The sequence below is a fragment of the Mus musculus genome, chromosome 16, assembly GCF_000001635.26.
Source record: "Mus musculus strain C57BL/6J chromosome 16, GRCm38.p6 C57BL/6J".
Taxonomy (NCBI): Eukaryota; Metazoa; Chordata; class Mammalia; order Rodentia; family Muridae; genus Mus; species Mus musculus.
Window position 1 is genome coordinate 84759939 of NC_000082.6, and position 144179 is coordinate 84904117.

Here is a 144179-nt window from a genome sequence, read left to right on the forward strand (position 1 = left end):
CGGTGGCCCGTTTTGACCCTTTTCTTCTCAGGGGGAGAGGCCCAATTCAGAGATCAGGACAATAGCGTTGCCTTAATGGCTCCCAACAACCAACAGATTGGGAAAGGATCTTTACCTATCCTAAATCAGATAGGCGACTAATATCCAATATATATAAAGAACTCTAGAAGGTGGACTTCAGAAAATCAAATAACCCCATTAAAAAATGGGGCTCAGAGCTAAACAAAGAATTCTCACCTGAGGAATACAGAATAAATGAGAAGCACCTGAAAACATGTTCAACATCCTTAATCATCAGGGAAATGCAAATCAAAACAACCCTGAGATTCCACCTCATACCAGTCAGAATGGCTAAGATCAAAAATTCAGGTGACAGCAGATGCTGGCGAGGATGTGGAGAAAGAGGAACACTCCTCCATTGTTGGTGGGAGTGCAGGCTTGTACAACCACTCTGGAAATCAGTCTGGCGGTTCCTCAGAAAACTGGACATAGTACTACCGGAGGATCCAGCAATACCTCTCCTGGGCATATATCCAGAAGATGCCCCAACAGGTAAGAAGGACACATGCTCCACTATGTTCATAGCAGCCTTATTTATAATAGCCAGAAGCTGGAAAGAACCTAGATGCCCCTCAACAGAGGAATGGATACAGAAAATGTGGTACATCTACACAATGGAGTACTACTCAGCTATTAAAAAGAATGAATTTATGAAATTCCTAGCCAAATGGATGGACCTGGAGGGCATCATCCTGAGTGAGGTAACACATTCACAAAGAAACTCACACAATATGTATTCACTGATATGTGGATATTAGCCCCAAACCTAGGATACCCAAGATATAAGATATAATTTGCTAAACACATGAAACTCAAGGAGAATGAAGACTGAAGTGTGGACACTATGCCCCTCCTTAGATTTGGGAACAAAACACCCATGGAAGGAGTTACAGAGACGGAGTTTGGAGCTGAGATGAAAGGATGGACCATGTAGAGACTGCCATAGCCAGGGATCCACCCCATAATCAGCATCCAAACGCTGACACCATTGCATACACTAGCAAGATTTTATTGAAAGGACGCAGATGTAGCTGTCTCTTGTGAGACTATGCCGGGGCCCAGCAAACACAAAAGTGGATGCTCACAGTCAGCTAATGGATGGATCATAGGGCTCCCAATGGAGGAGCTAGAGAAAGTAGCCAAGGAGCTAAAGGGATCTGCAACCCTATAGGTGGAACAACATTATGAGCTAACCAGTACCCCGGAGCTCTTGACTCTAGCTGCATATATATCAAAAGATGGCCTAGTTGGCCATCACTGGAAAGAGAGGCCCATTGGACCTGCAAACTTTATATGCCCCAGTACAGGGGAATACCAGGGCCAAAAAGGGGGAGTGGGTGGGCAGGGGAGTGGGGGTGGGTGGATATGGGGGACTTTTGGTATAGCATTGGAAATGTAAATGAGTTAAATACCTAATAAAAAATGGAAAAAAAAAAGAATGAATTTATGAAATTCCTAGGCAAATGGATGGACCTGGAGGGCATCATCCTGAGTGAGGTAACCCAATCACTAAAGAACTCACATGATATGTACTCACTGATAAGTGGATATTAGCCCAGAAACTTAGAATACCCAAGATATAAGATACAATTTATAAAACACATGAAACTCAAGAAGAACGAAGACCAAAGTGTGGACACTTTGCCCCTTCTTAGAATTGGGAACAAAACACCCATGGAAGGTGTTACAGAGACAAAGTTTGGAGCTGAGATGAAAGGATGAACCATCTACAGACTGCCATATCCGGGAATCCATCCTCCAAACGCTGACACCATTGCATACACTAGCAAGATTGTGCTGATTGGACCCAGATATAGCTGTCTCTTGTGAGGCTATGCCGGGACCTAGCAAACACAGAAGTGGATGCTCACAGTCAGCTATTGGATGGAACACAGGGCCCCCAATGGAAGAGCTAGAGGAAGTACCCAAGGAGCTAAAGGGATCTGCAACTCTATAGGTGGAACACCAATAAAAACTAACCAGTACCCCCAGACCTAGTGTCTCTAGCTGCATATGTATCAGAAGATGCCCTAATCCGCCATCAATGGAAAGAGAGGCCCATTGGTCTTGGAAACTTTATATGCCCCAGTACAGGGGAATGCTAGTGCCAAGAAGTGGGAGTGGCAGGGGTGGGGGGAGAGAGTGGGGAGGAGGGCATGGGGGACTTTCGGGATAGCATTGGAAATGTAAATGAAAAAAATACTTAATTTTTTTAAAAAGGGGGAAAAAAAGCTTAGTGGGGATGAGAACGTGGAACTCCATGGTGGGGAGTGGATCTGCTCTGCCTGGACATCATTTAATTAAGAACCTCAGCATTGGGACAGAAGAGATGGTTCTGTGTTTAAGAGCACTGGCTGCTCTTGCCAAGGACCCAGTTCTGTTTCTCAGCATCTACATAACAAGATAGCTCTCAACTTTCTCTGACTCTGTTCCAGGAGATCCAACTCTCTTCTGGCCTCTGTTGGCAAACATACATATATGCAGACATACGTGCAGGCCAAACAAATACCATACACATAAAATAAAATGAAAAGGGGTTTTCTTCAAGAAGGAACTTTAGCACGACATTTCCAGAAGGGCCTCCCCAGTCACTTCCACTGGGTGTTAGAAGCGTCCATGTGATGATGTTTTGCTAACCATATGTTGTTTCTATGTGCTACTTAATGCTTGCTTCTTCTAACTTTTGTTTGCTACATATGCATTCCAGACTAGGAAGTACAGCTATAAATATCATTCCCCATACACAATACCAATCTAGATGAAACTCAGAAATAAAGAGGAAAGCGAATCAAGACTGAGACATTGACCCTTGGTCTATGCATACAGCTGTACACACACACACAAACACAAACACACACAGAGAGAGAGACAGAGACAGAGAGAGACAGAGAGACTGAGACAGAGAGAGAGACTTAGATGTGTGTTAAATTTATCCTTTATTGTAAAGTATTAAGAGGTAGGACCTTTAGGAAGTGATTGGGCCATGGAGGCCCAGAATACAGAAAATCTTCTGGCTTTTGACTTTGTAAGCCTTGTACTGATAAAGCCAGGTGTTGCATTTTGGGAATGTTATTGCTTGCAGACAGGGTACTGTGAGTTTCCAGCACCAGTCTTTAATAAAGTCTCTTCTTCTCTGTCTCCGTCTCCGTCTCCGTCTCCGTCGTCTCCGTCTCCTCCTCTTCCTCCTCCTCCTCCTCCTCCTTCTTGCTCTTCTTCTTGTTCTTCTCCTCTTCGCTAATTTATTTTAGTTATTTACATCCCAAGTGTTGCCCCCTCCCTATCCCCCTTCGAAGAGTTCTTCCACCTTCCCCCCTCTGCTTTATCTCTGAGATGGTGTTCCCCCCACCCCATATCCTCCTATCATGGGTCATCAAGTCACCACAGGATTAGTCGAATCCTCTCCCACTGAAGCCAGACAAGGCCTTGAACCCGCCCATGTATGCTCTTTGGTAAAGCCTCTTATTATTATTAAGTCTTACTTACAGTCATGGTGAATCTCTGAGCTACCCCAGGCCCATAGCACCAACCTCCAGAACCATCACCAAACTTCTTTATAAGTGACCTTGAACAGAGTTATAGCAACAGAAACTGGACTAAGATATGTATGCAGTATCCTGAACAGTTATTAAATCTCACATTTTCTATTGACTTAAAAATGCTATTGTTATGTTGAAAATATTACATTCTCTTTGCATCTATGTATTCGTCCAATAGCCAAATAGTCACTGTATGTTCATTAACTGACAGGCAAGTTATTAGACAAAGAGAACATAAAAGTGGTCCAAAAAATGCACAGACTGCCCTCATGGAACCAGTCTATTAGCCTTTGACAAACTGTGATGAGTTAAAGCATAGCTCTAATGCAAGAGAGACAGAGAAACAAGAACCTTGAATACTGGGGTTTGATCCTATGGGGAGAGAAAGATATCCAATAGGAAAATAGCTATTGAGTAGAGGCAGGAAGATGAGAAAGCACTGATCATATGAAGTGCTGTATGAAGGCTCCCTAGGTGAAAAATCTCATAGAACAACTATGAGCTTTTAAAAGGGTATTCATTAGATTAGCTCACACGATAGGGGCAGAGTAAGCCAAAAATGGCTCTGTATACTGTTGGCATATGTTTAATAACTGCCAGATAATAATAAATTTAAGAGTAAAGAAACAGCTGAAGAGGAGGAACCACATGTGGAACCTGATGAAAATAAAAAAGGGTGGAACACTGCTTGTGATTTCTGCCTTTATTCTAAAAGCCACTGGGATCTTCTGAGGATTTTAAATAGGAATGCTTGGTTCATTTCATCATCCTCTTGACTTACTGCTATAGTATCACTGGAATACTCTCCTTCTGCAGCACAGGCCCCAGGTCTGTGTACATGGCCAGCCTTGCCCATAGATTGTATTTCCACCTATCTTCTCTAAACAGCAATCCCCTGCTTCCTGTTCACTGAGCTAGTCTCACTACATGGCGCAGGCTATCATGGAACTTATGATCCTTCTGCCTCAGTGTTCTGGGATTACAATTACAGATGTGCACATCTATGCCTAGTTCATCTCTCTTACCCTTTACCTTTTTATTTTATTTTTTTTTGTTTGTTTGTTTGTTTTTCCAGACAGGGTCTTTCTGTATAGCCCATGTACTGGCTAGCTTTGTGTCAACTTGACACAGCTGGAGTTATCACAGAGAAAGGAGCTTCAGTTGAGGAAATGCCTCCATGAGATCCAACTGTAAGGCATTTTCTCAATTAGTGATCAAGGGGAAAGGCCCCTTGTGGGTGGTGCCATCTCTGGGCTGGTAGTCTTGGTTCTATAAGAGAGCAGGCTGAGCAAGCCAGGTGAGGCAAGCCAGTAAAGAACATCCCTCCATGGCCTCTGCATCAGCTCTTGCTTCCTGACCTGCTTGAGTTCCAGTCCTGACTTCCTTTGGTGATGAACAGCAGTATGGAAGTGTAAGCCAAATAAACCCTTTCCTCCCCAACTTGCTTCTTGGTCATGATGTTTGTGCAGGAATAGAAACCCTGACTAAGACAGCCCATGTCCTGGAACTCACTCTGTAGACCAGGCTGGCCTCGAAGTCAGAAATCTGCCTGCCTCTGCCTCCCAAGGGCTGGGATTAAAAGCGTACACCACTATTATCCAGCCACCCTTTACATTTGTATCTGTTCATTTTTTGTGGGGAGGGACCTCACTCAAGCCATGGTGTTCATATGGAGGTCAAAGGAACGTTTTTTTTTCAATGTTGCTTCTTTCCTGGCACCTTACTGCTGAAGGCCAGTAAACACCACAGGGTAAACTGAGGAGGCCTGAGTGTGGAGTCAGTGGCTGATCACTCAGCAGACTCTTCTCTGAGGGGGAAAAAAAAAACTTGATTCACTGGGGCTGGTTTTCCCTGTGATGAGCAAGATACGCTCTGAACTCTTTAAACACTTTGGGGGCTAGTGAGAAGGAGAAGAGGAAAGGGGGAGAAGACATATACACATACACACACACACACACACACACACACACACACACACACACATACACACACACACACACCGAGTGGATAAAGCAAGACAATCTCCAGCAACTTCACATACATACACATGTACAGACAGACAGACAGACAGATTGGATGGATGGAGCAAATCTCCAATGAGCTGCTTCCAACTTTCTTTCATACATACACGTACACACACACATTTGGTGGGTGAAGCAAGCTCCAACAAATCATATACAAACATATATACACATTAAATATTTGGTGGATAGAGAAAAGTTCAACAGGTTGACTTGGTTGTTGGAGCCTCTCAGCTTTTTTGTACCACCAAAAGCAGCTCTCTGTGTAAGAAAAAGATTACCTCATAGCCATAAGTTCCATATTCTCTAAAATTAATCACCATAAAACATATTCTTCATAAGCAGATTAAAATCATTACACAAAAGGAACTTACAGCAGGATTATTGATTATGTATTCTTCTTCTGAAACTCCCACCTAACTAAACATTTCCCATCTACTGTTCTCTCTGCAAGCTCATCATAACCCCAAAGTAATAATTCTTTTGTCACAGATTAACAATGTTTAAGCAAGCCAGCCTATAGTAGCAAGTTTTTTTTCCCTATGCTTGGCTGTTGACAATTTGTATTTACCAAGAAATACATAATTATCTATTTTACTTCTTATCTTTGAAGTCTTGTTCAGCTACACTGGTGAATCATCTGTTCTTTGTTCTTATACTCATAATAGAGCTATTTACTCCTTACTCATAACTTTGTCTTTTCATGGTGCTCACTGTGGCCACATCCCTAGATCACAAGATCCAGGAACTCAGGCCCAACCTAGAATGAAATGTTTTCTTTGATCATTAACTTGTCCCAAGCCTATTTTTCTCTTCTAAGAACAACCATGTGTTTGCAAAGCATGAAAGCTTACTGTACGTCCTTTCTAACCTATGCAGACCTCACTATTTTACAAGGCAGGGGACATATTCTGCTCTTGATTCTAATTATTATATATTTCTAGGCAAAACAATGTTAACCTTTCTATCAACTAATCTAACTTCCTAAAACAATTTAAATCGAGCCAGGAAATCAAACCATAAGATCATTAATTCATCTGAACCATATTATTTTATGAACGTTCATCTTGATGTTGATCTACAGGAAAATGGCCCAATAGAGTGACCTATCACCCAGGAAGTAATCACACTAGGCTATAGGCAGTGAGGGTCTTCCCATGCTCACTCACACCTTGCCAGGTATACGAGGACCATAGCAGTGACAAACAGGAGAGGCACAGCAGGTGCAATAAGCAATCCTGTGATGAAGCCTCTAGGGCTGTGCCTATCCAGGTACACTCATTGTGAAACCAGTGGGCCATCTTCCAGAAGCCCACTTGCCCACTGCAGCTCCTCTGTCATGAAGCAGGCTACCTTTTGTTTCCATTACTCCGATGTCTACTTCAGGTTATCTGGCCCGTGCACTTCTGCCTTTGCCTCCACCTCCCAATAGGAGTGTAGAGATAACAAATGCATACCATCACATTTAACACATTTTCACATGTTTCAGGGATTGAGCTCAGGGCTTTGGGATTGCGTAGCTAGCGACCTTCAAACTGAGCCATCTCCCTGGACCCAATATTCTTACTTTGTAGGGAGTGGAGAATCCTGTGTGGCGCCCTGAAAGTATGTGCCTTGTTACTGAAAGTATGTGTCTTGTTAACAAGGGTACGGCCATGTTAAGGACTCTGCACCTTGATCCCACAGTAGTAACAAAGCTCTACCTAGGTGATGTTCAAGAGGGATGGCAACATCTTCCTCAGAAGGTCTGAGTGTGAGTACTTATGAAGGTTTCACAGTGTGTACAAAAACTAGCAAAGGCAACCTTCACCTCTGGGATGTTGACAGCCAGAGACTGCTCACCTCCAGAGATCTCCTACCAAGCAAGACCAGCTAACCCCTTCTGCTGAGATGTGCCTAATAAACACACTAGGGTTCTGGGTTGCAATGGCAGCAGATGCCCACCAGATCCCAACTTAAGATTTTATCTGTCCTTCCACAAGCACAGCCAATCTCTCAACATGCCTAGAGGAAACCATTATCATTATATTTTAGAATGTCCTGTGAGATGGGATCCAAATGGAAGAATGACTGAATATATCCAAAATACATTGAGCATCTCCTTATCTAGGCTATAGCACCTCTGTTCAATACATTGAGTTAAACTGCCTAGTTCCCTGTAACACATGAAGAGTGATACCCTCTGTCACTCCCATCAAGATTGTTTAGTTGACCTAAGCAAGGCATAAGGTGGGTTACACTTACATTTATAAATGTAAGTGTTACAGCTCTGAGCAAAAGCTTTCCCTAATACAAGTGTTGGAACTCTTTAGGCAAAATCCTCAATGTAAAGTGTACAGCTATGAAGGGAAAGGTATACCTGGCAATCGGGAGCAAAGGAATACCACAAAGTCATTGAACAACAAACCCCACACAACAGATTCATTGGGAACGACACAGAAGCAAAAGGGCACTGCATGGGAGGGATGCTTAAATAGGGTTTGGGGTGGGACAGAGTTTTCCAACGTCGTGGTTGGTGAGATTTCAAGTCCTGAGTTCAGGGCAAGGCCAAGGATTGGTGGGATTTTGTGGTCTATATTGGTGAGTTTTGTGTTCAGGGATTGGTAGATTTTGGTCAGCTTTTAAACCTGGAAGTGGATGCGGACCTTTGACCCTACAATAATCAAATTGGCAAATCCCTTCCCAGTCTATACAGGATTTGTGCTGAGAAATTGCTTCGAGGCAGGGCTCTTTCCTGACCTTGTAGGGTCGCAAACAGATAATAAAACCACGGCCAGCCTCGTTTTCCTAACCTATCAAGTGAAGGAGATGAGAATGCTGGTTAGGGCATGGGATTGAAAACCGGTTCTAGCTGGGCGTGGTGGCACACGCCTTTAATCCCAGCACTCGGGAGGCAGAGGCAGGCGGATTTCTGAGTTCGAGGCCAGCCTGGTCTACAAAGTGAGTTCCAGGACAGCCAGGGCTATACATAGAACCCCTGTTTCGAAAACAAACAAACAAAAAAGAAAAGAAAAGGAAAGGAAAGGAAAGGAAAGGAAAGGAAACCATCTCTAGATTTTCAAACTCGTGGTGATTCTGATTCCGTGAACACCCCTGTGTTTGACACTGGTAACTTTTGTTTTGTTTTTTTCCCAAAGAGATTCTATATAAAATATTTTCCTATCACTTAATTCTCCATCATGTTGCTAATAAAGACTCCGGCGACTCAACTGGTAATAAATATGCTTTTTTTTTTTTTTTTGTTTTTTTGAGACAGGGTTTCTCTGTGTAGTCCTGGCTGTCCTGGAACTCACTCTGTAGACCAGGCTGGCCTCGAACTCAGAAATCCGCCTGCCTCTGCCTCCCGAGTGCTGGGATTAAAGGCGTGCGCCACCACGCCCAGCATAAATAAGCTTTTTTTTTTTTTTTTTTTTTTTTTTTTAGATTTGTTTGTTTGTTTGTTTGTTTATTAATTATATGTAAGTACACTGTAGCTGTCTTCAGACGCACCAGAAGAGGGCATCAGATCTCATTACGGGTGGTTGTGAGCCACCATGTGGTTGCTGGGATTTGAACTTCGGACCTTCAGAAGAGCAGTCGGGTGCTCTTACCCACTGAGCCATCTCACCAGCCCATAAATAAGCTTTTTAAGAAAGAAAAAAAACAATACCTTTATTAACCGATTGCTAATGAACTTCCCTTAAATTGGAAGGTCAAAGTTTCTCAGTGTTGTTATCTAATTTAGGAACAAAGAGCACAAAAGAAAGCCAGCCCGATGGGCAGGCATTCAAAAATATGCGCCCATGAGGGCCATTCTTATTCAAACCACCACACATTGTCACTGACTGGAAGACCTTTTACTTGGCCCCAACTCCTAAAAGTCCACAGCCCCTCCCAGGATCACCCCCTCTCTGGACCAAACGTCTTTGTGAGGACTTTTGGGAGGAAGCAAGGTCATCTCATGTACTGGGGGTGGAATGCTGAGCCAAGGGACACTCATGTCTGAGGTCTGAGGAGGTGACATGCCATAGGGAAGCTGGGTAATGAGGGACTTTCAAAGAGACCTTGACTCTTATCCATAGAAGGTTAAGCTTTATCTGTGAGATAGTTGAGAATTCTCGTGGTACTGGAAACAGGAGATTTGTTTTCTGCTCTCTGAAAATTACAGCGTGGGCACACTTCCCAGCACCTTCTCCACACCCATGAGGAAAAATAACCCTTGCAACACAGAGACACCAACTCTGAGACACTGTTGAGAAGTCACTCGGTTTAGACTCAGCCCTTTCCTTCGTCGCTTGTTTTAAGAAATACGCCTCCACACCTCTTCAAGGCTATTTGAATTCAGAATTAGAGTGGGTGGAAGGGAGAGAAATGGTGTTGAGTCCCAAAATACCAAGTCTCCATTTGTGTTTACCTGAAAAATCCTGTTTATAAACTTAAAGCGAAAGTGAGTCTGGGCGTTTTGGGGATGGGAGCAGAGATCAAAGGGGCGGGGCTTCAGTGGGCTACGGGTGTTTATTTCTGTAACTAGTTTCAGTAACACTATACATAATGCTCCCACTTTTTCCTTTCCTTCGGGCCTCTCTCACCCTCACCTACAGCTAATTGGAAGCATAATCTTGCTTATCAGGTTTGTGAAAAAGCAACAGACTTCGCGGTCCATTCCTACTTTCTGTCTGCCGTCCAGTTCCTCGGTTTACACCTTTGTCCTTTTCATGGACGATAACAATGGCTTTAGGCTTGCCTGAGGCACTGTTTCTCTCATCTCCAACCTACCCTGTCTGTGATAACAGAAACATTTTATGCTTGCGTAATTCTAGATCGCACCTCCTTTTCCACCAAAGTGTCTATTGGAAACAACAAGTGTGGCAAGTAGGACCGAAGAATTGAATTTTAAAATTAAATTAAATTCAAACTTACATAGTCATCTGATTCTAGAGCCTACTATACTGGATAACAGAGTTCTAAAATACGGTGCTTATGCTGGTCATTGTAGAGAGGCAGGGGGATTGAAAGTTTGAGGCAGGAGACGGTTCTGGAAGACAAAGGAAGCTGTGAAAGTCAATGAGATCAAACTGTGTGTGTGTGTGTGTGTGTGTGTGTGTGTGTGTGTGTGTGTGTGTGTGTTGGGGGGCACATAAGTAGCTACAGTAAGAAGTGAGATGAGAGCCAGCTTGGTGGTGGCGGGGGGGGGGGGGGGGGGGGGCGCATGTCTTGAATCCCAGCAGTTAGGCTGCAGAGGCAGGCAAATCTCTGAAGCTCTGGGTTCAAAGCCAGCTTGGTCTACAGAGTGAAGTCCAGGACAGCCAGGGCTACAATAGTGATACCTTGTCTGAAAAACAAAATAAGGAAGGGAAGGAGGAGGGAGAGGAGGGTGGATGGAGAGGGGAGAGAGGGAAAGGAAACCCCAGAGAAAGAACACAGGAAAGATAAATCTAAACTGTAAGGAATGAGTTAGGAGCAAACCTGCCGTCCCAGGTGGCCTTGTTAATAGCACCTGAGCTATGTGGTATGACGCTGCTTTAGTTAACCTGTATCTTCTCCTCCCCTGCCACATTGCTTTCAAAGGACTCATTTCCTGCAGCATGACGTCCAGAGTCAGTAGTACCGTGCTGAATAGCATTCTTACGTAACCCAGTCTCTCGCTTTTCCCCTGCTATGTCCTCTGTCCAATTCCGTTTATATTCTAGGGCTGGAGAGTCTTGGTTCTCCTAAGCAAACCCCAGTTTTAGATCTCCCAGCTATCACCACTACTATTTGTCCTACCTGAAATGTCCACCCTTTACTTCTTTCCTTTCCAATAGTCCATATTTGAAGACCTAAGAAATACAGCCCTGACCTCATGCCCATCAGGGAGACCATCCCCTTTTCCTTGACTTTGGGTGAGCCACGGGGCACCTCTCAGCCCAGTTTTCCTCATCTGTAAAGTGGGAATGCTAACATTTCCTCCTTTGGGGAAGATTAAGTATTGCTACTTTTAAACTCTACCATTACGAAAGCATAAAATAAAGCCAGCTGTTGTGGCCCCCATCCCAACAGTTATCATGTGATGTTAGAAATATTTACAAATGGAACTGTCTCACTCCTGGAGACTGTGAGTTTATTAAGAGCAAAGCTTGGTCTTACTCAGTGCTCTCCCTGGAGATACACTGTAGCCATTGGACAGATGCCTTGGCCAGCTTGTTAATGAATGAGTCAATGACTAAATAGAATGTCACAGAATAAGCTCTCTGTCTTTTTTTTTTTCATGATTTTTTTTTTAAGGAAGAGCAAAAAAGACAGAGTTATAGCAAAGATGAGGGAGAAGGACTATAACAACTTCGTCTTGTAAAAATGTATTAAAATTTTGGGTCCGCTGTGGTGGTACAAGGAAACAGAGGGAAGCAGATCTCTATGAGTTCGAGGTCAGCCTGGTCTACAGAGTGAGTTCCAGGACAGCCAGAGCTATATATAGAGAGAGCTTGTCTCAAATAACCAACAGCAACTATGATGGTTGACATTACATTTAAAGTTTATATTTACTATGCTTGAGAGACCAAAAAAAGAAAAAAAATGCCTCTAACATGCAAGGCCTTAGCTTGTACAGGCTCTACCCTACAAGCCCACTTCTCCCAGACATTAAAGATTAATCTTAAAGAGACTGGTCGTATAAAATTTGCTGTTCTAGCAAGTAGTAGGTCAACTTCAATTTCTGCCTTCGTAATCAAACTTGATTACTCTGCTCAAAAAATATGACTAGGACCAATACAAAACATATATGTTAAATTAGACGCTGCCTATAGGTATAATCGTGTGGGGTTTGCCTTTGTATGCCTTAGGCTGCTTTGTCTAGAGGCTGTGTCTTGGGATCACTCTCAGATGCTGTTTTGGCAAACAAATAAACAAAAACAAAAAACACCCTCTTTCTATTAAAATTTATTTATGGTCATGGTGAATCTCTGAGTGACCCCAGACCCATAAAACACCAACAACAAAATGACAGATTAATCTAAGAAAACAGATTAAACAGTCTCTAAAGAGGCACATGCGTCTCTCACTCTCAACATCAGAACCACTGAAGCAAACAATGCCAAGGCAATGGATATTTCCCCAAGGCATCTCATCCGAGAGAAGGGGGAGGCGCCATCTAGAGGGGCCACTCACAATTCCCGTGGTTCTAAGAACCTGTCTTACCACCCTATAGGACGAGACTGAAGACCAGACAATGGCTTAGATGTGGGCTGCATGGATGTGTGGATCCTTGGCTCTGTATTTTATCTCACTTCAGGGCCCCAAAGACAGACTTGGGGTTCACTGGAACTCTACAATGTGGCTATATCGAATCAATCAATCAATCAATCAATATCTCTCCCTTTCTCTTCTCAGTTTTCACGACTAATTTGACTCTTTTAATTGGATTGTCAAGGACAATTGACTTAACCTGTCTCTGAGCACAGGCCTTAAGTCTTTTTTTTTTTTTTTTTTTTTTTTTGCCTTAAGTCTTAAGTTAGATGACACCCTTACTCCCTTACTGTTTGTGAGTTTGGGCTACCAGCTCCATTTTTGCCTTTTTTTTTTTTTTTTTTTTTAACTTTGCTTTTCTTGCCCTCAGGGGTCTTCTGTCCCCTCCCCTTCCCCATGAGGGCCAAAGCTTTCATCACTGTTGCCCAGGCAACAGTGGGGATGCCTCATTCCTCACAGCTCTGCATATCTAAGTATATCTTAAGCCTTTGTCCGCAAGGCTGGCTCAATTCTTTGTAAGTGGTCCACCACTAAATCAGCCATCCTCTACACATAATTATTTATTATTTAGCTTTATTTAAAACGATTTTAAAAAATGTCTTCACCTGACAACGGCCTTTACACAGACGGGTCAATTTTCTTGAATGCCCCAGCCATCAGTTCTGGAGAGGAAATGTGAAAATCGCCTTTGCAAGTGCACGCTTCCGAAGTGCGGGTCAATTTTAAAGCACGCACTGGAGCATTCATAATGGATTTCCCTTTTAAAAGCACATGAGACCAAAAATAAACCTGACAAAAGGGCAGCTGTAGAGTTTTAACATGTGGAAAACTCCACAGGCGGCAGTTACATAACGGGGAAGAAACAAGATAAATATTTCACACCGTTAGATGAACTTCCAGATGACAACTAAGAAGCCAAGAGCCCAGAACACACCTTAACTCTCTAAGGGGTTGGGGGGACGGGGAGGACGGACTTGAAGCCAGAAGAGGCTAAGCCTGATGATAAAATCTGGGACCTGACTTGCAACTTGAGTGATGCCTTTGTCCCCCGCCCCCTCCGCCCCTCCCCACCCCCCCTTTCTAGAGGCAGGGGCTGAGCTCATGCCCCTATACTTTAAGAGCGCTTCGCCAGCGGTTTTGTCCGCTAGATAGAAATTTTCCAAAAAATATCTCCCACGCTAGGCAAAACACTGAAAAGGAAGTTTTTTTGCGCCAAGAGGAGAGACATGGCGAGACAGACCGAGCCACTACCGCTCCCAACACACACACACCCTGCCCATCCCACCCGGCTGCGCTCCTCCTGCCCCCAGCTCCTCGCCCTGGGGACAGCTGGCAGCCTAGCGCGGGACTAGACACAAAGCGGATCAGTCTGGGGGCGGGGGGCCGACCTGCAGGGTTCTCCCTCAAGAGGCTAGTCCTCTGCCGCCACTCGCTTAGGACCCTGCGGACACCGCGTCCCGCGTCCACGCCCTCCCCTCAACCCTCTTCCACCCTTCAAAAGAAGGACTGTCCCAGACACCACGTCCTAGGGCCAGAAGACCTGCCCCCACGACAGTCGCTGGAGACACCCCAGACCGGAGAGACTGACATCGGGACAGGACCCGCCCCTCTGCTTCCACCTCTCAGGGACCTCCTCTGCTCCGCCGCCGGGCGAAGTGCTGGGAGACCCAGCCGCCTGTCGCGCTCCTGCAGGGGGACCCTCAGCTAGGCAGCCAGCTGGCGCCCGCGTAGATGGCGAGGAGCCCCCAAGGCCTCCTGATGCTGCTGCTGCTACACTACTTGATCGTCGCCCTGGACTGTAAGTCTCTGGGGTAACAGTCCTTTCCACCCTCCGGTCTGGCTATACCAGCCTCCGGGACCCTCGCCTGCAGGCATGGCGCTCAGTGCTAGGGGGTCTGTCTCGGGGCGCCAGGCTTTGCAGTCTGGGAGCACGGAGGGTAATCTGGATGAGGGCAGGCTCTGGGCAGGGAGACTGAAGTCCTGTGCGTCTTGTAAATAGTGTTGGATCTGGGCAGTTAAGAATTGAAGAAAACAGACGATCCTCATCTCCTTGCAAAGTCCGAGGAAGTTTTCAAAGACACCGGGACGTGATCAGAATGCAAAACTCTCTAAGTATTCAAGATGCGAAGAGCCCAAGAAAGATGGCATCCGGGGTTGGCGAAGGCCACTCTTAAGTAGCTGCGGCTGAGGGATCAGTGGTTACGGTCCCAGCTGCCCCGGGCAAGGTGCTGGGTAAAGCACTTTAGAGGCGGTAGCGGGGTGAAATTAGCTGAGCCCCAGTAGCTTTTCGCCTTTACGCCTGCAAAACCGGCTTAGAGAAGTCTGTCCGCTCCAGCCAGCTGCCGTGTCCTCAGGGGATGTCCAGCCAGCGGGACTGGCTGTTAGGATTGTTAGAAAGGCGCAGGCGATGAATGAGCGAGCTGGCAGCTGGCATAGCTGCGGAGGCGTCCCAAAGCCAGTTTAGTTTCTCTGGGTACTTTGAAAGAGGATTTGCGCGGGTGCTGGCCTAATGTGATTTGAAATTTGATTTTTGTTTTCTTCGCGTTAACTTTTTAGGAAAAGGTAGGAAATTACTATCTATTTTTAAGTGAGGAAGTCCTTGTTGTTGTTGTTGTTGTTGTTGTTGATGATGATGATAAACACCCTCCCCCTCCCTGTTATCTTTTGTTCTGTTGGTTTCTTCACTAGGGAGGGGTAAATGTGTTATTGTTGAGGTTCAAGTTCTAGTCACAGTACTTAATAGTAGTTCAATTATTCTGCCCGACGAACGTCTTAACACTAACGCTGAGGCTTTTTCTCAGACCAAAGTGATGGGGGCTCACAAAACGATTTGCCGCTCAGAACCCGAACAGGGTGCCTGCTGACTCAGGGGGAGGTATATATCAAGCCAGGAAGTTGACATTCGCAATGAAATCTTTATGCATGCTGAAATATCAGCTGGTATCAAACGGAACACTTAGGGTTTGAGAGGTAATGTACTGAGTATGAAAATCAGCGACGAAGCTGGAATCTGGAGGTAGCGTAACTAAAAAAACAAAAAGTTAAGGTGAAAAGTTCTGTGTTCCTCTGAGCTTTTAAGTCTCACTTTAACAGGAGTCATTTAAAAATAAAATAGTTTTTCTCTGTTATTCCCATTCTGTCATCAAAATAGAAACAATAGATGCCGTTTGTCATTCCAGCGTAGTCAATCCAGAAGCCAGCGAAGGCTAATACTGAATGTGTAGAATGAGTTCTTCCATATCTAGGTTATCGGCAGGCTCCACTAACTCTGATACCTGTAAGGAAGAAGTTGGGAAGCAGCACGGGACCTTTCTCATACTGTTCCCTCAGTGCCAGAAGGTCTGGCATTTCAAGCGTGTTTTCTTCCCTTTTAACACATTTAAAACTTTCAAAAACAATTCAGCTGTAAAGAAAGGGGACATTAGCATAGATAGTTCCCATATACTCTATACCCAGTTACCACCATTACAGTCTTATTATTATATAGTGTCACATGGGATACTCTGCTTAGATCTTCCTCATTCTTATGGAATGTCCTTTTCTGTCCCGGGATACCACATTTGGATTAACGGTCTTCTTCCTTTATGCTCCTCTTGGCTGTGGCAGTATTTCAGACACCCCTTGTTTTTTATGACCTTGACAGGTGCTGGTTAATTACGCTGTTAAATTTCCTTCAACTGGTATATCTCAGATGCTTCATTTGTGGTTAAATGATGTCATAGGGTTTTTGGAGGAAGAAGGAAGAGAAAGGAAAGACATTTTCATCCTCTCCTAATCCAGGGGACATGACCTGTCACTATGCTTTTAACCTTCTTGGCCTGGTGGAGGCAGTGTGTGTCAGCTTGCTGCAAGGGCTCCCTACTGTGCTATCCTCAATTCCACACTATACTGTTTTAAAGAAATGTCGATATTTTCAGCTCACACTAACGGACAGAGGCTGGGTTGGTTGGTGATACATGACTATAATCTCAGCAGGCGGGCAGGAGGCAGACAGACCATTCAAGGCCACAAAGGATTCAAGGACAGCCTGGATTATGGTGAGAATATCTCCAAAAATTATCAAGGAATGAGGGCGACAGTCAGTCTCAGAGGTAGGAAGCAAGGGCTAGAAATGAGGACTTACATGACATAAACACACATGTATAAGCTTGCGCACATACACAGAGCACATATACACACACATAGGAATGTATTTCATTTTCTCCAGGGTCAAATTTCTTCATAGATTATTTCGGGCTTGTATGCACCGGAAATATGTCTTCTCAAACTTACTTACACACTTGTTTTAGGATCTTATTTAATCACTTATTTTAATATCAGCCTGGGCTTATTAATAAATATATAACTAATATGTATTTAGTTGATGATAGACTCGTATTTTTTATTTATTAAAGAACTAGAGCATTCCTTATGCTGAAATTGCATCCTCGTACTTTTAATATTCCTCTCAGATACAGCTACACTGCTGCTTTGTCCCAACCCAACCATGTGTACTTATAATATCTTACTTACCACATTCTTCCTACATCTGCCAGTTTCTAATGTCGCTCACAGAAAGTAGTCTAGGAAATTTTTTGTTATTTTGTGTGTGTGTGTGTGTGTGTGTTTAACATGAGTTATTGAACTATGGGCATCTACTTTTGTATTTAGTTGATGTATTGGTCCCCTATCAGCTACTGTAACAAAGTATCCAGGGTGATCATATTAGAAAGAGCAAAGGTTTGTTTTGCCTCCCACTTCCAGAGATTTCAATCTCTGCCTGGCTTTTGCTTTTGTAGCTATATTGACACAGCACGTAGGGAACATGAGGAAGACAGTTCTGGCCCCAACAAGGGACCCAAAGAGAGGAAGGAATAACATTACCTATTCCCCCCCCCCCCCCAAGAGCACACTGACAATGGTACGTGGTAGAACACCCAGGTAGCTTCACCTCTTAAAGGTGCCACCATTTCCCAATAGCACCACAGGCCTTTAACACATAGGTCTTTGGAGAATACTCATCCAAGCTATAAACAGTTTCCTTCTCCAGTGAGGCAGAACTTTTTTGATCTTTCACTGCCGTTCTTATTCCCCTGTGACTGAACAAAGCACCCAGTCTTTGTTCTAGTAGATGTGAGTGTATATCTAGTGTATATCTAGTAGATGTGAGTGTACATCTAGTGTATAACTAGTGTATATCTAGTAGATGTGAATGTATATCTAGTGTATATCAGATGACTTCTGAGTCCATGCAGCCTGCCATGACAAAATATCATAAACTAGGTAGTTTATTTTTTAAAGATTTTTTTCTTTTACAGTTATAGATGCTGAAAGTTCACAATCAAGACAGAAGCATGTCCAATGTCTGATGAAGGCCCAGTGTCTGGTTCATAGATGAATCCTCATGTCATCCTCATGTGGTAGAAAGGGCAGGGCAGCTCTGACCTATTGTATAAGGGCTCTAATGTCCTTTGCAAGGGCTCCCTTTATGACCCAATCCCTTTCAAACATTCCCATGTCCTAATGCCATCTATCATATTGATCATATTGGTAATCTGGTTTCTACCTATGACTTCAGGAGACGTTAACATTCAGACTATAGAATGGAGTGGGGATGACATTGGATACAGACATGGTGGACAGCATGAAGTGATGAGAAGAATCCTGTAAATCACTAAGCATCAACTTTAGGCTGAGTGGATGGAGCGTCACATTTCTGTAAAGTGATAGGCTGTTATTTAAAAAAAAACATGAGGAATGAGTGTTTGGTACTGAGAATGGGGCTCTCGTGAGTATTTCGATCTCTCAGAGAGCACTTCTGGCCACTTAATAGACCAGTTGCAGCTGGGTTTTCAGATGTGGATTGGATCCCTAGCCAGCTGCTTGGCCTGAGTCTGTAATCTCTCATAAAGTAATCACAGATGTGGTAGGAAAGAAAGGTCTGGGTCCTTCACGGCATCATAGACTCCAGAGGGGACCACTGACTAGAAATGTCTGCCTTCTGTGAATGTTGTCAAGGACGAACATCACAGTCAGTTAGCTGAAGGGAATTATGTGAGTTGGTGCAGTCTCGGTTATCTGAAGAGCATAAAGGTCACAAAGGAGACTTTGTTGGCGGAGCTGACAACTGTTTAAGGACTATGTCAGAGACTGCATCTCAAAACGGCTCAACCAAAAGCTCCGGCCTAAGACAGAAAAGGTGAGCTGTCATTGGCCAAGAACTCGCATTTATCCTTTCACCTGTGCGTGAGGAATGAAGCCTGCCAAGGACCAGCCAGCCTTGGCTTGGAGCAGCATTCTTAGGAAGGGATGTCTGGGAGTGGAGAAACAGATGACTCAAAGTCAAATTGTGGGTTACAAGCTGATGGCCTATGTTCTCCTTGAGACAGCTTTCCAGATAGCTCTCTCTATATTTGGCTTTCTCTGGAGAGCTCCAGACAGCTCTCTGCTCTAAACAACTTTTTTTTTGTAATTCCGAAGTAGCTCATAACTTGCAGACCAAAGCCCAGTCTTTTATTTGCATATCAATTCAGTCATTACCCCAGGTTCCCTTTTGATTAGCTCATGAATCAGCACACCCTGACCCCAGCCCCTTGATTCTAATAAAGAGACAGCAAGCCCAAGCACAGACAATAATATAGCTGGGTGGGACCCTGTACCCCCAAATTACCATTCCTACCATGCCTGGGCCTGGACCTAAACTCCCTCCATCCCAGGATGACCTTGAACTCAGTAATCTGTTTGCCTTTGTAAGCATAAACAAAAACACTAAGCAGGGTGGGATCTTGCCCTGTAATCGCCACTCCCTAAATCTCTTTATCTCCTCTTTTCTGACAAGCTGGCTCACAGTGCAGCTGCCCCTATGCCTTTAGGTCTGTGAAACTCCTTGTACAGTTCATATTGCATCCTTATATTTTGCAAAGTTGAGGAATTATATATTTTTGAGCTCATGTTTTCAGAGTCCTTTCCCACAGCCCTAAGGGCTGTCCTGAAGGTCACAGCCTTCTACCATTTGGCTGAGACATTAGACACAACCTCACCTCCCAGACCCATGCTGTCTCTGATTGTCACAGAGACATTAACCTTGGCTGAGAGGAGGGGACATTCCTCAATGGAGGAGCATGAAAATATGTACGTTATTATACAGACAAGCCTTAACCACACAGCAGCCATCAACACTTGTGGAGGCCCACGCCCTGCTGGCTCTGTTCCAGGGGCAGGAACCACGTCATTCTGTCCCTTATAAGGTCAAGCAGGACTCCACTGGAGCCCATGGAGAAGGTGGATGTTGGCCAACCACACCTTCCTTTGTGATGGAGTGTTCGCAAGGGGCTTGTCAGCGGAGGAATAGGCAAAACTGCTGTCCTTTTTGTTTGTTTGTCTGGCTGCCTGACTGTTTGTCTCATTGATGGTAGATAGCTAAGTCCATTCTACAGGATTGCTAGAGGAAGGCGAAGGTGAATTTAGAGAAGAGGAATTCAGACTGGCTCAGGGTTTCCTTTGACAAGGCTAGTAAAGGAAGTCTTAAAACTGAGTACTGCTTTCTTGGAAGGCCTTAGTGTGCTCAAGTGCAGGATTCAGAAAACTTATCCAAATGATAAGTTGTTCCTTGCTGTGAAGATAAAGGCCACGACAATACAACACTAATTCGCCATGTTAACATTCTGGAAGTCTGAAATAGACCTCACTGGGAAAAAAAATCAATGTATCAATAAGCATTAATCCTTCTGGGAGTCACAGTGGAGAACTTGTTTCTCAGCCTTGTCCAGCTTTTAGAAGCCACCACAGGGCCCACCCATCTATTTTCAAAGCCAGCACTAATGCCAAGCAGATGCCTCTGTGGGTCCTATCCTTTTGTCTGTTTCACCTGAGTAATTCAGGCTTCTGTAGTCATTTCAAAGTCAACTAATTAGCAACTTCATTTCCATCATACCCTTAATTCCTCCTTCCAGTGTAAAGTAACATTTATAGGTTGGGGTAGTAGAATATGGGCATATATGTACTGCCGAGGTGTGGTCAGTGTCATGGTCAAGAACATCTTCTAGGGGGAAGCATGACTTTCAGCTGTAGACTGTCATTCACAGTAACTTAAAGCTATATTCTTGCTTTGCATTTGACTGTGTGGTACAGTGGTAAAGAATGTGTACAATGGTCCAGAGTGATGGCTCAGTCAATAAAGGCACATGCTGCCAAATCTAATGCCTTGAGTTTGATCCCTGGGACCTATGCTATAGAGAAAATTAACCTCTAAAGGGTGCTTCTGGCCACCACATGCACCCCCATACGATAATAAATACATGTTAAAGAAACCATGACACGTTCTGTGGTGAACTCTGTTCTGCTCCCCAGCTAGGTGCCCTGGTACCAATTATTTAATTTCTCTGTCAGTTCGCTCATTAGTGATGGTGATAATCCCGATAATGACGTTGACCTTATAGCAGTTGGCGGGGAATTAAATGTGCAGCAGTTGGGGGAGAATTAAGTGTGTTGACACAGTTAGGAAATTGGAGCGGCCAGCCAGACGTATTATACACACGTAATCAGTTAAAGTTACATTTGGAAGAAGGCACACTGTGTGGAGTATGGAGAACACACAGGTAGGGGTGACTATCAAGTTGGCAATTACTTCTAGAATTATTTCTTAACAGTTTATTAAAATATACACATACTTAATTGGACAATTTATATGCCCATAGAGAATTATCTTATATTTGAAAAGTACTTAAATCTAATGAGGAACTTGAAAAATTACACTTGGATCTTTATGGTTCTCCTCCTTCTCCCTTCCCTTCCCCTCCCCTTCCCTCTCTCCCCTTCCCCTCCCCCCACCCCTCTCCTTCTCTAGGCATTAAGCCTAGCACCTGGGACATGTTAAACATTAAGTCTACCAGTGATCAACTTCTCAAGTCCCTAAGGAATTTTTAAAAATATGTCTGCCATAGGTGTGTCCAACTTCCTGTTCACCTCGGATATGAAGCAATTAGCTCTTTGGCTACTATTTAGCTTCTTCAGTTTAGTTCCCTTTCTACACACACACACATACACACACAAACACACGAGAGAGAATATAAATATCCATAAATATCCACCTGTTTAAATAGATATTTAAATGGATAAATACATGCCTGTTCTGCTCAGTGGGCATGTTACCAAACCAGAACCTTTGGATAGGCCAGGGAGTGGGTAAGAAGTGTTCTGTGGTTTGAATTGTTCCTACAGTTTTGAGCACCTGAACAAGGGACACACTGGCCCAGTGCTGTGAATGTGAAGTATTCAAGAGTACACATGTTTAGCTGTTCACTGTCTTGGCTCCAAAAGTCTTGAACAAAAATCCTTGTGACCTTAACTGACAGGAAATTTGGCTCTTTATTGGAATCTCTGTCTCTCTGTCTCTCTCTTTGTCCCTCTCATCATCATCACCACCATCATCATCTTCTTCTTCATCATCATCATCAACAACACCACCACCCAGCTTTTAATTAGTTGTATAAGATTTTATGTTTTGTTTTAGTTACCAACACTGGCCTTTTGCAGAGGGACAGTTTTTCTAGGGTTTTTGTTTTTGTTTTTTGGGTTTTTTTTTTTTGTTTTTGATGATGATTTCTCTTTTACTCACTGAACTCCTTGACATGAATTTTTTCAGTGTTCAAAATTCTTGGCTTAGTGCCAGAAGTTGAAGATTCTACAGGAGACACAGGTACAATGAAAACAGTGTATAAATTACCTTCAGGTCACAAGGTGCACACGGAATAGGAACAGCTGTTATATTGAGAGTTGGATCCCTTCCCTAAGATATCTCATTATGTCTGTGCAAATATGCTAGGAACCAAAACAGTGCTGGTGCCAAACCTTTTAGACAAAGCAGTGTTAGTGTTAGTGTTTAGACAAAGCCCATAGAGTGCGAAGACACCACTCCTAGTCTCCTTCTTGCTTGGAGTGTCCAGTTTGCTTGCTCTCAGGTCTGTTGCACTGTTTGATCTGTTCTCAGAACTTCTTCCCATCGTAAGGGCCCGAAAAATATTATATATACATATATATATATGACTTAGTAATCTATTTACTTATATAGTACATATGTAAAAATAACATATACACGTGGTAAAGCCACATAGCATGCAAAGGCCTCCTTTGTAGCATCTGAAAACTGCTGGTGACTTAGAGGTGACTTACTGCTCTTAAGTTCTTGCATATAGTTCCAGGAAATAGAAAACAACTTCAGTGAAATACAAATACAACTAAGTAGTTTCTTTACAAAGGGAAAAGACAAGCAAGGTGCTGCACACTGAGACAAATAAATGGCCATCCGTTCTAAGCCAGTTTGGGTGATATAAGGAATCCCATGCCCGTTGAGGCTGTTTGCAGAGACCATGTCTCAAAAGGGAGTTAAGATCAAAGTTTGCTACTTTGTGTCTCCTAGCAAATAAAATTATACTGTGTAGCACTGTAGAACACCTTCCTACTAAAGGTTCTTTTTGTTAACAAGGAAGTGAAGCCCCTATGCAAAGTTAGGCCTCAGGCTTGGGAAGACAGTGCTGTAGAGAGAAGCCTTGAATGTTTTTATGCCAAAATGCAACAGAAGCAATCCACTCACAAAAAACAAATAATGGCAGAGAGTAATTAACACAATGGAAGGAAGTAGACTTCCAAACCAGCTACCAAAGCTGAGAGGGGAAAAATGCCAACCTAGATCCAATTAGAAAGTCCAGGGAAGTGGGTGTGTGCCAGAGCCAAAGAGCACCCAGGCTACAGCTAAGACTGACAGACAAGGGCAAACGGCTGCTATTTAAAGAGACCAGACAAGAAGTCATGACCACAAGTAAAAAGAGAACGTGGCTAGCTGCTGGAGAAGTGCTCATTTTGAAAGGGAGGCTGGTGTTTACACTTTAGAAAACTGCTCTAGAGGTATTTTAAAATAGGGATGGGTTCTGAGTAGCAGCAGATGTGACTCAACGGAATGAACTCCTTTTTTTTTTTTTTTTTTTTTTTGGATAAACCTAAACCTGCAGCCACTTATATCACTTATATCATAAAAAATTAATAACATGCTGGATAAATGTATTTGGAGCTGTGAGATCATTTCAGTTGGGCTCATAATGGTTTGAGAACAGGTGAGGTGTGTGTGTAGCTTCTATTAGTATGTATTTTTGTTGCCATGTGTTTTAATCCTTAGCTAAATAAAAATATGTAAAACTGGAGTTTATTTTGTTTTTTGCATCATAAAATTATAGGACCTTTTCCTGATAAGAATCCTAGGACACATGTTAAATGGATAAATCCTGATAGCTCATGTTGTGGTGGGCCAGAAAACAGACAGGGCAATCTTTTTTTCTTCCCTTTTATTCTGCCCAGGCCTGTAACCAATGGCCTGGTGCCAACCATTTCAAGATAGGTCTTTCCCTTCAATAATGCTCTCTGGAAATGCCCCCCACCCCAGACAGACTTTCACCAGTGGCTTAGGTATTTTTTATTCTAAGCTCTTTAACTATGAAGACTATCCATAACACCTTCCTACAGTTAGAAAGAAATGTATTCACTGGCCTGCCTTTCAGAGCTATAAGACATTTTACTTCTTGTCTAATTGTAGAGGCACACACATCTCTTGTGTTGGTTAGGACTGGCTACAAACTCAGAAGAATCCAACACTACATCTCGGTGAAGTGGGTCTTTGCCAATCAACTAGGGTTGCAAAAATCTGTGTCCCATCATTGACAAAGATTATTAAAAGGGGTGAAAAATAAGCCTGATAAAGTGGCCTTTGTTTCCAAAACTCCTCGTAATGTTGTTAGACACTCTTGCCAAATATTCATAACATATTCTGGCATCAACCTGCTCCTTAGTGAGAAAAACGTCCTCTGATCCATCTGACTCATGAACTCCCTTGGAGGGTATTGTTATCTCCCGAATGCCAAGATTAGGTCCATCCCGAGACACTCTGCCCTTGATGTACCACTCCCTATAACTGTCTGAGGGTCTTAGAATGCTTGGGAGTAAAAATGTCACTGTCTGGGGCAATAATCTTCAAATATAATTATTACAAAAGACCATGACCCAACATAAACCTTAGATTATAAGATATTGTCCCTGATACAGGAAGTGTTCATTTAAAATTGCACAAAAAAGGTTTAAAATACAAGCTACAAACTTCATTTTGTTAAAAAGTGCTGTTAGCTTGTTTGTTTTGTTTTTTTAATATTTGGAACTTTCATACATGAATACAATGTATCTAGGACCAAATTGACCTCTAACTCTTCCTGACCCTGTCCACACTCTCCTTTTAACTTTATACTCTCTCCTTTTTAAGTATTAATTTATTTTTATAACCCACTGAGTTCAACTAATGCCGCCCATACACGGGTGTGAGGCTGGAGAGTAGACACCCTCCTAGAGGCCACGCCCCTGAAGAAAACCTGACTCTCCCCCGCCCCCAGACCCCAAACCCCAGCATCTTTCAGCTGGAGCTGTTGAGGGAGGGAGGCAGACTCCTGAACCCCTCCCAATTGCTTCCTGGAACACTGAGTCCTTTGAGAATGCAGGGGTCCTCTGTAGGTGACAAGGCTCCAGAGCATTAATGACTGGTTTAAGAGGCAAAAGGAACCGACCAGCGTCGCATCCACCTTTTTATGCCCATCCCAGTGCTTATATTGATTGCTAATCCCAAGGCCACCGTGCTAAGAGAGGCAAGCCTCTGGGACATAATCAGGTTGTGAGGGAACAGCTTTTGGGAATGGGATTAGTGCCCTCACAGAAAAGGCCAGAAAAGAAAAGGAGAGGAAGAACAAAAAGAGATAGGAAGTAAATGAAGGCAGAGAAGGAGGAGTCCTGGGGACCTGGCTCACTTTACTCTCTCTCTGTTGTGTGACAACAGAGATGTGTTTTTTTAAGCCTGTTTATAAGGAGCTGACCCTCCTAGACTTCAGATCTGCCTGTCCCTCTGTCTTGGACTTTCCTGATTCCAGACCATAAATAATAGAATTCTGCTGTTTATAAATACCCAGCCTAAGGCTATTTATCATAGCAACAAGAACAAACTAACATTAGCCTCTAAAGCTTCAGTGGGGTGGTCTATATTTTAAGAAAAATAAAGAGAGAGAGGAAGGAAGGAAGGAAGAAAGAGAAAGAAAAGAGAATTATCTTTATGTAATGCTTTTTAAAATGTATTCAGTCTATTTCAGTCTAAGAAAATGAAACTCCTTTAAAATACTATCGTCGTCGTCTAGAACTTGAAGATCCTGCGCTTAGGACAAAGGCCATTAGTCCCCACTGCATGTCAGCTTGTAAGTGTTGTTCTTGCTACCACACTTCTTGCTGCACTGCTTTCGAAGTGGGGCTTCCACATTCGATCCCCAGGATGTAAAATTGCTGATACAACAGCGCATGTGGCATGCAACCACTGATTGATGGCAAGAAGAGTCAAATACTTCAAAGTTGATTTATTCTCAAAAAATATCTGAAAATTTCTCCTTGATTTGCTAAAAGAAGACAATTTGACTGAGCCTTTCTTGTCGACCCTCTTCTGATCACAAAAGAAAATACTTACAGAGATCTATCTATAGGGTCATACAGCCAACATCTGACATAAACTCTAGCACACTTAAAATTATTCATACTTCCTGAAATAACTCATTTAACATTCTAATTCATTAATACTCAACATTTTAATGTTGAGATTCATATGGATTTTCTCTCTTTCTCTTTCTCTCTCCCCCACCCCTTTCTCTCTCTCTCTCTCTCTGTGTATGAGTGTGTTCCTATAGGTGCCTGAGTGTGTAATATGCATGTGGAAGCCAGAGGTCAGCTTTGAGTACCACTCACCAAGAGCTATTCACCCTGAGTTCTGAGAAAGGGTTTTCAGTTGACCTGGAGCTTTCCTAAGAGGAAAGTCTGGTTGCTGACTGCAAGCCCCTGGGATCTTCCTGCCTCACATCCTCAGTCTTGACGTCACAAACATACCACCATGCCTGGCTTCCCCTCACAGGCCAGGGGATTGAACTGAAGTCCTCATGTCCACAGCAAGCGCTTGACTAACTGAACAACCTCCTGAGGGCCGTTTGCACTCTTTATGTAAGTGAGTGGACACACTTGCTTTAACCTTGAAGACACACAAGCTCCTCGGAATGTTTTCAACACGATAGTGGTTATGGGGGAAAGTGGAAGAAGTCAAGTCTTTGGTTGCCAAATTAGAAGCAGTCTAAAGCCTGTGTCAGCGACATCTACACATTCATTCTCCAGCCATTTATGTCAGAAGCTATTTCCATACTGGGTACCACTTTCCCCAAATACACTGTGAATTCATGAGCAAGGGATGGGACCAGCAGAACAACTTTCACTCCAGTCCTCTTCTGCGTCTTACTTTTAGAGTAGAAACAGCGTGCACCAGCCTTTTCATAGAACACACATTCCATACATTGAGAGACTTCATGATTTGAATAAGCAACCGTGTCTCTCTCGCTTTCACCATTTCTGTGCTCAATTATTTATCTCCAGTTGGAAGATACTAAAATCTTCTTATTCATAGCCAGAGCACTTGTGGGTAGACTTTTATTATGAGGACCAGAATAATGTAGGAACCATTACTAACTATTAGAAACTACTATACAACAGTTGTGGAGGTGACTAGAGAAACATTGCCTTTAGAGAACAAAGCTATTTCATTGATGTGTTGACTTCCAACTTGTCTCTGCAGAGGACAGGAGGCACCTTTCACTAGGAGCAATACTGGTCCTACCATCTCTGACATGGCGGTCTCAGGGTGAGGGGTAGTAGGCAGAATTACCTTCACTTCTTAAGTTCATTGATTTCATGAATTTTGCAAGTAATATATACTTTATTAATAATACTTTATTAATCATCTAAATGGTTTGTGTAATATATATATATACTGGATATCCCCTTTGGATACAAAGAATCTCTTTATGCCTCAATCATAAATGTGAAATTTGTTCAAAAAGCGTGATATCAATAAAATAGAACTAACATTCTAAGATTGAATTAGTTTGGCCCCTAGAAATTCCTGTATATTGCCTTAGAAAAGTTACTTTATTCACTTGGGTTTTGTTTTTCTTATTTGTACAATAAAAGAGTTTGATCTAATGGTGATTAGTGACTTCTAACATTTGATTTAACATTTCTAAGTGGGAAAATATACCATAATTAGTCTTTAATAAGCTTATTTCCTGTATACATGAGTTCATTTTATTTTTAAATTCGAAACTATCTCCTTCAGAATCATTACGGATTAGAGAGGTTTTTGGAAAGAAGCAAAAAAGCGGGAGGAGGGCTTCTAACATTTGTTTGGTATCTGTGGAGTGGTTTGCATATTATGCTGAAGAGTCTCCATTGGAAGCAATAGGCAACTAGAAGTTCCTGGATATTTAGAAGACCGAAGCAACATGATAAAAATGCTATTTATGGTAAACAACAATTTTTACTCTGGAGAGGAAAACATTGTACTGAAACTCAATGAACCATTAGATAAGGGATTCCAGGATTGAAGTAGCAACTGTTCAATTGGTATAGTGAAAGTTAGAATCGGCAGGTATTGTGTTCCATTACTGCAGTCCCAGACGCCAGGAAGATCACAAATTAGAGGCCAGCCTAGGACTGCACAGTAAGATCCCCTTACCATTATCAAACTAATGATGATGGTGGTGGTGGTGGTGGTGGTGATGATGATGATTCCCAAAGCTATTGAAAATAGAAATTAAGATTTAGTGATTGGTTAGATTCAGTAAGGAGGCATTAATAAAAAAAAAAAATAGAAGTTCTGGGGCTGTAAATGCATAGAACCAGAGGAAAGATGGTGTGCATTTAGTGGATAAGGAATGGATATTTTTTTCTATTTCAGAAACTGTGTGGGTCATTGGAAACGAGATAGGATAAAGACAGAAAATTAGGAAGTCACGGAAAGAAAAGGAGCCCCTCATCCTAGTAGAATGTGGCCGAAGCCTTAGAAGCCAAGAGTCGTGAGTTCTAGCAGAAGATTTGCTGTGAAGGCTGACGATAGTCACAGTGTTTCCTTTATGCAGAGCTGTTTCCAATGTAATGTTTAAACAGCAATGAATACTTAAGGCCCATGTATATGTGACTCTTCTCCTTTCCCAGATGGAAACCTGTTATGTTTTAGGAATCTCACAAGAAACAGCAACGGTAAAGGGCACATCAAGGCCCGTGTGCAATTCTTTGTTTGTTTGTTTGTTTTTTTTTTTGGTTTTTCGAGACAGGGTTTCTCTGTATAGCCCTGGCTGTCCTGGAACTCACTTTGTAGACCAGGCTAGCCTCGAACTCAGAAATCCACCTGCCTCTGCCTCCCGAGTGCTGGGATTAAAGGCGTGCGCCACCACGCCCGGCTCCGTGTGCAATTCTTATGACTCGAGATATTTCCTTATCAGGCTGCAGTCCTATCCAACATACCTATGGAACTACCCCATAATCTCATTAATGGTGAAGACTGGGGGCTTAGCAACTCTTCGAGACATAACATGGGAGCCCCCAAAATAGTACTTATAGTGATGACTAAGACACTTTAAGCCCCATTCTTTTTGTTGAGAAAGCCACACCTATATATGGGCATGCCCCCCACCCCCAAATCTGAGCATCTCTCTTCCCCACACTCTTGTGCTTAAATCTCTGTTAAAAATCTCTTCATAAACTCCAAGTCTACTTTATACTGGCTGGTCTTGATATTATTTTCTACAGTGAAGTCCAGAAACTTAACTTTACCTAAGATCTCTAAAATTAATTCCTCAAACAGCAGCATGGAACAGTATCTTTGGGTCCCAAGCCTGTGACACAGAGGATGAGAAGTGGTCATCTATACACACCCTCTGTTTTAAGGTGGTAGATGAAGACAGACATATGAGAGCACTCTATAGAGGAACATGGGATGATTAGCAGGAACAAAACTGCACTCTAGGGGATGTGCTTGGTTAAAGATCATGGAAGAATGAAGGGAAGCAGGAAAGAGTGCAGAGAAATAACATACTCACAATACCAATGTCCTGGTCACTTGACAGGAATTCTGTGAAGCCACTTGTCTGCAGGTCAGGGAGAAGGGAGGGAAAGGGGTGGCCACATGAAGGAAGGAGCACCCAGAGGACTAAAGGCAAAGAAGTCACCAATGTAACATGTGTCCCAGTGTTCAGAATATCCTTCAGAGGGATCTTTCATTCTTCCGTCTCACGTCAGCATGACGCTTGGGCACGTGAAATGATTGTATCTCACTGCTTCGTAAATGAGAGCGCCATGCTCCCCTTTGATCTAGAGTATGAGGAATATTCTGGGAAGCATGAGGAAAGGGAGGAGGCTGAGATTTCAGAAGAAGTGAAGGTGTTTATCTTTGGTGTTCCTTATCAATGTGAAAGCAATGGCTAGAATCTTTCCACATGTAGATTTATAGTCAGCACGAGTATCTGCAGAGATGCTGTAACTGTGCATGACTCATGTTCTGTTCTAGTAATAGAGGACTCTACTTAGGAATGTGGTAGATGGTTTAAAATATCTTAGTGCATCCTTAAAATATTTTTGAGCACTAAGTATTTTTGGACCATAGCTGTCTCTTAACATAATTAAATGTCTTCTGTATTCACAAACCAATCTCAAAGCAATATTAAAATGAAGCACAAGCCATAAACCGACAATAAATATTTTATTGTAGGAACTATTTAACTAAATGGAATTTCTAGATATAAGCACATCCAATATTTTGAGAGATTTATTATTCAATTATGTCATCTAATAGGATCACAGATCATATTAAAAGGGAAGTAGAAAAAGGCCATTAAAGATATATATTAAAGAAAACATTAATATTTTCTTTTTCAGAAAATCTTTTCTTGAAGTAGAGGAATTTTAATCCAACAACATGGCTTCTCTGGAAATGGATCACATCCAAAGATATGATCCAGCCACAACTCAGACACACCCAGGAATACAGTATGACATGACTGGAATACAGACATGCCCTTAGTACATATCTTTAATCTCTAACACTGAAGATAAGGTTAGTTTGTAGAAGGAAGCAGCCGTGTCTGAAAGTGACCTCTAATTGAGGGGCAGACAAAGTGATGAGTCAGAGAAAGATTTGCAGAATGAGTCAGAGAGAGGATATGCCCAACTCACAGAAGAACAGTAGAGGAAGAATGGGTACTAAAGAGCATCAAGAGAGCATAAAGGGGTGGGGTGGAAGAGGCATCTCAGTTGTGCTCCACCTGCCATTGAGCTCCACCTGCCATCTTGCTCCACCTGCCAACGTGCTCTACCTGCCAGTGTGCTCCACCTGCCAGTGTGCTCCACTTGTCAGCACCACATGGCACCTATTAATATTTTCTTAAACAAAGTTAAGTGTTTTTTATGGCATAGGTTTCCTAGGTTTGTTCTCTCTCTCTCTCTCTCTCTCTCTCTCTCTCTCCCCCCCCCATACATACACACACACACACACACACACACACACACACACACACAACTTCCATTCAATTCATCACTTCTTTTTTTGTACTGTGAGGGTTCTTAGGACCAAACTAAGATACAAACTAAGATATGGCAAGTGCCCTTACCCATGAACCATCTCCCTGGCTCCCCTACATCTTCTTACGTCTATATATGTGCAAAGTTTTACAGCTGCAGTGTGTTATCTGAGGGAAGGAAGCTGCATTTTGAAACAAAGGATATCTTTTTTCACTAATTCCCTTTGGTCATATTTCACAATGTCTTTTGTATTCTACCACTTCCCAACTTTAGTTTCTGTGGCAACAGGATAAATAAGAAAGTACTTGGAAATATTTTTAAGTATTGTGTCCAGGATTTCTAACTTGGGTCCAGACAATTGCAGTTTAATTATTATGACTACCTGTGTAGCATCTTTTAAAGTAGAAGAACTCAGAGGATGACTTAATAATATGTATGTATTGTCAAAGATTTCCTTAAAGATTTTAAGATAATTTTAAAATATAATAGTACATCCTTGAAAACTAAATATTGAAATATACAGTAATTATCCTGGTTAAATAAATGAAAATTATTTAACATTTTCTCAGGTGGAAATGTGATCCCTTATGTGGCTTAGATTAAAAATCCGGAATGGTCAGACAGAAAATAAGAGTCAAAAAGCCTCAAACTGTACAAACAGTGACTGTGAATAAATCCTGTGTCCTCTACAGTGTGCCTTTTGTAATTATGAAAACAAGTAGATCCCACAGAACATAGTGAAAAGGATGGGTTTTACTCTTTAAAAATCAACTTAAAGTCATGTTCTATTACCATGTAGGTTAAAAAGTTTCATGAAAAAAATTCTCAAGGTTTTCTAGGTAAAAGTGTGTTCATGAATTAAACCAGGAGCTATCAACAAGAGACAGAGAGTGTTGGCCATTTGGTATGGTAATACAGATAGGGGAAACTCCATAGGTCCCATTCTTACATGAAGAGCTATAGGTAGTCAGTGGCTGTTGAAGAGGAAGAACTAGTCTCTTACAGGAACAAGCTCCCATATAGACTGTTCAATCCTATGGGGTCATCCCTGGATACATGGACATGCAGGCAATGTTAGACTCTGTATATATGTGTATACATATGTGCATATGTGTGTGTGTATATATATATATGTGTGTGTGTATATATATATATATATATATATATATATATATACATCAAAGAATGATAATAGAAAAGAGGATTGTGAATTTTAGGGTGGGGCATAGGTAAACAGTTGGATGGGGGAGGAAGATAGGAGTGGTGTGAATTCAGCACTCATGTATGTGCCTCCCAAATAAAATAAATGTATGCTCTGAAGCTATGGCTCAGCAGCTAAGCACACTGGAGAGGATGCAGGTTCAGTTCGTAGCATTCACATGGGGGTTTACAACCAGCTGTAACTTAAATTGCAGGGAATCTGGTTTCCTTGGACACTCATACACATAAAATGAAAATAAATAAGTCATTTAAAAAATCCAGCCATCCTTAAAAGGCAAAATGATTAAATTTTTAAAAAGGAGGGAGTGTTGTGCTTTTTGGGAGAATTATTTGAGCACCATCGCAGTAAGTAGATGCTGTGCATTTACTGGGCAGCGGCAGGGATTTTAATCAGCATTTAGTGGATCAATCTTGTATCAAAATGAAGAATTCCCCTCACATGCCCTTCAATCCTTGTGATTTCCCAAATCCAACTGCATATTCATGTAAGGGAAAAGTGTGTAATTATTAAAGCCTGTAATTTGCACTATTTAACCTCTAAGCAATTTTGTAGGTCTCATCTAACTAAATATACAAATTTCTATTTTAATATCTGTAGTGATGAGATTCTTAATTTTATTTGGAAGGGTTTTTGATCCTCTTGATCGAATCTAAATATAACTTTCTAAGATATAATTTTCCAGTATAATCATGAATGATCATTGATTAATTGAAATGTCTACTGTTTTGTTTTCTTCCTATTTCTACTTAACCTTAAGGAATGTCACATTTAGTTTTTGAATATATATATATATATATATTGTTTCAAAGGGAGTAGTCAGCGTCTTTTACAGAGAGCACCTGGGCTGAGGAAATCTGAGTGCTTACGTTCAAGCCCGAGGACTTGAGTTTGACTCCTTGTGACAACATAAAAAGTCAGGTTTGGTGAGTCACACTCGTAGTCCTAGCCCCAGAATGGCAGAGACAAGAAGATCTCTGGAACTCAGTGGTTGGCCATTCTAGCTGAATTGTCGAGCTCCGGGTTCCAGTGACAGACCGTCTCTCTACAGACAAGGTTCAAAGCTTCCGAGGCACAGTAATTAAGGTCAGCCTCTGTACTCCACACTCACGTGCATACACGCGCATGTACCGGTACTCCCCTCCCTTGACTTCCACCAGCGAAGCCTTTCTTGTGATGGCGTCAGAGAAAGCCTCTACAGCCAATGTGTTGTGGAGAGGAGAGAAGAAAAGCAGAATGACACGCCCAGGCTACTGCAAGAGCGCTTCCTGCTCAGACCTTATTGGTGGGAGTCGGAACAGTCGGAAGCATTCAGGTTGTACCTGCACTTCCAAAGTGGAGTGAAGAGAGCTTACTAACTAATAGGTTGAATTTGTTTTCAATCAGTGGAATAATTAAGGAAAACTTCCCAAATTTTGGACAGAGCAACTGCAGCAGTTAAGAGTGCCACTGTCTAGGGTGGGAAAGATGGAGTACGCTTAGAAGATAATATTTAGATACAGGGTTGGGAATGTCTAAAGTCTTCAAGTGCCGAGGTTGAATAGACACTTGTATCTGAGCCCAGAGTTCAGCAAAGATGTCTAGACGGGAGATAAATATTTATGGCACATGTTGGTGCTTACAAGGTTAGAATTGCTGGATCACATCATTATGAAAAGAAAAATGGATAGAGAAGAGGAGGTAAGCCCAAGATCAATGGGAAGAAAGATCAGAGAAGTCCCGTTCTGGGTGCTAACAGCACCGACTGCTCTTCCAAAGGTCCTGAGTTCAAACCCCCGCAACCACATGGGATTTGAACCACCCATCATGAGATCTGATGCCCTCTCCTGGTGCATCTGAAGTCAGCTACAGTGTACTCATGTATATAATAAATAAATATTTGGGCCTGAGCAAGCCGAGTTGACCGGAGCAAGCAGGGTTGACCGGAGCAAGCAGAGGTCCTAAAAATTCCCAACAAACACATGAAGGCTCACAATCATCTGTACAGCTACAGTGTACTCATACACATAAAATAAATAAGTAAATCTTTAAAAAGGGAAGAAAGAAAGAAAGAAAGAAAGAAAGAAAGAGGGAGGGAGGGAGGGAGGGAGAGAGAGAGAGAGAGAGAGAGAGAGAGAGAGAGAGAAGTGTAGTTTCATTATTTTGCTCAGACTGATCTTAAACTTCTGGCTATGTTTACTTCTTTGACTTTAAGAATCATCTTTGACTACTGTACTTCTCTTAATCCCATTTACTTAAAAGATGGCTTGCAAGTGAAATAAAAACATTTAATATATGGCCACTGTACTGGCTGGTTTTGTGCGTTAACTTGACACAAGCTGGAGTTATCACGGAGAAAGGAGCCTCCCTTGAGGAAATGCCTCCAGGAGATCCAGCTGTAAGGCATTTTCTCAATTAGTGATCAAGGGTGGGAGGGCCCACTGTGGGTGGTGCCATCCCTGGGCTGGTAGTCCTGGATTCTATAAGAAAGCAGGCTGAGCAAGCCAGGGGAAGCAATCTAGTAAGGAGCACCCCTCCATGGCCTCTGCATCCACTCCCATCTCCACGTTCCTACCCTGTGTGAGTTCCTGTCCTGACTTCCTTGGTGATGAACAGCAATGTGGAAATGTAAGCTGAATAAACCCTTTCTTTCACAACTTGCTTCTTGCTCAAGATGTTTGTGCAGGAATAGAAACCCTGACTAAGACAGCCACTTAGATTGAACTTATTTAAACAGGAAAAGGTCCTAATCTTATCTTAATACTTTTAAATCACTAACATGTCTGCCTTGCCTCAGCCATTCCCATTCAGATTTCATTTTTGAAAGCTTGTACCTGATAACTCTTTTTATCAAGACAAAGTGTTGGATTCCACCCCAGCATTTCATCAGCAGGTGTTAGGAACGGCCTCTGTTGGCTTCTTCACTGGGCCAAGTTTTTCTTTTTTGGAATTAAGTAGGAAAATTAGCAAAAAGTTGTTATGTAGGCCTGATGGTTTGAGGTCAATGGTTGTTTTAAAGTTAGCTACATCGTCAATTCTTATGGACGTATTTCAAAACCACTGGCAGAAGTTCACACACACACACACACACACACACACACACACACACACACAAGGCAGACATGATTATTTCCACTACAGTGAACAGCTCCCCCTAACGTCCTGCCTCCTTGGAGGAGACCCTGTTCCTCTCCACCCCTTGGCCCCACAACTGAAGAATAAAAGTTCTTTATTTCTCTCTTCCTTATCTCAGATAACCTGCTGGGATGAAGAATAAATATCTACTTTATACTACAATGATTTTAAACTACTGTATTATTTAAATTAATATACTTCATTGAAAACATGATTCAAATGATGAAGTATGATGGGGTTTTTTTATATTAAAAGTGAAGTACAGGCAGTATCTTGTATAAAATCATTATGAAATTGGACATAAATTATCTTATAGTTTAAAATAAATATTTAAGTCATTATGTATTTTTAGAATAACTGGTAATGGTTGCAGTGCCTGGACACATTGCACTGGTCCATCAGGAGGAAGCCCGCACTGTAGAATTTATTATGGACACTATCTACCTATGTGGCTAGAAAGTATCCCCATGAGGTAGGAATTAGAAGTTAGATAACATGGGCATCTCTCTCACAGTCATTCAACCATACTAGATCTAGGGAGTAGGAGGAAAGAAAAAAAGGGGGGATGGAGAGAGAGCCTAGGAAGCCTAGGCCATAAGAAGCACTTAACTTTGCTTAAGAAAATACTAGTGAAAGAAAGAACGAAAGAACGAAAGAACGAAAGGAAGGAAGGAAGGAAGGAGGAAGGAAGGAAGGAAAGAAAGAAAGAGAAAGAAAGAAAGAAAGAAAGAAAGAAAGAAAGAAAGAAAGAAAGAAAGAAAGAAAGAAAATACTAGTGGTGCTGGCAGGTGGAGCACAATGGCAGGTGGAGCACGGTGGCAGGTGGAGCACGGTGGCAGGTGGAGCATGCTGGCAGGTGGGCCTGTTGATAAGCACATTTTTGTAAAATTTTCAAGAATAGTTTATTTCCTTTTTATTTCTTCACAGTACTAGGAATTAAACCAAGGGCCCAGTATATGCTAGGCAGGTGCTCTTATGTAGCTATGCGCCTAGCTTTAGGAGGACACTTTCTTACACTGTCTTTCACAGAGCATATCATTATGGGCTTCTTACTAACAGGTTTATTTAGCTCCCCAGTTCTACCCCAGACTACCTTAGGGCTTCCTTGGATAGATGGTCTCCAAAGACTGTGGTCTGATAATTCCACCTTTAAAACACTGAGGACTGAGGTCTATCGAACTTCGATCGCTAACGTAGAGGGTTGTCTATATTTTATGTTGCAAGTCTCTGGTGAGATGAAGACTTCAAGAATGTGAGCCTTTGCATTTCCCACGTGTGGTACCAGTCATAGTCGACTGACAGAAATGCTTACGGAAGGCTTCTGCAAGCCAAGGGAGTCTGCCCTGCTTATTGTTGCTTCAGGTTTCCTTTGATTAGTCTTCAGGAAGCTGAAAGAACAAGAACCATTTATTTTAAAGGGCAGAACGTGGAAACAATGGTCTGGCATTGTTGGCCTGTCATGGTTGTGATCAGTAGGCAAAGATCATTCACATTTAGCTGCCCTCATTTCTCGTAAATCCAGGAATTATAATTTCCTTTTTCTTTTGATAAAGTCACTTCTCTGACGTACTCTCATTTAAAAAATGGTCCTAGGACATCACCATCCTAGGGGGCTCATGCAAAACAGACAGGTGCTCGGGGCAGTCAAACAGCAGATTTAAAAAATGGCTTGATGAACATCTGCACGTATTTGAATCTCTGGGACTTTAGGATCTGTGTCCTGAAACAATTAAAGGACATCACGATAGTGTGCGCAACCAGAGGAAATTCCCAAGTTTCAAAATCACTCAAACCAAATATTAAAAAACTGTAGCAAAGGTTTTTATGCCAAGTATGGCATGGGAAAGATCACTTGTCATATTTGAGGTGAATCGGCTGTTTGGGATGTTCACGACGGGATCTGTGGTGGAATCAAAGGGACAACTTAAAATCTGGAAGACCCCAGCCTTGACAGCACAGCGCACAGTGAAGCAGAAGAACACTCATGCTCATTAGGACAAAAAACTCACCAGGTATCCATCACCACTGCTATCGGTTGGATATTTTATTATTATTTATCATCTCCAATCAAAATTATAACACAAAGGAAGTCCAGATTTGTGGGAAGACTAATGTCTATAAAACACAACCCAGGGGCTGGCGAGATGGCTCAGTGGTTAAGAGCGCAGACTGCTCTTCTGAAGGTCCCGAGTTCAAATCCCAGCAACCACATGGTGGCTCACAACCATCCATAACGAAATCTGATGCCCTCTTCTGGAGTGTCTGAAGACAGCTACAGTGTACTTACATTTAATAAATAAATAAATCTTAAAAAAAAAAAAAAACACAACCCAAGTCTATTATAGGCCAAAGTAAAACTTTTTCATTGTGTGTGTGTGTGTATATGTGTAAATGTGTGTCTGTTTTTTCCTTCTACTATGGGGTTCTGGAATCAAACTTAGCTCACCAGTTCACACACATTCACAGAACATGTAGTTAGAAGGGGGGAGGATATGTTTTGGGGATACAGGAAGATTTAGAGGGGAGTAAATGGAGATGGATATGATCATATTTTATTTTATGTGTATGCAATTCCTCTTGATGTATGCAATTATAAGACTCAATCAAATTCATAATTAAAATGAATTAATAAATTTATAAAGGTTTTAAAATTTCAAATCTGTGCATGTAAAACTTATGAGTGAGTACAACTTGTGAATAAAGTTGTTATTTTCCATAGAACTTTTAGTGACCTTTGAAAATTTTTAAAAATATATTTTTCTTTTTTCTTTTTGAGACAGGGTCACTCTGTGTAGTCCTGGCTGTCCTGGAACTCACTCTGTAGACCAGGCTGGCCTCAAACTCAGAAATCTGCCTGCCTCTGCCTCCCAAGTGCTAGGATTAAAGATGTGGGCCACCACTGCCCGGCTTAAAAATATTCTTTAAAACAAGTTTTTGTTAAGTAGAAAATTAGAATTGACAAAAAAGAAGAAGAAGATCATGTTCCTATTTTGAGTTATATAACCTAGCTTCCAAGCCTCCCAGTCTCAGATTGTATTGAAGTGTCCCTGGATAAATGACAATCTTCAAGGCAGCTGAAGAAATTAAACACTCTCGGTAGGCATGTGGAGTTTGGAGAGTTCAAAGCCAGGATAATGTGAAGGGAAGCAAGAATTATCTCTCCCGCTTCTGCTCAGATTTCCCCTTTAACTGATATCCAGAGAATATCAGTCTTTATTGTTTTGTCTAAAAAGCCCAGTTAACATACTTCAAAACTCAACAGGATTTGTTAGTCGGGACCAAGACCTGCTGTGGGACACTAACTCAGATGTTTCAAAATGTCCTTTGTAAGTCTCAAAACTCTTCAAGTTTGGAGTCATGATTATTACAGATATATCCAGAGCTGCTCTCATTAAATGGAGGACAACACAAGGACGCCCTGCCTTTTCCTATGCTCCTTTATGAAAATCTGGTTTAGCTGTAGCCTTGACCCATCTTCTGCTCTCTGAAGGTCCACGCTCTGTCTTTGAACCCTAGAGAATAAAACTGGGGAGGGAAAGCTGTCAGGAAAAAAGGGCTCTGGGGGAGGCACAGGGGGTGGGGAGAGGCTTGCATTGGGAAGGAAATCCATGGGAAAAGCAGAAAGGAGATTTAAAGAGATTCCCTGGACCTTTTTCATGGTTCTTGAAATACAGGAGCCAAAAGGATTGTTTTAAATTTGCTCTGTGGTGGCCCTGACTCCTTCCTCTCTATCACTGAGCGCAGTGGCCTGCTGCCTTCCTTCTACACCTTAATGTTTGTGTCCCTTACTACTGAGGGGAAAAAAAAAAAGGCAAAAGAGAAGAAGCCATCACACACGAGAGTTTTTTTTTCCTTCTCAGAAATTATCTTCCATCACTACAAAATTTCAGTTTCCGAAGAACTTTAACATCCTTGAACTCACCATTCTCCGTTCCCCTTTAGTCTGTTGGCTGATTTCTATACATGGTTCTTAAGCTAGCCTGACTGGAGCAGGAGTTTTCATCTAGGAATGATTTCCACGCCACACTTCCGATACAGATTTATTTATCCCTCTTTATAGTTTTAGATGTCAGGACAATGGGCAGGGTGAGCCCTGCCTCTAGTGGATAGAAGCCAGAGATGGTATAAGCACCGGACAGTGTGTAAGACTGTCTCTGACCCTAAAGACTGTAGCATAGCAATACTGAGAAACCCTGGTCAAGAACCTTCTGAGATCCCAGGGTTCTTCATCATTGGGCACTGGTGTAGCTGCAACCAAGAAACTTGAGAAAAACCTTAAGGTGGGAACGTCTTATTTTAGCTCATGGTTTCATGGTTGGCTGGACCGAAGAGCTTGGGCAGAACCTTATGGCAGCACGGTTATGGGGTGGACAGCCTTCTTCAACCCATGGTGGACAGAAAGCAGTAGACAAGAAGAGGCCAAGGGCAAGTTAGCTCCAATACCCCACACCAGTGACTAATTTCCTGCAACTAGGCCACACCTAATAAAGTTTCCAGGACCTCCCAAAGTACAACCACAAGCTGGGTGTCTATCCTGGGGGAACATTTCATAGTCAATCTCTAACCACAGATAATTCATAGGAGTTAAATGAATATATACTTAGGAAGCACTGGAGATGTTTGCCTGACACATAAGAACTGAATACATGATAACCATTATTATTTTACTCTAGAGTAGCCTGCCGACTCACTTCCTCTGTCTACCACAGGTCTGGAAAGCAGGTGTATTTTAGTAATGGTGGTTTTCTCAAATGCTTGCCTAAGCTGTCAAATTTTTCCATGACCTGTGGGTTTGTTTTTTTAAGGTGATGAGGCAAGGGGTGTCTATTTTTTTTTTTTTTTTTTTTTTTTTGGTTTTTCGAGACAGGGTTTCTCTGTATAGCCCTGGCTGTCCTGGAACTCACTTTGTAGACCAGGCTGGCCTCGAACTCAGAAATCCGCCTGCCTCTGCCTCCCGAGTGCTGGGATTAAAGGCGTGCGCCACCACGCGGGGTGTCTATTTTTTTCATGCTGAATTTTGGGTATTTATGTGCCCTCTTGAGACCAAGAACATCGATGAATGTAGCAAAGGGCAAAAGGCAAAAGGGACAAAAAGTCCAAAACATCGAAGTGGGCGGCAGATGCTCAGCCTGTATGGATGCAAAGATCCAGATAGATCCTGAAAAATGTGCGAGCTTTTGGCAGCAGCCTCCCTGTGTGCTGTGATGATGTCCTTCATTGTAATTGAATCTGTAGAAATAAGAGAAAGTTTGCATCCAAGCTGATGTGTGACTTTTGCCCATGAATGTGTGGTGGAAGTAGAGAAAGGAGATACAGGTGTCTAGTAGAAAGAGAGGTTTGCCAGTTTCGTCCCAGAAGAGCTATCAGAACTAGTGATAAGGATTTGTGAAGGGTTTTATAGGAGAGAGTTGTTGTTGTTTGTGTTTGCAAAAAAAAAAAAAAAAAAAGGTAATCGAGCCAGTGAGAAGATAAAAGATTATAAAAAGATGGTTGAGTCCTCTTTAACAAGCTATTTCTGGATGGATGGATGGATGGATGGATGGATGGATGGATGGGCAGATGGATAGGTGGGTGGATGGATATGTGAGTGAGTGAATAGATGGATGGGTAGATGAGTGGGTGGGAGGCTGGATGAATGGTAGGTGGGTAGATATGTGGGTGGAGAGGTGGGTGGGTGAATGGGCAGATAGATGGATGGGAGGTGGATGGTGGGTGGGTGGATAGATGCAGGAATGGGTGGGTGGACACTATATTGCACAAATAAGGTAAATTAAGGGCTTGCTTGTTGTCAGAGGGGCTGAGGAGAGTGCACTTCTGATGTCTGCTCTGCTTGGGAAATATCTAAAAGCCTAAGCCACCACAAAGAGAGGAAAGCGACTGTGTGGCATGTTTTCCCTGTTCTCATATTTTATGTTTTATGTGGTATGAATTATGTAACAATTGTTACCCCGTTTAGACTGGCTTTGTAGAATGCTGTATCCAAGTGAAATATTTGAAAGCAAACTTCTGTATTGATTATCCATTGATTTTACTCTTTCAGATCATAAGGCAAATGGGTTTTCTGCATCAAAAGACCACCGTCAAGAAGTCACAGTAATAGAGTTCCAAGGTATAGTATCCTACAGGTTTAAATGCACTGATCTGTTTGCATACCTCATGACAATGTTATATGCATGATGCTGTCTAGTTTTTAGATCTTCTGCCCACTCCTCTCTGTCTCTCTGTCTCTGTCTGTCTGTCTGTCTGTCTGTCTGTCTCTGTCTGTCTGTCTCTCTCTCTCTCTCTCTCTCTCTCTCTCTCTCTCTCTCTCTCTCTCTTTGTGTGTGTGTGTTTGGTGTCAGTTTTATCTTTTATCTCATGTGGATTCCAGAGACCAAACTCAGGACTCCGAGCTTCTGTAGCCAGACTTTTAACTGCTGAGCCATTTTACTGCCTGCTCATACCTTTGTTTTTCTTCTTGTATGGTCTGTTGTGTTCTTTTGATGGTATTTATCTTATACCTGGAGCTTCTCTAGTAGCCACTCTGGCAGCCATGTTATAGCCAGTCAGGTTTTGGTCTGTTCACCTGAAGAGGAACTTTTGGCTTTCAGGCATACTGTCTTCAAAGATTCGCAAGATAAGGGTTGCTTAGATGCTCTGTTAGGTCTCCTCAGCAGTAGGCAGTGTGTGATTAGGTTGGTCAAAGGTAAAAGCCCTTGGCTATTTCAGTTAAGGTCTTTGAGTTGTTATATACTACATAATTAAGCTGAGACAACACACTTTCTTGTGTGGGTCAGTTTCAAAGGAGGAAGGTGGCTAAGAGGAAGTAAACGCCCAAGAGTGATTTGATGTCTGGCGCACTTGCAGGAGGGTAAGCAGAGCTGGGCAGTGTGCCAGACAGGAGGCTGGAAAAGCAATGAGTGTGACCTCCAGAGTCAAAGAAAGTGAAGCTCCGACTTCTTCTAGCTTTCCCAGAGGCGCTTCCCCCAGGTCTAGTCAGGTCCAGTCAGCCGCAGGCCGTACCTGGCTGGGTTTGAATATCCCTATTAAAATGTCAAAATGGCACCCTTTGTTCTTACACAACTTTTGAAACACTGAGGCAGAATTAAGACAACTTTACCAACTGACATCTTAAAATGTAAACACTTCAGTGGTACTCTGTATCTCCAGGACATTCGTGAAGCCACCACCCCTCTCTAGACTCAGAACGCTTCCTCCACTCCAAAGTGACGTCCTGTGCCTCCTTGGCATTACTTTTTAAAGATGTGCTTTATTTTTTAACATAGAAAGATCCTTCCATAATTTATTGCCATCAAAAGTTAATCTCAGGGATGCAGTTACTATGCCCAATGAGAAATTGCTTTATGGCAAGGCCGGTGCTTATCATGTACAAAGCTCTGGGCTTGATGCCTGTGCGCACAGACAGACAGACAGACAGACAGACAGACAGACAATCTGACTCCAGGGTAACTGCTTACTGTTTTCTTCCTTTGTTTCTGTTCTTTTACTTAGAGCACTCTTTCACTCAATTTTATCTGTCCCTTGCTTATTCCAACTTGGCTTTCCATTAAGCAAAAATCAATTTCCAGTTTCTTTCTTTCTCTTATTTATTTATTTATTTATTTATTTATTTATTTATTTATTTATTTTTGTTTTGTTTTTTTTGAGACAGTGTTTCTCTGTATAGCCCTGGCTGTCCTGGAACTCACTTTGTAGACCAGGCTGGCCTCGAACTCAGAAATCTGCCTGCCACCATGACCAGCTGCAATTTCCAGTTTCTTACATATTTTTGTTTAGGGGTATTTTTTTTTAAAAGCAATCTTAAAGTCTGTGACATTTTGTGATTTGTACATGTGGAACAAATTTCATTCAGGTCCCCCCCCCCCAACATGGTTCTCTGATGTCAAAAGATTGTGAATTAATCCCTGTTCCTTAGGACTGCTGGTCTGTCTCTCTTCCCATGGGGCGGCCAAAAGCAGATTAAGCTGGAAATTGGGACAGCACTGCCAGGCTTGCCCATCTCATGAGCAGTTCTCCACAGCATCTGAACCCGAAAGCTATTAGTCAGCGTTTAATGTCTTTTACAATATCTAATTTCTTAAGCAATAATTATTTTTTCGATGAAGATTAGACAGATGTTTTGACAACATAATCCACTTTAGGAGAAAATGTTTGCACCTTTTTGTGCATTAAGTGTGTCTTGTGTGAAAAAATATGATTTATGTCAAAACTGTTTGTTTTACTATCAGAAACAGAGGTGAAATTTTAGTTCAGGTTTGGGCAATGTAGGTATAAGACGTGGTGGTACTGTGTATGGACTTCTATCATATGGAGGCAAGCATACAGTTAAACCTAATTTCCCCATGGATGAGAACAACAAAGACCCTTCATAGAGCATGTGCGGTATGCAAGATATAATGTACATCAAACAATATACATGTTTGCAACAATATGCATATTTATATATATATATATATATATATATATATATATATACACACACACACACACACACACACACACATATATATATATATATATATATATATATAATTGTGACATGACTCATTAGTTTATCATTTCAGTGATATAAGTATGATGGCCACATCATCTTTGGCCTTTTATGTGACAAAGGTCTAACTTGATGGCCTGTGCTGAGAGCTACCATGTCCACAACCCAGAAGCCGGATGTGGAAAATTCTGCTAGCTGTGAGCTTTGAATTTTGTTGAAGTCAAGAGGGAAAGTTGGCCTCTAGGTTCTTTATCCTGGGAGGTGAGCTTCATGGTTCAGGTGCTTAAACTGTCTGTATTAATATTGAATGTCAAGGTGCTGAGGACTTGGGCCCTCGGTCTTGACCCTTCTCTTATGCAGAACGCTTTTCTCAGAGACTGTTAGGACTAAGTTCCCTGCTTTCTAAAGCTTTGGTCTGACCTTGCCTCCTGAAAGAGGCCATCTTTGATTTGTACACTGTGTCCTTGTCCCTGAGATTCTTCTTCTTCCCTGATGCTGCTTTCATCTCCTTCAGTCTTCTGGCGGACTTGTTGCTTGTTAGCCTGACTTTCTCTGCTAGGTCGTCAGATACCAAATGGCAAAGGATTCCTACTCTACTCACTGATCATAGCTCAAGAACAATGTTGGCCACGCAATATTACTGAGCATATTTTGGACAACTGGATAGATCACTTCTTCACATTATATATGCTCAGTGAGAAGGAGACTAAAGTGTCAAATCAGTAGGTAGGGAGAAAAAAAGGGTCCCATTTTCTACTAGGATTTTCTCAGTTTTTTCCACGAAACAGTGAGGGGAGAGTTAGGAAAAACTCACCAAAAGCTATGGTATTTGTGTATATGTGTGTTTGGTTAAATATCCAAGATAATGTGGCATGGTGTAAAATTATCTCTTAAGATATAGGAGTAAGTCACAGAGAAATAGTGAAAACGAATGTGGGTGTGTGTGTAATTGTTGGAAAACTCAACAAAAATACGGGAAGGAAACCTATCTAAAACGCAAGCCTCCGGAAGTCACCACCCTTGCTCCTTAATCAACAGAACAGAACTGTTTCCTCAGACAGGTCCCTTAGCACACATTTGTCTTTGTAGCTGGTTGTAAACACCTCTGAAAATGATCACTCTGTGGTGCGGAAGCTTAAAGCTTCCAGCATCCTAAAAAAAGCTCCTGGCTCTGTTTTTTCCTTGCCTTTCTTTTCCCCAGCCAGTCTCCTACTACCTTTCATTTTATTTCTGTCAGTAGAAGGACAATAGAAAATGTACACACACAGCAAAGGCTGCACATAACAACAGTGACCCTTACCTGTCATACAGCCATCACTACTGTGTTAAACATTTTGAACATAAGCCTATAGATATTTTTGTCCGTGACTGTGCATATCAAATTGGGACTGTTAAAAAATAGCATTAAATGTTCTTAAACATCAAAATCAGACATAGAGAAACAATTTTAACATAATTTTTCTTTCAGTGAAAGATCCTTTGGGGTTGTTTGCTTGTTTTGTTTTAGGTCAAACCCCAAGCCTTAGGGGTTAAAAAAATACTCAGAAATATGAAGTTGACACTCCAAGGAGCCTGGTTGAAACATACTTCTAAATTATTTATAACTGGACTTTCTGCTTGGCAGCTTGGAGTAGCATTGAGACCAGTGTTGGTCTACTGTCTCCTAGTCATCTTGTTTGGACAGTCAGAAAGGGTGACTCCCTCAGAGGTTTCAGGGATTCTTAAATGATGCAAGTGTCATAAATTCACTGTAATAAAAGTGACCTTTGCCACTGGAGTCAAATTGATGAGAAGATTAATCTTTTAATAGTTTATCTAGGTTGAGGCAAAGTTATAGGCAGTCATTTTGCAGTAAGAGCCTACAATATAAATTATAGCCGCATATTAATATATTCATAGAGCGAGTCACAAGGGAGCTGAGGAGAATGTAACCTGTGAGGAGCGTCTGTCCATTTTCCCGGCATAGCCTCGAATGAAATAAGTGTCTTTCTCAGGTGCAAATGCAAAGCTCTCTCCCTAGACCTTTATTTATTTATTTATTTATTCATTCATTTATTTATTTATTTGGTTTTGTTCAAGACAGGTATTCTCTGTGTAGCCTTGGCTATCCTGGAACTAGCTCTATAGTCCAGGCTACTCTCTCTCTCTTTTTTTAATGTTTAATTTCTTATTAAACAATAAATATTTAATTTTTTTGTAATTGATTGGAGTAAGAAAAACTTTCTAGAACTCACCCTCCTGTGACCAGGCCTGATCTCCCACAGCATGACTTTCACATATACTACTGGTGTCTGCTTAGACCCCGCTCTTGACGCCCATCGATTTTTGCCTAGAATGATCTTATCTTACCTGCATCTCCCAGCAAACTGTAGACTTGTCAGATGCTGGAATTTGGAATAACAGGTAAATAATTAACTAGGCTGCTGTTTGTAAAGCACAAACAGTGTTTAGACATGTATGTTTTGCATATGTTGCTACTTTTGAGGACTCACAATTCTGTGAACTGCTATCCTATTCCAATGGTGAGGACTCAGATTCCACAGCTAGAGAAAGTAGAATTGTGCCACATAATTATCACGGAGAAGAGCCGTCATGCTCCCAATTCGTCTTTGGGTTAAATCAACATGACCCCTACAGACATGATGTACTTATGCATGTGTTTGTTTGTCTGGGTAGAAATGAGTGGATGAATGGAAATGAAAAAAAAATAATAATTTAGAGATGTTTTAGTGGGTTTTCTTAGTTAAATAAGGTGCAAACTCATAGGAACCATTAAAAAAAAACAAACAAACTATTCTTTCCTGTTGTTCCTAGAGGCTATTTTGGCTTGTAAAACCCCAAAGAAGACTACCTCCTCCAGACTGGAGTGGAAGAAGGTGGGACAGGGGGTCTCCTTGGTCTACTACCAACAGGCTCTCCAAGGTAAGAACGTGTAGGCTGGAGGAGGCCAGAGTGAGACGACACCAGGCACAGCCCAGATCCTTTAACTCAGAAATGGGGACAGGACAGGACAGGACTGATTACTAAAAACGTGTTTCTGCAAGTGTGAGATGAAGTGAGTAGTGACTGAGACTAAAATACCAGAGTGATGAACACTAGACAGAGCGAAAAAGGTGAGGTCCCCTGAGCCCTGGGACCATTGCTCGCTTAACACAAAAGGCGATCATTCTGCTGTTCTAGTAAATGAAACTGTTGATAGAAGGGGAAAAAGAAAAAGGCTGATCTGAGTTTGGTCCAGGCATGATGGTGCATGCCTTTAATCTCAGCATGCTACTGACAAAAGCAGGAGGATGCTCTCTGTGAGTTTAAGGCCAGCGTAGTCTACATTAGCAGGACAGCCAGGACTATAAAGAGAGACTCTGTCTCAAAACAAACAAACAAAATGAACAAGCAAACAAACAAAAAAAGAACAAAAGGTATGAGATTGGGATGTACTGTTTTTGCTCAGCAATGCCAGCCTTGCCCTGTTTTCCCACTTCTCTGTAGAAAGCAAGCCTACCACTGAGTAACCTGGACTGTGTGTGAACTAATAGTTACAGTGAAGGTTAGAGAGTTAGACCATTAGCTAAAATAAGTGTTAGCAAGTACTTTTCACTTTTTGCACATGTCTTTCACTCTCTACTCTTCCTGCTGATTATATAATTTATTAATTAAAACATGATAGTGGGGGATGAACTATGGCATTAGTTTGTTTATTGGTAACTTTCCTGTCGCTGGGACAAAATGCTATGGCAAAAGCAACTTAAAGAAGAAAGCATTTATTTTGGCTCACAGTTCCAGAGGGGTAGAGTCCATCATAGCCGTGAAGGCAGGGCAGCCAGAGCAGAAAGCTTGCTGATCACATTTTTTTTTGGTTTTTCGAGACAGGGTTTCTCTGTGTAGCCCTGGCTGTCCTGGCACTCACTTTGTAAACAAGGCTGGCCTTGAACTCCGACTGCCTCCAACTGCCTCTGCCTCCCGGGTGCTAGGATTAAAGGCCTGCGCCACCACGCCCGGTGCTGATCACATTTTTATCTGTACGCAGAAAGTAGAGATGTACAAAAGGCAGTGGGTGAAGCCATAATCCTTCAGGGCTCATGCCCAGGGATGCATTTCCTCTAGCAAGGCTCCACCTCCTATCTGTTTGATAACCTCCTAAGTCACAGGGCCAAGCATTCAAAGCCATGAGCCTATGAGGGACATTTCTCATTCAAATTATCATATCCACTGAAGGCCACATGCCTGTCTACAGTGCCAGTCACTCCACAGGTAGAGGAAGCCAGAGCTCTATGAGTTCAAGGCCAAGCTGGTTTACATAATGAGTCCTAGGATGCTCAACACTTTATGGTGAAACTCTGTATCCAAAAATCAAATAAATAAAACATGTCACCGGATTCTATTCCATTGAGATAGGACTGTATGTTTCAAATGGCTAACAGTGAAGGGGTTTTCACTTTAGGGTTCTGCAGCTATCAATTCAGGCACCTGCATATAACACAAAACCCCATTGTATTTTATTTTTTATTACATGCATCTATTTTGGGGGATGGGGAAATGTGTGCCGTAGGCTAACTAGCAGGAGTTGGCTCTCCTTCCTCCACGTGAAACTCAGGGATGAAGCTCAGCTTCCTGGGCTCGGCAACAAGCACTCTTACCCACTAAGCCATCACCAGTCCACAAGGGCTAACTCTAATTCAGTGTTTGTTAGTGTCAAAGTCAAATCAAGATAACATTTGTTTGTTTGTTTGTTTGTTTGTTTGTTTGTTTTTAAAGATCTTTGCCACTTAACCTTTTCTTCTCTGGTATCATTTGAATATATATTACATTTATATATATTTATATTACATTTATATATAAATATATAACATATACTGTTCTGGCCAGTTGAATCAAGGTCTTCATTTGTTGATGGCAAGGCAGGCAATTGGTGGAGTATTTTTTTAAAGCAAACATGGTGCCAGGTGTGGTGGCACACACCTTTAATCCCAGCACTTAGGAGGCAGAGGTAGTAATCTCTGAGTTCAAGACCAACCTGGTCTACTTAGAGAGCCCCAGGATAGCCAGGGCTACAGAGTGAGACCCTGTCTCAGAGAGAGAGAGACAGAGAGAGAAACAGAGAGATGGAGACAAAGACACTGAGGGAAAGATGTTTTAAAATGTCCTACAAAAATATATAAAATGAACATGTAAGTTCAAAGTTTAAAATTAAGTTGTTTTTTTTTTTTTAACCAGGAAAACAAATGCTTTAGTTTTAAACAAAATGACTCGAGGAGGATACTACATAGAAAGTTGCTTGATTATTTCTAATGTTATTGTCTTTTGTTCCCCCCCCCCCCCACAAAAGGTGACTTTAAAGACCGTGCTGAGATGATAGATTTCAATATACGAATCAAAAATGTTACAAGAAGTGATGCTGGAGAGTATCGCTGTGAAGTCAGCGCTCCGACTGAGCAAGGCCAGAACCTGCAGGAAGATAAAGTCATGCTAGAAGTACTAGGTACAGCACACACATATGTAACGGCTGCCAGCTGTCCCGTCCTCGTCCCCCAGCCCCGCGGAAAGATTTTGGCTTTGTTTGTTTTTCAGCAGCCTGGATGGTATTACATAAGTTTCCTGTCTCTCCTCTCCCTTTCATCTTCAGTCTAACAGAGGCATACTGGATCCTTTTTGTACTTTGAATTACTAGACACTTCCTTCGGTAATTAGCCAGCGTGAACCCTGAATTTTAAAAGTCCATGCTAGGGTCTGGAAAAATGGGCCAGCAGTGGTTAAGAGCATTTGATGCTCCTGCAGATGACCCAGTTTGTCCCAAGGTCATTTCCCAGCATCTACATGGTGGTTCAGAAACTTCTGTCACTCCAGGTCCTGAAGATCTTCTACCCTCTTCTTCTGACTTCCATTCGCATTCCATGCATTCGGGGCATATACATACATTCAGGTAAAACATTCATACACATTAAATATACATAAATAAATCATTAAAGCCACCATGTTGTGTGGTCATATCCACATTTCTATATTACCGAGAATGGATTTGAAATCTTAATTATATCTTCCAGATTTCTTCATAGTACTTTATAAATATAATCTTATATAAAATATATAAATATAATTTTAAGTACTGAGAGACCATGCATGTATACTGAAGATGGGAATGTTGTGGGACTGCCAGGATTCTGCCTACCATCTTCAGTCCTGAATTTTCAAGGAGATTATTAATAGTTATCTACGGTCTTACTTAGGGTTTTCTTGCTGTGAAGAGACATCACGGTCATCCAACTCTTTGTAAGGGAAAGCATCTAATTGGGGCTGGCTTATAGGTTCAGAGGTTCAGTCCATTTATCATCATGTTGGGAAGCATGACAGCATCCAGGCAGACATGGTACTGGAAAAGGAGCCAAGAGTTCTACATCTTAATCCACAGGGAGTAGAAGGAAACTATGTGTCATACTGGGTGACCTCAAAACCCACCCCCACAGTGACACACTTCCTCCAACAAGGCCACACCTACTCCAACAAGGCCACAACTCTTAATAATGCCACTTTCTATGGGACAAACATTCAAGCACAGAGTCTGTGGAGATCATTCCTATTCAAACCACCACACCCACTACATTCTATTTTAGTTCAAGTCTCTAAGACCCAATTTCCCCAATGAGACCCTTCTTTTTTCCTTTATTTAAAAAGTACTATATAATATAATATGATAAGATAAAAGACCCCACTTCTTAAAGTCTCCACAACCTCTTCGAAAACATCAAGAGCTGGAGACCAAGTGTTCAGACACATGAGTCCATGAGTCACTCCATATTCAGATCTTATTGTTCTGCTCCTGAGTTCCAAACACTCACGGATATTTAATAAGGGAAATCCATTAAGTCTAACTTCAAAAGTCACTAGTCTCATGGTTCACACCCTGTTCTAAAGTCTGAAGTCTTAAATTGTTCAAGGCAATCGCTTAACTGTCAACCCTTATGTAATAAAATTTAAAAATAATGCAGTCTTCAGAATAAACATTCCTATTCCAAAAGAGACTAGTGGGGCCTAGAAAGGAAAGGCTGGACTGAAGCAAGGCCAAGACAAGGAAAAGAACCAAACTCCTCAGCCCCATGTCTACTCCCCGGAGCTCCTGCTGGTGTCTTCTGGGATCAGTGACTTTGGACAGCCCCATCCTGGGGCACATGTGGCTTCTCCTTGGGGATAGCTCTGTTTGGTGCCTGAATGGTTTTTCAGTGAGAGCCTTTTACAGTTTTAATATCCCAGGGTTTCACTACAACTCGGGCTTTGCCTTCACGGCTTCACACACTACTCACACAGCCATTCCATGCACAGAATCGGACAGGCTACGCGGATATTGCAGCAGCTCTCTGGGATGCTGGCATTGTTGCCAAGAACTGTATCCTGCCCCAGATGTGTCCTGACTTTCTTGGACCACAGATCCTTGTGTGCCTTTGCTACTGAACTCAGGAAAAACTCTTCCCTTGATGCCCGTTTAACGACTGATATCTATGACACTGTGTTTTCAGGAACACCCCTTCCACTTGGATTTGAATTGTTACAGTATGGAGCTCTTCTTGATAAATGGGTTTCCCCTCAAGGCACCCCTTCTTCCTTCAGGGTGCCAGTGTGTTTAACAATTACAACTGCTTTGTCTGAACCCCCTTTGGCCTCCCTGCCTGCAGACTTTAAATGTCTCTGTGCACCTCTGTTGCTAACCTTCACTTTCACATCTTTCCACCTTTCCCTTGTAAATCTGACAAGAATTGCTGGGGTTACCATGGTTACCATGCACAACTTGCACGCTAGGCTGTCTTGACATTTCCTCTGCCAAACAACTTGGTCCACCACTTTAAAGCTCAGTCTCACTCCAGTTTTCAGGACACTGGCAGAAAAGAAGCCAGATTTGTTGTCAATTTGTCATATTAATGCACTCTACTCTAATTTCTGATATAAGTCAAGTCCTTGACAAACCCCCCCCCCCCAAGTCTTAAAAAAGCACAATCTTCCGTTGCCACACTTCCAAACAGGAGTTTGGAATGACCATTATGACCCATTAAAGCTCTGTTTATAGCATTATTGCACTTTACAGCTCCAAACTCTATTACAATCCTGCAAATCAGTTCCTAAGGCATATGAGCCATGCGGTCAGGGACCACTACAATGGTTCCCGTTCCTGGTGCTAATTTTTGTTATTAGTCACTTTCCTGATTTCTGTGACCACCTGCATAATAAGGAGCAACTTAAGGAAGGCTCATGTTTTGAGTAGATATAAGTCCAGCATGGTGGGGAAACCGTGGAGATGGGACCAGCTCCTCTGTGGAAGTGGGAACATGAGGCTACTTGCTCACATCTTGGCAGACCAAGAAGCAGAGAGGGGCCAGAAGCAGGACTAGCCTATAAACATTCAGGGGAGTCTTCAGTGACACACTTCCTCACAAGTGTCCTAGAACCTCCCCCAAACACCAGCAGCAGCTGCGGGCCAGGTGTTCAAACACATGAGCTACCCCATGGAGGATATTCATACTCACACCGTAACATTCTACTTTATGAAGTGAAGAGACTCAGAAAAAAGACATGACTGGCCCCCTCAATCCATGGCTTTTGAAGTTCAAGTGTTCTGATAACTACTGGGTAGTAGATGAGAATAAGGGGAGCAAATGGAGCATAGATCAGATATAAAAATGGCCATATCACTTTAACCTATATTCCTTTGGCCAAAGTAATGTATATAACCTACCTGGGAGCAAGAAGGGTGAAAATATGGTATATTGCGGGCTCAAGAAAAAAAGAAAAGACATACAGTGGCCCCATCTGTTTCTCAGTCGTCCACTCAATACAGGCTATTGGAGCCCATGTTCAGCTAATGAATAGTCTGCATCGTTTGGCTTCCATTGTCCAGTGGCTCCTGCTGTTCCTGCCTGTGAAGTGCCCACTTCTGTTATGACTGGAAGTGTGGTGGAGCTACGATGCCAGGATAAAGAAGGAAACCCAGCTCCGGAGTACATCTGGTTTAAAGATGGCACAAGTTTGCTAGGGAATCCAAAAGGCGGCACACACAACAACAGCTCGTACACAATGAACACGAAGTCTGGAATTCTGGTAAGGTCGTTTCAGGCATTAAACTTCTGTCTGTCATCGTGAGAAAAAAGGTTATTAGATCCTTAAATTATACATAATAGGTCAAGCTCATTGCTTACTAAGTGGAGGGGGGTGGTAGCGGTGGTAGCAGGCAAGAGGATGGTACATGTGCTAAGACATGATGGAACAGACTACTTACTGTGGGAAGTGGGAAGATGGGGTCGGAAAACCAGGGAGCCAAGCAGACAGGGCATGACCAGCAACTCAGGGCAGGTCAACTCTTTTTCATGATGGATCAGGAAGCACTCTATAGCTACCTCCCTCTATGTCCTGGAAAATCAACCAACCTCAATCTCAATGTTAACCACACAGGAAATGCACCAAAAACTCAGTGGGAGATGCCTGAGCCTCAGGGCTAACTGTGTGGAAACAGTGACCATAGGAAAACCACGTTAGGGTGTCTTCGCCATTAAACTTTCTGCTGGCGCCAGATCCTTCAGTGTAGTCTCTGCGACTTACCTCTCTGTTGTTACCTCATCTGTAAATTTAGCCCAGATTATCCAATTGTTCCCTTTCCTAGAGAAACCGATACAGCAGCTCCTTAAATAAGCTGTTCGAGCTTCATGACTATTTTTACTTTTCCATCTGTGATTTTTTTTTTCAGAGTAGAGGAAGGATCATTTCATTTGAAACCTTTTGCTAACAATTGCGATAATATTGCGTTGGGCTTTAAATATTTTTGTTCCCAGCAATGCAAAATCACGACCACAAGTGTTATGGAAAAAAAAAAAAAACCCTTATAGGTAAGGTAATACTAACGAGTCTTAGGAATTTGGAAACAGAGGTTGGTCATTTCCATTTATTCTTTCTCCTGGTGCAGTATCAGCAGAAGTCACATCCTCCGGTCCTCAAGAAAGCACGCTGCCTCTGTAGCTAAGTGAAAGAAGGAGTGGCGGGCACTGCCCTCAGAATCAGGTCATGTGCTAGCGTTCGCAGTCTTCAGGAGCAGTCAGCAGGTCCGAGCCATTTTACACTGTGAAATTGGGCACTAAACCTGCCTTCGCACACTGCTATATTTACTCTTCAGATTTATTTTTTTCTGAGTGGGTGATAAAAGCCTTGAGGCAGGTCTGAAGTGCTGGATGCTCTCTCCTCAGGGAGTCAGCCCTTGGGGTATGGGGTAAAACACCTTATGCCCAAGGGCAGCTTAAACTGGAGCGAGCTCTTCCTTCTTTTGTCAGTTCCCTCCCTGTTCTTCTTTCCCACCAGAAACGCTCCAAGGGTATAAAACTGCTGGTACAAATGATAAAGTCTATCCCACCAAATTCCTACCTTTCATTATATGGCAGGGAGAAGTAGTGAGGGTTGAACTTTTGTTGTTGGGTTTTTGATTTTTTGTTTGAGACAGGATTGCTCCGTGTAGCCCGGGCTGTTCTCAAACTCATGGAGATGCGCCTGCCTTGGTGTCCCGGGTGATGGGATTAAAGGGGGTGCCACCACCACCCAGGACGGTTAAACTTTTCAGAATTTTCAAGGACTCTGGACTTGCTGTAATTTATAATCCTAAAAACATCAGTTGTGGTTTCGTGGGCTGGGAGCTACTTACTTCCTGGCCGTAGCCCTGACTCTGGGGAGAAAGTGCTGTGGTTTGCTCCTGCAGTGACCTCACTGTGTCTGAGGAAGTACACTCGCCCTTTCACTTCGGAGGTCTTCTTTTATGAATGGCATTTCCCAGAAATTAGAGATGCTGAGGGGCCACATATACCTGTGATGCTGGCTATGTGAAGACATTAGAGTGGGCATCAATGGTTTGAGACCAGCCTGGGCGGCATAGTGGGATACTGTTGAAGGCACCAGGAGGAGTGGAGAAGAGAGAAACAGACTTCCTCAGATATGCCTGTCTTTCTCTGCCAAATTAAACAGGCTACTACAGACATTGCAGGTTTTGGTAGATACCTCAATTCACAAGAGAAATATAAATTTCTGGGTCATTACAGAAGGACAGATCCCCTTGTTGACAAACTTCCATATTAGGAGCCTCCTCATAGACTGACAGCCTAAGGGCCGGTTTATTTTTCCTCGTATACATAGCAATTCAACATGATTTCCAAGATGGACAGTGGAGAGTATTACTGCGAAGCCCGGAACTCTGTCGGACACCGCAGGTGCCCTGGGAAGCGAATGCAAGTAGGTAAGCCTGGGGGCTTGAGAAGGACGTGTGTGTGGACAGAGTATGGAAGAGCTGATAGGTAAGGGAGCAAGGGGACAGACACGCTGGAAGAAATGTTTAAAATGAGCTTAATATTAAAACAACAACAACAACAACAACAAAAAACAAAAAACAAAACCAACCCAACACTGTTGCTTTCTGTCTGTCTTCTAATCATGGCAAGACAATTTAGCATATATATATGTTTTTCATTTATCAAATATGCTTTTCTAAGCAATCTGTCTTGCAAATCACTGTTAAGTGTGCTATAGTATGGACTGCTGGGGTCCCACGTAAACTGCTCCCACCGACTTGATACATGCAGCAGAGACTCTTTCTTTCTGGAGTCACACTACAATAACACAGCAGCACTATACGTGTGCCGTGAGCACTATGTGAGTGTTAGCCACCTGGGTCACTGTCAGTAAGTCATGGATGAGGGCTGAGTCAAGGCCCTGACACACTGAGCTTATACTAATTGCAGGCTGGGTTTTCCAAAAGACACACGGAATAGTTTTCAAGCTAGACTGTCCAAAATGTAACTACAATATATTGTATTTCACAAAATGACTTTTGGAATTAAGAGAGTGAGAGTGTTAATCTTTTCTAGGAAATATGAGTTTCAGAGCATACCCCCTCCCACCCACAACAATAAGGATCAAACCAAAGGCTTGATCCCTAGCTGTCAAAGGCAGGTTTCAGGGCTGGAACTCAGGTGTCCAGGCTAGATGGCCAGCACCTTTACGCACTGTGCCATCTTGCCGGTCCTAACATTTAAGATTTTGTAAAAGCTTGGTTCTCTGAATATTTCCAATCCATTTGAGCCATGAATTGAAATTAACTAGGTAAGTAGGCTTCAGAAGCACACAGTTGTCATTGGCATAGCTACCAAGGAGAGTTTTTATGACTGTTGGATTTAACAATAGCATCTGTCCGTCTCCTTAACAAGAATCCACACATGCTTTATTTTACATTCCAGATGTTCTCAACATAAGCGGCATCATAGCAACGGTTGTGGTGGTGGCCTTCGTGATTTCTGTATGTGGCCTTGGCACATGCTATGCTCAGAGGAAAGGCTACTTTTCAAGTAAGTTAAATTCGTCCTTCTCAGATACATGATAGTCTCTATGTTCTTCTGAATAGCGAGGTTTCTTTTCAAGGTACTGTTTCTCCCATGAAGTTCTACCACCAACTCTGGAGAGAGTGTTTTTATGGCTGCTGTGCTACAACGTTCACAATGATGTGCATATGCGCTGTGATACACCTCGGCAACCATATAACACGTCCTTTTTGTGAAATTCTGGAACTCTATGGAATGTGTGAGCGTCATCCTGAGAGCGTAGCAGCACAAAGACATTCAGTGTAGACAAATGTTTATAGTGCAGTAACATATGGTATGAGGTCCTTATATTTTATGTTAGAAATTATGCCTTTCAGGAAAGGCATTAATTTCTTATTTTATAAAAATAATAATGAATTTATAAATATAATTATAATTATAAAAACACAATGAATTTATAATTTCATTAAAATAAGCCATCAGTGAAATGTTTTGGTATAGAACTGTGTAATATCTAATTTAATACAAGGATAAAGAAAACTGCTAGGCACAGCTAGAAACCTCGTTGGGTGTGTTGGTATATCCCCGTGGTCCTAGCACAGAGTCGTAAGAATAGTAAGTTCGGGCTATATAGTGAGATCCTGTTTCAAAACCATTGCAAAACAAAACCAATGAGCATACACAGGCCCTACGGAATTAGAGCTGCTTCCAGGCAAGGCTTTTCGTGCTTCTTGGTCAACTCTTGTAACTTCAAACTACATTTGATTAAGCAATTGGTCTGATGTAAATTTTTGAGATTTAAACATCTCATTCTCTTAATATATGCCTTCAGTCCCTGTGTTTAAATCTATGAAACCTCAAGAGCTTCCTGCCCTAACAAAAGGACATGAAGTTGAATTTTTAAATGAAATAATAAACTATAGCATGAAGATGTTTTAGAGCCGTCTTTTAATAATGGGTATCAGTTTTAGAATTTAGGTTGAAAATGATTCACATTGAAATAAAATCCAAAGGCGCTTCCAATATCATTTATAAGTAGTTATACATCATTTCTACATTATACATTAGCATTTATACATCAAAAATATTTCCATGAAAATTGATTCAAGGTAATTCCTTCTGCATAGCTATTGGGTATGGAGCTCACATGTGGGGATTACAGCACGCACAGAGGTGGAGGCAATAGCGTCGTAAGTTCAAGGCCAACGTGGTCTGCAAATTAAGACCCTGTATCAAGAAAGAAAAAGGGTGAACTGTGTTGTGAATGAGAGCCCAGTCTGTCCTAGCCTATCCTATTCAATCAATAGACTCTAGCGGTGTCCCCCTGCTGGTCAGTAGTGAAAGTGTAAAGGAAATCATGCAAAATTCTTGTCATTTTTACCTACTTAGGAAAAATACCTGATGATTTTTAAATGAGGAATCAGTAAATCTTTTTCTTAAAATACTGAAAGAGTCGACACGGGTATTAGGAGTTGTTCATTAGCTTAGATTATTACTTCCTTCTTCATATGGCAGAAAACCTGTCCAAGGGAACCATATTTTTGAACTTCTGTTTGGAATCAATATTAGCAATTAGCAAATCAATTAGCAAACTGGTCCATGACCAGTTTATATTGTTTTTCTTTACTGGGCAGGTGTGTGTGTTATGGTACTGAGGCATGACCCCAGGACATTGTTCATGGTAGACAATTGCTCTGCAACTAAACAACATGGCCAACCTTTTAAAAAATTTTATTATGTATTTATTATATTTATTGGCCATGCCACCCTGAATGTGCTGGACCTCATCTGATCTTGGAAGCTATGAGGGTTAGGCCTGGTTAGTACTTGAATCAGAGGCCAGTCTTTTTTTTTTTTTTAACTTTTATTTTGTATTTTGAGACAAGGTCTCACTAAGTTGCTCAGGCTGGCTTTGAACTTAAGATCACCCTGCCTTAGCTCCCCAAGTACATGGGATTCCAGGGTTACACCACCAGGCTCAGTTCCCTACCTGGCTTTCTCTAGGGCCTGTAAGCTCATTTTTTTAGCAAGGCAAATTTGTAATTACTTAATAGTAGTAACACTGCCTTGAGACAGTCTAAGAAATGTGAACCCTACACGAGAAGACTCCTATTCTTTTCATTTATAAGCTGATGAGACGTTAGTATTATTATACTTTAAATCTTAATGACATTTTCGAAAGCTCATTTTCTTGGTTATATAACTAACTCCAAAGCATCCTTGATTTTATCCCTCCCTGAGCCCCTCAAAGCCCAAACATTTGCTGTATGTGTATGGCCTTTTATAGGAAAACTTGCATTTAGAAGGTACAAATGTTAACGGGTAAGGCTTAAAAGAAAATCAACCCAAAGCCATTGTGGCTAGAGCTGCATATGAATTCTTGCATTAATGATATATACCTATTCTTTTGCAGAAGAAACTTCCTTCCAGTAAGTATTCTTTCTTAATGCTTACTTTTTCTTCCTGTCTTTTAGTTTTTAACCATCTGTTAAATGGCAAAAGTAGTTTATTTGTCTAGAGTAACCCTGTGAGAAGCTAATTAGCTTCATCAAGAAAAACATACTTCTGCTGTCTGGGGCCTACCTGTCAATGACAAGAGGAGACATATGGTCTCTAACTGTGAGGACATTTCAGTAGTACAACTTTAAAAACACATTGCTATGTATCACTAACTAAACTAAGTTTTCAAATGAGCTTTCACGTAGCAACTGTCACACTTAACTGAAATGTAATCAGTTTCGTGCCCTACACTGCTCTAGGCGCAGCCACCATATTAGTTTAAAAGGTGAGGCAAACACCCACAAAATCTGTATTGGAAATCAGTATCAAAATTAGCATCATTGTGGAGCTTCCATTGCACCAACTAAGCAGAAAATGACTAAACCTGTACAGTGTGCTACTCCAGAGTGTGTGACAAGAACGAGGGAGAAAAGAGCAAGTAAGAAAGCATTGAATTCAAGGACGGGGAGTGGAGACTGTCATTTTAAATACAGGATCGAGAAAGGACACAGGCGATGTTTGCTGAAGACTGAGGGAGGAAGCCAGCCAAGCAGATATCCATAATGGTGTTCTTGCAGAAGGGAGAGAGGAAAACAAAACAGCTCCAGGTCAGGATGCTCAGGATATCTCATGATATGGAGATGAGCATCATGCCTAGAGCAGTATGGGAAAGAGAGGCAGGGAGCACACGGAAGTACTGGGGGTGGGGGGGAGAGGAAGGCAGACTATGTGGAGACGTTGCCCAGCAGTTCTGAGGATTTTGAGGCATTTGGGAGTCCAGGAAGGGCTGTAAGCAGCTTTAAACGTTTTAATTCTTTAATGCTTACCGTGGTTTCTCTGTTAAGAATAAACTTGAAGGGGGAAAAGGTGAAAGCAGTTAGGTCAATTACAGAATGACAGCCAGGGAGCCAAGACAAACATGGCATATGCTGTACGCTGATGTGGTGGTGTCGGAGTGCTTGACGGGTTAGTGTATAGGGGATATATTTTCAGCCACCAACTGATCCAGATTCAGGCTGGTAGGAAGAGAGTCACATGGGGTGTGGCTTCGGGGTTACAAGGAGGACATACACTCTCCTGAATGTGGAAGATTGCAGATGGCGTGGCTTTGGGAGCAAGGTCTCAGAGAAGGAGCAGAGATGTGCGGAGCACCGCAATGCTCCGAAACTTTCAATATTAGACATACTTACTAGACTGTTGAGTAGAGAGTGTCACCGATAGTATGCGTAGGAATCTAGAGTTTGGGGGATTTACTTAAGTGTGTGTTCTGCTTGAATGTATGTCTGTGTGCCCAGTGCATACGGCATCCATGGAGAATAGAAGAGGGTGTCAGACCTCCACGAGTTGGAATTACAGACCGTTGTGAGCCACTACTACATGGGCACTGGCAGCTGAACTCTGGTTCTCTGTACAATCAAGTGCTCTATATCACCAAGACATCTCTCTAACCCCTTAACCGATGATAAGAATGTTAAAGTCCTGCAGGAGACACGGATAAGGTCATCCAAGTGCCAGCTGTGCTGCCCTGGATCTCTGACTGAGCTCCCTCTCCACGTGGGCGTGGCACATCCCTTCTCACATTCCTCCTTCTTCCCGATGCCATAGCTTCTCTTAGACCCTTTGCCGACTCCTGCTGTCACCGAGCTCCTATCCCTAGATGCCAGCCTCAACCTTGGTGTCTGGATCTCACGATATTCTAGTGCAAGTACAGGACAAAGTCTAAGGTATCAGGATTAGCAAAGAGGCAAGGCCATTCAGAACAGAGCACGGGACATGTAGCCACTACCCAATCCCACCCCAGTCCCAGCCAATTGTGAGCATTTACTTTTTATTAAGATGCGAAGTGATTGAGGGTTTTGAGCAGAGTGATCTATGATCTTAAACGAACAGCGAGGAAGATTTACACTCTCTTAATTTGAGCCTCTGTCAAATCAGGCAGGAATCTTTAGAATCCAGGAAGGAGCAGTTTATCGCCTTACACCTTATGTCCATTCATAATATGTATAGTTTTCAAATTCATTGAGCTTCTACTAGAAACCTGTTCAACACACAAGACTTTCCGTGGACAAATGAAATCTCAGGTGATAATAATCCAGATGCTTAAAAATACTTAATGTTAATATATTAGGTTGAAAATAAGTCTCTTGTGTGTGTATTCTGCAAAATAATAATAATAATAATAAAATAAAGACAAAATTACCTTGTTAGCCTTAGACTACATTCTGCTGCTAGGGTTTGACATAAACCTGTCCGTTGTTGCATGGCTTGCCTGGATACTGTCTGTAAGTGTCTGGCATCCAGTTTGGGCTGCTGGGTTTTCTTCCTGCTTGGCTGGGATAGTCCTGCTGGATGAGGATGGGCACCAGGATTGGAAGGGGTAATGTAGTAATTCCGTCTTTATGTTCTACAAACAGGAAGGGCAGTCCTGCATCTAAAGTCACTACGATGAGCGAAAATGTGAGTACTATTGAAGCATGTTTATTGAATAGGACATTTGGGGACTGTGGCAGGAAAGTGAAGCAAGTATGTGGATACTGTGACCTCGTTTTTAATACACTTTAGACTGGTGTCTGCTACTGGTACATTAAAAGACCTAGGTAAATGTTGGCCTCTTTTCTGTCTGGGTTGACACGATGAGGACGTGTGGCATCTGCAGAGCAATTACTGGACGTGACTTTTATCATATCGTTTCTGTTGAGGGTGTTAGGCTCTAAACACACCTCCCTAATGTGACAGTCTGTCATTCTCAGCCATTGTTGCTAGATGAGGAAACTGAGACCATGTGCTCACAGGCTAACCCTGGCTGGCAAAGGTGGAGACCAGCCTGACCAGTGTATGGCTCCCAGCATGCCCTGTTATAGAACTTGCCCTTGGTTTCCAAGAGCTTGGAAATGTTAGGGATATAAAATATCATCTGTAACTGCTGATAGGGAGCATTTCAAAACCTTTAAAAGGACATTACCATCTAGTTGAGATTACTCAGGAACCATCATTTGGACCAGCTGGACTACTTTTTGGTAATTTAATAGAGGTGGGACATCCAACATTCTCACAGGCTTAAACACTTTCTCAAGGAAGGAGGACTCCCAGAACGCCTTAGTTCTTCAGGCAAGGGATTCTCAGACAGACGTCATAGAGCAGACCTCAGGTGCCGGCACTTTAAACATTTAAGTTTAAACATTCTCAAACATTTAAACATTCTCAAAGACACTAGTATTTCACACCCACACACTGCTCTTTAACCTCCTGCCTCATAAGTTATTTTAAAAGTTACCTACTTTAGGATCTATGACTAAAGTTACTGATTTTGTAGTTGACTACGCAGAGCACGCTCTTTAATTAGGGGACAAATATCACATCTTCTACAATTTACAGAGAAAGCCTTAACGACTGGAATAAAATAATTCTATCAAACAATAAAAGGGACTTTGTCTCTGAATTAAAAACTGTTTCTTTTTCCTTCTTAGTTGCCCTCACCAGCTGCACACACATCTCTAGTTCAGCTTTGCTCTGCGGTAGGTAGGTGTGAGTAAACCCCAGCTCACAGTGTTGGCCACACTGCTTCGGTAGGTAGGTGTGAGTAAACCCCAGCTCACAGTGTTGGCCACACTGCTGTGAGGTCCTGAGCACGTATTATCAGTGAGCAGCAGTAGTGCCCTAGCTCCAAACAAGCCAAATTCCCCTGGCTCTAACTTCAATCCAAGTTCTTTATTCTCAGCAAAGTTCAAGTCTCTTGGCTTCTAGCATTTACTTAACTATCCATAAAATTAGATTTACTTAGATACATACTGCAACTTGACTGTCCATAAAATTAGATTTACTTAGATACATACGGACTGTAATTTGAAGAATCTCAGTTCAATATTCATCAGATTTATATGAATGTATTTAAATATCAGATAGCATGTCGTTTTTAAACTTACTTTTCTTTTTTTTTCTAGGATTTCAAGCACACAAAATCCTTTATAATTTAAAAGAATTCCAGTTTTGAGCTGCACCAAAACCAGTTGTCACATGTTATTAAAATATTGTAAAACTCTGTGTCTTACACTTGCAAAGTGATGAAGAAATATGAAAGTGGGAGTTCATCAGAAGTTTTATGATCTCTAACTCACAAGAAATATTTTAAGCAAAATGTTCTTGCCATCACTAAATTACAACCTGGCATCTTGTGTCTGACCTAAAGTGAAATGTCTGGTAATATTCTGAGTTTTTGAAGTGCAAATGAATGTCAGTTTGGAGTTGACTATATCACACTGACTGTAAGGCTAATCCAAGAAGCAAGAATATACTCCATGTGTTCTCTCCATGCAAGAATGGCTTATGTGTTCAGGAAATACTCTAACGAATGGAAACCCTGTTCACAAAATTCCTACCAGAATCCTCTTCTTACCTCTAAATAACTTGGGTTCCATTGTCCTGTGTCTCTATATCCCAGGGCTGGGTCTTACGTCTAAGGATTTGCACTTTATATTTTCTTTCACTTCTCAGAACCAAAAGCAGCATGAAGGGAGCTGCTACTGCCATTTCCTTGGAGGCTTTTGGAGAGGCTCAGCGACCTGGACATTAGAATGCATTACTAGAGCCTACACAACTCCACAGACACCCTTTTTGTGCTTGAGTGGTGACCTGTTATCTGTCTCTAAAAGCAATTCTGAACTGGGCTAGTTCCTCCCCGGTGAAGATGAAGGGTTCCCAGTCAGCTTATGATGGAACAGGGGCACAGGGGAGAGAAGCATTTGCCCCATAAGGCAAAGGTAGATGAACAAGCTCATTTTGACTCTTGATCCAGCAAAGGCACAGGAGAAACCATAGCTGAAATGAGATGGGTCTAATGTCTTCTGAACTGGTTATCCACAAAGGCCACCAACCAGCTAGTGTCAGAATTGGAAATTCCCAGGGCTCAGCAGGAAACCCAGTCCTGTTGGGGACTACTTTACCCATATTAAAACAAACAAACAAACAAACAAACAAACATAAACGCAACCTGGGATGTCTAGTTCTGGGTAAATAAGCATGAAAGGTCATTTACTCCCTCTATCAGCTTTGAACATGGTCAAGTTGGCTTTGCACCCAAAAGGCAAGGCAGATTCTCAGGATTTGCAAACAGGGCAAGTGGTCAGAGAGTGCCTGGTATTGATCTGGTCACAGGGGCGATGCCCACTGCCATAATCTTCCCCTTTAACTTTGTGGCCTTGAGTCCTTCCTAACCAGTAGACACCTTTCCAAAGGGCTGACTTGTGTAAAATGGCTCAGCCCTCAAGCTCAGATTCACACTTGAGCTAGCAAGCTACAAGGAACGAGACAGTACATAATTCAACCCACATGGTTCTTGTTACAACCACTTAATGTAGAGTACAGGTAAGTGTGCCCACAGATCCAAGCTCCTTGCCCCTGGTAGCCAACAAACACCTGTGGTGTATAAGAAATCAGGGTAAATGTTGCCTAGGCTGGGACTATGAGCTCTGCTTTGATAGGAGGACTGCTATCCTTCTGCAGTGCCAAGCAGACAGCTCTCAAGGATGCCTCTTCAGGCCCACATGCCTCTTCAGGCCCACATAGCATCACAAGGCCCCTGCATCAATTTAAACGACACAATCCACCCCATGAGAGGACAGTTACGTAGTGCCTTACCTTCACTAACACATGAGAAGCTTCCTTGTAAGACACTGAAGCCTAAAGGTTCACTTTATGCGGTGCGAACATCTAACAAAGTCTGTGCCAAACACCTATTATACATTCTTAGCTAAGCTACTGTATACAGCCATGCAGAAATCATTGTATTAAGAATGCTTTCTTCTACACAAAGGACCTAACTGCACACTAATCTTCTAGTTATTAAGTCTATCCGGGAGTCACTGCCATGAAGACCTGTCTGTCTGCTGTTTTCTGTGACTTGAACTCTAACAATGTGTCAAAATCTAATTGTAGTGTCTAGATGTTGATTTTATTTTTCCCGCAGTCAAAGTGCAGTAAGGGTCTAGAAACTATGTGAGCGAGTTTTGTTTTGGTACTGTTGCTGTTGTAACTAGATCCAGCTCATTTTTGGTCGGGATAGGGGTTAACTCACTCAAGCACTAAGGCTGCATGTTTGTTTTCCAATACAACTTTACAAAGAACTTCCTTCACTCTACAACTCACTTTGTTTGATTAAAGTTCACGCTACAAAAATAGCTATGCACAGCTCAACGTTTTAGTCTCATTCACCGGAGGGGGAAGTCACTCACCTATTGTTCAATAACCCAGGAAACTCCTCCCTCCCTTCCACCTGCTGCTGTGAGGCAGCTCTAGCAGTTTAAAATCAAGTTTCACTTGTCTCTACGCTTGGATCCCGGCCAACTTCTAAAGTCAGAGAACACAGAGGGTAAACTACTTACTGGCTGTTTTGTGTATGGCAGAGGTGGGGTTGAGGGAGTGCCAAATCTCCCTCCTCTTCCAAGACCTTGTGAAGAAGAGCCTGCGGTGACCGCTTGCTTTGCAGTGCTGTGTTACTGGAGGAGCTGAACACAGCCACCAGATCCACAGCTCACACTTTCTTCACCCACCCCCATCCACCATGGTCCCCAAACCTATCTTTGTCAAACTTTAGCATTTAAAAAGAAAGATGCAACAGAATTTTATACACAACCAACCCAGGACCCACTTTTTGTTTGTTGCCTTATTCAGCAAACTGAACTATGTTTGTCTTTACAATTTATTCTGCCCTTTTGTATACATTTGTACTACTTCCCCATCCATTAGTCCTCATCACAAGCTATGGAAATTCTATTTACTCCTGAAAGAGCAAATTCAACTCTCTGTGGGACTTCTCCCATTTTCCAGCTGTGAGTTTTGTCTCTGAATTCTGATGGCATCTGATTCTTTTGTGATATTTATTGACTTCTGTGTTACAGTACCGGTAGGTATGTATATGTCTGACATCTCTACCAACCTGAAACCCTGAGAAAAGACCCATGTTGTACAGGTCTTCATAAACCCTAAGGTATTTAAGAGTATCTGAAAATGGTCAATACCTGTGAAACACAAAGATATTAAATATAAACATCTACTTAGGAATTAATAAAACATTGTATTCTGATACAACTCATTTATGGTCTATGAATTATTACTACATGAACTAAGGATAGACAAAAATTATTTTCCCTTTTAGCAATTAGTTGTCCATTTCCACACAATTCATTTTTATGCATGGGTGGTTTACCTCCATGTGTTTGTACTACATGCGAACCTGGTACCCCTAGACATCAGGAGAGGAACTCAGACTCCCTGGAAATGGAGCCCCAGATGGTTGTAAGCTGCCGTCTAAGTGCTGGAAGCAAACTCAAGTCCTCTGGAAGAGCAGATTGCTAACCATGAAGGCATCTCTCCAGCCTTATCCACACAATTCTTAAATATTTTTCATCTCTTGTTTCTTGTTCAGTTAAGATTTGGAACATTTTAGCTGTAATAACTGGTAAAGAAATTTATGGTGAACTATCATTGGTTGGTTTTATTTTACTTCCTCAAATTTGAAGAAATAAAAACAAACAAAAAAACATACTATGCTTTTTTACTTTCTGAAAAAAGTGCCTTAGAATAATGAGCAGTGTGTTGGCAAAGGCCGCATTGAAGACTAAAGGTACTTTTTACTATCTTTTTCATGATCAATTTTCTACTTTTAATGTGGCATCTAGAAATGCTCTTAAAGACTCACAAAAATTTAACATGTTCCCGTGATATTTGACTACTGCTGCTCAATTTCTGTTGTTTTGAAACAGAGCCTCAATATGTAACCCAGGCTGGCCTTGAACACTCAATCCTCCTGTCGTCATTTGCTTTGATTACAGGAACATGATTTTATCTCAATTTATTCATTTTTTAAAAAAATTATTTATTTATTATATGTAAGTACACTGTAGTTGTCTTCAGACACACCAGAAGAGGGCATCAGATCTTGTTACAGATGGTTGTGAGCCACCATGTGGTTGCTGGGATTTGAACTTGGGACCTTTGGAAGAGCAGCCATTGCGCCAGCCCCAATTTATTCATTTTTAAACCGACTTTTCCTTCCAAAAAATACTCATTGAAATGAATTCAAACCTTTGAATCGCCTGAAGTAACTGAAGATCCAAAATATCTTTCTAGATTTCAGGATAATATATAGCAAAGAAATAAGCTGTAGTCCTGACGACTGGCTTATGTAACAGTGTTAGCAGGACTGTTCTGCTGCTCAGCGACTGAAGTATTGCACTTTCTACAAAAAAGGATGACGGAACTGGGTATGAATACCCCTTTGTTACTTAAAGACAGTGCTACCTTCTAGTCTCCAACTCCTGCATTCCATGATGGCTTAAGTGTTTATAGCTCTATTAGTGATGAGAAGATCTGAGGAGACATAAAAATCAGACTGAGAATAACTTGGTTAGAGACCTCACATGTATGAGGATTCTTAGTCTCCAATTTGCCCTCAAGGTGGCTAACGGTTTAATAAACACAGACATTTTCCCTTTAGAAGTCTTCCTTGAGTGCCACCTACAGTTGCTGAACCTTGATGTAAAAGCCCATACTTTACCACATCCCTAGGAAATAACTGTTGGCTCTTTTCTGGCTGGGCAAAAGATCATTTTCTATAGTACATCTTTCAAGGCCTTTGGTTCCAGGCCACCATCTCTCCTGAATCCATACATCTATATATACCCCACAGGCAAAAATGAAGGGTAACAGTTTGAGCTGACAGTGGTTAAGACAACAGATATTCTGTACATATTAAGTTACAGATTTCCTAAGACAGCCATGGAAAGGATGTAAAAACCACTCCTTCAAGAAGACAAATATAAGATCTTTCCAGCACACACTCGCTCCCTTAGGTGATAAGCTCCACTATGAAAGAGGACAGCACTGCACGCGGGAAGAGTCTAGCTAGGGAGAGGGCAATTTTATCCAATTACTCAACATCTCCAGCTGGTTCATTCTACCAGAATCAAAGGATTTAGAAACAAAGGAGACAGAGCACTGCCTCTCACCAAAGAATTTAAAGGACATTTGATAACTGTGAAATGAATGTTTATTTGAATTTTTTGATTAGTTGTACAACTAATTCATGACAAATTACCACATGGATTTTGTATGTTCCTCAGGACTGGGGTTTGTCGATGACTTCAAATTTGGGATCTAAAAAGAGGGAAACATTTCAGGCTTAGTCATACTGCAATAACAAGATTAGGTACCATGCTGAAATTTGTCAGTTTTAAGATTTTTTAAAAAAATCTGTTTTTAAACATGTGCAGAGAAACACAAGAGGTGATAAACTTTCAACACCTTCTGTAATTGGGGCTCCCTATTAATCTGCTACACACACGTGCTGCATAATTAGACCAATCAAGTGAGAGAGGTCTCATAATTCACGAACATTGATCCACGTGCTCTCTCTCCCTGCTATAGGAACCTCACATGCAATTGTCATTAACTTCCAAACACCCCAAAACCTCTCTAGGATGAGTGACAGCATATCATTAACAGGAGCATAGTCCCAGCTCTAGAGAAAAACGGACATATTCTCCACCACAATAATCCCCAAATTTCGTTTGCGACAAAACTTACCATCAAATTTGAAGGTAGGAAATGTATCCATCTCTCCTTTACCATACATTTGTTTAAGCTTATAAAGCTCTCTGTCCAGATCTTGCTGATACTCTGGGCCAATATCAACAGGTCCTCCAGATGCCCTGGTGTATAATTGAACAAAGAAAACTAATTTATGCACAAGTTAAAATGAAACCAACTAACCAAAAAACCCTAAAACTACTCTTTATCATCAAGTCTTAATAAGGTACACAGGTAAGGAAAAAGAAAAGGTTAGAAAAATGACTATTCTCTCTGCATCTCAGTTCAAATTATTTTAGAACAGGGTTTCTGAGAGGAGGTACTTCAAGGAAGTCTCTAAGCCTCACGGTTTGTTAGCATCAAAGACACTTACTAAGCAGATTTTTCTCAGGATCTGAGTTGCAGTATATGGAAAATGATGCAGTCCAGATTTAAAAAGGAAAGGAAAGGAAAGGAAAGGGAAGGAAAGGAAAGGAAAGGAAAGGAAAGGAAAGGAAAGACAAGGTGCAAACCAATAAGACAAATATTCCCCACCAAAACCCACTGGAGGCCTAGAATGTTAAGCTGGGGGTGGGGCTGTTAAATAATAAATGATCAAGGGGCTGGAGACAGAGATGGCTCAATGACTCGGAACACTTAGTGCACTTGCACAGGACTCAGGCTCTGCTCCCATTACCCACACAGTGTGCTCACAACTCTCCATGAACACCACTTCCAGGGGAACCGAACACTTTCCTGACCTTCAGAGCTACTAGGCATACATGTGGTATGCTGACATGCACACACACAGAGGCCAAACATACACATTAAATATGAGGTAACAAGAGTTAATTATTACGAGTACATGGTTTCTGAAGCTGTGTATTGAATACATGTGTGAACACCAGAGGTCCACGAGGATATCCACTGACTTTATCTTTTCCTACCTCTCCACCTCACTTTCAGAGACATTGCTTCCTACTGAACTTGAGCCCATGAACTGGCTGACCTGGCTGGCCAGAAAGACCTCAGGGATAAATGAATGTCAGATTAGGCAAATGCTGCTGTGGCTACTGCATCTGGCTTTTACATTGGTACTGGGGAGCCAAGCGCTGGTCTCTCTTACGTAGCAAGCACTTTACCAACTGAACTGTCATCCAGGTCCTCACGCCTCTGATGCCTGCCTGGTTAGCTGCCTTCATCTGGCATTGACACTTCATTCCACTGCCATTTGTCTTAGTTAGGGTTACTACTGTTACGATGAAACTCCATGAGCACAGCAGTGTGGGGAGGAAAGGGTTGATTTTGCTTTAAGCTTCCATACATCGTTCATCATCAGAGAAAGTGAGACCAGGGACTCGGGCAGCTGGGAAGCTGGGGGCAGGAGCTGAGGAAGAGGACATGGAAGGGCGCTGTTACTGTCTTACTAAAAAGGCTGCCTCAGACTGCTTTCTCACAGACTGCTTGACTTTCAGTCCAGGGCAGTCCCCACAGTGGTCTGGGCCCTTCTACATCAATCACCGATCTAGAAAATGCCCCACAAGCTTGCCTATTGTCTTTGTTTATGGACACATTTTCTCAGCTGAGGCTACCTCCTCTCTGATGACTCAAACCTGACCTCAGGTGTCAGGCTGACATAAAACACCAGCATAACATTTTGTTGTTGTTGTTCTTTGTTTTTTTGGAGACAGGGTTTCTCTGTGTAGCCCTGGCTGTCCTGGAACTCACTCTGTAGACCAGGCTGGCCTCGAACTCAGAAATCCACCTGCCTCTGCCTCCCGAGTACTGGGATTAAAGGCGTGAGTCACCACGCCCGGCACCAGCGTAACATTTTAACTCAGTGTCATCATCTACAGAGTTAATACTTAAGACTGGGCAGACTCCGCCTGTATCCTATACCTCAGGGACCAAAAGTGTGTAATCCTCCAAACAAATTTTGTGCTTTCTAGCTTTGATACCTTACGTGACATCATTTTTCTACCCTAAAAGATATAGCCCTTCTACTCCCATTTACCTGTCCAGTCTTTAAAACAACTATTTTTAACCTGGTAGAGTCTCCTAGGGGTGTCTTCCAAAGGTGATTGAAAACAAGCAAAATCATTAGTAAACTTCCTTCCTTCCTTTAACACTGGGGAGATGATTTATAGCTGCCCAAGAGACACTCAAAAGGGCAGTGAGCCAAGCACTGCCCTCAAAGCCCTAATATGAACTTCCTGAAACACCTTTCACGTTGTCTGGATCCAGTTAGGAATATTTATTCCTTCCAACCCTCCAAACACTCACCCTGCACCTCACAAATTACCTTATATTTACTTGTTTATAAGCTTCCTACTTCTATCAGATTTTTAAGAATCTGAACAATATGGCCCATATCAGTAAACCATGTTCTCTGTAAATGACAGATGACCAAACAAAAGAACTATAAACGGCTGTGTATTATTTTCCAAAGATTTCGGGGTTAAATGAAATGATAGCTATACTGGACATTCATCTCAAATATGTAGCTTGTACTCTTGTTTTCCCAAGTTTTACTTCATGCTACTTTGAGTCTTTTGCTAGATCACCATGGAAACAGTCTTAAAGAGAAAAATGCTGTTATACATATGCTTCAAATCACATCCCAGAAGGGCTGAAAACCAGGTGAAATCCTGATTGTATGCCTTGCCCAATCATTCTTAAAGTAATCAGTGTCTAAGGTACTTAATTTTCCTAAATAGTTGTTAAATGACTTCAAGATCCTGCATAGTTCTGTGACTTATTTCATTGTAGTGACGTAATTGTGCCTCTACTTTAATGACAACAGACTTACTGGAATTGACTCCTGGAGCCCTTATAAAGAAAACACAGTTAGGACTTACATCCTGAAGTTTACATGCTCTGAACATTTATATTCAAAATGGGCTTCGCCATCTACCCACTTACTGTCGCTTTGATTTGTACTCTCTTATCTTGTCCACGAAGAGTTTCTGTACAGGATCAAGTTCCTTATTAAAGGCCACAGCTGTAACACCAATGTTCCTCTTCAAATGCACAGAGACTGCTGACCGAAGGACAGAGGAGAGCCTGAAGATCCTCTGCAGAACCATGGCTGAGTCTCTGTACTAGAGAAGCATTAAAAGTTAATGTGCTTTTCATACAACACCTGAAATCCATCATGTGCTGAGAACCCAATTCTATGAATCAGGTTACAGCACTAAATTACATCGGAACGCAAGCTATGTCTGGCCAGTCATGTTACCCTTGCACAATAAGGCCTTTCCTTCTTACCAAGAGGCCCTGGGACCTAGGAGTAGCTGAGAGTTCTGTTAGAGCTAAACGGCAAGAGAAAACTCCTGACTTGGGGCAGTGCCGTTCTTTTTCCCATGATCTTAGTCTCGGGTCTGAGGAAAGAGTGAGGTGAGGCTGTTTAAGAGCACTGCTTGTCACCAGCAGGAAAAGACAAACTGCCTCTACTGTGCCAGCTTCCATGACCTCTTGAAGGGACAGAGAGAGTCAAGACAGCTGTCTTAGCCAGGAGTAAGAGGCTGGAAGTTTCCACTTCACAGGCTCATAGGAAGGAAAACAGCTTTGCCTGCTAACAACGCATGATCCCAGCCACTTCACACTGGAACCAATCAACTTCCAAAAGAAACAGCAAAGAAAAACAACGTCAAGGCCAAGTGAGCCCTGCAGTAACAAAAAGATTAGATGATACAAGCTCATCCGAGTTTACTGAGGATCTAGGTCAATAGTTTAAACACCAAGCTTAAAGCCTCTCTCCTCGTCAGACCCTTGAAGCTAAACCAAATGATTTTCTAGCTCAAAGCAGTGATAGATACACTAAAGGAGAGGATAATTCTTGTTGAGATCTGAGTAAAATAGGAATTTAAAGATCAAAATCAAATGTATTCCAAATTACAAAAAAATATATCCAAGCAGGAGGTCCAAAAGGAAGAGAGAGAGAGGCTGAAACTTAGATGAAAAAATGTCTTCCCATCTAGACTTAGCTTATAAAATGGAAGGGTTCCCCAAACTCTAGTGAGCTATCAACAGGAGAGCCATAGTGCAATGAACAGCTTCGGACCATTTCATGAGACAGTAAGTGTACCCTGGAAATAAGACGACCCTCTCCCACCGCACTTCTATGATATCCGCTGTGCTACAGTGCTTACGGGGTCTTACAGGCAAAGCTTCTCAGGAGGGCCGTGATAAAGGCCACACAACCCCTGAGGAAATCCTGCCACCATGCTTCCCAGGCTCCCACCAGCTAGCTATCTGCTGCCGACGCCTTACTTCTACTAGATGAGAGAGAACCATGGTAGTGAGCATACGGCTACTACTTCACATTATAGAGAAAGTATGGACAAGAATTTAAAAATCTTTACGTTAATTTGACAGTTATTTCTCTTGAATTTAGTAACATCACCAATTACAAAAATGGTGGTGGAGGGGTAGTGTTGTTTTGTTCCGTTTTGATTTTAAAGCCAGGACTGGCATCAAGCTTATGAGGCTGGCACTGGGGAGGCAGGCAAAGGCCAACCTTCTGGAGCTCACTTGGCAACCTGGTCTTTTTGGCAAGATCCTGGATACGGACCGATTATGTCTCAAAAAGCAATGTGCACAACCTGAAGATAAACAGCGGAGGCTGATCCTGGCCATTGGAGAAACACAGGCAGAAGTGTCCACATACATATGCACACATAGATACATAGATGGATAGATGGATGGATGGACAGATGGATGGATGGACTGACAGAAATGCACAGAGGGTTTTGAGTGGTACCACTAATAGTTCAAGAATCGTTAACTATATGGCAGCTGATTGGCATAATGGTTATTAAACATATGTGAAGGGAGAGAGTGTATAATTTTCGCTACAAGGGCACAATTCCTGTCTGAAGATAATTTTGGCTGTCCTGAATAAGTTGAATGAAGGTGGCCTATAGTGGGTAAAGTTCGGGCACACTGCTATACTCCCTACAACATGAAAGATAGCAATCTTCCCTATTCTCATTTTGAAGAGTTATCTAAAGTGTCAATAGTACCAACTTCAACAAACCTGGTATAACATTTAGTACTGCTGAAAAAAAAATCAAATAAGCACGAGTTTTCATTCACCGATCCCGATAAAAATAAAACATTTGAGGAAATCAATGCCATTCATACTCTACCAGAGAATTATACAGGCGAAAGAGCTACAGGCAAGTAGACAAGACTTTATAATAAGAACACCACACTTGATTCATCCTGGAAATCTAGGAACACACTTAAGACATAATTAGTAAGGTATCAAGAATTCTTTAGCCCTAAAAATACTGTAAAATACTTCCATATTGTCCACTTAGGAAATACTCTCTAAGTGTTAGGGGAAGGTGCTTCTTTCAGTCTTGCTTATAGGTGATTAAAAAAAATATGTCTAAAGAAGGTTGTTTACCTAACATTCCACAGTCAACCTGCTCCCAATCTAACTGCCAAGACGGTCATTTCTTCTACAAGACAGGGAAAATACATTTTCACTTTCAATAACGCACCATCCCAAACAATGATTTCCAATCCCCACGTCTAATTTAGCGTACTCTCTGAACCCCAAACATACATGTATACTCACCTCCTAAGTCCTACTCAATCGTTCTAACAGTGACCACATTCTCTCTTACCAAAACTACTTGTTGTTTCTCCTTCACTGCCTTTCACTTTTTCAGATTAAATAGAGAATGCGATCTGTTCATGATCACACGGAAGACAAATGGCATCCTAAGTGTAGAACACCATTTGGGACAAATTCCGTACTGAATTAATATCCTGCACTAGCTTGCTGCTTGTTAGAGGTCTGATAGTAACAATATTGGGGAAAGCATGGTGGGGGTGGGGGTGGGGTAATCAAAGTTCAAACCCAGAGGTGTAGCTTTGGGAAGGCGCACGGCTCTCCTATTTATAGCGGTTGACTGACCAGCCTAGCCGAAGGCTAGTCCCTTTGCTGCTCGTGAGTATCTAATCATAAAGTCAATCGACAAAGCATGACTTCTAGATTGGATATAAAACTTTTAGGATATCACCATCGCCCTTTCCTGTCTTAGGAGGCTCGATCGCCGCCTGCATTATTCACAAGCCTGTGGCGCGCCGTGACCTTGGGCTGCCCCAGGCGGGCTGCAGGCTCACCACCCCGTCTTTTCTGCTTTTCGAGTCGGCCCGCTCTGCTCCCAGGAGAGCATTCACGGTCTTATTTAGTGAGCGTAAGGCAAATCTGAATACCCAGCAGGGCCGAGGTCACCTGTGACCCCAGGCCAGGCCAGGACGGTGCCAAGGACACGGGGCTGCGCTCTACTCCCAGGGCAAAGGTGACGGGCAGCCCTCTCTCCTCGTGAAGAAACCCAGAAGCTCAGTCCCAGGAGGCCGAGCTAGCCCAGTTACCCTCCCAGTCACCTTGCACTGAGTCCCGAGCTGCCAGAGTCACCGCCGCCGCCACCGTTCTACTTCCGGCCCTGGCTCCGCCTACACACGCCTACCCGCCATCGCAAGGCACTATGGGCCGCGGCTTCAGTCGTTCGACGCTCACCGGACAGGAAGCGCCTCGAAGGGAGTCTGCGACCGGACGCCTCTAGGTGAGACAGAAGCCAAACAGGAGGAGGAAGTGGAGGGTAAGTGCTTCCGGGTCCCTCAGCTAAGACTCCGCCATCTTTCCTACACTTTAACTTCACCCCCTTTTCCCTCTTGGAGACACTGCACTGTACGCATGCGTATTCTGGCCTGTCCCCTAGTTCAAGCTCCCTTCGGAGTCAGCGTCCCGATCCTTGGGGTTGGGGAGGTGGATGTAGGGTGGGGGTACAAAGGAGCGCGTAAAAACCAAAACCAAAACAAAACAAAAAACCAAAGCGGCTGGGGGGCGTTTGTGCCTCGTGAGCCCCGTCGTCGCGGGCGTTTCGGGCCGCGCAGCCTGCTGGGAGTTGTAGTTCCAGGCCCGGGGGTGCCTGGGAGGCGGGAGAGGGGCTGGGGTTCCTTAGCGCCGATTCCACGGGAAGGGCCCCGGGACCTTACCCTGCTACTCGCGGGAGCGGCGCGGCTCGCCCGGAGAGGCGCTGTACCTGGAGCCCGCGCCGCCGCCGTTCCCAGCCGGCTGTGGAAGCGCGGGCTAGGGCCACGGGACGAATTCCGGAGCTGGTGAGTTGCGGACGCGGGCTGGCGGGGAGCGCGGGCCCGCGCGGGCGGCCTGGTTCCGGGGCTTGTCCCCCCCCGCGGCCGCCTCTGTGTTTTGTTTCCGCTGGGTCCCCGGCGCTGCGACTCCCATTTCCGTTCGTGGAGACTTGAGGGAGCCTGGTGGGGAGGGGCGGGAGAGGCTGTGCGGGAAGCCGAGGGGAGGGGCGCGGGGAGCGGCGTGGCCCGGGCCGCGTTGCGGGACGCGGCGGAGTCGCCCGTCGCACGGGCGCGGTCCAGGCTCGGCGCGCTGGCCGAGCGCACAGCCCCGGGCGCTCCCGGGTCTCTCGGGAAGATGCCAGACCTGTCTGTCACCCGAGTCAGCCATCCCCGCACTAGCAGTACCGATTGCCCTTCTGGAACTGTCCTAGAGTCGCATCGGTGCAATCGTTCTAATGCATAGGATGACTTTCTGCGTCTTTCCCGAAGATGTCAGTGAAAGTTACTGTACCTTGCCAACTTCCCCCACTCCTCCCCCCGACCTTTTTTGGGGGTTGGTGTAGTGCAGTGAACACAACGATGGAGTTTAGGGGATTCCACCCTTAGGGTCCACAGCATAGAGAATGGTGCCAGCGCATCGTTTCACGATGACAAACAGTCATTTGAAACTAAATCCTTAGGTAGGCCAGTGAGATGGTTCGACAGGTAAAGGCACTTGCTGCCGAGCCAGACTGTTCAGCCTCTGGAATCCAGATGGAAGGAGGAGAGAACTGTCTGCTCTCTGACCTCCACAAGTGCGCATGCGCACCTTATAAGTGGTGTCTGGGTACGTGTAAGTTTGTGTTGGGTGTCACTTTCTAGCCTGGCTGACCTTGAACTTGCTATGTAGATTAGACCGGCCTAGAGTTTAGAGGCCTATCTGCCTCTATTTTCTGAGCGCCGGCATTAAAGGTGTGCACTACCTTGCCTAGCAAAATAAGTGCATTTTTTAATTGGTTATTTTATTTATTTACATTTCAAATGTTGACCCCTTTCTTGGCCTCCCCACCTCAATTTTTTTAAAACAGGTAGATTGAGCTAATGACAGGACTGACTGCTGGCAAGAGGAAAACATTTATATAGATCCCCCTCACATTCTTAGGTACCCCATGCCACTAAACACTGGCCATTTTTTTAGCACTTCTTTTTTCTTTCTTTTGTATTTGTATTACTACCTGGATGCCAACTGGATTTACGTCCATTTTATCTTTGCTACAAGTACAGACGCGTAACTTGGGGATACATAGTCGTGACTGAGTCAGTTCAGTAAGTACTGAGTGCGGTAGTAAGGTTGAGGAGCCCAGGGGGGCCAAGTACTGGATTCATCTGAGTCTCTGGCAACTGTACAACAAACCTACAGGACCGAAAAGAGGAATGGTAGTTTTGAGAACTCTCATGCTCTTCCCCAGAAGGAGGTTTTTTGGGGGAGTGAGGGGATTTCAGACAGGGTTTTCCTGTGTTTGGCTGGCCTTGAACGCTGATGCACCTCCCACTGCCTCCCAAGTGGTGGGATTAAAGGCATGGACCACTGCCTTCTGGCTCAGTTTTTAACTTTTTAAAAAATTAATGAATTCATTCACTTTATATCCCAATTGTCTCCCTCCCTGTCCTCCCCCTCACCCCATTACTCCTTCGAAGGGGAAGGCCCCCCTTCAGTATCCATCCTAGGACATCCAGTCACAGTAGGCCTAAGCCTGCCCTCTCCACTGAGGCCCAACTGGTAGTCCAGTTAAGGGAACGGGATCCATTGCCAGGCTCAGAGAAAGCCTCCACTCCAGTTGTTAGGGACCGACGTGAAGACCAAGTTGCACATCTGCTGCAAATGTGTAGGTGGCCTAGGTCCAGCCCCTGCCTGTGCTTTGGTGGGTGGTTCATCTTCCATGGCTCCAGGTTAGTTGACTCTGGAGGTCTTCCTTAACCCCTCCAACTCCCTCATTCCCATCCCCAACTCGTCCATGAGACTCCCTGAGCTCCGCTGATGTTTGGCTGTGCGTCTCTGCATCTGTTTCCATCAGCGGCTGGGATGAAGCCTCTCAGGCGACAGCTATGCTAGGCTCCCATCTGCAGGCACGGCAGAGCATCATGGTTTTAACTTCTAATCAGATTGGGTTTCTGTCCTTTCCTCATGAGACATAGATGGATATGCCAACCTTTCCCGAATGCCGACTGCATTTCCTAGGCAATGCAATGCCGTGTGGAGAGTTACGTTTACACTTCATTTTGGAATGATGTCCATTGGTGCTTTACCAATACCCCGAAGTTTTAATTTACTTTAGTTGGAGTTTCCTTTTTCTGTGCTGTGCTTTGCCAGTGTTGATAGTTTGTCTTAGCGCCCCCCCCCCTTTTTTTTCTATCAGTTAATTGAAGATTTAATCTATTCCACTTATTAGTCCCTTGTCACTTTCAGGCATTGTAGATAGCTTTTGTAACTTGAATTTTAATCATTATGTAATCAAATCAGATTTCTAGCTAAGCAGTTGTAATCGATCCCCATGCTCAGCTTCAGGTTTGAATCCAAGTTGCTTTAATACAGTTGATGTAGCTTTTATTTGCTTTTGTAGTGACTTGAATTAACTTACTGATTTAGACTAGGCCAACATGTAATTCTCCTGAGGTAATTGTTGTCTCAGAGGGTTACTGCCTCTGTCTGCTAACTAACCTAGGCCTAGCCTTGGAGGATTCTAGCCTCTGCACAGTCTTTATCTAGGCCTAGAATGTTTTCAGCCTCTGAGACTTACTGCTGAATAAACTCATCCTTTCTAGCTCTCTCTGAGCTCTGGCTGGCTGGTTCACTCAGCTGTTCTGAACAGCTCAAACTCCTCACCATGATAACTGATTCAGTCTGGTTTCCCTCTCAGCTTCTCCTGAGGTCCCTGCTTTGCCTCAAAGTAGCTCTAGCAATCTGTTCTGGTCTTCTGGCTTCTTACTCTGCAGCCTGTTCTGTCTTTGCCTATGTCTATCTTGTTATCTCTTCAACCTGGCTATAGCTGTCTTTGTAAAACTGTCTCCTGTCTTCTTTTCACTCTGTGCACTGCCTTTTTCATGAGCGTTGGGCATGTACTCTGTCAGATCTTTCTGATTCATCACTTTGTCTGCCACTGTATTAGACATCACTTACAAACATGGGTGCTTCCCTCTACGAACTAACAACTTTACCTCCATTGTTTGGATTAAAGGTGTGTCCTAAGGGCATGCCTTTAATCCTGCTAAAGGAATTAAAGCTCAGGGCTGAGCCACACTACAACTAGATACAGCCCCTCCCCCCAAGTAAATGACTCACAGTATGATCAAATATCCTGAACACCAACAAGTTCCAATCCATAGAGTAATGGAGTCACCATCTCAGGCTAACAGATGCCACTCTAAACAAACTGGCTTATAAATGTTGTATGTGAGCTTTTACATATAGAGAGTACCTCTCTCCCTCTGATGTAATTCAGTTTTGGTCTCTTGCAGATCATTTTTGTTTGTATACATGAAGTTTAAAAAACAAAACAAAAACTCTTTAACATTTACCTCTTCCAGGACTGAACTTTTGAACGTCTTCAACCATGACTAAGAGAGAAGCAGAAGAGCTGATAGAAATTGAGATCGACGGGACTGAGAAAGCAGAGTGCACAGAAGAAAGGTTGATGTTTCTGAATTGATCAATTTTAATATTATCAGTATGCCACGTTACAGCTGAGGAGTAGGCCAGTGTGCTTGTTTTTAACCTGACCTCACAGTTTAGAGGACTACATATTGTAGTTTGGTTTTTGTCGTCCCCATCTGACTTCGTAGCTCAGAGAGGAAGGCATTTCTGAAATACAGGCAGCAGTGAGGTTAGTTGATCCGTATCACATGGTTACAGTAGTCTGCACCCACCCCATCTAAGGATACTCTTTTTTTTTTCTCCCATTTAAGTGCTGGTGACTTTTATGACAAAGACAGTTTAATTCAACCTGAACTTACTTAACAATAGTTATTTATGGATAACTGTAGAGGATGACTAGAAAGGATAGGCTGCTGTGCTTATAGCCAAAAATATGCCAATAGTCCTCACTTAGTCAAAAAAAATTTTTTTTACATTAACCAAGTATAATATTATTCTAAAATAATATTATCATTAACTTTAAAATAATATTATCATAAACTTTAAATGTTTTAAGAAAAAAATGTGATGTATATGTGATGTGTGTATGTTCACTAAACTTCATAAGTATATCATTATACTTGGAAAATATGTAAGTATAAAATGACATATTTATCTGTATGCACACTTACACATTTATATACTTATATGTATGTGTTAAATGTGTGCACCTGCATGCCAGAACACGCATGCAGAGGTCAGAGGTCAGCCTCAGGCATTGGTCCTCATCGTCCATCCCGTTTAGACAGGATCTCCTGTGTTTGCTGCTGCATAGGCCCATCCAGCTGCCTGTGAGCTTCTGGGGAGTTTCCTGTCTTGTCTCCCATCTCACCGAAGGAACAGTGGTGAGATGTGAGCTACCATACCTGACTTTCCTTGGGCTCTGAGCATCTGAACTCTGGGCCTCAACATGGACAGCAAGGGCTCTGCTACTCAGCTGTTTCCCTAGATACGCACTCATGTTTTATTTTATTAGGAGATTTAGTTTTAATTTTAATTATGTGTGTGGATATGACTATATGCAGGTGAGTTCAGGGGCCAGCAGGGCAGAAGCTTTATGTAGATCGCCCTTCAGGTAGAAGTGAGCCACCTGAAACCAGCTCCTGTCCCTAAGGCTCTGCTCCTGAGCCCTCGTGGCACACAGACTTCTAGTACATGTTCTTGATAACTTTAGAGAGGCTTAAGTCGTATTTAAAATAAATATGCTGTGAAACTTAATTCCTTAAATACTACTTGTTCAGTCTCTTCCTTGCCCTCCTGTAAGCATTTACAAAGAAATATGTACAATTACTTATCAAGCTTCAAACATACTTGAATTCTGAAATAACAGTCTACAAGAGCTCTAAGTAAGTTTTCAGAGACAATATAATTTTCTAAGAATAATACCAAGCAAGGCTAATTATAAGTGGTTAGTATTTATATTAAATTGGAAGTATTCAACTTGTATTATTATATCTTATTAATTGATTAGTAGAAATGATATATATATGAAATTCTGGTTTGGTTTGGTTTGGCTTGGTGTTGATTTTGATAAGGGCTCATGTAGCCCATGCTGGTTTATGATTCTCCATGGACCTGAGGATGGTGGATGATCTTGCCCTCCTCATCCCCCTGTCTGCTTCCCGAGTGCTGAGTGCCACCATCCCAACAAAGTGTGCAGACTTCTAAGGTCGCTATATATAGCCATGCTTCTGGGCCTTCAATTCTTGAAAATAACTTGGGCTATGATATAAAGGCAGACATTTCCCCTTAAATAGTGTGTCTCCAGTATTTATTTATGTGCTGGTGCATGCATTTGTATGCATAATTAAGTGTGTTTTTTTTTGTTTGTTTGTTTGTTTGTTTTGTTTTGTTTTGTTTCTAGAGACAGGGTTCTCTGTAGCTCTGGCTGTCCTGAAACCCACTTTGTAGATAAGCATGTTTTCAAGAGTGCTTTAAGTTTCAAATCAGCTATATGAGATTTAGGGTTCATATTGAGACCGCTAGTTGGGTCTAACACAGCATCAAAGAAGAAATGAGTTCAGAATGTAGTAGGAAAGAAAACAGTCTCAAAGATCATGCATGCTTTTGCTGTTGATTTTATTTTGAGCAAAGTGTTAGGGTAGAATGTAATTACTAACATTTATCTCCATTAACATTTAGCATTGTGGAACAAACCTATACCCCAGCTGAATGTGTAAGCCAGGCCATAGACATCAATGAACCAATAGGCAATTTAAAGAAACTACTAGAACCAAGACTGCAGTGTTCTTTGGATGCTCATGAAATTTGCCTGCAAGATATTCAGGTAAGGCTGATCTCTTACAGGTAGCTATAAATAGACTTGATCTATGTTATAAAATTTGAGCACTTAGAAATGAAAATTCTTTCAACAAATTGCTTGTATCTAAAATTTAAAAGGTTGAGTAATAAAATTGGAATGAATGAACAATAAACCACGCATTCCTTTTTACATTCATGAGTACTGAATCAAATTAAGATGGAAATGAAATTAAAGATGGAGTGGTAGGAAGCACATTGACCCTTGAGACTCAGAAGTGTGGGCTGCCTGACTGAACTTTGCTGTATGGGAGCTTCCTACCCTTTACAGTGAGTGAGGTTCCTTGACTAAACTGTGTGTTTGCTTTATAGTTTACTGGGAGTAACATTTAAATACGAGTTACTGTTCGTTGGCATTAAGTGCATTAGGATCTCCTATTGTAGTAGTATAAGTTGAAAGCATCCTCACAGACCAGTTCTATTTTTTCCAGGAGATACTACTACTAGGTAGTAAGATTGCTTAAGTAGTTTTCTATAACTTTTCTTAAACTCACAAATACTATCATCTATATACTTTTCTCACGTTAACAATATGAATGTATTTTGTCAGTTTTTGAAATTTTTGCTTTGCTTTATTCTTTACTGTCTGTAATCCTGCTGCCTGTCTTTTGATACCATTTTTTCAATATATTAGAAAGCTTTGACCTGTTATTTTAAAAATGCAGATCCTCTTCAGTTACTTTTCACAAGATTCTATTATAATTAAAATATGGTAATGGAATTTATACATTAGTTGCCATTTACCATATTTGAATCTTTTTCTTTCTATATATATATATATATATATATATATATATATATATATATATAGAGAGAGAGAGAGAGAGAGAGAGAGAGAGAGAGAGAGAGAGAGTAAATGTTAATTGTGATTGGCTATTGCTCTCAAAAAATTAAGGACTATGATTGTATGTACCTAAAACAACATGTTAAGTTTTCTTCTTTGTAGTGAAAGATAGCATGGTTTTTTCAAAGCAGTTGGTACTTAGTATCTTATTAGAAGTGGAAAATGACCAAGAGTTCTACATCAAGATATTGTTCCTACTTAATTCTCACCTGTCACCTGTGTGGGCACTGGTATATTTATAAAGATCCTAATTCATGTTTTTCCAGACAGTTAAGAACAGATCTTTTAAAACCATAATATTTACTACATAAATTGAGAATTGAAAAGTAGTCACTAAAAATGAACTATATCTAGAGGACAGAACATATAGGGTTAAGTTCTTACAGAACACTTCCCAAAGTAATCCAATTTAATTGTATCAATCTTTAAAATGTACCATTGTTTTAGTAATATTCTGCTGTGATAGATAGAATACCTGGATTAGCCATAATGAAAGAAGGCCTACAAGGTACTTATGATCATAGTTTCTCAATGCATGGAAGTATGTGTAAATTGTTAACTTGAGAGCTGCCATTGGGTCTGCGGGCACTTCATATCCCTCTGGCACCTCTGCTCCCCTGAACAAAGCATGCCAGCTTGTTACTCATGTTGGTGCAAGTATGCATTTGACATCACAGTGCCTGCCGCTTCTAGGAGTACCTTTGTATCGTCAGATAAATGCCAGCTTGAAAGCTCCTCCAACAATCACTGAGTTGTACTTCTTTGAAGAATAAATTATATACTGAAGCCTTGTCCTTGTCATAGTGTGCTGCTGTATTTAGGACCTGAGAGCTTTTCAAGATAGCTTCTAGTGGATAATGCTAGTATCACTACATTGTAGCTACTAGTGGATAATGCTAGTATCACTACATTATAGCTTCTAGACGAGGGAAATCTTGAGGGTAAGAGAATTTTTAAGTGATAGGAAAAGATTTACATTAACTAGTAAAATCTACCACATTTAGTCAATATAAGGTGTTACACAATTTGTTTTGTTCCTGCTCAAATTAAATATGAAGTCCACTTAACACTGTAGGTTTTATGTATAAGACATTGTAAGTAATTGAAATTGTGATTATACTGTGGCTGAATTCTTAGTAATGAGAGTGATAGGAGACTTGCATGTTCAACAGTATATATGCAGACATATCTAGACATAGGTTGCAAATGTAAAAGCCTATTCCAAGCTCGTGATCAAGTGTCAGAAGTCACAGTTATTTCTATTCCATTAGTAAGCCAAGGTAGAAAATGCATTCACTAGACGGGGATCAGAGTTGCAGGGCTATGGATGTGACTACAGTAGATCCGGGAGTCAGACCATACAGCCTTTAGTTGTATTACCTTTGTGAATAGTCTTTAGAGTTAATCCTAAGTTTTAATAAGTGACATTAGTTACAAGGGAGATATGACATGAGTATGTCAGCAAACTTAGATAAATTGTCAGCCACTAATTAACATCCTTTCTTATCATTATAAACATTGCATTATCTTGTACTTTAAATGCATTTATAGAACGAAGAAATGCCTACTTCTGTTGTTTAAGGTCCCAGCAGAGATTGCAGAGCTCCCATGGAAAGTTGCCACTTCAAATAGTCTTTCAGTGGCAGGGAATGGCTGTAGAAGGTGTGCCTGGGACATGAGCGGCTCTGACTGTAGTCCTCAATACAGGAAACCAGAAGAAATGATTTGTTAGGGTTTTGCTGTCTTCCATTACGTTCTCAATGGAGAAACTATTTTTAGTTTTAGCATATAAGTGTATGACAACTTTGATAATTAAATGCATTCTTATGATTTAATTAGTGTGCCCTGAAATGGTACAATGATTTATACAAAACCATAGACAGTAATTTATTTAATGACTGTGCTAAAATAATTTTACTTACCTATGTTAAGCTGGATCCAGACCGAAGCTTGTTTGATCAAGGAGTGAAAACAGATGGGACTGTACAGCTTAGTGTACAGGTAATTTCTTACCAAGGTAAGTTACCTTCGTTGACAAGTATTGAAAAATTTGCTCATGTTATGCCGGTCTTTTAAAATTTGTCTGCTGAAGGTATTTAAGATGAGTGTCAGATAACCTGTGTGACCTTCACTCATGCGTTTGCTTAGTAGTTCTGTCTGTCAGGGTGAAGCTGGAAGTATAGGACACTGCACGCATGGCACAGAGTGCTGGGCACTGACAGCAGCAGTAAAGAAGGAGAATCACCATAAAGACCTATTTTTTCACATATTTTTATTCTGCAAGAATTTCATGGTATTTTTATCATCTCACCACTATTTCTGCCATGAACAGTTTATTATATTTTTAATAAACACTGTATCTTACTACAATTATACACCATTGTTCTTAGGGTGTAATTTCTAAATGTAATTCTGATTCATGAAATAGCTTTAAGTTTTTGCATAACTACATCTCCATTCAGACTCTTTATAGTAATAAGTCACTCACTTCAGTTTTCTTTCCTCTCTACAGAAAGCACAGTTTGTAATAACAGAGGGCTTGAGTGTCTTTAGGATTGGGGTTAGTTGATTGGAAGTTAACTGAACAAAGTCAGCAGAGTTGTACGATAGGAAGGCAAAGGAGGAGGTGGCTCAGTCTGTTAACTGTCTATGAGTGAGCTTGAAGACCTGAGCTCAGATGCCCAGCACCCTGTAAAAAGCTGACACAATGGTGCTTACCTAGAACTGTCGTGTTGGGGAGCAGAGAAAGGAAATCCTCGGGCTTGTTGACTGTCCAGTCAGATGAATTGATAAGGTTCAGGTCCAGTGAAACCGCCTGACTCAAAACGCAGGGTGAGAAAGACTGAGGAAGATGTCCCAATATCAACGCTGATTTTCATGTGCACGCATCCACCCGTGTGCACACACACAGGACCCCACACAGTTAAAGTGAAAAGAAAGCAGACAGAGCTCAGCACACTTTAATGTGTTTGTAATCTTGACACTTGAGAGGCAAAAGCAGGGGATAAAAGTGTGGTATGATCCTAAGCTCTGTAGTGGGGTTGTGGCTAGCCTGGGCTGTATGCAGTCCAGTTTATTTGTGTGTTTATGGGCAGGGGTAGGGGAGCGGCTCATCTGAATGTTTAGAAAGTCTGTAAACCCTTAGACTGTGAGGCTACTCACTGATGCACCCTAGTGTGCTTTCTGGGTTTTTTAATTCATGTCAATACTTTTTTTTATCTCACTATTATAAGTGGCACTTTTCCCATGTGGTAATTGTAGGTAATGTTTGTCAAGTTATTGCTAAAATTCACAACACTAAGTTAAAGAATTTTTACATATTCTTTACATAGGTGTTTAATTTCATTATATTTGCTTTTACCTTTTTTCTTCAATACACATTTTTATTTTTCAACTATTTCAAGATAAATTGCAGACATGATTCTGTTCTATCTCTAAACATATCAGCACCCATGTTTCGTTAATCCCAGGGCCTTAGGGTTAGCATACAGCTCAGTGCTGGAGTATTCTCTCATGTGTGTAAGGCCCTGTATGTGATCCCCAGCACTGCAGGTAAACAATACGTAAGCATTCTTTTATAAATCACATTATAATTACCAAAACCAGAAAATTGATTTGACACAGTATTGTCTCTGTTGAATTGTATTTATTGGCAATAAGGATCTTTTCACATTCTCACTATTTCAAGAACGTCACTATTGGAAAAATAAGTTTCATTTCTTTGTGACTTCAGGTTTTATTTACGTTTGTACTTTTGTTTCTATGTGCTGTTAGGAATGGAGCCAAAGTTGAACATTCTTGAAATTGTTAAGACTGCGGAAACGGTCGAGGTGGTCATCGATCCAGATGCCCACCACGCGGAAGCAGAAGCGCATCTCGTTGAAGAAGCTCAAGTGATAACTCTTGACGGCACCAAGCACATTACGACCATTTCAGACGAGACCTCGGAGCAGGTGACGAGATGGGCTGCTGCACTGGAAGGCTACAGAAAAGAGCAGGAGCGCCTTGGCATCCCCTATGGTAATGAGACAGCTGTTGCTTAGGTGCCGGAAAGGTTAAATTAGTCATACAAAACACCGCTGGGATATGATAGAACATTTTTAACGTAGACTTTATAGAAAGAATATTGATTTTTATATATTTAATTTGTTTTGAACTGTAACATACTCAGAACACATGATGAACAAATACTCTGCTGATTTCTAGGACTACAGAGAATTATTATAAGAAATTCTACCCTTAGCATGCTCACAATGTAGTGGAAGAGAAAGAAGATAGTTGAAAAGAGACGATTGTCATAAAGTTTGAATTAATAGTAATAAGTATAAGTCAATAACTGACACAGCAAAGCATGTCATTTGAGCCTTACAGAAATCAAGCGGGATAGTTTGAGGAAAGCCAAATGGAGCCGAGGCTGCCGTTCACAGAGTCAGTGCAACCTTAGGCTTGTGTAGCAGACCTTTGCTCAAAGCACGGACAGGAGTGTCGTAGGGATCCTCCTGCCTGGTCTGAAGAAAGGAGGGGAGGGTTTATTCTGAGAACTCTGCTTCCATGAAGGTTGTTCAAACAGACACTCAGAACAAGCTTAGGCTGGGATGGATGCGAGGACACTGTGGGATCGAGAGGTCTCTCTGACACCGCAGAACTGTTGTTGATTACTGAAGAAATGACTGAGTGGAAAGAAGACAAGAGCATGTTTTTGTCGTTCGTGCTATAGCAATACTGTCCAGATTAGCATAGGTGGTGGTTTCCTTGGTAGTAAACAGGAAGAGACAGGTGAAAACAGTGATGAAGACGACACATTGTGGACATGAGAGAGGATAGTCGGTGTCTACGGCAATAGTTTTGAAACTAGTTGGTTGCAGCATCGTTATTAATGTCATGGAACAGTACTGTATGCTACGCACTGTGGTAAATTCTGGGCTAATGATATAGAAGAACTGAGCAAGCCTTCCTTAACCCTGGCCTCAACGCCTTATGCTTGCAAGGCAAGCCCTTGACATCTAAAGTAGATTCATCACCATAGGCATACATTGGAAAGTCTTTGAGGATGATTGCTTTTTTGGTATGAGAAAGACTTTTTAAGGGAAAGTGTTGATAGCACTTGACTTTGAAGTAAAGTCACAATCAGTTTTAGGACCACAAATCTCAGGCTGGAGATACAGATTCAGTATGGAGTTCATTCACATTGAAATTATAATTTGAAGCCATAAAAGCCACAGTCTTTTGAGAGAAGCAACATGGAGAAGAACACAGTATTACCAGTTTCAAGACTTAACTAGAACAGGGGAAGGAAATAGGAAAACCAGATGCCGGGTGTAGTGGCACACATCTTTAATCTCTGCAGCCCAGTGGCAGAGGCAGGGAAATCTTTTTGAGCTCCCAGTCAGTCAAGACTGCATATTGAGACTCTCCAAAATAAGACCCAAAACTAATGGCACAGCTGGAGACAGAAAGAAAGAACTTTACAATATCACTGCTATAGAGGGAGAGTTATAGGCAGTTAAGACTCTTGAGATGCCTCTGAGGACGTCAAGAATATGAATAGCATCTAGTTTGGTCATCAAAGAATTATTGTTCAACTTTGATATAAAATAGTGTTGTCTTAGATAAGCTGAATTGTAGTCAAAGTGAGAACATTCATTAGAACTTTTTGAGGCAATAGAGAAGAAAAGCATTAGGGAAATAAATGAATCATATGGCTTATGCTCTTATTATTAGTCCCTCAGTAATAACTACTTATGTATTTGCACTGCATCACCTATTTTATTTAGACATTGCTTAAGTTGTATGCGTTTACCAGCATCCTTTTCTAAGCAAATACTGCACTACTTTGAAGGAGACTTAGCCTTTGAGGAATTTAGGAGCCCTGAGGAGTGGTGGCCTTCTAGAACCAATTCCCCACAAATGCCAAGGGATAGCTACATGCAATTCCTTATTGTAACAAGTAGAAATTTACTTTAGGCTTCTGGAAGCTAGTGTGGGTAGTTTATTTGACCTTTGAGATAGAAAGTTAGGAATCACCCGAGAAGAAGTGCTGAGAAGGGAAGAAAGGGCCATGAAAGCTCCTAGTAATGTTCTGAGTCTTAGCTGCATTCCCACAGGCCGTCTTTAGTAGCAGAGCTTCAGAAAGTAATTCATACTGAGCACGGGCAGCAAGAGCTTTGAGACTGTGGCTCAAGGTCCTACCAGGAGTGGCGCTTACTTAAAGTACATTTAAAACCCTTGAGATCGTCTTTGATAATATCCTGCTTTTTCGATACCTACATGCAGTTCCTTGACTAATTAATTCATTCCAAGCAACACTGAAATAGAATTAAATAGTTACAGCTACTTAAAGTCTTTGAAATATTGAACTCACCTTGGGAAATTCCCCAAAGTTCATATTACTATGAACCAGTTTTCTATCTTGACAGCAGCTTAGATACTTCTTCACTCATATGGTTTTATGTGTGGGTATTTTTAGTATTGCCCATTAAACTAATCTGAAGATGAAATTAATAATTGTAGTTAGAAATTTACCCAGAGAGAAGCTGTACAATTAAAAATTCATGTTTTTGCCAGATTCCACCATCTAAGAACATGTAGAGTCTAAAATATAAACATATTCACATACAAAAAGTATTAGAGATTGTATCTAAGGCTATCCAATTCTACAGCTCTCTGTCTTCTCCACATTGGTCCACTCCTTTGTTTAGTCTTCTGTCACAAGTCTGATAGAAAGAAAGAAAAGCCCCTGAGAAGGCAGCTGTGCACCCGTCCGTGCTGCCGCCGTGGATCCCTGCTCTCTAGCCACAGCTGGGTTCTTCTTCGTGGCCTTTTCTCATCACTTTGTTACCTCACCTTGGAATGAAGGAGACTTAGCTCGCTTCTCTGGACAACAGAGCAAGGCTTTGCTCTCATGCTGGGGACTTGCTGCTGTGTGTGGTGCGATGTGTATGGTTTGGTTTGCTTTGTTGTTTGACGTAAAGGCTTCCTATGGTGCCAGGATGGACTTGAAACGTGTCGTCCAGCCTAAGCCTCCCAGTGCTGGATCGCAGGCATCTGCTTCCCTCTCCCGTTCACAGCCTGATTTGTCACTTTGGTTTAAGTTCGTCACTTTAGCACTGCTCATTTGTGGTAGAACCATGAGTGTAGTTAGACAACTGTTAAGTTTCTGAGCAGAGAGAGTATTGACTTCATTTTTGTTGTTTGATTAGTTGTCTGGCATTCTAGCCCAGGGTATCCTATATAGCCCAGCTTGCCTTTGTCCTCACAGATGTCCTCCTGCTCAGCCTCCCCTAACTGTCCTGTTTTTAGTTCCATAGGTTTGGGTACGTATGAAGAGTTTCTTTCTCCTACACCGAGTGGTCAGCTGTTGGCTTTTCTCTTTCTCACTTATATCTGGACGCAGTCTCCACGTGACCAGAGCTGGCCTCTCGCCCCTGGTCTCTGACATCAGCTGGCTCCTCCATTATCCATTTTTGTAGCTTTGGCCAGTTCTCTAGGCACCATGCTTTCATTCCGTTTACAGATTGTCTAGAAAGGGTTCTGAAGAAGATGCTCTACTTTACCCTTCCAAACAGTATTTGTTTTCCTCTGCTCTGCTGATGGTACTGTCTGCATAGCACGGTAAAGCTCACTTTTACGTTTCCTGACCCCGTCCCATTAGTGTTGTAGGAAACACTCAGAGGCAACGCATTGTGACTCTTTCATCTGCTCTTTGTGCCTGGTCTTTCTCTTAGTTTGGTTATAGTGAGAAAGAATATTTTCCTTCACTGTATTTTATGCATTACTATTTATCCATTGTAACGTGTGTCCTTAAACGAATAATCTCGCCATATACTAAGTGTGTGCCCCTGCCTGACTTGTGTCTAGAGTCAGCACATCCTGAGCAATATAATATAAATTTTGGAGCAAGGAGTTCTCATTTTAAACTGGGATCCTCCTGTACAGATACTTTTGATCATAATTTCTCTTTACTGAATAAATTGGTTGTTGCCCAGCTTGTTGATTTTAAGAACTAGCTGAAATCTCCCCTCCATCTCTGATTTTATATCTGAGTTCCTGTGTTTGCACATCTTAAAAAACACAAACAAAACAATACTGATTTTCTGGTATTTCATTATTACTTTGAGAAAAGAGACAAAATACACATAGCCAATTCAATATACTAAACCAGTTGTCCTGGTAGTATTTAAGGAAAACAAATCAGACTGATATTTTCCCACCTTACTTGATACTAAAAGTTTCTTGTAAGTTTTTTAATGTAAAATGAGTTTGCTTTCTTAGATATTTTAAAGGGAGGTGTGGTTCATGGTAGCTTGGCTAGCTCAGAGCCACCTCTGTTGTTGTCAGGTAGCACACTAGTGCTGAGTGGCTTGCTTTCTCGGCTCTTGTTTACTGCCTTATTCATTCTCATATATTACCACCCCTTCATCATCCACCATTCCGTCTCTCTCGCTTTCTCTCCTTCCTGTACCACTGAGTCATATCCTCAGCCGTCTTTTCCTTTTTTTTTTTTTTTTTTTTTCCTTTTGTGAGACATAGTCTCTTTAAAATGCTCGGGCAGGCCTTGAACCTTTGATCTTCCTGCCTCAAACTCCCAGGTATATAGGTGTGGTTTACTTTCTCTTTTGTTGTTTCCTTCCCACTTCCTTTTTGCCCAAGGCTTCTCTGCCATTCCCTGCCCGCACATCCCTGGGCTTCTCACCGTTTGCGTTTGCATTCCGTCCCTTTGGACCCTGCATTCGGCCGCTGCTGCACGAGGAAGACTGTTCTTTGGCTGTGTTCCGTCTTGGCTTGTTGTGCTTTAGGGACGGCTGTTGGCTCCCGTCAGGCTTGCTGAGGTCACTGTGCTTCTGATAGGTGTGGAACCTAGAGCTCCTGTAGATTATTTTCCTTTCTGAGATGAGAGCTGACTGTTGGCCAAGCTGCCCTCAAACCACTTCACTCGGGGTTACAGAGTATGGCCACACCCAGTATCTTATAGAAGCTGCTTTGTCTTCACCCGTGTGTGATATGGACTCTGTGGTAGACCCTGGGTGTGTGTCTGGGTTTTGTAAGCATCTATGGGTTTCTGTTTTTACTCTCAGTTACTTTTCCTAATTTTCTATGTACATTCAGAGAAAATAAACTATATTCTCATCTTCTAGACATCCTTCCATCTCTGTGGCTTTTCTTTTGTCTATTTTTTTTTTTTGCCATAAATTATTCCTTGACTAGTTGTTACTTTTACACACATTTTCTTACAAAATAGCACTCATTCATTGGGTATCTGGCCAATACTACTTATGTAAACCATCATCTTAAAGCAAGAGTACCAGTGCCAGAATTAACCAAGCAATTAAGTGCCCACAGGTAATATCTTCAATTAGATGCCAGGAATATAGTTATACAATCTTTAAATATGCTGGCAGTCTTTAATTTTCTGGTTGCAAATTTGGTTAGCTTGTAAAAATAGCAGACAAAATGAAATAATTTGAGTATGTTTTATATACATTCAACAAATGCCTATTCAAGTCACATTGGTTGACTAAAGTCAGGTTTAGTACACAGTCCTTAGAGTTATGGACTTGATGCCACTGGGGGACCGTTGAGTGAACAGGAAGCTAGCATGCCATATCATAAGTGCCACCAAGCGTGAGTACACAGTGACCAGCTTGTTAGTGGGAGGGATGGGGAAAGAGTGCATTGTACACAATGCGAAGAGTGAGGCTAGCTCCCTAGTATACCAGGTAATTTTTTTCAAGGCACCAACTCTACAGTGCTACAAAATAATATTTTGAGCTTGGGCAGTGTCCTCCAGTATCTCCAAGGTAATAATATACTTTAGCTGTCATTTGATGCACCAGGGAACAATTTTATAGTTTGTTTTTCATGACAAAATTCCAGACTAAGTGATGTAGAACCAAGTGACTCCTGGTTCATTCTTGGAGACGTGAGATTGAGAAATGGAGAAAGAATAGAGGGAAAAAGGCAGCATCAGCATGAAGCTCTTCACAAATTAGTGTGCTTCACTTGGGAAGTCGCCTGTCTGGGGTGTATATGTGTATATATGTGTGTACTGAGAAATTAACTGTAAATGTATCTAAGATGGAACCAGGCTAAAGGTAATATTTTTCTTTCTAGATCCTATACACTGGTCCACGGACCAAGTCCTGCATTGGGTGGTTTGGGTAATGAAGGAGTTCAGCATGACTGATATAGACCTCACCACACTCAACATTTCGGGAAGAGAATTATGTAGTCTCAACCAAGAAGATTTTTTTCAGCGGGTCCCTCGGGGAGAAATTCTTTGGAGTCATCTGGAGCTTCTTCGAAAATGTATAAAATTAGCGTTATTATCTATTTGCATTGTAACTAAAGCTTAATTTTATTTTTGTAACTTTGTTTTTATTCTGTTAATTGTTAATATGCAGACACTTAAGCTATAGTAATTAATGTTGTCATAGGCGGTATGAGGTGTTCTTATGTATTATCTCAGCACCTATAGTAATGCCCTAGACTCTTACTCTCCCCCCCCCCTTTTTTTTCTTTCTTTTTTTTTTTTTTTTTTTTTTTTGTTAGTTTTTATGTGAGACTGCGGCTGTAAGATCCCTGCAGGTGGTTAGACATAGGGAGGATCCAAACTAAGATCCTAACCTAGGCTTATCCCACGTTCCAAGGTCTCTCGTGTTTGTGTATCTTTTTGAGACAGGTCTTGCTATATGGCTAGCCTCAGCTCAGGATCCTCTTGTGAGCTTGGCTAGAACTGAAGTCATGAAAGTCTCCCACGAGCCTCCGCCTCCACCTTTAGCCCTTCTCACACATTCTGATCATTGCCTTGTCTGTCCCTAATCCTCCCCTGCGTTTCTAGGAACGTTAAGATCCTGGAATTGCAGGGGATTTCCCTCCTAGTCTCTTATTTGTAGGATTAGGCATTTTTATATGTTTTTCCTAGTTGAATAAATAAGGTTTTTTTGTTTGTTTGTTTGTTTTTTGGGTTTTCGAGACAAGGTTTCTCTGTGTAGCCCTGGCTGTCCTGGAACTCACTTTGTAGACCATGCTGGCCTCGAACTCAGAAATCCGCCTGCCTCTGCCTCCCAAGTGCTGGGATTAAAGGCGTGTGCCACCATGCCCGGCAATAAATAAGATTTTTAAGAGAGTTATGGAGGCTGTAGAACTTCAGAGCAAAGCTTCTCTGAGGAAAACTTAGAAACTACCTGGCTGACCAAAAAGTTCAAATTTAAGTACACAGTTTTAGTTGAGTCCACTCCATATTTTAACATGTTTTAAGGTATCTACTAAGCCATCTTACCAGCAGTCCATCCCTTCATACTGTTTTATATGTTGCAATGCTAGCCGGACCTCCGTCATTTCCTGTTTATAAGTGGGCTAGAGTCTATTCTTTTTGCTAAGAGTTACGTATGGAAATGTCACGGCTTGTTCTTTGTTCTGCTATGCTCCTGATGAGGAAAGAAGACCTTAGACAGTAATTGGATATAGCATTGTTACCCAAGCTTCGCCTCTGCTGTTGAGGACGAGGTGGGCTGGAAAGGCATGATACTGCTTTCCTCTTGAGTGGACGCTCACTGGTGTTTTTTGAAGTGTCACTAAGAGACTGGTTATATTCATTGGCTGCGTGGGGTTATTACCAGCTTCAGTTGTTAAATGTGAGTAAATTGAGTGTCAGAGTTTTAACTGAGTTGTTCTTGGAACTACAGTAATAATACTGAGAATAGTCTCTAACGCCATGGTTTTCTCAGTCTTTCCTAGATCAACTCTTTGTTGTACCTGTCGCTTTCTAATTCACCTGATCTTTCTCAAACTGTGAAAGTTACTACGAATTTTCTTTCCTAGTCAGGAAACAAGAGTCTTGCTCTCCTCTTTCTCTTCTGTGCAGTAGACTGGGTTTCCTCAGAGAAGCTTTCTTCTAGAGTTTTCCAGCCTCCATTAACAGCTCATAGAATTGCTTGCCTGTCCAGCATGAATCCCTGCTCTGCCCCAGTAAGGAAGTGGTTTGGTTTTAGAATCTAAGGTCCAGTTCTGCATTTACAGAGTGGACGTGATCTGCAAGGTGTTTTCTAAAAGAGTCTCTATTGTTCCCAAGTCTTGTCAGAAGAGGGTTCTGTGAGCAGAGCGTCTGTGGCCTAGCTCTGAAGAGTGCTGTTTCCTAGGACAGGTCTGTTACTGAGAAGCCTGTCTGTCGCCTTGCCAGCCGAGTAATCTCTTGTGAACCTGTCTGGACAGTGAGAATTCTTTTTGTACCTTGATTGATTATCACTTGGCCTCCTGCATGCAGAGCCTAAGTTAAAATTTCTGTCAGCTTTTATTATATTTGGGGAAGATAGATAAGAAATGTTCCAGGCATACAAATTCTTGCGCATGCATGCTGTTGATGTGAACGTCTGTCTGTCAGATGTGAACATCTGTCTGTCTGTCAGCAAGGAACAAAGTCTTCAGGGAAAGGGACTGGTTCTGCTTCACACCCCGAGGGCTCCATGGTCCTCAGGACCTTGCTTTTAGCATTATCTTCCTTCTCTCATGCATGGCCAAGGTTTGAGGCGCTTTAGAGGAAGTTTGGTATTCAGGATTCCTGTATTTTCTTACATTACTTATTACTTCCTGTGTTCTGCTTTCAGCCTTGAGAGTCCCTAAGAACCACACCAAACTCAAGTCTCTGAGAATCAAGGGTTTGGAGCTGAGTTTACAGGTAGCCAGGGTCTGGGCTGCCTAATGAATGGTTCCGTTCTAACTTGTCTCCTTTAAGGTTAAGCTGCTTATATTCATGTAGTGGCAGAATACTTTTAGTTGTTTTTTTTTTTTTTTAAGATTTTATTTATTTATTTTATGCATATGAGTACATCACCATTGCTCCCTTCAGACACACCAGAAGAAGGAGTCAGACCTCATTACAGATGGTTGTGAGCCACCATGTGGTTGCTGGGAATTGAACTCAGGACTTCTGGAAGAGCAGTCAGTGCTCTTAACCGCTGAGCCATCTCTCCAGCCCCATACTTTTAGTTTTAATAACACTTTTCTTCAATGAGACTTTAAGAACTTGTGAGAAAAACCCAAGCTTTTAGCCAGGTGGTGATGATGCCCACTCTTAATCCCAGCGCTTGGAAGGTAGAAGCAGGTGGATCTCTTAGAACTTTGAGCCAGCCTGGTCTATAAAGCAAGTTCCAGACAGCCTGGGCTACACAGAGAAGCCCTATCTTGAAAAACAAAACAAAACAAAACAAAAAAACCCCAGAGCTCTTAAGAGAACAGTTCTGAGTAGAATGTTCAGAACTAGAGGTCTAAATAAAACATAAAAATCCTCAGTTTACTGAAAAGTTAACTTTGTAGTGTGCTTCTTAAAAGCATTTTTCTTTGAGATTCGTAATAGCCTTGTGAGGTGTGAGAGATCTCATTCAGATGTCAAGAATTAATACCCAGGGTTTGACATTTTGCCTAAGTGGTAGTGATTGCTAAGCTCTAAACCCTTAATCTCTCTGAGGCTAGTCTCAAATAATTAAGCCCTCAAACTTAAGAGACCCAAAGAAATTTCTATCTGGTAGGTTTCAGACTTCATCTTACTTAGTCTCTCACTCTTCTCAGCTCTTGCAACTCAAAACTGAACCCAGGCAGGACTCCCTTCGAGTCTTCTTGGAGTCCCAGTCTTATGAGCCACCCAGTCCGAGGGTGATGACCAACAGGTTCAGTTTCAATAGATAGACTAGATGTCTGAAGTGCTGGAAACTGGGATATTGAATATGTGAAGGAGTTAACAATGGCATTTGGTCTGGGAAGACCAGATAGATACTTACTGAGGCTTTTGTAGAAGATTCTTTTCAGGTCTGTTAGTCAGGGTTCTCTAAGGAACAGAGCTAACAGAATGAACAAGTCTATGGCTGTAGCAAAAGTCTTCCATTGAGAGCAGTCTTTTAAAGATGACTAATCAGTCTCTTAGGACAGCTGATATTTTAATTTTAGGAGTATTATCGCACTAAGTTTCAGTTGTTAATATATATCTTATTTACTTGTTTTACTGGTTTTGTTTTTAACCATGGAGCTTTTTTTAAAGGCTGTCTTTGCTAAATTCATTTTTACAGTGTTGGGGATTGTATTTTCAGTTTCAAATGAGAATGAATGTTTTGTGTTCTTCAGATGTTTTGGCCAGCCAAGAGCAACAGATGAATGAGATAGTTACCATTGACCAGCGTGAGTATTCATTCCTGTAGAGTGCGCCCACTTACCAGGAAGAAATGTTTCCTTATTAGATAGCTTCAAGTTCAAGCTTTCAGCAGAATTTTCTGACTACAGAGGACGGAAGCAGCTGAACTGAGTGTGTTGGCTTTGCTTGCCCTGTTCCTCTCTCGCTAAACTGAGAACTGATTAGCCTCAACTCTTCTTTCAGGGTTTGATTTCTACAAACTATGCCACCTTAAGTGCTGCAGAGCCATGGCCATGCACATGCTTGAGGCTTGCTCTATGAATCCTTGATCACTCGATAGACTTAGCTTTGATGCTTGCAACTCGGTTTCATTCATTTTGACTGCTGAGTAGCATGTCTAAAAATGCTGCAAATTTCACTAGATTTAAGATGGTATTAACAATTTCTATTCTACCCTTCCATTTCAAATGAGCTAACATAATCGCAGGAACGTCAGTTTTATTGATTGCATTTATTTCTATTTTCTGTATTAGAAGAAAAGTATATTCTTCTTTTTTCCTTTTAGCTGTGCAGATTATTCCAGCCTCAGTGCCTCCCGCTACACCGACTACGATTAAAGTTATAAACAGCAGTGCAAAAGCAGCTAAAGTGCAACGGTCCCCAAGGATTTCAGGAGAAGACAGAAGTTCACCGGGGAACAGAACAGGTACTTTTGCATGAACTGGTGTTAGTAAACTTGTCGATTTAGATATATTCTAAGTTGGACTAGTTCTCTGGCAGTGTTAAGCTAATATTTATAAATTGAGAAGTTTGTTTTTGCTTTGGTTGAGATTGGACCAGAGGGCTTGTGCACTGCCTTTACCTGTGTTAGCTTCTAACATGACCTATGCTTATTCTGCTTACGGATTTAGGAAACAATGGTCAGATCCAACTATGGCAGTTTTTGCTAGAACTTCTTACTGACAAGGATGCTCGAGACTGTATTTCTTGGGTTGGTGATGAAGGTGAATTTAAGCTAAATCAGCCTGAGTTGGTTGCGCAAAAATGGGGACAACGTAAGAACAAGCCTACCATGAACTATGAGAAACTTAGCCGTGCATTACGGTAAGAATTTGTTTTTTGTTTTCTAATATCATACTTCTCTAGAAATGTAGCTTCTTATTCTTGATATAAACCTGGTAGTTAATGAAAGTAAAATACTTTAAGATTGTGTGCATCCCGCATGCATGTGTGAGCGTGTGCACGCGTGTCAGTGTTGGTTGCTGAGGTGGCTCAGTGAACAAAGGTTTTCACCCCAGAGCCTGCTGCCCAGCTGAATCTCTTCTCTGAACCCACATGGTAGGAGACTAGCCGGCTTCAGGTTCACACACACACATATATATACCCAGAGAAAAAACAGAGAACGTGCATTTACAAGATTTATTTACAAGATTTATTTACAGTTATTTATGTGAGTACACTGCAGCTGTGTTCAGACCCAGGCCCAGGAGATGCCTCCCATAGACATGGTTCTGATGGGACTTGAACTCAGGACCTCTGCGAGAGCCAGCAGCCAGTGCTGCTAACCTCTGTGCCATCTCTCCAGCCCCTTTAAAAATTTTTTTAAGTTAAATGTTTTATGCATTATGTTAAAAATTACTTAAGAGTTTTTCTTACAATTTTGAGGTGCATAGACCTTTATAAAAAGATTGTTATAAGATTATTTATTTAAAGTGATTTAAAAGTATATCATTTTTGTTCAAAACCAATCTTCTTATTAATCTTAAATTTTTTTTTTAGTTTGCATTACAAAGATGCTGTTTACATATTGAATATATATTAAATTCATGAATTCCTATTTTGGCAATTACATTTACAGTTTTATCATTCTACATCTGCCTAAATCTGAATATCCAAAAGTTGAACTTGGAAAGATTTCCCCTAGTTCCTTTGGATAATCTTAAGTGGAAAGACCTCTACTCCTGAGTGTTGGTGAGGCTATGGGAGTGCTTTTGCACTGTGGCCAGAGGTGTGCCATGCAGGATTCTGTCCAGGGTGGATTGCAATTTCTGCCCTGCTAAGTTACCAAGCAACTTTTCTTAGTAGACCACAAGCAGACATGTCTGAATGTCCATACACAGCATCCTAAATCAGAAACCATCCCTGTATCCATCAGCAGACAAACGAGTGAAGCAGTTGTGATGTACTCAAGTATCAAAGAGGAACTGCTGCCTCTGATGACAGTACAGAGTCCAAAAGGGGTCTGCGTTCAAAGGACTGTGTGGTCACTGTAGAACATAGCTATAGCCTGAGTGTATTCACTTAGGATAGGAGGGGTCTGGGTTCAAAGGACTGTAAGGTAGGTAACTGTAGGATAGAGCTTGTGAATGTGGTCACTTACGATAATTTGATAAACTAGGAAAAGCAAACTACAGCATTTATGTATGTTCCTTTAAGGAAAAAAAATACAGAGAAAAGCAGTGGAGTTACTGTCTTGAAGCAAGCTTGTGTTTATACTTTTAGATTAAGGATGCTTGGTAAAGGACAGAGTGCTCAGTTATTGGCAGTCTGTTGTTAGACTGAGTGAGAACTGAATGGTGAATTGGCATTTCTAATGTTAATGTGTGTGTTTCTTCTATCTATATGGTAGAGCTCAAAATGTCAGAGGTTTTAAAAACTAGTTTCACAAAGGTAAGTGGGGGCATCATGTAACAACATAGGGGGAGAACGATGCGGCTCCTGCTTCTGTATGGTATCATGTGATGTGTGCTCCAGACTGAAGAAAGGAAGTATTAGACCTGGTGAAGGGAGGGAGTGAGTGTGTGTGTGTGTGTGTGTGTGTGTGTGTGTGTGTGTGTGTGTATTTGTGTGCGCGCGTGCATGCACCCTTTTTTCTTTTACCAAGAAATGACGATTACACCAGTCCTAATTGCATTCTAGAAATATGAAACCACTTTTTTTCCTTTTCCCAAATGTCTATTTATCATAAACTTATATTTTTAAACTGCATGACAAGTAGTTTAGTGGTTAGTCAATTCAAATTTTCTGTTGATGTGAAGTCTGATGTACAAAGTAGCTATAAACTCGGCTGCTTCTGCCTCCATAGAGAGTGTAGTAAAGTAGTCTAGCGTAGCCTCCGAGGCCGCTCTGCAGTGCGGGCTAGACAGTGGTGCTGCTTCATGATGCCTGCCCTTCGCCTCTTTTCCTGGAGCCTGTTTCTTCTGACCTTAGAGTTATTCTTTTGGGATCCCTCGTGGTTTGGAGAATTTCTCCAAAATGTGGCAAGCCTTTATATAATAAATGGAAGATGAAGATATTTCTTTATTGTATTAAATATATCATATTAGATTTTATATAAAACAAAAGTGGACTTCACAACCAACCATCTGTAACTTTTTGTTATCTGGATTCCTGTTAACATAGCTTATATTTTATAGAGAGTTAACTGTGGCAGTCATTGTAAGCTAAGCACTTTATAAAGATTATCCCTCTATTCAACAGTTCTATGAGGGTAAGTACTGTTTTAACCTCATTTTCTAGATGAGGAATAAAGGATTAAAGGAACTAGGATGGTCCTGTGGTCACAGAGGCAGCAAGTGAGGCCTTGCGGTGTATCTCTGACTTTCCAAGGCTCTTTTGTTTTGTCTTCTCTTTAGTAATTCTGTTGGTTTCTAAAGCAATGTTATCAGAGTTGTTAAAAATGTATTTTGAAAGTTTCATATATAAGATTCTGGAGTAGTGAGGACTGAAGTTTTGGTGAGTAATGTTCTAGAGTTTGATTTGTAATGTGAAATACTGTGACGTCAATGTTAACTGTTGTAGTGGATTCAGAACTCTGCTAGGTTTCTGTTTGCAGAAAAGTCTAAAAAGTAGGGAGTACAAACTGTTCATCTTTACGAGGTCCTGATGTGGTTTCTCTTTTTAAAGGTATTATTATGATGGGGACATGATTTGTAAAGTTCAAGGCAAGAGATTTGTGTACAAATTTGTTTGTGACTTGAAGACTCTTATTGGATACAGTGCAGCAGAACTGAACCGTCTGGTCATAGAGTGTGAACAGAAGAAACTGGCACGGATGCAGCTGCATGGGATTGCCCAGCCAGTCACGGCAGTAGCACTGGCAGCCACCTCTCTACAGGCAGACAAAGAGATTTGAGACCTAGGACCTCCTGGGGAGTCTTAAGGTTTTTCTTAAATATTTAGAGCAAGCTTTGCTCTAACCTTTATTACTGAATTTGAATCGTATTTCTAGAGTGTACAATCTGATGCATGATTTTTTTTATAAATATTTCATACTCTTGTGAATTTGGATCTTTTTACGTTGAACATATATTTTAGAATATGTTAAAGGATCACCACGATGCCTGCAATGTGAGAGCAGGTTCATCGGGGTAGTTTGCTAACAGTCAGGAAAGCTAAACTGGTCAGTATTAATGTCTAGCCCTACCAAAAAATAGCCAGTAGCGTCTGAAGATGAAAGGAGGGAAGCATTTCCAGGAAACAGCCTGGTGTAGCCACTGCGGGCGTGGAGCTGTTTCCTCTCCGCTGCTTTACACAGAGCCTGAAAAAGGACATTCTCAGCTAAAGCATGTGTGCCTGTTTCATCTAATCAAGCAGAGCTAAGCAGTCCTATCAAATACAATTACATTGGTAATTACTAAACTATCAGGTTATTAATTTATAATTTACAAGAAGAGAGGAAGTTAACTGGCAGAAGAAAGTGTTGAATGAGACCCAGATTTAAAGCTGGCTTAACTCAAACCACTATTAATGGTTTTCTGTATAGATTATTCATTATGTCAAGCCAAGGTCTTAAATTATTTTGAGAGAGGCATTTAATTCTAATAAACCAGCTATTGCAAAAATTCCAAAATGATATCATTCTTTCTCTCAGATTTTAAAAAGTATACCTCAGAAAGAAAAAATTGGTTTAGTTTTGACTTCCTATTTTTTTAAAAATTAATCTGTAGTACCAGATTATTATGCAAGACCGTTTATATATTCCCTTCTGTGTTTCTGATAAAATGAAGACTTTAGATCAGGCGACATGTTTAACGTTTGACGTAAGTTCCTTGTGAGTAGTTATGAAAGGGTTTGACTGGGCTCTGTAGGCGATCTTCTTTAAATAAAGTTTCCCACTTGTTTCATTTTTTTTCTTTTGAATATTGCATATATGACTCTTAAAAAATACTGTACACATGACTAGCTAACCATTTCTGCATATATGAAGACAGATATTCAAGGGGAGATTAATATTTCTAACATTTTTAAATAAATCTTATATGAAATGCCTTACTGCTTGCTAACACTAAGAAGAAATGCCTAAAAAATTTTTTTCTTCATTTATTTTAAAGTATTATCCATAAATCATGATATGAGAGATTAGCATATAGTTTTCATAACAGAAAGGAATTCCTCAGAACAGGATAAAGGCTACTTTATATACACCTCTCTCATTTGTTTTTCTTTCAGTTCATTTCCCAAATTGGCTTTAGAAGAGTTTGAGGAGAGAAAGTGCAGCCTGATGATGCAGCCAGGACCGAGTGTTAGGGAGAAGACAGAGGGTTTCTTACCTCCTATATCATGACTTCCAGTGCTGGGCTGTCAGACTTCAACAAGGGTTGCTAGTTTCTTTATATTAAGTCCTTTAAGATTATACAGTAAATAGTTAAAAAGAGTAAAATCCTATTTTTTTATATTTGCTCTTTGTTTTTATAAACAACAGTAGGCAGGCAAATTATTAGTACAGTTTGGTCACCATGAATTGAAAGAGTAGAGTATAAGAATAATCTTTAGGCCCTGACTTTCGACAGCAAATAGGCCTGGGAGCCGTAAGTCACTGCTTGAGAACAGGGCATTGCCGCAGTACATCAGAGCTTGAGAAGCTCAGACTTACAGTGTGTTGGAGACATTATGTTAAAGCTTTAGCCAAGAGGACAGACTTTGTGTATCATTCGGAGGAATGTGTTTTAAGGAAAGGAACATTTATATTTGTTCTAGGTCCCTACAATCAAACATTTCCAAATCCTTAACAAAACAAAACAAAACACACAAAACGTGTTGTATAGCTTTGCTTCCTTTGGAAGCTGGTGGGTTAGTTGTGATTTGAGCACAGTTCTCAGATCTTAGGTGGTTGTTCTCTACCCCTCCTGCATCCTCCATGCTCCCCCCACACGGAAGGAGACCCAAGCTTTCTCACTCTGGCTCCACTGAGAGTTCAAAGATGTGTTGTTCTTATTGAGGCCCCAGTTTGCTATCATCTATTAAAATAACTCATGTTATAAAAGAATGTTAATTCATGGTAATCCTTGCTCAGTTTTGTCGTGCATTTTTCATAGAGCCTAAGATACAGTTGAACAAAAAGAACAGAAAACGGTCTGACCATCTTTTGTACCTTATAAGTTGAAGAATAATGAAATGTTCCTGTTGCTAGAAAAGCGAGTTTTCCATGTGATGTTTACATTGACGTCATTTTATATCTGTGCTAGCCTGAAGTCTGAGCTAGCCTGAGGTCTGTGCTAGCCTGAGGTCTGAGTTAGCCTGAGGTCTGAGCTAGCCTGAGGTCTGAGCTAGCCTGTAGTCTGTGCTAGCCTGAAGTCTGAGCTAGCCTGAGGTCTGAGCTAGCCTGTAGTCTGTGCTAGCCTGAAGTCTGAGCTAGCCTGAGGTCTGTGCTAGCCTGAGGTCTGAGCTAGCCTGAGGTCTGAGCGTTGGTGCTGGCATTGGAAGGTGCAGCCAGTTAGGCAGAAGTGCTGGCTGTGACTGAGCTCCTCATGATGAGTTAGCCAACTGCATTCATTTTAGTGTTGATCCATGTAAATAAAGTAGGAAAAATTATTCAGTTTTTCTCCCCAGATAAACAGTAATGCTGGAGTATGGTTATTTCTTTTAAAGAGTGTACCTCCAAGTATTTTTGGCAAGTTCTGTCATTTTCTGCATTTGCCATTTATGCTACTGCCTTTTATAAAGAACTAGTGTATCCTTGAAATAGCACAAAAATGTTTTAAAATTTATAATTGCAAAACAAACCTGTGACTGACTTAATGTCTTCAGATCTAAAGGCTATAAAAAAAATGTTGATATTCAATATTTCACTTACTCCCAAGAAAAAATACTCTTGAGTCTTTTGTAGAAGGGAGGAGAATTTTTGCATACATTTTTACTCTTTAAATAAAGACACTTATACTATCATAATAACAATTATGTATTTCTTTGTTTTTTTGTAATTTTACATAAAACAGTTATTTTCTATTTTTACTCAGATAAATATTTGTGCATAAAATGTAAAAATAGTAAATGAGAAAAATTATTATACAATAAATTCTTATGTTGAAAGTTTTTTGGTTTTTGTTTTCTTCTGGAAAAAAATTCAGAGTCCTGGGATCTACCTCTAGTGAATGTACATATGATTTCTCTGCATTTCCTTTCATGACTTAAAAAGCTATCAAAGTAGTGATTCCCCAGAGTATCTCTCTGTCTCTGTTCCTCCCTCTCTCTCTCTGTCTCTCTCTCTCCCTCTCCCTCTCTCTCTCTCTCTCTCTGTCACACACATACACACACATGAAATAAAAATGTAACTGGGGAGAACTGATTTTTTTTTGAGACAGGGTTTCTCTGTGCAGCCCTGGCTGTCCTGGAACTCACTCTGTAGACCAAGATGGCCCCAAACTCAGAGATCCTCCTGCCTCTGCCTCTCAAGTGCTGGGATTAAAGTCGCGCGCCACCGCTGCCCGGCTATATTTAACTTTTCCCCCCTGTTTTGTAGTCAGGATCTGACTGTAGTCAGTAGTCTTGAGTTCAAGCTTGTGGTCTTCCTGCCTCTGGTTCCCGAGTCCTGCAGTGACGTGATGTTTCAGACAAGAGTTTATAAGTTAAAATGTCGTTTGCATCTTTGTGGCCCAGCACTGTATAAACTTGGGCATGCTTCCATAAGAAACTCATGTCTATGAACTGCATTATTTTAGAATGTGCTGTTTCCCGTTAGTTGGGAGTGATGAGAACCATCTTATCCTAAACTAGGGTGGCTGCTACATCACTCCCGGGACCATATATATAAGCATATATATCTGCTTATAGTAAATAAGCGTAAGGACCTATGATGTGTGGTAGTGGAGACGGGTGCTCAGTCCACGGAACGGTAAAAAGTGCTGAATCCATGACTCAGTGCTAAACTGAGTAATAACATTGTAGGTGTGTCAAACATCTCATTTACATTTTCCTTAACCCTTTGATGTGCGTTATCAGTACTATCCAATTTGCAAACGGACGTGTCAAGGTTGCTTGCAGGCTAGACCTGAAACTAAGGATGATCTTTTTTCTTTGGGAAAAGTCTATCCCAGTAAAGACTGCTAACAGCTTCACTAACAAAAGCTTGTGGTAAGCAAATGACTCACACACTGGGTGCCTTTCCTGTGTCACGTGGCTTTGTCTTATCTAAAGTGAGATATTTGTGTCAGAGCCAGCCTTAACTCAAACGTAGGTGTCACTGTTGCTACTGAATCACGAGGTGAGTTGTTACCTCTCATGAAGGATGGATGCATTTGTCTGGTGATACCCGAATATATACATCAGTCTTAGCATCTGTTGTGTGACAGAACTTCCAGGGAGGACGCAGCACATCTCCTGACCCCAGATAGGGAACGCATAACAGACCAACGTACAGGCACCATCAGAGTCTAACTGGTGATGGGAATACGGGTGAGAGGCTACTTATGGGAGCAGAAATGACTCGAAGACTGCTGCATCACCAAAGCACACTTGAGTGTGGATGGACGACAGCCCACAAAGCTGGGAACCTGGAGCACAGGGCACACACAGCCTGCAGGCAGCTCACCAGATTAGAGAACAGCCTTTACAAGTTAGCCAGGTTAGTGGCTGCATATGCCTTTAGCCCCAGCACTGGGGAAGCAGAGGTGGGAAGACCTCTTGAGTTAAAGTCCAGACTGGTCTACAAAGGGAGTTCTTCCAGGGCTACACAGGAAAACCATGCCCTTGGGGTTCAGAAAGGGGGTAGGGAGGCACAGCTGAACTAAATCTCTACCAGGAGGCTCGGCTGGTTTCAGAGAGTCTTCCTTGCAGCTCAGCATCCTTGCGTTTAAGAGGAATGCTCAGCTTTTATTGCTTACTCTGGCAGGAAGGAGCCCAGTGAATCTGCTCAGTTTCAGGGACTACCTGAAGCTGTCATGAGGTGTTTACCTTGATTGAGTAGCTTCCTGCAGAAGGAAGTGTTTCAATCTGGAGGAAGTGGTTGCTCCACAGCGTTCCAGACACAGCTCAGAGGTTGCCATAAGCCCCATAATGAGATGCATTAGGACCGATCTTGGCAAAGAAATCGAACCATGATCTGACAAATCCCCAAGTTGAGGACCGGTTTATAGGAAGAATAAAGCAAAAAGCGCCTGTCAGTTTCAGGGATGTAATCAGCAAAGTACAAGGAAAAATGACACAAAGATAATGATTTAAAACGTCTGGTATAGATCGAAGCTGCAGAGATGGCCCAGTGCCTGAGATGATATGCTTTCTGAGAGGTCCAGAGTTGAGTTCCCAGCATTCATGTCAGGAGGCTCACAACCACCTGTAACTGCAGCTCTAGGATATGATGCGCTCTCCTGCTTCTGTGGGTACACACACACACACACCACACACCACACACTATCCTCTTTGAAATGTTAATTACAGAGATAAAAGGAATGTGTAGGATAAAAGATACGTATAAGTCTTCTTATATGAATCAAATACTGCATGATCTTTGGACCCTAATTACAGTAAATGATCTTTGGATCCGAATTACAATAAATAAATAATTATAAGTGAGAGTTGAGTAACTAGAGAACACTGGGTATTCGGAAATCCTGAGGTTGCTGTACTACATATTTTGTGGTTATAACAAAGGGGAGGCAAGGGGAAAGAATGCCCATGGGGGCTGGTGAGATGGCTCAGTGGGTAAGAGCACCCGACTGCTCTTCCGAAGGTCCAAAGTTCAAATCCCAGCAACCACATGGTGGCTCACAACCACCCGTAATGAGATCTGATGCCCTCTTCTGGAGTGTCTGAAGACAGCTACAGTGTACTTACATATAATAAATAAATAAATCTTTAAAAAAAAAAAAAAAAGAATGCCCATTAGAAATGTGCTTTGGGTAAAGATGAAACACTGTGACATCACCTACTTGTTCCCTGGTATTTCAGAGAAGGGACTACAGATAAAAATGGTGGTTCAATTCAAGGCTGAAGACTTGAATCTGGGTGAATAATGGGTGATCATATTATTTCATTGCATCTATAAAATCTTTCATCAATTTTTGTGCACACTACTCTAAAGAAACTTACCTGAGTGCTGGAGAGATGGCTTAGCTGCTGAGGGCTAGGCTCACAACCCAAGATACAAGAAACTTTCCTGGAACAAGTATCAAAACTGAGGACAATTTTAGTAATGTTTGTGGGAAAAAACCCAACAGAGTCACAAGCTGTAAATCTCAGCAGCCATCTGGAGGAGAGAGATACAGGAGAGAAAGTCCTGTCTTTTGAGTTATGGTCTGAGAAACAGATTCTCAGCAATGGAGGTCGGCAAGCACCTGCGAGATAGTAGTCGTCTGACCAGGGAGTAGGGAGGATGTCCCTTGAGAGGACTAAGAAACCCAGAGTGTCAGGGAAGACACACTAATGCTTCTGACCAGTATCTGGAAGAAAGGAAAAGGGTAAGTTACACTTTCCCGAGTGAGTTCTTAGGGAAGCAGATGCGCTCTGCAGTGCTGCCTTCAAGCACCCAGGGTATGAGGGAGGACCTATGGAAAGGCTACATAGATTAATTCATTATAGGGATACACTAGTTTTTCATTAGCATGACTTTTAAAAGATTATTTCATTGGTGTGTGAGTGCATGGCTCTCTGTATGTGTGTGCATTTGTGTGTGTGTGTGTGTGTGTGTGTGTGTGTGTGTGTGTGTGTGTGTGTGTGTGTGTGCATGTACACCTGTGCAGGTGTCTGGAGGCCAGAAAAGGATATAAGATGCTCTGGAGTAGGGCTCAAAGGCTGTTGTGAGCCATCAGGCACAGGTGCTGAGAACTGAACTTTAGTCTTGAGACAGTAACAAATGCTCTAAACCACTAAGCCATCACTCCAACCAGCCCTTCTTTGTATGTCTTTGTGTGAATCGGATTTACTGTGGGCTACACAGAGCCAGGTGATTAATGGGCTCAGCTAAATAAACTCTTTGGGAAGGATACAGGAGTGCGTACTGTTCAAAATTTTGAAGTAGATCAGAATTTCTTATCTCTACCTAGGACCAAAGATGTGTTTCCTTCCTTCCTTCCTTCCTTCCTTCCTTCCTTCCTTCCTTCCTTCCTTCCTTCCTTCCTTCCTCCCTCCCTCCCTCCCTCCCTCCCTCCCTCCCTCCCTTCCTTCCTTTCTTCTTCCCTCTCTCCATCCCTCCCTCTCTCTCTCTTCCCATCACTTTCTTTCTTTTTCTTTACAAGAAGAAAAATAGCTTTTTAAAAAAGGATTCACAACAAGATCCTGATGTCTGTACCTTGTTATCGGTGTTTAAATCCTGAAGGGTGGCAAAGCTGATATTTACTCTGCTAGGGGGTTACCAGAGAAAAACAAGGGGTAGGCTCCAAAGCCAGCCGTTCTGGAGAGATCCATCCTCAATGGCCTTATACCTTTGAAGCGCTCTCACATTTAGCCCCAATAGTTGTGACCCTAAAGTGAATTAGGAGATGGGGCGCACCTGTCATCCTAGCACTGTGCATCTATTAGTGTGACCCTCGAGTCCACTGCATCCAGGGACTGGGAACTGAGACGGAAGTCACACTGCCAATTCAGAATTTTCATTTGGACAAGAAATAGAGCCTCTGATAGCTAAGTGGTAATGTGACCACTTAGTGTATTCAAAACCCAAGTGTGATGGATTTTAATGCCACATAAAATCAATCTGAGAAGTAACTTTGTGGAACTCTATGTCAAGTATCTTCAACTATGGGTTAGGACTCTGTCTAGAGGTCCCTTATCAATACCAATGAAGAGTTAGGGAAAAGGACTGAAGGAGCTGCAGGGGTTTGCAACCCCATAGGAAGAACAACAATATCAACCAGCCAGACCCCTCAGAGCTCCCAGGGACTAAACAACCAACCAGAGTACACATGGAGGGACCCATGGCTCCAGCCGCATATGTAGCAGAAAAAGGGCATCAGTGGAAGGGGAGGCCCTTGATCCTGTGGAGGCTTGATGACCCAGGGCAGGGTAATGCTAGGGCAGTGAGGCAGGAGTGGGTGGCTGAGCGGCCTTATAGAAACAGGAGATGGGATAGGGGGTTTTGGAGGGGAAATTGAGTAGGCGGACAACATTTGAATTGTAAATAAAATAACCATTTAAAAAAATGGCCAAATGTAACCAAATGCAGAGGGCCTGAAAGGTGTGGCAACAACAAGAGGTCCCTGAAAGTAGGATTTCAGAGTTATGTCTAATTGAAACCATGCACCAAGAAACAGGTTTGAAAGATAAAATATTAATGACAGCCTACTGTTCGTCACTTTTTCTACCTAACGCCCATGCTGTCCATCAGTGTGTTATGTCAGTCAAGTTACTTCTAAATGAAACCGTACTGAATGGAAGGCGCTTCGTGCGGTGCTCATGGGCTTTGCTTCTGAACACTCAGTTTACACACTTGTGTGGCATGCAGGTACAGACATCCTCAAAAAGCTGGCAAGCATGGCCTGGCATACTTTGGCTCCGAGGAAAAGATCGTTGAATGCCATGACTTGCAATGTTTTTTGCTTTGTACAGAAAGGTTCTACTCCTACAACAACATAAGAGAGTAACTTCAGAAAAACTTGAATTCTTCCATATCCTCACTCCTCAGTATATGTCAACTTAGTGACTCTTTGGATTGTATCATATTCAGATGTTTGGTTTTGGAAACTGTCATTCAGGTCTCTGATTTTCACAAAAAATCATTAAGTGAGTTATATTTTAGGATTAGGACAAAATGTCCAACAGTTTCTGAAGTGAACCTAGAATGGCTCTGTGCTGTGTATTTATGAAGCGGCATTGTCAGAACTGATAAAAATAAAAGTATTCTTCAACTCTGAAAAATAATGGAGAATCTGTGAACCAGGCAACATCTAATATCCAGCTGAGACTTAGGTAAAATAAACAGAGACATTCATCTCATTACTATGCAAGTTTCCTTTCTTCCATAATAAATGATAAAGCCATATGTATGTCAAGGAATTGTTTGCAAATACATTTCTTTTTTTCTATTTTTTTTTAAATTTTAATTTTTACATCTCAAATGATATTTCCCCTTCCTTGTTACCCTTCCACCTGCCCCCCTCCCCTCTCCTCTTTTCCCCATTGCCTTTGTCTTTATGAGGGTGCTCTTCTACCCATTCACCCACTCCTGCCTGCCTCACCCCTCTAGCATCCCTCTATGCTGGGGCATCAAGCCGTCATCCCCTCCCATTGATGTTAGATAAGGCTATCCTCTGCTACATATATATGTCTGGAGCCATGGATCCCTCCATGTGTACTCTGGTTGGTGGTTTAGTCCCTGGGAGCTCTGGGTGGTCCAGCTAGTTGATATTGTTCTTCTTATGGGGTTCTTAATCCCCTTTAGCCCCTTCAGTCCTTCCCCTAGCTCTTCCATTGGGGTCCCTGGGCTCAGTCTGATGGTTGGCTGTGAGGATCTGCATCTGTATTGGCCAGGTACTGGTAGAACCCCTCAGAGAATAGCCAAATTAGGTTCCAGTCAGCAAGCACTTTGCATCAGTTTGATGTCTGCAGATGGGATGGATTCCTAGGTGGGGCCATCTCTGGAAGGCCTTTCCTTCAGTCTCTGTCTAATTTTTTGTCTGTCTTTCCTTTGGACAGAAACATTTCTGGGTTAAAATTTTGAGATGCATGGGTGGCCCCATCCCTTAACTGGGGGACATGCCTATCTACTGGAGGTGGTCTCTACAGGTTGTATCTCCCATTTGTTGGGTGCAAATAAATTTCTTTATGATTTATTATCAATATAGGTATGGTTTCTACACTTATTGTATATACCAGTATATATCATGACCTGGGTTATGTGAAAAATATGAAGCAAAAAGGAGTTGTAATTAGAAAAAGTTGAAGGACTTACTTTCTTTACTATTGTAGTCCATGACAATCTCAGATCTCATCACAAAACTCATGGTCATGTAGCAAGGGTGTTGGTAGAAAAAGTGAAGAATGTCAGGCAGTCTTTAATATTTTATCTTTCAAGCTTGCTTCTTGGTACACTGTTATAGAAATGGCAGGATTACTCTCTAGCCAACACAGTTTTCAGAGGTTCAAAATTCGCACTAACACTTCCCGCTTCATGAGCTGGAAAAAGAAGCTGCTGAGCAGAATTCTTAAGACACATTCTTGTCAAAAAAAAAAAATCTCAGGACTGAGCGAAATTTTCGAAGAGCTATAAGCTTCTGAGGGATTTAGCAAGGAGAAGGCCGACAGCTCTCGGAGGGAAAAATCACTTGCCTGAGTCGATTGGGGTTGAAATATTCAGTGGTATGTATCTGATAAGCTTTTACTCCTGTTAAAATCTTCCCCCCCTCCCCCCCCCCACACTATCCATTTGGCATACAAAGTATTAGCATGTTACATCCCTGTTAAGAAGCAATCCACGCCATGTGTCTTTGGAAAGAGATCAGAGTAAGTTGTTGTTGTTGCTGTTGCTACTGTTGCTGTTGTTGCTGATTGTTGCTGTTGCTGTTGTTGCTGATGCTGTTGCTATTGCTGCTGCTGTTGTTGCTATTGTTCCTGCTGCTGCTGTTGTTGCTGTTGCTGCTGTTGCTGTTGCTGTTGCTGTTGTTGCTGTTGCTGTTGTTGCTGATGCTGTTGCTATTGCTGCTGCTGTTGTTGCTGTTGTTGCTGTTGCTGTTGTTGCTGATGCTGTTGCTATTGCTGATGCTGTTGTTGCTATTATTCCTGCTGCTGCTGTTGTTGCTGTTGTTGCTGTTCTGCTGCTGCTGTTGTTTTTATGTTTCACCTTTGCCCAGGAACATGCAGGAATTCCCTGTGGCTATTTGGATTTCAAGTCATCTGCAGCATCTCTGACCCCAGTTTTCTTTCTTAGGGGAGAAAGAGTTAAATTTGTCTCTTCTGGTGGGGCTTGGTAGGAGTGAATTAGATACACTGGTGAAACTGAGTACATTTCTTGTGAGAGTCAGTCTCAGTGTAAGTAGTATTCTATAATCACAAAGGGGTTAATGTCAAGAAAGACTTGTTGAAGGAAGCCTTTGAAGGAGGGTTAGAGGAACAGGGACAAGGAGAGTGGAAGATGAGTTCCTTAGATGGTGGCTGCTTGTTCCACAATGACATTGCCAGAAGAAATGGTGGGGAGGCCAGGAGGTGGCTATGTAAACAATAGGGGACGGAGGAGGTCATCATACAGCAGACTCCCAGCCTTAACTGACCCCATCCCCACCCCCGCCAGAAGGGATAAAGCTGTTACATTCACTTTCTCCATGGCTTCTCTTCTGTCCTTCCTGCTCCATTCTTTGTCTGTGCCAGGGACACCTCCGATGGCACCAACCTCCAATGACCACCAGCACACAAGGTACACTTTCTCGCATACTCTCTCCATTTCCCAAGTGTACATAGTTAGAAGAGCGATAGCGTTTATCTTTAGGGACACACATGGACCATGGGTTCCTTCATCCTCTGAGATTGAAATGCTTTGTCTTTATCGATTCTGGTCTTTGTTTTGGTTTTGTGTGTAGGTGTATGACCATGTTAGGGTTATGTACATAGGGGCACACAACACATATGTGGAGGCCAGAGGAAAACATCAAATGACAGCCTTTAGGAACCTTTCACATTTTGTTTGAGACAGGATCTCTCATCAGTCATTTCTCTCCCTTGGCCAGGCTGGCTGGCCAACATGTTTAGAGGGATCCTCCAGCCTTTTGCCTCCCATCTGGCCATTACTAGGATTATAGGTGCACACTACAGCACCTAACTAATGCCTGGCTTTTTCATGTGAATTACAGGGAGCCCAACTCAAGTCCTCAAGTCTATGAGATGGGGACTTGACTGACTGAGCCATCTCCCAACCCCCAGCTCTTATCTTTTTTCCTACTGCTCCTCTACCTTCAAAAACCTTACTCTCCTTTACTCTCTTAGTTTGACAAGACCCTTCTTGAACAAGCTTTTTGAAACTACACTCACCTGATCTCTACCTGAGCCCTACTCTGGGGCTCAGTATTGGGCTCCCCTCCTTCAGCCTCAAGGTAGGCGACTATAGCTTCACAAATCATTGGCATGACTTGCAGGTATTAATAAAAACAATTATAACGACCTCCCAGAACCCACAAATCTTGTCAAGTATTTGCAAAGATGTACAATAAATAGGACATTTCCTTCAAAATATGGCAAAGTTAATCTTTTCCATTTGTTTCTACTTTTCTTCCAGTCTTCTTTGCAGTTAACAGAATCCCTGTCAACCTGAATGCTCTAAAGAGCATTACAACGCCTTTCACCCCTCTGTTCTCCATCTTACACACCATCTAACAGTGAGGATCTGTCACTAACCACTCACAAATCCATCCTCTGCTGGCCTTGATGCCCAGGCCATGGGTTCTCACTTAGATTTCTGCACACATAGATAAGGCAAGTTAGAGTGGATGCATTTGTTTCTAATGGACAGAGAGTCTATGTTGTTTAGGCTGACCTCATTTTCCTGGGCTCAAGCAAACCTCCTGCCTTACCTTTCCAAGTATTTCGGCCTATTGATGGACTTGGTTTTGCTAATATTTGGTCGATGGTTGTCTTTGTTCAGAAGGGATACTGGCCTGCAATTTTCTTTTCTTGTATTCTTTGCTGATCCCAAAACTCAGGAGAAGTATGTCCTTTTCTAGTCTCTTGTAACTTTCATTTAATGCTGGCAATGTTTAAATCTCTGATAGAATTTACCAATGAAAACTGCCTAGTCGCTTTAACCATTGTAAAAATTTAGAAGAAAACTTCGATTCCTTACAAAATGGTACTTATTGATTTGAGACAGAAATAGTATTATGTATGTACCGAAGTGGCTCACTTTTGACACACGCACACATCAGCAGGAGGAAACTGTATACAGCCAACTTTTAAGAATGACGTCAAGTATGATAGTACACCTCTCCGATCCTCTGGAGCGCTTAGAGTCAGTCACAGATGGCTGAGTTCAAGGATTACATAGTGAGACTCTATCTTAGAGAACGAGGGAGTAGGGAGGCAGCCTGTATAACAGTCACCTCCACTCTCATCAGAGATTTTGGGATTGGGTATGTGTGGAGATGTCTAGATCAAAATTGAAAGAAAATTGTTTTTAAGAAGTAAGTTTTCAGTATGACAAAACTTCGTTTCCTTTGTTGTTGTTTACCCGTAAGTTTCAGGGGTGGGGTGGGGGTGACAAGTCTTTAAAGCCCGAGTCTTGGAATTCTTTCACATCAGTACCAAGTAGGAGCTTTTCTTAAACAGTTACTGTTTGTTTTTAGGTCTCCCTGCATATGCTCTTGAGTGAGTGTGTATGTCTGTGCGCGTGTGTACACTTGCTACATGCCTGTTTGTGGAGGTCAAAGGACAACTTCATCTACCATGTGAGTCAGGTCATTGGACTCGGTGGCAAGCATCCCTCCCCACTGAGCCATCTTGCTGATCCACAGGTAGGATTTTAGTATGTTGGCACGAGCTTCACGGGCTGATAGCAGGCAGCACTCAGCAGGAGGTTGAGACAGTTTGGACTAATGAGGTAAAGCCCAAATGTATCCTAGCTTTGTGCTCTGGGGAGTGAGATTCCAGGACACAGTTAGGGGAAAGGTTACTGGCCACCGGGCTCTGAGAGGCTGCAGAGGGGCTGGGTGATGGCTAAGCAGTTAGGCACACTGGCTGTTCTTTCATAGGTCCCGAGTTCAAGTGCCAGAAACCACATGGTGGCTCACAAACACCTGTAATGGGATTTGATGACCTCTTCTGGCATGCAGGTGTACATGCAGATAGAGCACTCATACATATAAATGAATGAATGAATCAATCAATCAATCAATCATTCAATCTTTTTAAAAAACAGAGTTTGCAGAACATAGAACACAGCTATCAGGTACCATTTGAGGGGGTACATAGAAGGTTCTCCCACACTTATTGGCTCACTGCCTTGAGGACACAGCCTACTGATGTCTGAAAACGCATACTTGAATGAAGCTCAGGAAGCAGACACAGGATCCATGCTCCCACCGCTGCAGAGGAAAAGTGGTAATTTTGAGGCATTAAATAATACAATCTGAAAGTACTATAACTGGCTATTAATTTGTGTCATGATTCTTAAAAAGAAATCCACTTTTAAAAACCAGAAGGCTAGGGATCAATTTCACATGCTCATCAATAAATGTCTCAAAGTATTTAATCATATCTCATGGCCACTCACATACACCTTTAAAATTATTTTTATTCTTTCTATTGAATTTTTGATAAGCCCTTCTCCCCTAATTCAACTGGAGTTTGTATGCTGCTTATCTGGCTACTATTATTGAGTTATATGTCTAAATAATAAAAATGAAACCATGAGAGTGAGGTTTCTGGGATAAGGCGAGGTCCCAGTTCCAGAGTTTTCCAGCTGAGGTCACTGTGGCTAAGGCATCCTCGGCTGGCACGAGACGCGAGAGGAAGAAGGATGCAAATCGGAAAGCGTGGCCAAAGCAAAAGGACAGGGACACATTTTGGAGATGACGATAAATGTGTGGTGGCGGCTGTTTTCCTTTGGACTCAGTGACGGGGAGAACGCTTGTGCCTGAGCTGATGAGCCGGCACAACAAACGTACAGACTAAGCTGTAGTGATTCTGCAGGTGGTCGGCATCACTGGCCTTCGCAGTGACGCAGCGCATAAGTCACTAAATCAGCCTGTGTCATATTGCAGTCACTCGCAGATTCCCTGCGTTGGAGCTCATTGGCTGGCATCTGAGCTTGGCAGACAGTTGTAGAGGGAAGCCGCAGGCTACCTTTCCAGCAATGGGTTGAGGTCCAATCCTTCTCCCTCCATGTCACCAGGACACGACAGGAAAGTCCGAAGCAAGCCCAGGGTTGTTTATTAAGAACAGTTACCCCAGTTCAAAGTGGCTGAAAATTCTAGGATTAAAAATGTCTGCCTGGCCGCATCACAGCTCCAAAATAAACAGTGTGTGCTTGAGCCCCGCCAGCTGTTTTGGTAGTCACACATGTAGTCTAAATGGCAAGGTAAAGAAATTTATGTAACTAAAAACTGTTCATCAACAAGGACTCCCTGGGTTTTTTTTTCTCCCCTTTGAAATGGGAAAACATATTTTTCAGATCTTACTCAGCTGTGCAAGGAGGTAAACAGATGTATTCCTTCACACTCCCTGCAGAGCATATTGCGCTGCTCACACATACAAAGCGATGGAGTTGAAGCTACACAAATGTTGTCTGTTATGAAACCTGTCTCCGCAGGGATATCATTTCCAAGGAGGGTCTCGTTTAAGAGACCAGTGCTTGGTGTCACGCTTTGTGCGAAAGGTGATTTTTTGTTTTCTTATGAACACAGTATTATTCACGTTTAAACCTTGGCTTAGTGGGCAGTTATTCCTCACCTCCTCCTTCTTAAACTTAGAGGATTTTATCTGTTTAAAATTCTGTTGTTCCTGTCGAGGTGTTGAATGGCTCCACTGAAGGAAGAAGGGTCTGGGTGAAGTTGAAGGGAATTCTAGGCATGGAGGCAACACACAACACAGCCTTGGAATCCGAGAGTTGACGACGGTGCTCCCCATGGAAACAGCATTCATTTGGAATTCTGCCAGAGCATGAGCACTGTGTTCAGCATGTACGTCCCTGTCAAGAGGCTGGAGGACCCTGCTGATGAGGCTCAGTGGCCCAAGAGAGAAGCCTGAGGAGGGGTTTGTGCCAAAGACACCTGCATCTTGGATAGTCTTGTAGCAACCCTCCAGACGACTGTCCTCTGCTGTCCATGGGGAATGACTCCAGACACAGGCACCGGACTTTGAGGGTGCGCAACACTCATAGGGCAAGAATTTGCATATAACACAAGCACAAACTCCCTAGGTCGCCTCTAGACTAATACATAGAACGTTGTGAGCACTCTGTAAATGATTGTTTAACGGTGCCATTTAGGGGTAGTGACAGGAAAATGGTTTGTTTTTGGTCACTAACTGTTAGCAGTTGTCAATTAACCTCTCAAATCGACTAGGCAGGGGCGTGTTTCTCGATACTCGCCCCAATGTTTTGGGTTCCTGAATGAAAGACACACACAGACACACACACAGACACACAGACACAAACACACACACACACACACACACACACACACACACACACTGTTTAATGTGCCTTAACAGCTCAATGGCTGGGTCACTCCCAGAACTCCACATGGCTACACTTCCCAATATCCCTGAGTTACACTTACTGTCCTAGACCCAATGGGTGGGGGTAGGGACTGGGGCTTTTTTTCCCTGCTCTCTCTTCTGCACTTCTTAGGCCTCGTCCTTCTTCTTTCCTGTCGTGGCAGTTCTCAATCCTTCTGTAGGTCCCCTTGCCCACGAATCCTAAAGTCCTGCCTCTGTCTCACCGCTCAGCCATTGGCTGCCGGCCACTTTATTCACCAATCAGAACCAACTGGGGGCAGGGACCCTCATCATCTTGTGCAATTTTGGGAACCCAATTAACATAATATAAGCATTAGACGAAATCCACAACAACTATCAGATAAAACATTTTTTGTTGTTGTTTTGAACATTCTCTGTAGCCCAGGATTGGTTTTATAGTCATTGCATAGCTGCAGGTGGCCTTGAACTCCCGACCCTTGGGCCCCCACCTCCCAAGTACTGATATTATCGGCGTTTATGTCATGATTGGTATGTCATGATTGGCCAGATGTAATTTTTCAAACAATTTTTATACACAGTTGGTTGAAGCTGCTGGTCTGGACCTTGTAGAGATGGAAGGCTGACCGTATTTCTGATCAGTCGCTGAAATATTGAAATGAGCTGTAAAGGCTCAAGGGAATGTGACCACTTAGCAAAATAACAATAGGTTCCAACCTAAGACCCAGGGTTTCCCAAGCCATGGATTCGTGATGAGTGTTTTAGTTCCAGATCTGAAATTCTTTCCTGTGGAACAAATATCAAATCCAGCAAAAATAGAGTTACCCTATTTTTGATACTAGCACTATACCAGTTATCACATCTTGCCAGGCAGATCAGTATTGTAGCAAGCTGTACCCTAAATAGGACCCTTTAATCAGCCCCTCACCCCCACCAATGCTCAGAGAATATCATATAAGAGGATGCAGATAAAAACCATAAAAGCAGGAACAGGGGGGAAGAGTACTTCATCCTGTTTGACTCTTTTTTTTTTTTTTTTTTTGGTTTTTCGAGACAGGGTTTCTCAGTATAGCTCTGGCTGTCCTGGATCTCACTTTGTAGACCAGGCTGGCCTCGAACTCAGAAATCCGCCTGCCTCTGCCTCCCGAGTGCTGGGATTAAAGGCGTGCGCTACCACTGCCCGGCTCTGTTTGACTCTTGAGGCATAGTGTCACTGAGCACCCGTGGACATCCTAGATCACATTATGCAGACAAGGCTGGACTCCAAGGTACAGAGATCCTCCAGCCTCCATCTCCCCAGTGCCATGGCTGAAGGCATGCACTGCCATGCCCTTTGTCAATCCCGTGTTCTGGATAGGACATGACTACTGCCTCCATGAGCTCTCGCAGGGTGTGGTTTAAAGGGAAGGTCAGAGGTACTGTATCTGAGTTGAGACACCAGTAATCTAAAATCAGGAAGGTTTTAAGAAAAAGAATTTCTTCCTAGGGGAGAGATTCATTTCCCCTCATAAGCAATTGCTATATAGAATTAAGATTCCTGTCTGGTTTTATCACCAAGGCCCACCAGTGAGAACTCCATCTAGTAGGACTGGAAAACACACCACCAGAGAGTTCTCATGACTGGATTTCTGTACCTGCCTTTAAGAGGTTTAACAAAACCGTTTGCTCTTGGAAAGGCGAGAAGACTGGATTTGTGGATAAGTGTCCCAGTTTTCAACATGAAAGAAAAGAAAAGAAAGAAAAAAGAGAAAAGAACAGGTGAGATGGTTCAGTGTGTAAGGTAATTACCACCAAGGCTGTGTGAGATTCACAGGACCAACTTGTTGGAAGGCGAGAACTGATTCCTGCCAGTTGTTCTCTGACTTCCATATGTGGGTCATGTGACAATTGTATGCCTACATACACACACACACACACACACACACACACACACACATTTTTAAAACCACCATAACACACTTACTACAGTACCTAGTAGTTTGTTTATGTGCATTTTCTATGTCATTGTCCCACTGGACATGGGGTTGTAACGCATCATTTATTCACCAGAGAACATAGCTAGGTTTTCTGATACATATCAATGTCGCTTGAAACATTCTAAACACCATAAAATATTCTCATCATTAAAACCAAGTTTTAAGACCCTTAGGGCCTTTGATCCGGAATTCACAGACCCTCCCTCATATGGACACTAACATCACTTTAGGGGATACTCTTTCTTCTGAAAATGTGTCAATGACTGACTAAAGATGCAAAAAAAAAAAAAAAAAAAAAAAAAAAAGGAAAGGTATAGGGACATTCCAAGACAAAAATACAACAAGTAGATTTGAACCCTGGCGTGTCTCGAGCTAGGCTGAGGAAGATAGGAATTTGCCAATCCTGGCATAAACCGATCCAGAAAAGCCAATGGCCAGTGTTAATTCACCGTAGAAGGAAAGCCTGGTGTGGCTCCTCTAGCCTGCATATGTCATTCAGGATTTCTGCTTGGGGCTCCTGTTTGACACAAGTTTCTCACACAGCAGATCTAAGGGCAAAGAGATGCTTCAGCAAGAGCCTGTGGCCATACGACCCCTAGTGTCTGAATGCTGAATTGCAGTACCTCCTGTGAGGTCGGCAGGGTGCCGTTTGAAACAAGTCAGACCCTCTGGATAGGTGGGCAAAAGCCAACACAGCCTTAGAGAGCTTGCCAGCCAATGTCTGGAATGTTTGAAGATGTGTTATGCAAAGAAAGGAAAGTGGCAAAATGTTCATCAAGTAACTCAAAAACAGGAGAGCGGTCTCAAAGAAAACGAAACATTTTCAGCATAACTATATAGTGAGTAGTAGATCAGCCTGGATGAAGAGAAAATTGAAGGGAATATCCTTCTCAAAGGGAGAGGAAGGGAAGGAGGGAGGGAGGGGAGGAGGAGAGCTGATAAATTATATGAATAAATTCCCTAAGACATGGAGTAAACATCACTGTGCACAAGAGGAGGGGAAAACAGTATATGCCAGTATTCATTCACAGACAGTCGTTAGGATGAAATGCTACATCCACTCCAGTAGTGACAAGCGTGACAGGCCCCGAAAACCTGGGCGCTGTCCCGAGGCGAAAAGTTCATGGAAACTTAGTCTCCTGGAATCGTGGCATCCTGTATAAAGAATGCTCCAATGTCCTTGCTTTAGTTGGTAAACGGATCTGTGTGCTTTCCCTTAATATTGCTTTATTATAAGTGCTCCTAAGGATTGATATTTTGACATATAGCTAAGTTAGATTCTAGGTAGTCCTTGATCTGACCTTGGGCATGGATAGCTAAGTCACTGCCCTACACAGAAATTTACCATTATCTAGGAAGAAGGAAGTTTGTGATCTAAAGAGGAACCAGAGTAGATACTTAGAACCATAGATAGCTGAGCTACACCCATACACAAGTATTTACAATGGCCTAGGGGGAAGGTGGACTATACAATACACTAGAGTAGGAACTATGGCAAGGGCACGAAGTCCTTGCCCCTGACTTCTAAGATTAAGTGGGCCTTAGGTGGGGCTGTTTTTGATCCCAGTTGTTAACATTGAATTTTACCCCAGTTGGTTCCTGCCAGTTCTTCCATGTTTACATTCCTCTGTTTTGTGTAAGAATCCAGTAACCTCTTTGTACCTTGCCAGTGTGTCACCCAACTTCCCTATTTTCTTCTGTATATAAAGTTTGTTGCTAAATTTGACAAATTACATTCAGATCCACACTCCCTTGTGTCGAGTCTGTCTGTCAATTCCCACCAACTCCTTGCCCACCTGTGACCAGAGACCTGTTCCACGAAGACAAGGAACCAAGAGGGTGATGAAATCCTGTATCTCCAGAAGATCCGGAAAAAAATGAGTTGAGAAATGGCCTTAAATAAAGTTACCCAAACACTGAATTAAAAAGACAAAACAACAGCAACAACAACAACAAAGAGGGCTGGAGAGATGGCTCAGTGGCTAAGAGCACTGGCTGGCTGCTCTTCCATAGGACCTGGGCTCAATTCCTAGCATCCACACAGAAGTTCACAAATGTGTGTAGCTCCTGTTCCAGGTGCTCTGACGTCCTCACACAGACATACATGCAGGCAAAACACCAAGACACACAAAATAAAAATAAAAATTAAAAAAAAGAAAAAAAGTTTCTACATGAAGAGCAATCCACGTGCCAACAACAGATGTCAACTGAGAACAAATCTAAACAATAAACTATAGCAAAACTCCTAAGAGAGTCGAGATTTGCCTGGAGAAACCCAAAACTCTGCACAGTGACTGTAGTTTGTCACAGTGCATTCCTCAGAACACCACCTCTTTTCCGCACATCTTCACTTGGGAATGTCCGTTGCCATGCGGCATCTGGCCATCAATACTGGATCTCCTCTCTGTTATCCTTTTGTTGCCCTGTGCCATGGAGATCTTGAAGCTTTGAATCTTCAGGACTGGTCCTTTCATACGCTCCAGCAGTTCATAATGAGGTAGATGTTGAGGTGGGCCAACTCAAAGCCCTGGATCTGGACCTGAGTGGTAGCTGAGTTAACCGTTAACCTGGCAGCTCTACTACCACCAGATTAAGCTCTCTAGCATTGTCCCGGCTAGCTCGCCCAATACTGCAGTCAGCAGTGGGCAGGGCCAGCTCTCCGTCTTTCATGCCCTCGGCTGGCTCACCTGCGCCTTTTTGCCACTGTATTGCTGAGGCAAAGTACAGAGCTCACTCCAGGAGGAGACCCTTAATACTCGACCAAAAATGAGCATCGTTGGGTGAGATGAAGTCTTTTACATTTTTAGGAGTTCAATCCTGGGCAGCTGGGATATTTAACAGAGAAGATGTGGAGAGCAGTAGGACCAGAGAATTTGAGATGTCATGAACCATTATCCCTTGTGTCATCCGTTGAAAAATTCAAATAACCTCAATTTATTTCACATTAATATTTATAGACTATTCCATCCCCCACCAAAAGATCAACTTTAAAATTAATGAGCTAAAGACCTTTCTAATTCTTTGCATAATTTTCTTTTTCTTGTTTATATATTGTATCTGGCTAATAGTAATGACATAAATTCTGCAGAGGATAGGAAAAAGTCAGTAACAGAAGCTAACTCTATTTCATACGTTAGTTACCAAAAATGAGGAAATGAAATGAAGATAGCGGCCAACATATGAATTGCATGAGGTAAACTGACTAAAATGTGTGCAGTCTCTCTGTGTATTGAAAACCACAAAGTCCTACTACAACACATGACAGACTCCAAAAATAAGATGCCACGTCCCTGTGTTGAAAGATTCGCTCCTGTTCGTATCACAGTCTTTTCAAGGTAGTTTGTTCTGTTGGGTCAGTGACAAACACCCGAGAGTACGTCTTGAAATGAGAGAAGTAGGTTTTTTTTTTTTTTTTTTTTTTTTTTTTTTTTTTTTTAGATTTATTTATTTATTATTATATGTAAGTATACTGTAGCTGTCTTCAGACACTCCAGAAGAGGGCGCCAGATCTTGTTACAGATGGTTGTGAGCCACCATGTGGTTGCTGGGATTTGAACTCTGGACCTTTGGAAGAGCAGTCGGGTGCTCTTACCCACTGAGCCATCTCACCAGCCTGAGAAGTAGGTTTTTTTTGTTGGTGGTGATGTTGTTGTTGTTGCTATTGCTGTTGCTGCTGCTGCTGCTGCTGCTGCTGCTGCTACTGCTGCTGGTGGAGGTGGTGGTGGTGGTGGTGGTGGTGGTGGTGGTGGTCACAATCCCAGAGGGTTCAGTTCACAGTGAGAGTGCCCTGTGACTGTGGGCTTGCTGTGAGGCAGAACATCATGGCAGCAAGAGTGTACCTGAGCCAAGTGTTCTGCTCCTAACATCCAGGAAGCAGAGACAGACAAGTCGCTTTGCACAGGCATGTCCTTGTGACTTGCTGTCTCCAGTCAGGCCTGCTTCCTAAGTCCCCACCACTTCCCAATAATGTCATCAGGTTGTGACTCCATCAGTAAATTGATCCGTTGATGGAGTCAGAACCCTCAGGAGCCAGTTATTTCCAAATAACTGCTGTTTGATTTTTTTTTTAACACAGGAGCCTTTGGGTCAGATTCAAGCATAATGCATTCCTAGTCAAAATCTCCTGGGCTTATTGTTGAAAAAAAATGATTTTTATGTAAAAAACAGACAACAAAAGCAACAAACCCAGAAAAATCAGGATTGTTTGGAAAAAGAAAAAAAACACAAATTGATTTTCTGACTTATAATCTACTCTTATTAAGATAGTGTGGCCCTAAAGGAACAATCAGTGGAATAACATGAAGAAACCAAAAGTGGATCCTTTGTCTATGTGAGTAATTTGTTTAGATTCAAAATAATTGGTTTTCATTAATTTATTTTCATTATGGCATTTTCATACATGCGCTTCATTGTCCTTTCCTCGTATCTGCTCTGGCCAGTTACTTTTAAATAGTGGCTCTAGACCAGCTCTTTTTTACAGGGATGAGAACCCAATCTTAAGTGGTCAGTCCTAAAAATGTGCAAATAAAAGCAACACTAACTGGACTCAGCTGTGTGTGTGTGCACCTTGTGTGCACACTGTTTTGAGTGTGTGCATGTGCATGTACGTGTGCGTGTGCTTGACGGTGTGTGTGAAGCATAGAGAAGTTCATTAATTAGAGAGGGATGGTTGCGGGGGACCTGGAAGGAGTTGGAAATGGAAAGGATACAAATAAAGAAATCCCCTTAATTTTTTTAAAATGTGGTTCTAGAACGTTGAGATGACCCTAGTTCCAGCATCTATGAAAAGTAACCCAGAATCACCCATAGAAATACAAAATTTAAACATCTAAATCTCTGCAAACTAAAACTTCTAAAATGACTTTGAAGTGGAGGTAAACACTTCCTAGACTACAAGTCAACTGAAGCAAATCAAGACGACATAAATTGGATTTTATCAAAATGTATAACACATGCCATGAAAAGGTTAGGAACAGTTTGAAGAATGTCCTATAGCGTGCTTTTATGGCAAAAAAAAAATGTTTCTAGAGTAGACAAAGAACACATAAATTCAATTTAAAATAAGCAGATCTAAGCAAACATTCCAACCAGAAAGATATAAGAAACATCTATCCTAATATCTACCCAGGAAGATGTTTATCTTTATTCTTCATCAGAGACATGAACTAGAGCACAAGCCCCATCCCACTGCACAACACTAACGGCTGAGACTCAAGACGGATGACACCCATTCCAGGAGGGATGGAGGAAAGCTGGGACTCCTGTGTGGTATTGATTGGGCGCAGTAAAGTCAGTATGATACACAAAGACACAGCAGTTAAAAAATACAACAATAACAAAAAAACTTGTTCTGGGGATGTAGCTTAGCTTAGTTGGTAGAGTGCCTGCCTAGTATTTCCAAAGCCCTAAGACTGACTTCCTGCCTCACCTGCCCCCTCCCTCCTTCCAGCCTATCCCCTCCCAAACACATACTCCTATACCCCAACACCACCTTCACCACCCAACAAAAAGTGCCACAAAGTCAGACTCTATAAATCAATGAAATAAAGTTCAGAGACTGTGAGGAGCGGGTGTGGCAGCAGTCCCAAAGGCACCAGGGACTGCAGCTAAGTCGTATGACTTGCACCTGACTTCCTCATATAAGCCACAAACATCTTGAGAGCTGCGCAGGTGTACCAGGATACTGGCGAATCCATTTTGATGGAGATATGCCCCTGCTGCCCTGATTAGCTGAAGCTGCGAGCCTGGTGAGGTGGTGTGGCCTGCTGTGCGTGGATGGGAACTGAGAGTATAAAAGAGTGAGAGGCCCAGGGTTCGGGGGAGATATAAACAAGGGAGATATAAGTCAAGGAATTACAAGAAGAAACAGGACTGAATAAACGTGTGCAGAAGGATCCTGTTGCAGCGTCGTTCTTCCTGGCCAGTTGGCCGCGCGCAACAAGAGACCATTTGTACATATGGCCAAATAAGAAAGATTATTGAGAAAGCCAAGGTTGCTTCATCAGGAAAGGCAAACCTTTACACAAGCTCTGCATGGGAAATGATGGTATAAGATGACTTATACCACACAAAACTCAATTCAAAAGAGACCAAAGAGCTAGTATTATTAAAGTTCTTGGGAGGAGAGCGAAGGGAACCTTCATAATAAAAGACCTGGCAATAATTTTGTGGCTGTGACACCAAGAGTAGATAACAAAAGTAAAAATAAATAATGGGATGTGTAATAATTTTACCTTTCTGAATTTCTAAGGTCACAGCTATCACAGTAAAAAGGCAACAAACTTGCAGAATGGGGGATTATTTTCAGTCTTGTGTACAATACAGGTTCATATCTGGACTGTATAAAGAAAACTTATAGTTCACCAACAAACGCCAATCTCAATTTTTAAAATGGGCAACAAACTTGGACCCTTCTCCAAAAAAGGTGTGTAACAGCCAACACGCATCAGAAGAGAGCTCAGCCTTACAAATTAGAAAAAGGGAAATCATAATAAGATAATCTTGCATTCAGTAGGACGGTTACTATACGAAAATAGCAAGTAGTGCCAGACATGGAGAAACTGGAGCTCTGTGCACCATCGATGCAAATGCAAAAATGGTGCAAATGCCATGGAAAACACTATTTTCTTCTTTATTATTTTATTGATTTGGGTATGTGTAAGGACATACATGTGCAGACGGCAGGACAACCTGCGGGAGTCAGTTCTTGCCCTACATCTCATGGTTTTCAGAGATCCAACTCTGGTCATCAAGCTTGGTAGCAAGTGCCTTTCCCCACACAGCCATCTCACTAGCTCCTGTTTGGAAAAAAAAATTATATTTGAAGGCTGGAGAGAAGAATCTAGCACAGTCAATATCATAAAGACAGAAGGGAGAATGGTAGTTGCCAAGGACTGTGGGGAAGGAAAAATGGGAAGTCAGTTCCAGTTTTGCAAAGTAAAAGGACCTTTGGAAATTCGTTGTTAAGGTAATTGTACAATCACACACTGCTTAGCAGCATAGCTACATTCTAAAAAAATACATCAGTGGATAATTTCATCATAGCTTGAATATTAAAGAATGCACACAATCCAAGCTGGCAGTAAATTATATTCAACTAGTACACACTGTAGTACACACTTTCAGGCTGTAAGGTCCGAATGTACTGCTATGTACATGGTCTGTTGTTGACCAAATGGTTATTGTGAATACATAACTGCACTCAGTAGCACAAAACTATGCAATTAAAAGTATGCCCTTAGATCTAGCACTGAGACTGCTGCTAGGGTTGTGGCCAGAGGGATTGGAGACCTCCCCACCTAGTGACTCCTCCCTTCTGGGGATAACCATGGCTTGATCATGGCAGGTCTCTTTCTTCCAGTTCCCGTAACTCTTCCCTCCTGCCAGTGACTTTGTTTCTAAGGCTACCTGGAAGATACTCTCCTATAATAGATTCCCTCAAACATGCATTCATCAGTCCTTCATTTGCTTCTTATGTATTTTCAGCTCCCCAAGAGGATTTCTCATCTCCCTGCTATTCTTGGTGTCATAGACCCTAGAGGTGTTGTGGAAGCATCCATCCCACATGTGCACATCATAGTCATTAAGTTTCTATATGAGAGCAGAGCTATGAGTTCACATGACAAGGTTTAGAGCCTGTCTCTGCTAATGACTAGACTTGCAATTTTATCTAAACTACTCTCATTCATATTCTTTTATTTTCTCACCTGTGGAGTGGGCAGAATAGTGATACCTATTAATATCGAGCTATCAAATGCCAGCAGAAATAAAGTATTAAACTACTGCTGCTGCACAATGATTCCTAGTAAATGCTATAGACAAACACAATGTGTATGTACTGTTTGGTGACTGACAATGACATTTGCGTTGGACAATATTGAATGTTAATTTGTGTTTGGGACTCATCTGTTTTCTTTTAAGATGTTTCTGTGGAAGTCCTTTTTCCAATTTGTGATTGCCTTTAAATATTTCCTAATTGATTTTTTTCAAGCTCGTAAGCTAAGAGTAGTTGCTCTTTCTTTATTCTCTTTCAGTGTCTGTAGACATCTGTTTAAGGTAGTATTGGTTCTTCCATTTGTTAATAGCACCCTTTTTGGTAAATTATGTCTTTATATTTTATTGTACTAGGTTACAATATAAAGAAATAATTTATAAATTTTACATCATAAAACATTTTAATTTATATATTACAGTTAAATATAACATACTTTTTATCCAAGCATATAATATCTCCCCACTTTCTTTCCTCCTCGTTGTCCTCTTTGTTCCCTAGATGGTTTAGCTTCATGTTATTTGTACATACATGCTAATGCCTTCTTACACCTTTATTTTTATACCCAGCAAGGATTCTCTCATTATTGTATCAGTTGAAGTTTGTGCTTTCTATGTTTTCTCTTGGCTTCCAGATTCAATGTGAATTCGTTTTAGTAATTATTGACTTCTCTGAAGTTGTCTTGAAGAGTACACTATCAACAATGCTTATTATTCAACTGGGGGCTACTTAATAAATGACAGTCATCTTTCTAAAGAGATAACCTTGAATGATTCATGAAAATCAAGGAACTACCCAGTCTCCTTAATGTGTAAGGATACTGTCATTTCTAGAGAAGTGCTCACTGGATGAAGAGCTTATATGTTGAAAAGCTGCAAAGGTGACAAAAACTCTTACTTTTTGAGACTGAATGATGTTTCGTGTCACACCATCTTTACTAGTTACTTTCTGTTGTTGTGATACATGCATGACCACACCAACCTGCAGAAGGAAGAGTTTATCTTGCCTTATCATTCCTGAGGGATAATAGTCAATAGTTCCTTACTGTGGGAAGCAGGGCAGCTAGTGGCAGACACAGGGATAGGAGCAGGAAGCCCAGACCTCAGGCCTTCAAATGCAAGCAGGAAGCAGAGAAAAGCAAAAGTGATGTGGGGTTTTAAGCTATCAAAGCCCACCCCCAGGGACATGCTTCCTCCAGTAAGGTTGAACCGCCCCAAACAGCGCTACCAAGTGTTCAATGTCTGAAAATTTTCAAGTTCCCCACTGTTTGAGAACTTGACCTGAAGGAAGCAGCAGTGTTCACTCTCAGGTCTCTGATTGCTTCTGAAGCACGGTGAACAGAATTGGTCTTCTCGGACAACCTTACTTAATTGGATCTGTATTGATCTCTGATAAGCTTTCTTCCATTCCTGCCTGGCCCTCTTGCCGGGTGTGGATATATTGAACACCATTTCCAGAAAGGGCCTTGCTACAGACACTTTCTAGGAAGCAATGATAATCAGAAGTGTTTCCAGTGGGTAGACCTCCAGCTTTGGACCCGCTTCAGCAAGCCGGCTGTGTGCAAATAGCCACTTCTGAAGAAATCTAATGGAACTCATTTCTTGTCAGGATCATTTGACTTTTAGAAGACAGCCTCAAGTTTACGAAGATGCTTTTTATCTGAAAGTCATTGCTGTCTTCTAATTCCGTTCTCCGAAGACGCTAAAAATAGCCGGCACTGACAACTTGTATTTTTGTTGTGATCCACTTTTTTTTAAGTGGCTGAAGACTATTTTTGGAGTCACAGGAGATGGCATCTGTGCAGCTGAGTCCTTCAGTACTGTTTCACCTCTCAGGGTTTGGAGTTTTGGCTTCTGACATGGAATCCTATCTTCTTAAGGTGCTTTATCTTAAGGTGCTGATATAGCCCAGGTCTTCTTAGTTCCGGTTGAGAGTGAGGCAGAAACTCTATTGGTTTCCAAAAGAACCAAGATGGAAGACAATCGCAGGATGCCAACTTATCGGAGTCTTTCATTCCGGTGATGCAAGTTCTGTGTACATTTCTTTGAGGACTTTGAAAGCTAACCCTTTGCTTGCAGATTAATAAGCAGTGTTTTAAGGGAACATTTTCTAAGCCCGCCTTCTTAGTAATCCTTAGATAGCTATAAATTGAAGTTCTCAAAAGGAAAACAATAAGTTCTGCCCATATTGAAGATTCTACAAACCTGACTGGCTATAGACTGTGGTGACTCTGGAGAAATGGAATTATTTGGGGCTTTTTCCCCCCCTTCTTAGCCATTTAGCATCTATTTTTGTGCATAACCTAGCATTTTTTCACCTGTCAAGTAAATCCTTTGGAATATATAAATTTAGTAGATCACTGTCTTTCACTCATGCAAAAGCTAACTGCTACCAGATACTAACTGAAACCTTTGTAGAGATTTCCTTTTTTTCTTTTTTTGCTATAGCCTGCTTGCCAAGTGAGATAGTTTTTTAAAAAAATAATTTGTTTAGTTTTATTTTATGTGCATTGGTGGTTTTGCCTGCATTCATGACTGTGTGAAGGTATTGCATTTCCTAGAATTGTGGTTTCAGATAGTTGTAAGCTGCCATGTGGGTGCTGGGCATTGAACTTGGATCCTTTGGGAAGAGCAGCCAGTGCTCTTAACCACTGAGCCATCTTCCCAGCGTCCCCAGTGTGATAGTTTTAATTGACAACTTGCCCTAACTTAGAATCACCCTGAAGAGTTTCAGTGAGAAACTGTCTAGATCAAATTGGCATGTCTGTGGGGAATTACCTTGATTATGGTAGTTGAAGACCCAGCCTACTGTAGGAGGCTCTATTCCCTAGGTTTGGGCTCTGGACTATATAGAAGTGGAGAAAGAGCTGTGTACTAAGCATTGGTACATTCATTTTCTCTTGTGCTCTTGACTTCAAGTACTTGTTCTAGTTTGAAAAGACCCAGTTGAAGAAACCTGAATCTGTGTTTCCAGGAAATGGCCATTCATATTTCTCAGAGTAAATTCTATAACCTTTGAGGTGAAGGCTGTTTTGCACTGACATTACCAATCCTAAAAGTCTATCAGTGTTTAACAAGTAGCCTTCACGGAGTGTGATGAGTTGGAGTATTTCACTCAATTTCTGTCTACACACAGGCAGAGAATCTAACGGTGTTTGGAACTCAGGGTTTGAAGGAGCTTCCTGGATAATGGTGGAGCTGACACCGTACTTGGTAAGACACAGCTGAAAACCAGTTGGGGTGCCTTTATCAGACACAGAGTACTGAGACTCAGAAAAGAGGGCTGAGGAAGGAAACAGGATTTACAGACATGCTGCCACAAGCTGATGGCTAGGAAACAACAGAAACAATAGCAAGAATATTTTGTCTCTTGGACCTTTGGAGGTATGGCAGCCAAATAGATGCCTTTATTTCAGATGTTTTGCCCCCAAAACAAGAGGGAAAAATGAGTTATTGTACACTCCATTGATCTTGACACACTGCTATATGAGCCCTAGAAACTAATATAAGATGGTTTGATTTGTGGTTTCGTTTACAATTTTAGCAGTTCCTTTTTAATATTTGATTATTTTCTTTCTCTCTTGTTTTGAGATGTGGTCTTACATAAGAACTCAGGCTTGTCCACCAGCAGACTGCTCCTGTTTTGGGAATAAAAGCATGATAAACACATTTGCATCTGCCCTTTACCACAGTCTGGTACCAAGATTCTCAATTTGAAATGAGTCTCCATTATCACTTTTTTCCAGAGAACTTACATTGGTTTCAAAGTCTCTATACCCCAGTTTCTCCATCGCCAAAATTGGTTGTAATAATGCCATCTCCTTGAGTCAATAATATTAACAGAATATAAGAAAATATAGCAACATTACAGTGAGATTCCATTTCACTCCTGTCTGAAGGCTGTCTGTCATTCAGAAGGAAAACTGAAACTGCGAGTGAGCGTGTAATGAAAAAGAACTCCCACAGTCTCGATGTGAACATAAACTAGTGTAGCTGCTATGGAAATCGTCTTACAATTTCCTCAAAAATCTAAAATTAGGACTATTTTCCGATGCAGATAGCCTGCTTCTGAGCGCATATTCCAGGGACTCTAAGCCAGCCTTTTCCTTTTTATTTCAGTGCTGTTCACGCTAGCTAACTGATGGATTCAGTCTAGGTGTCCATGACCAGATGAGGGAGTAAACAATCTGTAACACACACACACACACACACACACACACACACACACACACACACTATCCAGTTATCAAGAAGAAGGAAACTTTCTTATGATCAGGGAAATGGATGGAACCAGAGGATCAGCCTGCTAAGTGAAATATGTGAAATTAAAATATTATTCCTCATTTTTATCTATATGTAGAATAAGACTTTCTAAAAAAATGACTTGAAAGCTGAGGGGAGAATATTTATGAAAGGGACCATTCCCTTTCATTAGGAGTAGAGAGAGACAGGAAAGGGCAAAGGAATAGTGTCAAAAACATAATCTACACACTTCAGAATACTATGACGAAACCTGCCATTTTATACAATGAACATATACTAATGATAACACAAGAAGGTGCTGAAAAGCCTTAAGCAGCACTATGTAATTGTGAGGTACAGATTGAAGCTCTCTAATCTGGAAATCCAAATATAACACTTTTGTACCCTGACATGACAACCCAGTGAAACATTCCATATCTAGTCTCATAAAACAACTGTGATTGGCTCCAAGCAAAATTTCGGTGACTCAACCCTGGTGGCCTAAGTTTGATCCCCAAAAGCCTACTTTCCCAATGGGAGAAAAGTACTGACTCCTGAGGGCTGTCTCCCCACCTCCATACTCATGCAAGGGCACACATACTCTTATGCTCACATACTATACATATATATATGTATATGTATATATGTATACACATATACATACACACACACATATATATATACACACACACAATACATATATACAAGCATACATATATACACATACATTCTCACACACACACATATATATATATACACACATACATATATACACATACACACTCCTGCACTCACACACTATACATATATATATATATATATATGCATATGCATATATATATATATATATACACATACATACATATAGATATACATATACAAACATTCACATATATATACACTTACATTCACATACCCCACCACACACAAACACATTGAAGAAATGAGCCTTTATTGCTAGGTCAAGGACAGGAAAGGAGTTTTTGTTACTGTGGCAAATCCTTGCCCAGCTTCCTCTACAACCCCCTTCACAGAGCCAACAATGATTGCTCTCACATGCACTGATTTTGGGGTCACCGAGGTCAAATACTGGTTATATACTTACACACACACACACACACACACACACACACACACACACACACGTATGCACACACGCGCGCGCGCGTGTGTGTGTGTGTATATATGTGTATATATATATATACATATATATAATACATAAAGTAAAATAGAAAAAAGATGGTGATTAAGGTGCAGTCACATTGAAAATATTTCATTCCTGTAAGCATGCATTTAAGTTATAGATAAAATAGAAATCAATATCATGCTTATCTTGTGGTCCCATATGTAAATGCTTCATAATTTTTAAAGCGAATTTGAAATACTTCTGGTATAAAGCTTTGCATAAGCAATGTGCACCTCATTGTACTCCTTGAGGTGTTTCTCCAGGAATTTATAGTTTTCATTCACCAGCATCGCTCTATAGTCCTTGGGGAAGTGTGCAGTCACCAAAGATTTGTAAGCGACTTACTCAGAGTCGAATGAATGCAGAGACTGATGTTGCCTTGAGTTCTTGCTGGTTATTTATTTTCACTCAAGAAAGCAGTTTTAAAATATTAATGTGAAGTCATACAAATAAAATTTGTATAGACATAAATCTACATTAAGTCACAACACAGATATCAAAGGATGAGGATAAAAAAAAACAAATTGGCAGCTTTCTACTGTTGGATATGAATCTACAATGTACACGAGAAAGCCTTTTACTAAATCAGCATTGCTCTCAGATCAGCAGAGATGAACAAGCAGTTGTCAATGTTATCCTAGGAAAATGGTTTCCCTACATCTCTTTCTTTCTTACTATGACCTCCTTTAGTATGGCTGGAAATTACTTTTGGTGGTTGACACCCCCTTGAGATGTTTTGTCCTATGCCCATATCCATAGTTCCTATTATTATACCCAGTATATTCTATCTGGTGTAACCAGTAATTGACCTCAGTGGCCTCGGAATCAGAGCAAGTGAGTGCAGTCGTTGATGGCTCTGTGAAGGGACTTGTCAGGGAGGCTGGGCAGGGGTTTGCTGCAGTAACAAAAATTCCTTAACTGTCCTTCACTAAGATAAGGGCTCATTTCTTCAGAGAGAGAGAGAGAGAGAGAGAGAGAGAGAGAGAGAGAGAGTGGTGGGGGTATGTGAATATATGTGTGAGTACAGGAGCACTCATGTATGTGTAGAAGTCACATGAGAACATCAAATGTCCTCTTCTATCTTTCTCATTCTCTGAGTACTGGCTGATGGCCAGCAAGTCCCAAAGATTTTGTCTCTGCCTCCAACAGGGCTAGGTTTATATGAGTGCCTATAGTTCTACCCAGTATAATTACATCTGGTATAACCAGCTTGTTTTTATCACCATCATAGGTACCATTATAATTTCTAAGTTTGTAGTGGTAATAGTGTTTAATTCTTGATTCCAGCTTTACAACCCCTAGTGCCACTGTAAAGGCTGTAGATCCTCTTTTTGTTGCTGTTGCTGCCTGTAAACCTCTGTAGGTTTCACATTTTATAGAAGATATTTGTTGGATCACGCCTTCTTTACTGTTCTTTATCTATATATGGAATAAACAGAATTTTCTTCCCTTTGTTTTTGTGTCCATGGGCTGTTCTATATTTTCAATCTCCCCAAAGGCTTCAAAATATTCTTGAAATATCCTGGGCTCAATCTAATCAGAAAGTCCTTCGAAGGGACTCTTTTACTTTAAAAACTCTGGCCCTTTTGCTGTGGAGACTGTGTTCTTTCAGTCTTAATACTCGCAGTATCTTTGGAAAGCATAAATTCAAATCCTCTCAATCTTGCAGCGACTGGGTCTGCTTTGATTGTGCAATCTACAATTCCCCCACATTGAGCTGTATATTCGGTCAGACCTTTCTTGTTTGCATCCCAGAGCTCCTGAGCTCCTGGAAAGATTTCACCATCATCCTGCTGATCCTCGTTCAAGTTGATCTTGGATCTGTCCGAGAATTCTTCTGTTTTTCTGTATTGGTTCACGTTCCCAGTGGTGGCAGAGCTGTTGGCAGGGCTGTGCTGGTACACAGTGGTGGGGAAGCATTGCGTGTAGCTGTATTTAAACAATCTCATTTCAGTTCTTTTTTGAGTGCCTTAAACTCTGTAATTTAGAGACCAAGAGCTGCAGGGGACTCATGTTCACGACTCAAACACAAAAAAAGACCTCCACAGGATCTTGAGGCAGAGCCGCCGCGTCTTGTACTCACCACAGAGTAGATGGTGGGAATCCAATTTCACCTTCACAAGTTTAGTCAATGGAAGTTGCAGAGCATTTCGACACTGAAAGAAATCGACTGTAGATCCTTTGCCATGCTCCTCCAAGCTTTCTGAGCTCTTACAATTGAAGAACAAAAAGTATGAATATGTATATGTGTGCATCTATACATATACATACGTAACAGGTATTAATGCACATATATGCAAATTCACACAAAGACATATACATACAATGTGTCATCTCTGCATAAGATGGCCTTTGTACCTGGGGACTCTCCAAGCAGCAGTTCATTAATTTGTTACAATAAGGATTCCTTTCTTAGAATTACTTTTTTGTGCTCCTTGTATTGAAAATGTCCTTGTCCAGCGAGAAAAGGTAGGTCAACATGCTCGCAATCTGTTCAACAGCTCTAGTTCTCCCACAAGGCTTTCAAATAAGGATGCTGAAGCTGGCCAGCTTACCTTGAGATACATTTCCATAGAAAGACAATATTGGGCATTAGGTCCAAACCAGCCGAAGAAAACCATTAATCTTCCTATCCAGGAAGGGTAATTGGATCCGAGTAGCCCTAGGAAATCCAGCCACTCTCTCTAATGGCTGTGGGGACGAAGCTCTCAGACTCAATCCCATGATTTTTTTTAAATGTGTTCTAAACGTGAAATTAGTGTGTACACTTCTTTCCACCTGATACCATCTTTGAAAGTTATGATGTTTTCATGTTTTTACTTAATCAGAAGAGAAAAAAAAAAAAAAAAAACAAAAAAAACAGGAGATCGATGACTACTAAAGCAACCAGGAAATCCTGTCAGTTCTGAACTTACTTTGTCATATCTGAGCCTCTCAGTACTTAATAGAGAGCATGCAGTTGCTGTCATTGCCCTTTATGTCCAATGATGAGCATCTGGAAGGTTAATCTTTGAAATGCCTTCTGTTGTTACTCTCTAACCACAGCGCTGGCTGGTCACCTGTTGATAGGAAGCACTACAACCTAAGCCCCCCTGTTCTGGGAAGGACAATTGGAGAATGCTCTAGCATTCTTCCCGCTGCTCTTTGCTCTGAACACGAAGTTATCAGAGAGACTGTATATGTACCTGACAGGTAGTCTGAGAGAGAGGCCTAGTGGCCATGTCTTAGTGTATCCTAGTGCAGTCTGGGAAGCTCAGCTTCTGTGCAGATGGGCAGCCTTGCCTGGGCTTCTCTGTGACTCCTGCATGTGTATTCTGTGACTACTGAAACTTTTAGTTACATGAGTAGGACCACTTCTTCCTTTCCCCTTTTTCTTTTCTTCCTTTTTTGTCAGTGCTTTATGTTTGTTTATGACAATGTTTCATATATCCTAGGATGGCCTTAAATTCCCAGGTCACCTGTTTACATTGGCTTCCTGGGACTGTAGGAATGTGCAGCTTTGCCTGGCTGGACTCCATTTCTAAAAATAAATAAAATAATATATAATACACCATGAAGACTGAGATATTCATGCAAGAAGATCTACATTTTAAGAGAACCCCTGCCCCAGAGACCTTCCCAGGAACGAGACTCCGAGAGGTCAGCAGAATGCTATGCTAGTGGATGGCTGCTTGGAGAGAAAAAGAAAAAGTCCTGAGCCTTAGAAAAAGAAAAAACACTGAGCCAGTGTTTGGGGTGTAAGTATTCCACTGTGTTGTCTTAAGAGTACTAACACCTTAACGGTCAACTTAAGAATTTTTAAGGAATTCAACAACAAGCCAATAAAATCCAGCACATAGCTGTAGATGTTGACGTAGGTGTTAGGGATAGACAGCTCTTCAGTTATTTTCCATGTCCTCTTCTTAGCTGTACCTGAATGGCGAGGCATTCGAGCTCAGCTGGAAGAGACCAAGTTATGCAGAAAACTGTCAGAAAGAAAGGGTGCGGACTGATGCCCTGTTGCTTGGAAGGTGAGTGCAGTATTGATTTGTGGTCAAGAAACAGATACATCTAAAGAGGGCTCTTCATTTTATTCCTGCTACACTGCCTGGAGAAATTAACACACAGCACCCATGACTGCAGCGTAACCACTCCTGCACGTTCTGTACATTTCATCCATAGACAGCATCTTGGGGTAGTACTTTCTACGAGGCCTATGTAATGGGCAGAAGGAAGAGCATTTCTATTCACATGTACTATAAAGGAAGGAGGTTGGAGTTTTCACCTTCATTTGTGCGAATAGAACCATGTAGAATTACACAACATGGCAGCCCTGAGTGTTGAACGAGTAGAAGAATTGAACTTGCCAGTTAAACACACTTTGGTGTCAAATCACTGGATCAGTTTTCCCACTTTATCCATTTTTAAGCTACGGGGAAAGAAATTTTGATAGATGGATGAGGCTTTTAAAAGGGGATGCCAAGGGCAGCATCATAGATCGTCCTCTGTATTGACTCTCATTTTAAACATTTTGAAAAATAGATGCTGTTAAAGGTGACCTGAGGTTTATAGAATAGTTGGTAGCGTAATTTAATGGTTTTCAAGCTGTTGATAGGACTTACCCTGATATCTGCACATACATTATTGACATGGCTCCCTTGCAGTAATTAGTAGTTACTTCTAGCTAGAAGTAACTCAACTCCATGTTTTCATATCTTAATATTTACCTTCCTTTTCCTTCCTTCGTTTTCTCCCTCCCTCCCTCCTTTCAACCTCTATCCCTTCCTTCCTCCCTCCCTTCCTTCCTTCCTTCCTTCCTTCCTTCCTTCCTTCCTTCCTTCCTACCTTCTTTCCTTCTTTTCTTTTCTGTTTCCATGAAACTATGCCACATCATCGGGATTCCTTGACTTTCTGCTGGCTCTGGCACTTTTCACACTGACATGACCTTGACAGTTGTCAGACTTACTTCTCATGCACTTTATAGCACACAGCCCAGTCAGAATTGGTCTGATGTTTTCTCCATGGCTAGGGCAGGATTATGGATATTAAAGGAAAGAACAGAGGCAAAGCTCCACTTTTATAGCACCGTGCCAAGGCACACAGTGCCAGTATCTTTGCTGTTGCTGTTCTCCATGGTCAGGTAGAGGAACTGTGTCTCCATTGTGAAGACGCTGCTGCTTTTGACCCCATTTTTATGCCATGAGAACATTAAGTGCAAAGGATAGCTCACATTTATTGAAATAGGTCAGTCATTTCACTTACACATCGATGGCACTTTGCTCTGTGAGGGATGGAGGTGGGGAGAATCTTACTTTATCACTCTCCGTCTTATTTCCTTTGAACGTAAACACTGAACCTGGGGGTGAGCTGGTAGCCAAGAGACCCATGAGAGTGCCCTCTTCTTTGTCTTCAATATATGCTCCCAACCTCATACCCAGCCCCAGGCATACATATTACAGTCGCACTTGAGTGGTTGCATCTGACTTCTTTCTTCTTTTTTGAGGCGGGGGGGGGGGAGAGGAGAGAAGGAGAGAGGGAGAAGGAAGGAGAGGAGAGAGGGAGAAAGGGAGGGAGAGGGAGAGGGAGAGGGAGAAAGGGAGGGAGAGGGAGAGGGAGAAAGGGAGAGGGAGAAAAGGAGAGGGAGAGGGAGAAAGGGATAGGGAGAGGGAGGGGAGGGAGAGGCAGAGGGGGAGAGGAAGAGAGATTGTGGTTGGTCTGGAACTCACAGAGATAACAGAGACATGTCTGCTTCAGTCTCCCTGAGTATAAGAATTAAAGGTTTGTGCCAACACGAACAGCTCAAAGTTGACTTTTTACCTGAATGTTGATGATTAAACTTGAATGCGAAACACTCTTACCCTCTGAGCCACCTCTCCAGCCCCCGGATATGAGTCCTAAGCTTGTCCAGCCATAAAAATGAAATCATAGATTTGAGAAAGTGCATCCTTGGATTCCAGAAGGCAGTTCTGATTCCCGTGAGTAAGAGAATAATCCCTGACAGGGACTCACTTCTCTGACAAGTGTAGATTCTTCTAATACAGTCTCTCTAGACTGTATACCCCTTGAGAAAACAGACATAAACTACAAAGGGAAGTTGAGAAACTGACTATATCACATAGAAGTTGCTGCTTCTTTTTATGGGATGCTGGAGTGGAGGCAGATTCCTTTGTGAGTTGTCTTATGACATCACCCCCATGGCATACCGTATAATTAGCATCCACACCAATGCTTTCCTCTCTTAAAAAGCACTTTTGTGCCCTTCTTGGACCGGCAGATCATTTCTCAATATGCTGAAATTGCATTTTATTAAAACCATCAGCCCAAGCTAATGCAGCTGTTTGTGGGCTTAAACAGCTGAAATCAATGAAAAAAAAAAAGTAGATCCTAGATTACAGAGCGACAGAAAACATTATTAAAGGAAAACCACAACTGACTAGGATATGTGGGGATAGTGGGTTTCGCTGCATGGAAACTTTTACTTAGTAGTTAGAAAAGCTGCTTACTGGGCCATTTAGTTACAAAACAAGGACTCCCAGATCTATTTGGATCAGAAGAGCTGTTCTTCATGACAAAGTATAATGTAACACAGACCTGAACACTCATCCAGTGAATATGTGGGTTTTCTTTCACCAGGTACCAAAAGAATCAGAATCTAGAAAGTCCCAGTTCCCTGGGATTGTGAGACAATAGGGGGGAGAATTCCTGATCAACGATAGGGACATTAGAGAAGAGGCAGTGACCGAGGTGTCCGCTGGAGTTGAACCTTCAGATCGGTGCTCTCTGATTTCATCTGTTGCATAGTATGCCCTTGTATGCCTGCTCTTACTGCACACTGTCCTGATATTAGAGCATAGTATTTTGAGTCATGCCATGCCCCACCCCCAAGCTCCAGAGAGCTCTAAAATAGTCTCAGTAGGCAAGAGTCAGAGGACCTGAAATGTTAGTTCAAGGGGACGAAAATGATAGCTTGGTCTGGGATGCCTTAGCCATTACAGTTGAATGCACCAGGATCCCTACATGGAGCGTGAGCTTTGAGTTATTTGCTGTGAATCCAATAAAGACCCGAAGATGACCGGCTCTATGAATAAAGTCTATCTGTACAAAGATTTGCCAATCTTCTTGCCAACCCCAAATATGAATATTCAAGGAGACATTAGTAACAGGTGTCTCTATACCCTAACACCATTTGATTGCTTTCCTAAATTCTCGTAAGTCTATTGTTAGAACAGTGTTCGATTTTCAAGTCAACTCTTGCTTTGAAAACTAGCGGTGTTTCAAATCTGTGACTTTGTTCAACGCTATGTAATCTAAATACAACATGTAGAAGAACATTATGTGGTTCTTTTATGGGTTTGTTTGTTTCAATGGTTGATTTGCTTGCTCTTTGTTTTTTGTTTTCCATTGCAAATAATGAAAAGAAGCAGCACCCAGACAGAATAAGGCCCCGTACTTTCAGTGCCACAGAATGACTGATGTGTTGTAAATAAGAAACTGAGGGGCTGGAGAGATGGCTCAGTGGTTAAGAGCACTGACTGCTCTTCCAGAGGTCCTGAGTTCAATTCCCAGCAACCACATGGTGGCTCACAGCCATCTGTAATGGGATCCAATGCCCTCTTCTGGTGTGTCCGGAGACAGTGTACTCACATATATAAAATAAATAAATCTTTAAAAAGAAACTGAGACAGATTTTAAGGCAAAGAAATCCACCTATAAGCTAAAGAAAATAAGACATACACACATAGATTAAAAAGATACTTATCATTCTAGATATATTGCTATGTTATTTGAATAAAATACATGATGTAAGAGAGAACTTTGGTTATAATGCTCTTGGAAATGAGGCACATGTCTGTGTATTTGTGAGGAGAAGGAATGGCAGACAAAGCAGAGCATCACTTTGGAATCCTTCATCATGCAGTAGATGCTCTCTTAGGCTAAGATTCTGAGAGTCACTTGGGGGCAGGGAAGGTCTGGTGCTGGCCAACAATTTTAGGAGCTGCAGTGCTCCTAAAAATTTTCAAAAATCAGTGTGTGCATTGCTGTTTTCATGTTACCATCCCTTAAATTATTTTATTTTTTATTTTTTTTTTTTGAGACGAGGTCTCTAGCCCACACTGGCATCAAATTCCCTGTGTAGTCAAAGATGACCTTGAACTTGGGATCCCCCTGCCTCTACCTCCCATGTGCTGGGATTGTAGGTATGAACCATCACACCTGGTTTATATGATGCTGGGCATCAAACCCAGGGTCTTGTGCATGCTAAACAAACAATCAACCAATTGAGCTACCTCCCCAGCCCTCTCATGCGTATCTCCTGTGGTGTGTTAGTTTTCTCCTGCTGCCCAAACTCAGTGGCATAAAACACCACAAAGTATTAAATTATAGTTCTAAAGGTGTGAAATGACACATGAGTTTTGATAGACTGAAATTAAGGGCTGTATGCCTTTCTGGTGGTTCTAAGCAATCACTTTTCTCTCATTTTTCTAGTTATTGGAAGGCACTTACATTTCTTGGCTCTTGCCTCCTTCTTCATCCTTGAAAGCCACTCGCCGCTCTACTTGATCTTTCTTCCATTGTCACATCCCCTGACTCCAGCTAGGAAAGTGAAAGGAAAGCTTTAAGAGTCCATTCAAGTAAATATGGGTTTAAAAATGACTGACAACCTCAAGGTGTGCTGGCTAGTTTTATGTCAACACGACGCACAAACTAGAGCTATCTGAACGGAGGGAATTTCAATTAAGAACATGCCTTCATAATAGCCAGTTGAAAGGCACTTTCTTAATTAGTAACGAGGGAGGACCTAGCCCACTGTGGGTGGTGCCATCCCTGCCTGGTGGTCCTGGGTTCTATAAGAAAGCAGGCTGAGTAAACCACAGGGAGCAAGCAAGTATGGCCTCTGCATCAGCTCCTGCCTCCAGGTCCCTGCCCTGTTTGAGTTTCTGTCCTGATTTCCTTTGGTGATGAACAGCAGTGTGGAAGTGTAAACCAGATAAATGCACCAACTTGTTTTTTGGTCACACTGTGTTGTTGCCAAAATAGAGACCTTAAGACACAAGGTCATTCTGTATTCTCATCTGCAAAGCCTCTGTACTGTGAGAAAACGCACTAACAGGTTCTGGAGGACAGGACGTCAACACCTTGGGAAGTGCCATCCTTCTGTCACAGGTAGATTATAGACTTCTTGCATCTCACCTATTTTTCTCACCAGAGACACTGGAATTTTTGATGCAAAGTCATGAAGAAGGCTGTGGCAAAATTAGAATTTCATGATTCTTTGCCTGTTATAATAAAAAAAAAAAACTGAGGATTAAGTAAAGGATTAAATTAAATTGGATTTCTCACTCCAGCCAATTATTCAAATTGTCTCATTTGATAGCCTTGGGTGTTACTGATGTTGAATAATTTGATTCCCAGCTTGCATATTTTTCTCCACTTAATCATTTTTTATGATTTACGATTGATTACCAGGAGAGGCCGTTTTGAGTTGCCAGGGCATAGGAGATCCGTTTCTGGTAAGATCTGCCCAGATTTATAAAACCATGACAACCCACACTGGGGCAGGGTAGCAGGAACTTATTTCAGAGGAAAAAGGAGCAATTTGATAATCAGTGCAAAATAACCCATTAGAAATACATTAAGAGCCACACATACAGCACGAATTTCTCTGGCAGCCACATAAAACAGAACAAGAAGTATGAAATAAATTTTATGATCTATCCAAACTATTATTTCAAAACACAATTGACACAGCCACATGGTGACATGATGTTTTATTAGCTTTTTCTTCGTGCTGTAAACCTGAGATCTGTTGGATACTTTATACTAAAGTGTTCTTTTGGTTCTTCATGCCCCACCCTATTTCAAGGGCTTAGGAATCCTGGACCAACCTGATAGAAACTTCTTTTCTTTTGGGGACATTTGTGGTTCATTTTGTTTTAGGCGATATCTCACGGTATCATTCAGGTTAGCTTTGAACTCCCTATGCAGGCCTTGAACCTATGATCTCCCAGCTTCAGACTATAGGATACTGGGTTTACAGATGTATGGCATCAGACCTAGTGACTTCAGGAATGTCTTCTAACAACCTTACTCATTGAGTTCTTTGCAGCATTCTCTACACAGATACAAGTTGGATTCGGAAGCTTGACCCCTATAGATCACGGAAGACCGATTGGTATTTACCTCTGTGTTCTCCTGTGCACAGAGAAATCTAGTGCTCACCTTTCCCGTCTCTTTTACTACTGAGAGAACATTCAATACTGCTTTGGTCATGAGCAGTTAGTAGAGTTCTGGTGAGGGGTTTCTGGAAGCCAATGAGACTTCTTCCTTCTAGGTGCTTTGAGTGTGAAATCTGGACATGTAGTTAGTAACTCAGTGCACCTCGGACATATCCCTGGATGCTCATTCACCTCTTTTTAAAATTTATTTATTCTTTTAAATAAAGGCAAATCCAGGCACTCTTATATTTGAAGCCATTATTAGTGGATTTGTTTTGGGTTTGTGTTTTATTTTATCCCTAAGTGAGGCAAAACTGATCTCCGCCCTCTCCTCCAAACAAAATGCACGTCTCCATTTGATAGCTTCCTGTTAGTTCTACTAACTATGACACTAGAGGGAGATGGGGAAACAAGAGGAAGGAGAAAAGACATCACCTTCCTGTTTTGATCAGTGTTGCCATGGAAGGGTATCATGATGTAGGAGACTGAGTTGTCACAGGAGGAGAGACTGTCCAAGGAAAGGTGGGAAAATGCAACCAGGCAGTCAAGTGAAGTCAGGAAAACTTGATTTGATGACTAAGGAAGCTTTGTTAATCACAAGGCGAGCTTTGGGAGATAGACTGATCTAGCATAGTTTGACACACCAGATCACCAGTTTGAAGGGTACATAGGAGGCACAAAATATGGACTTCTTTTTCAAAACAATGTTTTTTCTTGCAAAGGAGGGATTAGACCAAATGTGAATTAGTGTTTTTTTTCCCCTTCTTACAATGAAAAATATTTGTAAAGACTGTTCAGTATTAGAAATGAGCAATTGGAGCTGAGGACAGATGCCTGGACTGACTCGGGCGGGAGCCTCTGCTTGGTGTAGGAGGACCATGTCCAGACTCACTTCAAAGTTATGAGACAGACTCAACTGTGTGCCATAGACTGGCCTCGAATCTGTTTTGTAGCCAGGACTGGTCTTGAACTTGTTGGTCCTCCTGCATCAACCTTTCAGGGTCTGGAATTGCAGGCCTGAACCACAAGGGGCAGCAAAAGTCTCTAAAAATACAGTTGTATGGCTTGGTTCAAACCCCACACAGTCCACATGCTCGCTAGTGCATTGGGAGACTGGCTGGCTCCTAATCTCTGTATTCCTCTATTAATTTGGTCAATTTGAAAACTTAAATATTTCAGGAACTCATATGTTTCCATTTTTATGACTTTTCTACAGGTTCCAAGCCATGTACTCAAGTCATAACATGTTACTGTAAGCCTAGAATTCCCCAGATACACATAAAAGCCACATCTAACAATACTAGAGTATAATTAAGTAAAATTAATAAATAGTTAAAAAATACTTCTAAATATTAGATTTTCCAAAGAGAAATTTGATCTTTAGTGACTCTCTTATTTTTTTCTGTGAATATTGATAAAATACGTGAATACAATAATTGGACATACATGCAATAATTTTACAAAGCTAACATTTTGAAAAATGTCTCCATGGAGTGAACTGTGACCTGGTGATTTAGGGCAGCAGGACTTGAGAGCATGGTGAGAACCTATCTTTGTGGTTGGCTCCCCCCACCCCTCCCTTTTTTTGTTGGTGTTTTGTTTTGTTTTGTTTTGTTTTGTTTTGTTTTGTTTTTCTACCTTGGCAACTGTACCCTGTGTATTTTGGCATAAGAACAAAGAATGAATATCCATGACTTTACTGTTTGGCAGACAATTACATAAGAGAAGTCCTCTGACAGTGAACAAAGCAATAATAATGTCTTCTGAAGAGTTTGGAGGTGAAAGCTAACTCTAAGCCAGAGCGAAGGAAAGTCATGATCTAACTTGGACGAACATCTAGCAGAAAGTATATTAGTTTCTAAGGCTGCCAAGACAAATGATGATGACCCTGGGGGCTTAGAGGCACAGAAATGAGTTCTCTCACAGTGGCAAGCACAAACTGAGGATAACA

The 144179-nt window shown here is 41.9% G+C and overlaps 3 protein-coding genes and 1 long non-coding RNA gene across 22 annotated transcripts; 2 read left to right on the plus strand and 2 right to left on the minus strand.

Moving 5' to 3' along the window:
• Positions 1–14184: 14184 nt before the first annotated feature.
• Jam2 (junction adhesion molecule 2) lies at positions 14185–66442 on the plus strand. 2 transcript variants are annotated; one of them, NM_023844.5, is made up of 10 exons: positions 14185–14615; positions 41632–41700; positions 46897–47004; positions 49406–49558; positions 52961–53160; positions 55231–55330; positions 56328–56435; positions 58822–58837; positions 61322–61364; positions 62849–66442. In NM_023844.5, the coding sequence occupies exons 1-10, from the start codon at positions 14549–14551 to the stop codon at positions 62879–62881; spliced, it is 897 nt and encodes a 298-aa protein (NP_076333.3). In that variant the 5' UTR covers positions 14185–14548; the 3' UTR covers positions 62882–66442. The 2 variants fall into 2 exon arrangements, with proteins under 2 accessions (NP_076333.3, XP_006523138.1); XM_006523075.4 differs by lacking the exon at positions 14185–14615 and adding an exon at positions 33407–33792 and having other exon boundaries at positions 62849–65994.
• Gm46557 lies at positions 57340–62851 on the minus strand. The gene is made up of 2 exons (XR_001781961.2): positions 61108–62851; positions 57340–57635 (listed from the first exon to the last, which is right to left on the minus strand). It is a non-coding gene; the product is annotated as a predicted gene, 46557 (long non-coding RNA).
• A 1490-nt stretch (positions 66443–67932) lies between the features above and the next one.
• On the minus strand, positions 67933–75919 carry Atp5j (ATP synthase, H+ transporting, mitochondrial F0 complex, subunit F). Of its 11 annotated transcripts, NM_001302213.1 has the most exons (6): positions 75483–75687; positions 74871–75045; positions 73882–73936; positions 71391–71569; positions 68487–68611; positions 67933–68057 (listed from the first exon to the last, which is right to left on the minus strand). In NM_001302213.1, the coding sequence occupies exons 4-6, from the start codon at positions 71552–71554 to the stop codon at positions 68020–68022; spliced, it is 327 nt and encodes a 108-aa protein (NP_001289142.1). In that variant the 5' UTR covers positions 71555–71569; positions 73882–73936; positions 74871–75045; positions 75483–75687; the 3' UTR covers positions 67933–68019. The 11 variants fall into 11 exon arrangements, with proteins under 11 accessions (NP_001289142.1, XP_011244394.1, XP_030104796.1 ...); XM_011246092.3 differs by lacking the exon at positions 73882–73936 and having other exon boundaries at positions 75004–75045; positions 75483–75919; XM_030248936.1 differs by lacking the exon at positions 73882–73936 and having other exon boundaries at positions 71391–71564; positions 75483–75769.
• Positions 74953–103845, plus strand: Gabpa (GA repeat binding protein, alpha). Of its 8 annotated transcripts, XR_876129.3 has the most exons (11): positions 75126–75605; positions 79143–79245; positions 81391–81535; positions 84344–84428; positions 86186–86431; positions 92522–92716; positions 96524–96577; positions 97096–97236; positions 97436–97634; positions 100437–103037; positions 103191–103845. XR_876129.3 is itself a non-coding variant. In XM_006522907.3 (10 exons), the coding sequence occupies exons 2-10, from the start codon at positions 79169–79171 to the stop codon at positions 100663–100665; spliced, it is 1365 nt and encodes a 454-aa protein (XP_006522970.1). In that variant the 5' UTR covers positions 74953–75085; positions 79143–79168; the 3' UTR covers positions 100666–103845. The 8 variants fall into 8 exon arrangements, 7 of the variants coding, with proteins under 7 accessions (XP_006522970.1, XP_030104837.1, XP_006522969.1 ...); XM_006522907.3 differs by lacking the exon at positions 75126–75605 and adding an exon at positions 74953–75085 and having other exon boundaries at positions 97442–97634; positions 100437–103845; XM_006522906.2 differs by lacking the exon at positions 75126–75605 and adding an exon at positions 74987–75085 and having other exon boundaries at positions 100437–103845.
• Positions 103846–144179: the final 40334 nt, after the last annotated feature.

What these genes read in the sequence shown, in the direction of transcription:
- Jam2 (XM_006523075.4), top strand. Translation starts at nt 33,603, where the DNA reads ATGTACCGGTACTCCCCTCCCTTGACTTCCACCAGCGAAGCCTTTCTT. An exon ending in AGTCATGCTAGAAGTACTAG is followed by an intron (nt 49,559 to 52,960) that starts GTACAGCACACA and finishes TCCATTGTCCAG; the next exon opens with TGGCTCCTGCTGTTCCTGCC. An exon ending in TGGGAAGCGAATGCAAGTAG is followed by an intron (nt 55,331 to 56,327) that starts GTAAGCCTGGGG and finishes TTTACATTCCAG; the next exon opens with ATGTTCTCAACATAAGCGGC.
- Gabpa (XM_006522906.2), top strand. Translation starts at nt 79,169, where the DNA reads ATGACTAAGAGAGAAGCAGAAGAGCTGATAGAAATTGAGATCGACGGG. An exon ending in ACAGGTAATTTCTTACCAAG is followed by an intron (nt 84,429 to 86,185) that starts GTAAGTTACCTT and finishes ATGTGCTGTTAG; the next exon opens with GAATGGAGCCAAAGTTGAAC. An exon ending in GCGCCTTGGCATCCCCTATG is followed by an intron (nt 86,432 to 92,521) that starts GTAATGAGACAG and finishes TTTTCTTTCTAG; the next exon opens with ATCCTATACACTGGTCCACG.
- Atp5j (XM_011246092.3), bottom strand. Translation starts at nt 71,554, where the DNA reads ATGGTTCTGCAGAGGATCTTCAGGCTCTCCTCTGTCCTTCGGTCAGCA. An exon ending in GAGTACAAATCAAAGCGACA is followed by an intron (nt 68,612 to 71,390) that starts GTAAGTGGGTAG and finishes ATTATACACCAG; the next exon opens with GGCATCTGGAGGACCTGTTG. An exon ending in TCCTACCTTCAAATTTGATG is followed by an intron (nt 68,058 to 68,486) that starts GTAAGTTTTGTC and finishes CCCTCTTTTTAG; the next exon opens with ATCCCAAATTTGAAGTCATC.